The 112,226-nt window shown below is 34.3% G+C and overlaps 9 protein-coding genes and 1 pseudogene across 10 annotated transcripts; 4 read left to right on the top strand and 6 right to left on the bottom strand.

Moving 5' to 3' along the window:
* Window positions 1-699: 699 nt before the first annotated feature.
* Window positions 700-4,495, bottom strand: LOC123907563 (probable LRR receptor-like serine/threonine-protein kinase At3g47570). Its single transcript, XM_045957879.1, has 3 exons — window positions 1,701-4,495; window positions 1,222-1,587; window positions 700-1,062 (listed from the first exon to the last, which is right to left on the bottom strand). Exons 1-3 carry the CDS (start codon window positions 4,384-4,386, stop codon window positions 1,043-1,045), a joined length of 3,072 nt encoding a protein of 1,023 aa, XP_045813835.1. The 5' UTR covers window positions 4,387-4,495; the 3' UTR covers window positions 700-1,042.
* Window positions 4,496-7,082: 2,587 nt separating this feature from the next.
* Window positions 7,083-11,011, bottom strand: LOC123907562 (annotated as a pseudogene).
* An 8,808-nt stretch (window positions 11,012-19,819) lies between these two features.
* Window positions 19,820-21,352, top strand: LOC123904266 (cytochrome P450 89A2-like). The gene has a single exon (XM_045953951.1). The coding sequence runs from the start codon at window positions 19,820-19,822 to the stop codon at window positions 21,350-21,352; it is 1,533 nt and encodes a 510-aa protein (XP_045809907.1).
* Window positions 21,353-25,376: 4,024 nt separating this feature from the next.
* LOC123907561 (LRR receptor-like serine/threonine-protein kinase FEI 1) lies at window positions 25,377-35,391 on the top strand. Of its 2 annotated transcripts, XM_045957877.1 has the most exons (14): window positions 25,378-25,602; window positions 27,257-27,484; window positions 27,859-27,988; window positions 28,666-28,737; window positions 28,820-28,891; window positions 29,190-29,261; window positions 29,573-29,644; window positions 29,756-29,827; window positions 30,703-30,785; window positions 31,527-31,694; window positions 31,950-32,282; window positions 32,841-33,086; window positions 33,623-33,756; window positions 34,714-35,391. In XM_045957877.1, the coding sequence occupies exons 2-14, from the start codon at window positions 27,388-27,390 to the stop codon at window positions 34,930-34,932; spliced, it is 1,770 nt and encodes a 589-aa protein (XP_045813833.1). In that variant the 5' UTR covers window positions 25,378-25,602; window positions 27,257-27,387; the 3' UTR covers window positions 34,933-35,391. The 2 variants fall into 2 exon arrangements, with proteins under 2 accessions (XP_045813832.1, XP_045813833.1); XM_045957876.1 differs by having other exon boundaries at window positions 25,377-25,602; window positions 29,573-29,827.
* A 4,166-nt stretch (window positions 35,392-39,557) lies between these two features.
* LOC123907560 (SH3 domain-containing protein 1) lies at window positions 39,558-43,798 on the top strand. Its single transcript, XM_045957875.1, has 10 exons — window positions 39,558-39,981; window positions 40,538-40,651; window positions 40,736-40,805; window positions 40,897-41,051; window positions 41,563-41,664; window positions 41,743-41,943; window positions 42,511-42,573; window positions 42,717-42,863; window positions 43,016-43,090; window positions 43,301-43,798. The coding sequence occupies exons 1-10, from the start codon at window positions 39,571-39,573 to the stop codon at window positions 43,409-43,411; spliced, it is 1,449 nt and encodes a 482-aa protein (XP_045813831.1). The 5' UTR covers window positions 39,558-39,570; the 3' UTR covers window positions 43,412-43,798.
* Window positions 43,799-45,599: 1,801 nt separating this feature from the next.
* On the bottom strand, window positions 45,600-46,740 carry LOC123907559. The gene has a single exon (XM_045957874.1). It carries the CDS (start codon window positions 46,631-46,633, stop codon window positions 45,815-45,817), a length of 819 nt encoding a protein of 272 aa, XP_045813830.1. The 5' UTR covers window positions 46,634-46,740; the 3' UTR covers window positions 45,600-45,814.
* Window positions 46,741-47,982: 1,242 nt separating this feature from the next.
* LOC123907557 lies at window positions 47,983-48,644 on the top strand. Its single transcript, XM_045957872.1, has 2 exons — window positions 47,983-48,410; window positions 48,576-48,644. The coding sequence occupies exons 1-2, from the start codon at window positions 48,090-48,092 to the stop codon at window positions 48,642-48,644; spliced, it is 390 nt and encodes a 129-aa protein (XP_045813828.1). The 5' UTR covers window positions 47,983-48,089.
* LOC123907551 (putative disease resistance protein RGA4) lies at window positions 48,601-53,515 on the bottom strand. The gene is made up of 3 exons (XM_045957858.1): window positions 50,075-53,515; window positions 49,317-49,380; window positions 48,601-48,966 (listed from the first exon to the last, which is right to left on the bottom strand). The coding sequence occupies exons 1-2, from the start codon at window positions 53,280-53,282 to the stop codon at window positions 49,364-49,366; spliced, it is 3,225 nt and encodes a 1,074-aa protein (XP_045813814.1). The 5' UTR covers window positions 53,283-53,515; the 3' UTR covers window positions 48,601-48,966; window positions 49,317-49,363.
* A 48,198-nt stretch (window positions 53,516-101,713) lies between these two features.
* LOC123907554 (putative disease resistance protein RGA3) lies at window positions 101,714-105,797 on the bottom strand. The gene has a single exon (XM_045957868.1). It carries the CDS (start codon window positions 105,095-105,097, stop codon window positions 101,891-101,893), a length of 3,207 nt encoding a protein of 1,068 aa, XP_045813824.1. The 5' UTR covers window positions 105,098-105,797; the 3' UTR covers window positions 101,714-101,890.
* Window positions 105,798-108,418: 2,621 nt separating this feature from the next.
* On the bottom strand, window positions 108,419-109,426 carry LOC123904265 (equilibrative nucleotide transporter 3-like). Its single transcript, XM_045953950.1, has 5 exons — window positions 109,385-109,426; window positions 109,199-109,303; window positions 108,900-109,059; window positions 108,665-108,804; window positions 108,419-108,574 (listed from the first exon to the last, which is right to left on the bottom strand). Exons 1-5 carry the CDS (start codon window positions 109,424-109,426, stop codon window positions 108,419-108,421), a joined length of 603 nt encoding a protein of 200 aa, XP_045809906.1.
* Window positions 109,427-112,226: the final 2,800 nt, after the last annotated feature.

Here is a 112,226-nt window from a genome sequence, read left to right as displayed (position 1 = left end):
TCATTTGGTTCCCATTATAAAAAATTATTCAATTCCCATGAGTTTAACTCATAATAGGAAAATTACATTATAAAGTTCGATGTTCGAACTTCAAACAATCTATTTAGTTTAAAAAGGTGAAACACTAAAAAAAATCAAGCTCAATATCTATGTTAGCTTGGCTATTAACTAAGCTACACTTAGAGACTATTACTATTAAGTGAGTTTTCTGCCAATCCTCCACAGCAGGTTCTTTACTTTCGGTGGAATTTTTTATCGCCAAATGTAGTTCCATATAACTAATTGAAACATAAGACATGAAAATACAATCATCGTATAACTGATGTTGGTGGCAATGTGTGCATTAACTTTTATAGCATCATTTAATCAAACATTGTAAGAAGAGATAAAGAAAAGTTCCTGCTTCATAGTTTTTTGGAAAAGTCTGTCAATATTACTATTCTTAGTAGAAAACTCATGATCGATCATCTGCTTCAAATGCATTTACGTGTTGATATATATTTTTCATCTGAATATATTTAATTTCTCCCCAACAAATAGACAAAGTGAATGATAGAGTCATTATCAGACATAAATGTTGATGAATTACTCTAGACCCTTAATCGTACTAGAAACACTTGATAATCTTATGCTCCAAGCAAACAAAAAAAAAATGATTAACCTCAACAAAACCAATTATCCATGCATTCTGCACAACACTTCAAATAAACAAACAAAATCTTTTCTGCTAGAGACTCATGCACAACTTTATAGTAACAAATGATCTTCTTATAAACTATCTAAAAGACCATACAATATTACAGTGATTAGACCATTAATCTCATAATGGCGAGTTGAGTTTAAACCATTAATTGGCCTATTACTAAAAGTACATGAAGCAATTTTAGCTACAGTGGCAATTCTTAACAAAATGAAAATACATGACAAAGGATTGAAGATAAATTTTAGAGAAATAACTCTCACTTTATTGAATTAGAATGCAATATTGCTGCATAACTTCTCTTTCCACAGATGACTTGGAAATTTAGTTCAACTTTAAATACTAATTACAAGTGCGGAAACCTGAAACTCAAATAAAGAAGCTCATTATTGTGTTGTATTTTGTAGCTTAGGAATTTTGAAATGCACAATAAGATGATAAAAATCAAATTACATCTTCATAGGCAATTAATGAGTTAGTTATGATTCAAATAAGCATAAAAAAATATCAGTTTATCTCACCAGCGAGAAAGGTCTTTCTGATTATGTTAAGCTCTCTACTGACATCCACAATATTCATTCTTTCCTTCGGTGATTCCATTGAACAACTAAGTCCAATCCTAAAAAGTGAAACTAAGCACTCCTTTATAGTTGGAATAGAATTTTCATTGTTTCCATCTTCTGCCACTTCTACATCTCTTGATACAAGATGTTGGTCACAAATATTTCCAAGATTATCAGGAAATGAAATTGCAACAAAGTTATGCAGATTTTGACCATCTTTGAAAACTTCATCAGTGGGTCTTCTACCGGTAAGCATTTCCAACATAAGGATTCCAAAGCTATACATGTCACCACATGTGGACACTTCAGAACCCATTCCATACTCTAAAACATGTAGCAAAACGAGGGGATATTATGTCATAAGTAAGATCTTAAGTCTACACCAAAACTTAGAGAATTCAAAGAAACAATGGAAGATTCATGAATTTAGAACATACCTGGAGGAGCATAGCCAACACTCCCTTTGATTCCAATTGTACTAGTATTACCACTAAGGGTTGAGACAAGTCTTGCTATGCCAAAATCACTCACATGAGCAACCATGTCTTCATCGAGAAGGACATTGCTTGGCTTTAGATCACAATGAATGATCAATTGCTTACATTCTTGATGAAGATAATGTATTGCAGATGCAACGTCGATAATGATGTGTAATCTATGACCAAAGTCCAATGTTGGTTGCTCTTCAGTTAAAATGTCGGGATGCAACCACTGTTCTAAGCTTCCATTTTTCATGTAATAAAAAACTAGAGCTTTAAATTCTTGACCATTGTAATCTGTACCGGAACAACATGTTAAAATCTTGACTAAATTTCGGTGTCTGATATTTTTGAGTGCATTACATTCAACAATGAAACTCTTGTGAGCTCCTTCATTTTGTAGGTTAAGGACCTTCACGGCAACAACATTATCTTCTGATACAAGATTTCCTCTATACACAGAACCAAAACCTCCTGATCCGATCAAGTTTCTAGCTGAGAAACCATTTGTCCCTCGATGTAAGTCTTGGTATGAAACCTTAAATAGTCGATCAATTGTTGGTGAATCAACATGTCGTTTTAGATTTCTTTTCCTCATCACATATATAGTTACAATAAATGAAAGTATGATAAGAAAAGAGACCACACTGACAATAACTGCTATCAACCTGAATTTATGGTGTTTTGCGTGTTTCCTACCCTTGATAAGGCATGGTGGTAGATGCAGCTGTGAAATACCACCGCAAAGCTTATTATTTCCAATAATTGCTACTTGGGTTGCATTTCCAAATACACCATCAGTCGGTACCTCACCTTCCAACATGTTGAAAGAAACATTCAAGTGTTCTAAGCTAGAGATATTCTGCATAACATCAGGAATTGGTCCATACAATTGATTTCTTGAAAGGTCTAAATATCGCAGACCTTTTAGAGAAGCCAAATGGATTGGTATTGTTCCATTGAAGGAGTTCCCTTGTAAATGAAGGTATTCTAAGCTTATGCATTCACCAATGGTTTCAGGAATGTCCCCAGACAAATGATTCTCAGAGACATCTAGCCAATTAATATTTTTTAGCATACCCACTTCTTTTGGTAAGATACCACTAAATGAGTTTAGTGATAAGTCTAGTGTATTTGATAAAGAAGGTATACTGAAAATCTCTAAGGGTATGGTTCCTCTAAGGTTATTTTGCGAAAGGTCTAGATATTGTAACTTTTGACAGCTTCCTATATTTGGAGGAATATGCCCTTCTAAGATATTTACATCTAGTTGTAAATCATACAGTTGACTGAGGTTGCCAATGGAAGTTGGTATATCCCCAGATAAATTGTTTCCACTCAATACTAACCTTTCTATCCTTGGAAACTTTCCAAAAGTAGTTGGAATCATACCTTCCAAATAATTATATTCCATGGCCAAGAGTCTCAAGCTAATTATATTTCCTAATTCTGTGGGAATTTTTCCATATATTTGATTGCCCCCCATATATAATCCTTCTAGTGTGGTGGATAAATTACCTATAAAGTTTTGCAATCTTCCTATAAAATTATTACTGGTCAAAGAGAGAATTTGCAACTTGCTACAGTTTGCCAATGATTTTAAGAACTCCAAGTCCTTCATGGAATTGCCACCGATATTGTTGATAGACATACTTAGCCTCAAAAGACTTTGTAGCTTCCCAAAACTTGGAACTTGTCCCATAAAATGGTTTTGACTGATATCAAATAACTGCAAACTAGAAGCATTTGTAATGGAAATAGGGATTGGACCTGAGATTTGATTTGCAGAAATGCCAAAGAAATATAGATTGGGGAGGGTGTGGAACATATTGGGTGGAAGAGAGCCACTAAAGTTATTCATCGGAGCTGAAATCATTTCAAGAGATGACATATTATAAAGACAAGAAGGAAATGTATCAGACAATTTGTTGACATGCACTGCTATAATCTCCAACTGTTTTAGGAAGCACATTTCTTGCGGAATATTTCCTACCAAGTTGTTATAACCGACCGAAAAAATAGTAAGGGATGATAGATTCCTTATAGATGGTGGAACTTTTCCGGTCAAATTGTTTTGTTCCATGGAAAGATATTGAAGCCTTACAAGAGATCCAATTTGGCTAGGTATTTTTCCGATAAGCTTGTTTCCACCTAACCTTATCCTTTTGAGCTCTGAGCACTTTGTCAAGTTTATTGGAAGTTCTCCAACCAACGAGTTGTTGAGTAGAAGAAGATGTCTTAATCTTGACAAACGACCCAATTCTTCTGGAATGTTTCCGTAGAAGCTATTGTTTCTAAGGTCAAGGAATCTCATATGTGAGAGATTGCCAACATATGGAGATATGGATCCATGCAACTTGTATCCTTCCAACTTCAACTTTGTAACTCTTTGATGCTTGGGACTGCATATGATTCCATGCCATTTGCAAAAGTGAGTTGAACTATTCCAAGAATCTAAGATACCATTTGGATCATTAGATATTAGTTGCTTGAATTGGAGCAAAGCCAAATGATCAGTTTGGTTTCCTAGTTCCATTGTCAGAGTTCTATTTGAACCAAAACACATTAAGGTTAAGGTAAAAAGATTAAGCAAATGAAGATATACATACCAAGACATAGGTAATAAGAAAATACAAGGTTTCATTTGGTTGAGGAGCAAGAGTGTGTTTGATATTTAGGTGTGGGGAATACAAAAGCTAAGCATGGATTTAAATACTAGACTAGAAGCAACATGTAGTGGGAAATGCAAAAGTGAAGTGATGGTAGTGCTGTGTGATAATAATGTGGAAATTTTAACACCAAATTTTCTACACTTATTGCTTCCAATTTAATCCACTACTAACTTCATAGTGGATTTTAATAGTTCACAATGGTTTTAATAAAGTTGTTTGGTAAAGTCCGCGTGAAAATAACTTAATTGGTAGAAATATTTAAATGTAAATTTTTTTTTTTTTTTACGTTTAGAAAGATTAAATGTTAATCACGGAGCTATTTGACAAAAAAATTTGTTTGATAAAAAAGGTTACCTTATTGCTTAAAATTTACAGCGGCGTTTGTTTCAATACTAATTTAATAGTTATCTTTTTAATTACTATAGTTAGAGGTATTATTATTGGTGGAATTCCAACTTGAGAATTGTGTCTTTTGGGTTGGAAAATAAGGTCTCATCTTGACTATTGACTGCTACTAGTAGTCAATAGTCATTAGTCAAAAGTTTGTTTAGGTGTGGGAAATTGGAAAGTTAGGTTTTTGATTATGTCAACAAAAATTGTGTGGAAAGGAAATTATGCTTAGCTGACTTATCTAGAAATTTTGATTAATTGCTTTTGTAGGTTTGTTAAAAGTCCATTTTCTATTTATTTATTGCTTCAGTAAACAAAAGTTCTGCTAAAGAAGTTCTTGACTGTTGTGAATTCGGATTGAATAATCACACCAATAATCTTGATGTGTGGAGCAAATCGAATAAGCAATCAAAACGTGAAAATAACAATAATAATCACGAACAAAAGATAAGTAATAAAACTGTAAAGAACACGAAGCAATTGTTTACCCAGTTCAGTCAAAACCGACCTACTCTGGGGAAGAGAGCCACTCTCCGTTCCACTATCAATGAAAAGCTTGATTACAAAGATTCAATACAAGAGTTGCAAGAATTTAGAGTTTTCCTAAATTCTACCCTTTTCCCGAATCTCTCCCCGTGACCAAGAGATTCAATCAATAAGTGTTTACAAGGTGATGAATCAATCCCTAACCCTAGAATATGCCCAAGAGAAGTTCTCTAATAAACCCTAGTCTTTTGTTGGCTTTAGAAACCCTAAAATCACCCTTAAAAAACAGAAAAAACGCAAAAAACAGCATTATATATCACGCCCGCGCCCAGCTCAGGGGGGTCTGCGCCCAGCTCAGATGGCAGTGAGCAAGGCTTCATTTTTTCTTCTTCTGCTGAGCCCAGCTCAGGCTTGCTGCACCCAGCTCGGGCACCAGATGCAAAACTCTGTTTTTTCTGCTTAATTTGAAGGCATAATCCAACATTGACAATGTATAATTTCTCTAGTGGTTGAGGACTAGAAAATTATATCAGGTCTTCATCTGATAAGGTTTTACATGGCATAAATGCATACTGGACTGGCGAGTAATTTCACATGACTTGTTAAAGAAGTTTCACATCGCTTGCGAGATGGTCTGAATATGTATTTATAAGTGAGGGCAATACTCACCTTACAAACTGGTTTTGTGAGGATGAGTTAGGCTGAAACTCAATTCTAAGATGGTATCAGAGCTTATCCACGATTTGCTGGGCCACTTTGTCAGACCGCCTGCAATCAGGTTTCTGATCGGACCCTCCACCATTTATATCCGTGCAACCCTCGCCTTATAAGTGAGCCCAGCTCTGTTAATCCTACTCAATTAGGTCACTGGACTAGGTCACTGGTTGAACCACTATATCACTAATTGAATCGCATGACTCAATTAGATTAAATTGGATTACACGGTCTCTATATAAAAGTTGTATAAGTATTAAACAAGGATGTTTTTGGTCTCTAATACTTTCTAAAAAACTCATGATCCCCGTAGAACATAAAAAACATCATTATACAAAATAACATAATTTCTAGTAATACTTACCTCTTCAACTGTTCCAGCTCTGTTAATAATCGTACTCAAAGATCAACCTTGCAGCCGTGCTCATGAACACATCTCTCAGGATGAATGTCTCTACTACGAGCACACGTAATCAAAGCAAAACAAAACATGTTGACGAATTACTCTGGACCCTTAATCGTACTAGAAACAAAACAAAAATGATTAACCTCAACAAAACCATCATCCATGCATGCTGCACAACACTTTAAACAAACAAACTCTTTTCTGCGTCGTATGTATAGCTTTATAGTAGCAAATGATCGATGATCTTATAAACTATATAAAAGACCATACAATATTAATAGTGATTAGACCATTAATCTCAGAATATTGATGCCTTCTCTGAATCAGTGAAAATTTTATTGATTGGTAGCAGCAGCATTGAAAATCGGAGTATCATTATCTATATTCTTCATTTCTATATTCTTTCTTAGATTTTAAACACAATTAAGTACCATGTTCTAAAAAACGTAGTTTCATTTGTGTTTTGCAGAATTCTGAAAAATTAATCGGAGTATCTACGAAGTGATTTGCTGCAATGCTTTGAATTTCCAGGTTATTATTACTACTTTACTTGATATATTCTGGGTTTAAAAGCTTACTGCATTTTTTTTTGTTTTTGGTTTTCTCTGTGTCATTGATGCAACATAACTTCAATGAACATAGAAAACCAATACACTGAACTGAACAAGTCTTGCCAAATTTCTATAAAACAGGAAACATGGAAACTCAGAAACTAAACAGAATCTTACATTCGATAAAAAGACGATGAACTAAACTACTGATGACAAAATCATCTAGTAGGAAACAAAAGACTGAGGTAATGTGTGAATCTTATAGAGACTCAAAACATTTTTATACTAGAAAATCATCTTATGAATTAATTATCCAAAATACCAAAACAATAATATTACAGGAAGCAACTCTCATTTCATTGAATTAGAAACCAATACAACATTACTTATTTTATAGACACTAGCAGGTTGCAGGAAAAATCCAAAAATTTACATTGATTAAACACAATCATACAGACTCAAACGTTTCAAACCGAATTCACCGCGAATAATGAGCATATGCTTCCAGCTGACCAATTTAGTTTCTTAACAACAGTGAATCCAAGCTGAATACACTTCTCTTTCCACAAATTATCTTAGAAATTTAGTTCAGCTTTTATTGCTAATTATGAGCGTGAACACCTGAAATTTCAATCAAGAAGAAGCATATTATTACCATTGTATTTTATTGTTTAGGAATTTGAAATGCACAATAAGATTATTAAAATCAAACTATAACTACATATAATTAATGAGTTTGTTTTGATTCAAATAAGCATATGAAAATATCAGTTTATGTTTATCTCACCGGTGAAAAAGGCCTTTTTGATTTTGCTAAGCTCTCCGGTGACATCTGCAATATTCATTCTTTCTTTCGGTGATTCCATGGAACAAATAATTCCAATCCTAAAAAGTGAAACTAAGCATTCATCAAAAGTTGGAATAAGATTCTCACAAACTCCATCTTGCTTTGCTACTTCTGCATCTCTTGATACAAGATGTGGATCTAAAATCTTCATAAGGTTATCAGGAAATGAAATTGCAACAAAGTTATGCAGATTTTGACCATCTTCAAAAACTTCATCAGTAGGTCTTCTACCGGTAAGCATTTCCAACACCAGAATTCCAAAGCTATACATGTCACCACATGTGGAAACTTCAGAACCCATTCCGTACTCTAAAACATGTAGCAAAAGCTGTTAATACTATGTCACTAGTAAATTATTAAGTCTGCAGCAAAACATAGGAGAGGTAATAGAAACAATGTATGATTCAAGAATTTAGAACATACCTGGAGGAGCATACCCAACAGTCCCTTTTATTCCAATTGTACTAGTATCCTTCTGAGAGCTGCCGCCAATGCCTAAGACAAGTTTTGCTATTCCAAAATCACTCACATGAGCAACCATGTCGTCATCAAGAAGGACATTGTTTGGCTTTAGATCACAGTGAAGGACCAATTCCTCACATTCTTGGTGAAGATAATGTAATGCATAAGCAACATCGATAATTATGCTTAATCTTTGATCAAGGTCCAATGTTGTTGGATGCTCTTCATTTAAAATCTCGGGATGCAACCATTGTTCTAAGCTTCCATTTTTCATGTAATCGAAAACTAGAGCTTTGAATTCTTGACCTTTGTAATCTGTACTCGAACAACATGTTAAGATCTTAACTAAATTTCGGTGTCTAATATTTTTGAGTGCATTACATTCAACAATGAAACTCTTGTGAGCTCCCGCTTTTTGGAGGTTCAGGACCTTTACGGCAACAATATGATCTTCCGACACAAGATTTGCTATGTACACAGAAGCAAAACTTCCCGATCCAATCAAGTTTGTAGGGGAGAACCCATTGGTTCCTTGATGCAATTCTTGGTATGAAACTTTAGCTAGTTGATCAATTGTTGGTGAATCAAATGATCGTTTTTTATTTCTTTTCCTCATCAAGTAGATAGCTAGAATAAGAATTAGTATGATGATAAAAACAACCACACTAACTATCACTACTATCAAATGGAAATTATAGTGTTTTGCATGTTTCATAGGTTTTACAAGGCATGGTGGCAAGTGTAGGTGTGAAATACCTCCACAAAGGTTATGGTTCCCAGCCACCGCTAACGCGCTAGCATTTCCAAAGACACCTTCTTTTGGAACCTCTCCATCTAACATGTTAAAAGAAACATTCAAGTGTTCTAAGAGAGGAATATTCTGCAGAACACTAGGAATTGGTCCAGACAATCAATTTCTTGACATATCTAAATATCGAAGACCTCTAAGAGAAGCCAAATAGGTCGGTATGATTCCGTGAAAGGAGTTCCCTTGCAAATTAAGGTATTCTAAGCTTATGCATTCACCAATAGATTCAGGAACGTCACCGGAAAGATGATTCTCTGAGACATCTAAGTTTTCTATTTTTGTTAGCACACCCACTTCTTTCGGTAAACTGCCACTGAAAGAATTTCTTGACAAGTCCATTAAGATTGATAAAGATGAAAGACTAAAAACTTCTAAGGGTATAGTTCCTCTAAGATTGTTTTGCAAAAGGACTAAGGATTCTAACTTTTGGCAATTTCCTATACTTGAAGGAATTTCTCCTTCTAACATATTTTCTGTTAAACTGAGGTAATACAATTGACTCAGGTTTCCTATAGAGGTTGGTATAAATCCAGACAGTTTGTTTTGACTCAAATCCAACATTTGCATATTTTGGAACTTTCCTAAAGTAGATGGAATAATTCCATCAAATTGGTTACGTTCCATTGTCAAAAGTGTTAAGCAAACTAGATTTCCTATTTCTAAAGGAATTGTTCCTGATATCATATTACCCCCAAGATATAGTTCACTAAGCTGCTTGGATAAATTGCCAATGGAATTTGACAAACTACCTCCAAAATTATTATAGGCTATAGAAACAGCTATCAAATTACTACAGTTTTTCAACGAATCCAAAAACTCTAAATCCTTAGTTGAATTTTCGCCTAAATTATTTGAACCCACATTTATCATCCAAAGATCTTGTAGTTTTCCTAGAGTTGGAACACGTCCAGAAAAATAGTTTTCACTATTAACAAACGATGTCAACGAAGAAGCATTTGAAATGGAAGAAGGTATTGGACCTGACATTTGATTCCCACCAATTGCTAAAGTTTGAAGATTGTGGAGGGTGTTGAACATGTTAGGAGGAAGAGAGCCATTAAAGTGGTTAGCTGCAGCTGAGATCATAGTAAGAGATGACATGTTGTAAAGACAAGAAGGAAATGGACCGGATAGTTTGTTGTGAAATATTGCTATCAATGTTAAGTTTTTGAGGCGACATATTTCTTCTGGAATATTTCCCTCGAAGTTGTTATAACCAAATGAAAGTGATATTAAGGATGAAAGATTTCCAATGAATGATGGAACTGCTCCGGTTAACTTGTTATTCCGAAGAGTAATTACTCGAAGCTTTTGAAGAGAGCTAATTTCAATTGGAATTTTTCCAATCAAATTGTTCCCTCTCAAGTATAAGACTTCAAGAATGGAACAACGTGTCAAGTTTGTTGGAAACTCCCCTGAGAGTGAGTTATTGGTGAGAAAGAGTTGTTGCAATCGGAACAACCGGCCTAGTTCTTGTGGGATGTTACCAAAGAAGTTATTCTTTGCAAGGTTGAGATTTCTTAGAAAAGAGAGATTACCAACATGAGGAGATATTGATCCATGCAACTCAGAACCATTCAGGTTCAACTCTATAACTCTTTGATGCTTATGACCACATGTAATTCCATGCCAGTTGCAAAAGTGGGTTGAACTATTCCAAGAATCTAAGACTCCATTTGGATCATTGGATATTGAATCTTTGAATTGGAGCAATGTTAAATGATCAGTTTGATTGCCTAATGCCAAAGCTGCAGTTCTAGTGTTTTGGCCAAACCACATTATGGTTAAAGTAAAGAGAAGAAGGTGAAGGTATGCATAACAAAATACAGCTAACAAGAAAGAAAAATGCTTCATTTTGTTGAGGTTTTAGGCTATATTTTATAATTTGGTTTAGGAGCAATATATAGCATAAGCTTTGAGGTATTATTGTCATCAACTCATCATGCTGCACAGTGACTAGCAAACTATACTATTCCTAGTATGTGAACATGTAACTTAAATGACTCTTTAATAGCCATTTGATTAAAATAAAATCAAGGAATATTAATAAGTGTAACTTTTTTAAAGTTACATCGGCATAATTTTATCTCTCGAAAGTTGATAGCTACCGCAACTCCAACAGACCCAAAAATGTAACAAAAGAGATTGTATTGAAAAGTCAAGTCAATTGATCGAACAAACAAAGAAACATGGAACATGGACAATCCAATTTGACATATTATGTGGACATTTGATCTCCACGATTCCTACAATTATGAGTTATAGGTTAAGATATCTTTCATCAGAATCAACTTTAAACCATTCCTTGACTTTGTCAACATAGTTTTTTTGGAAGTATGACTTATTGTTTTGAGGCTGTGCCCATGTTTTGAGTTTATTCAATTTATCAACTTGGTGTTCAATACAACAATATTACTTATTTATAGCTACAAATCTACATCTACATTAAACACAATCATACATAACCATATGTTGCAAACTAATTCACTGAAATTTAGAAATTTAGTTGAATACAATTTTCTTTCCACAGATGACCTTAGAAATTTAGTTCAGCTTTGAATACTATGTATGACCGTGAACACCTGAAATTTCAATCAAGAAAAAACACATTACCCTTGTATTTTAATTGCTGTTAAGGAATTTGAAATGCACAATAAGATTTTTAAAATCAAATTATAACTCCACTAAGAAATTAATGCGTTTGATATATATGATTCAAATTAACATATAAATATGTAATTGCATTACATTAAACAAAGAATCTCTTGCGAGCTCCCTTCTTTTGGAGGTTAAGGACCTTCACAGCAATAACATTATCTTCTGAAACAAGATTTGTGGTAACTCAAAGGTAACTTCATACTTTTGTCTTAGTAAGCAGACTGATGTAACCCGAGTACAATAATCAATGATGATTATAAACCATCAAACACCCCATACATATACTTGGAAGTTGGAACATTAAAAGGACCCCACACATCACTATGAATTAAATAAAATAGAAAAGTACTCACTTTGTTACTAACTCAAAAAGAGACACATTTGTGTTTAGTAAATTCACACCTCGTAACATAGACTTTCAACATATAAATTTTTAAAAAATGAAGGAAATATCTGTTTCATGACTCTAAATAAAGGATGACCAAGGCGACAGTGGTATAGAAATACCTTCTCCCTGTTGATCTTAATTGATTCCGAAGAAAAAACAATGAGTCACTCTTGGTTTTTGGTTCAGCATAGTATATTTTCATGTTAATTTAATATGAAAAATAGCATGACGTAATAGGATTTTTTCTTTTAACAGCGAAGTATATATAGGTTAATAGGATATTTTTATATCCTATTAGTCAATAAATAAGGGTATGAGATTCTTAACAAAAAAAAAATATATTGAAAAAAATTCAAGTCACGAATTTTATGTAATGGCAAGTAGCACTATCTTCATAAAATTAGTACAAGGGAGCTTCTAGGAAGAAGTCACAAAACTCACTTCTTAAAAGAAGTCAGGTCAACTGTCCAATAGAAAGGTAGCTGATTCCACATCAGCTTTAGTATGTAATGAAGATCTATGGTGAGTCATTTAATGAAAGTTTTACTTATTGCATATTAGTCCTTCTTTTAATTAAAATTATTGTAATAATTAAAACTTATTTTATTTAGATTTAAATCATAAAACTAATATCCAACTCTTAATTTGTTTTTTTAAAGTCCAAATTCTCTCATTATCTCTCATCTCTATTCTTCATGTGTTCATCATTCACCACCCCAAATCCTCCATTTTCATTGAACAACAACCAAAGCAAACTCATTCTTTTGATGTGTGGATAATTGCAAAAGCAAACCCCAGATCTGTAGCCCAAAGGTGAGTGAACTCAAATCTATTTTGTATCAAGTTTGACAATTCCAAACACCTTTTCCTTCTATGTCTAGATTTGTCATCAAAGTGTAACCAAAAAAAAGATTTTTCATCCAAAATTGATTATGAGATTCAAAATCTAATTGAAGTTATGATTTGAAGCTACTGCGTTTACTGGAATCGAGGCGGGTACAACGCGGGTCTGAAAGCGGGTCGGAGTGACCCGGCTGAAGGTTGAAGATGATTAATTTAATATGTTTACGCTACTTTTATAAATATTACATGACGCAAATACAATAACAACATGTTCACTTGGCTCAGCGTTTAAAGCGTTATTCGGTTTCCAACATGTCGTGTGTTCGACTCTTGATGGAAGCGTTTTTGTAAGATATATTTTTTTAAACAATATTGATAAAAATACAGCGAAAAAAAATTGCAACACTGGTACAAGCAAGATTCGAACAGGGAACCTTTAACTACAAATCAACAACACTTACCAGCTTGGCAGGAAACATTTCTTGTTAAGCTTATACAATCCATATATACATATTTCTGTTAAGTTGTGTTGTACCATTTTTACATTTTAATATGGATTAGAATTAATTGATTATATCGTAGTTGCAGCATATTTAATTAAATAGAATTATAGTATTTTTTTTTTACAATAAAAATTATAGTACTTCTCTCTTTAAAAATATGACTTTTCTAAAAAAGTTGTAAAGATTAAGAAAGTGGATTGTAGTATTAAATTTGTTGACGGTTAATATTATTTTTACAATTTTATCATTCAAAGGAGATAATGAGTTAATATATTTTTAGAGTTTTTATTACATTTTGTAGTTAATGAGTTATCATTTAAAGCATGATTAATCCTGGCGGACGGTTAAACTTCAATTGAAGTTAATAAATTAAAAAGTATATAAATAGAGTAAAATTTAAAAATAAAGTAAGATCGTACTCTGGTTCAATTGAAGCACTATTAACCCTAGATTTTGACGTAATATTATACTTTGGTTCAAATTGAAGCACTATTAACCCTAGTATTTGACTCATAGTTATAATTTGGCTGAAGTTAATGACTTAAAAATTATATAAACATAGTACAATTTTACTAAATAAAATATAAAATAACTTAAGATTATACTCTCGCTCATCTTAAGCACTTTTAACCCTAGTTATTGACTGAGCATTACACTCTGATTCAACTGAATGCACTATTAACTATAAACTTTGGTTGAGGGTTATACTCCGATTGAAGTTAATGACTTAAAAACTAAATAAATAGAGTATAATTTAAAAATAAAATATATTTTTATTTAAGATTGTACTTCAATTCAACTGAGGCACTGTTAACCGTAGACTTTACTATGCATTCGAAGTCCGATCGACACTCTTATTACAATTTGTCTATGCATTCGGAGTCTGATCGTAAAAATTCCGATTCTCAATTATTTGTCAGTCCAATTAGGTGGTATTGAACGGTCGGATTGATAAAATTTGAAATCCGCAGTCAGTGTTAGTAGTTTTTGTTAAACTTCACAACCCTTTCATATAAACAGGTTTCCTTTGACACTCTTATTGCAATCTGTCTATGGATTCGGAGTTCGATCGTAAAATTTCCAATTTTAAATCGTTTGTCAGTCCAATTAGGTGATATTGAATGGTCGGATTGATAAAATTCAAAATCTGCAGTAAATGTTGGTAGTTTTAGTCAAATTTCAAAGCCCTTTCATATAAACTAGGTTTGCGTTGATACTCGTATTACAATCTGTCTATGCATTCGGAGTCCAATCATAAAAATTCATATTCTTATAATCCGATCTAAAAAAATAAAACTAATTTTGTCAAATTTTACTTTACTTTTATAAATGTTAATTCGTTAACTTTAGTCGGATTATAAGTATCGGTCAAAATTTAATTTAATAGTCAAAAATATATTTTTTAAGTTTACAATAAGCTGGGGATCGAAACCAAGACCTATAGGGTACTACCCAAATCCCTTACCACTAGACCAAACCTACTGGCTTAAATTAGATTTTTTATTGTTAAACTTTAAAATTTTATTTTTGGAGTATTAAAGGTGGCTAGAAATTCTACTTTAAAGGTGAATAAGTGGAGTGTCCGGGGTTCAAACCCTGACTCCTTAAAAGTAATTATTCTTTAATTTTTTATGTTTCAATATGATAGAGTTTTAAAAAATCATGATTATTTTTAAAATATCAACATTAATGTGATATGTCTAATAAATATTTCTATTTTATATGAAAAAATTCGATAATTATTTGTACCGCGCACATAAGTTTTGATTTTATTTTTTTTTTAAGAATAATTACTCATAGAATTGAAAAATAAAATGAATAATAAATCACATTATTTAAACTCACTTGTGTTGGTCGGGTGGTATTGACTTCGGACTTAAAAGTGTGTTCCTCCTTAAGGTCTTAGGTTCGATTATCTCTGGTGCCAATATGGATGGACTAATTTAACTTCTTCAAAAACAAAAAATATTTATTATATATTACGAGAATATATATATATATATATATATATATATATATATAAAATAATAATAATAATAATGTTTTCATGTTTAAGCGCCTAAATTTTCATTAACCCGCCTAATTCATCCCACACCTTCATTATACTACCATTAGCATCCAGCTTTTCATTTCCATTTCCCAACAACAAATAATAATAGAAACACCCACCCCAAGAAAGATAAATAAAGCAACGCCCCATATGCCCCTTCAATATTTATTTTTATATTTGTTGTTGAAAATGAAAAGTGGAAGCTCAAAGGAGAAACGTTGGAGTGTGGCAAGCTATAGGGCACTGTTATGGTGTTATTATTACATTGAGATAAGATAATAATAAAGTGAAAAATGATACTCCCCCGTTTTTTTTATAAGTGTCGAGTTTCATCAGATTTAGCGTTTCTAATTAACAGTCCAGTTTGTATTTTAAGGATATAATTTATCAATTATACCATTTGTCAATTATATATATATATATATATATATATATATATATATATATATATATATATATATATATATATATATATATATATATATATATATTTGAAAAACTAAAGTTTTTTTTTAAGAGAAAGTTTGTTCCTTTTTTTTTACGATAGGAAAGTTTGTTCCTTCCTTGTTATATTCAGATTTAAATAGAATTTGTTACCAACATTTTTTATTGACTATTTTATTGTCTTTTTTTTTTTCTTTTAATAGATTATTGAGTTGATCGTATTAATCGGTTTTATTGCTACTTTTATGAGTATAGATTGTTCTGTTTTGTTCCAATTTATAATATGTTTTTTTTTTTATTTTAATTTTAATAATCATTTTTTTTTTGTATTTATCTTATATTCTTTTCATATATATATATATTTTAGTGAAATTACAATGAAGAATATATAACTTGCAACGTGGTTAAAAGTAATAAGGATAAATTAGTACCTTTGATGGTAATCGATTTTAATATATTACTCCATCTGTTTCAAATTACTTGTCGTTTTAGAGAAAAAAAAATTGTTTAAAATTACTTGTCGTTTTGATAATTTAAAGTTATATTTTGTCTATTATACTCTCATGTAAATTTCAAATATTTAGGAGTAGTTGTTGAAACCGAAAAAATTTTAATATATATAGATTTTTTTTTAATTGCATTTGAATTATACAAAGGAATGTGAAGAGTAGTATATATCTTTAAATGAGGTTATTTGTTTTGTTTTTTTTAATGTTATGCAAAAGTTGAAATGGAAGGGTTGGAGAGATTAGAAAGTGATATAGGCGGGTGTTAGGCATAAATTTACAGCGGGATAAATGAAATTTAGGTGGGTAAGCGGGATAAATGAAATTTAAGTGCTAGGTAATTTAGGTGGGTTAAAAGAATGAATTTAAAAAGTAATTTTTTATTTAAAATAGTGATCGAATGGTGTAAAGGATAAAGAATTATTTTTTTATTATTATCTATTTTTTTTACCACTTTAATTCACTTTAATAATTAAAAGAATTTAACATATAACATAGAATTTAACATAATTTCAATTCTCAATTGTTTGTCAGTCAAATTAGGGGATTTTGAACAGTTAGATTGATAAAATTCAAAATCTGCTGTAAATGTCGGTAGTTTTAGTTAAACTTCACGGTCCTTTCATAGAAACTAGGTTTCCGTTGACACTCGTATTACAATTTGTCTATGCATTAGGAGTCCGATTGTAAAAATTTTGATTCTCAATCGTTTGTCGGTACAATTAGGTGATATTGAACGGTCGGATTGATAAAATTTTAAATCTGCAATCAATGTCGATAGTTTTAGTCAAACTTCACGGCTCTTGCATAGAAACTAGGTTTCCGTCGACACTCATATTACAATCTATCTATGCATTCGGAGTACGATCGTAAATTTCCAATCCTCGATCGTTTTTCAGTCCAATTATGTGATATTGAACGGTCGAATTGATAAAATTTGAAATTCGCAGTCAATATCGGTAGTTTTAGTCAAATTCACGGCCCTTTCGTAGAAACTAAATTTCAATCGAAAATCTTATTACAATATGTCTATGCATTCGGAGTCCGATCGTAAAAAATTTATTTCTCAATCGTTTGTCAGTCCAATTTATGTGATTTTGAACGGTCAGATTGATAAAATTCAAAATCTGCAGTAAATATGGGTAGTTTTAGTCAGACTTGAAGACTCTTTCATTGAAACTAGGTTTTCATTGACACTCGTATTACAATCTGTCTATGCATTAGGAGTCCGATCGTAAAAATTCCGATTCTCAATCGTTAGTCAGTACAATTAGGTGATATTGAACGGTCGGATTGATAAAATTTGAAATCCGCTGTCAATGTCGGTAGTTTTGGTCAATCTTCACGACCCTTTCATAGAAACTATGTTTCTGTCGACACTCTTATTGCAATCTATTTATGCATTCAGATTGATAAAATCGTTTGTCAGTCCAATTAAGTAATATTAAACGTCGGATTGATAAAATTCAAAATTTGCAGTATATGTCGGTAGATTTTATTCAAACTTCACGGTCTTTTAACAGAAAATAGGTTTTCGATGACTTCCTAATTAAATTTATATAAATGATATTGACATTTAATTCAGAATAATTAAATCGCATAAACAATAAGCAATTACTCTTAATGCATACATTACATGATTAAAATCGACAAATATTATATATTAATTCTAACAGCACAAAGACATAAAAATATTTATATTTAAAGAGTGCATTGCTCAAAATAATGTACTCTTAGCCAACTGGTTAAGTGCTTCATGTAATTTCCCGCTGGTACCGTGTTCGAAACTCATTGTGGCCAAATCTTATTTGTTTTCTTTTTCATGGCTGTTTTAAAAAAAAATAATTTACAAAATGTCTTAAACGGGAATCGATCCCACGACCATGAGACGATGTGTATAGCGCACTAACCATTGGAACAGATGAATAACAGATGATATTATTTGCGTCACTTCGTATCTATACAAGAAGCACTTATAAAAATAGTATTAAATTAGTCATCATCTTCAACCTTCAGCCGGGTCATTTTAACCCGGTTTCAGCCCGCGAAACCCGAATGAAACCCGACGATTTCAAGCAATTTAAACGTCAAAAATTACAATTAATTACCCAGAAACATCATAGTAACCATTTACAATATGTTTATGATATTAATTTTGATTCAAATGAACTAAAACAAAATCTAAAATTAAAATTTTTAAAAACTTGAAAACGCAAGGCAGTTACTCGAACATCAGAAATTTCATTCTTTTCAGTCTACTGATTAATAATGAACTTAGATCTATTAATTTTGTAATTTTTTTAATGTTTTTTTCATGAAGATAACTCGAGTCAAGAGAAAAATCAGACCCGATCTAGCCACTACCTTCAACCATCTACACCATGAACTTCTTTTAATAAATTAGATCCGATCTGATGATGATGAAGAATTTTCTTTTTTATTTATTTGTGAACCTTATGTTGGAAGAAGAAAAGTTTTTTTTTTTTAATAGGAAGGGAAGAAGAAGTAATTTGTTTGGACTGAAAAAATGATGGAGTTGAAGATAAATGAGGTTGGGTGGTGAGAAAATAAGATGTTGATGAACGATGAAGTTGAAACGATGAAGTTGAAGAAATCACTTTGTTCAACAATGGCGGACGAAGAACAAACAAGGTTGGCTGGTGAGTGGGGAAATACAATGTTCAAGAACAATGAAGTTGAAGATATTGTGATTTGATTATTTGGGAATTATGATATGAATTATAATTAATAAAATAATATTAAGTTTTGGGTAATTTTGTAAGTTTTAATTTGGTAGGGACTTATTTGCAACATGAAGATGTATGGTAAGCCTTCTACACCATATAATCCTATGTGGCAATTGACTAATTCAACTATTTCATTAATTGGCCACAGTGGCGACTTCTTTCGATAAGTCAGTTTTTTGACTTCTTCCTAGAATTTTCCTTAGTACAAACTCTAAAAACCATGAACTTCATTAATTGAGGCAACTAAAACTCTTATTATAATATAAGTTACGATTATTATTTCACATCATACGGTTTAAAATTTACATTGTCAATGTCATGTATCAAACAATGATTAACGGACTTAACATAGTTGTTATGATATTTAAACAAGTTTTCAATAAATAGTTACATTAGTAACTACTAAACATTTAAACTATTCACATATATAACGGTGGCAAACGTAACATACATGTGAACTATATGTAACATTATAATTAAGAATATGTAACATTATAATTAAGAAATCAAGTGTGCTAAGGGAGGAATATAGAATAAAGAGTTTGGTTTTTATTATTACTACACAATAAAACTAACAAGAAAACTAAATAATAGAAAGGATCATGGGATTATGGCTCTATATTGTAGCAATTATTTCTCTATACATTTTTATTCATGCCCTTCTTAATGTAATATACAACAAAAAGTTACCGCCAAGCCCTCCAACCATACCTTTCATAGGTAACCTTTTTTGGCTTCTAAAGTCTTCAAAAAATTTTGCTGAACTTGAACCTGTGCTTCGTTCATTACGTTCTAAATATGGTGACATTGTTACCATTTTTATAGGTTCAAGACCTTCAATTTTTATTACATCCCATGAAGCTGCTCATAGAGCACTTGTTAAAAATGGTACAATTTTTGCTAGTCGTCCCTTAGCACTTGAAACAACCAAACTATTCTTCCCTAAACAACATTCCATTAGTACGTCCGCTTATGGTCCAATTTGGAGACTATTACGCCAAAATTTCATGCAAGCGACTCAACCTTCTCGGTTAAATTTATATTCACGTTGTCGTAAATGGGCATTGAATGTTCTCAAGAAAAATATTTTAGTTGATATTGAACTAGGAAACAAGACCATACCGATTGATGATTATTTTAATTTCACACTTTATACTTTATTTACGTACATGTGCTTGGGGGAGAAATTTGATAGAGAATGTGTTGAGAATATCCAGAGGGTACAACACTGTTTAATTCACAATTTCATTAGGTTCAATGTGTTGAATTTCGCACCGATATTGACTAGGATCATGTTTAGAGGATTATGGAGAGAGGTCTTGCAAATTCGTGAAAACCAAATGAATGTTTTTCTTCCTATAATAAAAGCGCGCCAAGAGAAAATAAAAAACAAGATTAATATCAGTGATGAAGACGAAGATAAGGAAGATTTTGAGGCATATGTTGATACCCTTTTCGATTTAAAACTCCCGGATAGTGGAAACAAACTAAACGATGAAGAGTTAGTGAGTTTGTGTTCCGAATTTTTGTTAGGTGGAACAGACACAACAGCTACCACGTTATTATGGACCATGGCTAATTTAGTAAAGAATCAAAACATTCAAGAGAAACTTTATGATGAAATTAAGGAAGTTGTGAAACACAATGAAGAAATTGAAGAGGAGCATTTGCAAAGGATGCCTTATTTGAAGGCTGTGGTGTTAGAAACATTTAGAAGACATCCACCAGGTCATTTTATATTGCCTAGGGCTGTTATACAAGAAACTATTATGGATGGTTATAAGATACCAAAAAATGCAATGATTAATTTTCCTGTGGCTGAATTAGGGTGGGATCCAAATGTTTGGGAGAATCCAATGGAGTTTAAGCCTGAAAGATTTTTGAATGGAGAGGATGTTAATTTTGATTTAAAAGGGTTTAAAGAGATTAAAATGATGCCATTTGGTGCTGGGAGGAGGGTATGTCCAGCAATTAATATTGCAATGCTTCATCTTGAGTACTTTGTGGCCAATTTGGTGAGGGATTTTAAATGGACAATTGAAGATGGAAATGAGGTTGACTTGAGTGAAAAACAAGCCTTCACTATTGTAATGAAGAATCCATTGAAGCCATGTTTGTCTCCAAGAATCGTTTGAAATGTTTGTCTTTTTAATTAATTAATTTTATAATTTTGCTTTAGGATTGTTAGGATGCTCTCTAATTTCAACCCTCGCTATTACATATAATTTTTTTAAAAAATGGAAAAAATAGTGTGTGGTGTTTTATTTTATTATACTTTGTGTTATTTTCTTAATAATTAATATTAGTTTGAATGTTTTAAATATTGTATTATATTTTGTGCAAAATTTATTGCACTTGTGGAATAATGTTAGGCTAAATTGCACTTCTGACCTTTTATTTTTACAAACTTAAAATTTTGGCCTCGTAATTTTTATAATAATACGTTTGACCCTAATTTTAACCCATTTCGTAAAAGATTGACTCCACTGGTTTTGACAAGTCAACGCACACGTGAACAGTGACTTGCGCGTTGCGTCAACTAGTCAATGCACATGTTTATAATAACTCATGTGAAGTTCATACTATAAAGAGGATCCAAATCCATCTAAAATACCCTTGATTTTAATAAATTCAATTTTTTTCTTTCCAAAATCACATACCCGAAATGATCAAATTGTTAAAGTTCAGAGAGAAACATAAAGTGACGGCTAGGGTTTCAATAATATTATAATAGCATTACTTAACAAAATAAGGATTACAAAATAATTTATAATAATTCCTAATGGACTACTAAACTACTAACATATAAAGCCCAATACTTAAAGCCCTAATAATATTATTATCTAACACTTCCCCTCAAACTCACGATGCATTATCAGATAATCATCGAGAGTTTGTCAAACAAAAAACGAAAATCAAACTACTCTAACTAAATATTTTATTTCTAATACTACCCCTCAAGCTAAAGCGTACTAAGCTTTGAGCTTGTTACAAATCAACCCGAAAATAAACTAAATTAACTAATAGCTTCAAATTCAACTTCTTCAGATTTCAGACTTCGAATTGTGAGTATTCCCTCACCGGATTCAATGTGAGTATTCCCTCACCGGATTCAATGTGAGTATTCCCTCACCGGATTCAAATTTCAAATTGTGAGTATTCCCTCACCGGATTCAATGTGAGTATTCCCTCACCGGATTCAATGTGAGTATTCCCTCACCGGATTCAATGTGAGTATTCCCTCACCGGATTCAATGTGAGTATTCCCTCACCGGATTCAAATTTCAAATTGTGAGTATTCCCTCACCAGACAGATTGTGAGCTTTCGCTCACCAGACAGATTGTGAGTACTATCTTAACTCACCGGACAGAACCAAACAAAAAACAGTCATGACAAAATAAACCAAATCAGAGAGTAACAAACTAAACTAAAGGAAGCATAACCAAACGAAACACAAGCAAACCAACACCACCATAGACCAAACATCAAATTGCCGTGGAAAAACAAAAACCATATCTTAATTACGGTGGCACTAGAAGGCAATAGCAACAATAGGACAAGAAAAGCCAATCAATGCTCCCACCAAAACAAATTTTCAAGACTTTCTAATTTCTTATAGAATTCAAAAAGTGTAACTGATCACACATAACCTACCTTATCAAAATAGTATTGATATCAAACACGTGATGTGGAAAACTGATCGAGTATCACAAAATCGGACCGCTCAATTAGAAACAAATAATCAACAAAAGACTCGACCAAGAGAACTGAGATGCAATTTAACAAATTAAACAGAGGCAATCAAAACAGAATAACCCAACGATTTGCAGACAACTACTGATACGACAATCAACAAACTCAAAAATCCACAACTCGATTACGATTTCGTTCCCAAATTTTTGAGAACTAGACAGCGGAAGCAAACAGGTGGTTCAAGGCGGATCGAAACAAGTTCTAGATATCATGTTAAAGTTCAGAGAGAAACATAAAGTGACGGCTAGGGTTTCAATAATATTATAATAGCATTACTTAACAAAATAAGGATTACAAAATAATTTATAATAATTCCTAATGGACTACTAAACTACTAACATATAAAGCCCAATACTTAAAGCCCTAATAATATTATTATCTAACACAAATATCTTAAGAAAACAAAGTAAGTTTGTAAAATTCAGGGTGTTGTAAATTTCAAAAAAATTCGCATGAATATTTCAAACTAATGTTTTGAATTTCAAATTTTTTGATATAAATATTCATATTTAATGTTTTGAATTTTTGATATGCGTTTCCAAAAATATGTTGGTATGAAAATTCAACCCAAAAAATTTAAAACAAGACATCTGATTAGAGGTGGGAACAGGCCAGGCCGGCCTACCGGGCCTTAAGGCCCAGCCTACACAGGCTCAGGCCAGGCCAGCCTATTTCTTTAAATAGAGCAGGCCAAGGCTTTTTTATAAGCCTATTTAGCTAAAAAGGCCAGGTCGCAGGCCATTAAAAAAGCCTTTTAGGCCTATTAGGCCAGCCTATTTAACTTAATATGAATGATATTTTTACTAAGATTATAATTTATATATTAAAATTTGTACTTTGGTTAAATTATAAATCTATTAACTTTTTAAGTAGTTTAAATTTATTAATCTACATTCGTTTTTAACATATATAAATGTATTATTATAAACTAGAATTAAAATATGATGACATATATAGTCAAAATTTCTAAAATATAATGTTAAATATCAAAAGGAACATTGGTTTATTCGTTCATAAGTATATTTAAAAAAAATATAATTATTTATTTAAATATGTTCATATGAAATAGGCTTTTAAACAGGCCAACGGGCCACATCAGGCTTTCAAAAGACCAGGCTCAGGCCTAAAAATTAGGCCTATGATAGGCCACAGGCCAGGCTCAGGCCTTAGATTTTTTGACAGGCCAGGCCCAAGCTTGGCAAAGCCTAGCTCGGCCTAGCCTATTCCCACCTCTACATCTGATATGCATATTCAAACATGATCTTTCAAAATTCAAAATATTTGGATATTTTAGCACACTCAATGACTCAACTTTTTTTTTTGTTCAGATGTTATTTTATTAAATTGGATGTTGCAAATTTTCTTATGTAATAAAATAAGTCAATTCACTCTTACAATGCATATTATTCATATATTTTTATGACATGATTAAAGTCTACCTGTCTTTTTTAAAGTGTCGTTGAAATAGTAATACCAAATTAACGAAATGTATTTTCTTTTGCACATTTTCTTCCGAATATACCTTTATTTTAATCCACCAATAAATTCATATTTTTTTACACATTTTTTCTTTACAATAAATTTAATATGTTATGTACGGAAAAAAAAAATTCAAATATATAGCATTAATTAGTTTTATTAAAAAAGATAAGAGTAATGACAAAGAATATACTTGACAAATCGTACCATTAAAATACCAAAACCACAGTTAAATAAAAATACTAAATCCACAATCAAACAACACTAAAAAAAGAAGAGAGGGAGTCTTAATATTATTATATGTTGTGCTGATATTATTAGAATGAACATTTTCAACCAGGTTAAAAATATAGACCTTACAGCTATGTGTGATTTTTTAGCGTGATTACCACTTCTATGGACAGAAATTTTGGTCCCTTTATTTTTTTCACTCGCAAAATTGGTTTCCCATTTTAAAATAAGTCAATTTTGATCATCCATTAGATTTTTGTACTTAAAAATGTTGATTTAACATATTTTAAATTATGCGTAAAAAAATATTTTGAATTACACTAATATAGAATCATTCAAGTAAATTAATTATTTATATTTTATGAATTAAATTACAAAAATAAATAATTTTTAAAATTAAAATTCTTAATAAATTTTATTATAATTTGATGACATTTAATCATTCAATATTATTAAATTGCATATCTCATTATTTAAATTATCTTGATTCACAATAATTTAAGTACAAAACATAGAGAGGAAGAAGAATTGTTGTACTGTACGCAATGTAGTAATGTAGTCACTCACTCACTCACTATAGGCGTCAATTAGTGTGAGCTGTAAACGGGTTTGAAAGGCGTCGGTTGCACGTGCGATATGTCGATGTTCTCACGTGCGAAACAGCTTATAACTCTTAATTAATCTCATTTTTTCAACTTTAATTCTCAAAAACAGCATATTCTTAGTTCACACACGCTTACACTCACACACTCGCACTCACTCTTTCGACTCAAATCTCAGAAACAACACACAAAGTAGCGAGTGGATGATACTTATATAGATAGTGATAACGGTGGTTTTAACTTCTTCTAGATTCTTCTTCCTTTTCATTTCTAACTGCATTTCTCAAATCTCAGATCGAAAATCAAGGTTATCATCAAGGTCAGTATATGCATGATTGCATTCTCTCTCTCTCTATGATTCTTCGATTTTGCTTAATTCACTATCGCTGTTTGTGAAATTGAAGTTTATGATTAGTTAATCTGGATTTGATTTTTGTGCATTTGCTTTTGATTTGAAATGCTGAGATTCTTTTATAGTTTAGATGAGATGATGTGAATTGTGAACTGAAGTGAAGTTCTTATGATGCTAGGTTCAGTTTGGATTAGAAATAGAAAGTGCTTTTGTTTTTGAGCTGAAAATTTTGGAAAATAGGTGTTGTATAGATGAAATATCTTGGAGATTTGTTTATAGAGAATAGTTGACTGTGCATCCTTAATTCTTAGTGGTAGTTGTAGTTTTATTTTACAGTCTGTTTGGATTAACTTATTTAAGATTATTTACTGGCGTAAGAAATTGTGAGATTATTTGGGAGAGCTTATGAAGAAAGCTAGTAATATGTTCATAAATTGATATTAGCTTATTTTTATAAGCTTTTCATGATAGCTTATGAAAACAGCTTATAGTTTATATGAATACAGTTGAGAGATTTGTTCTTAGCGAATGGTTGATTGTACCGTCTTAGTCATCGTCTTAGGACCTGTTTGGATTGACTTATTATATAGTGACATAAAAACTTGTTAGACAGTTTGAGTGAGCTTATGAAAACAACTTATGTCCATAAATACTTGTTAGTCGTCGTCTTGGGACCTGTTTGGATCGACTTTGAGCTTTTATAGTGATATAAATACTTGTTAGCGGTTTGAGAGAGCTTATGGATATAACGTATGACCATAAATATTTGTTAGACTTAGATGGTTTGAGAGAGCTTATATGCTGACATAAATACTTGTTTTCTTTTGATTTGAATATCCGAGCTTCTCTTTAGTTTACATGATGTGAATTTGTGAAGTTCTTATAGTTGTTTACTTAGGTTCAGTTTGGATTAGTTTCTCTAGCTTACAAGTGCTTTTTATTTTAATTAAAATTTTGTGCTACTTTTTTTAATTTCTTTGTCAGGTAAAAACTAAAAAGTGCTTTTGTGTTTGAGCTGAAATTTTGGAAAAGCAGTGTTGCGTAGATGAAATAACTTGGACATTCGTTCGTAGCGAATGATTGATTGTGCATCCTTACTTCTTAGTCATAGTGTTGGGGTCTGTTTGGATTGGCATATTTAAACTTATCTACTGGCAAAAGCAATTGTGAAATTATTTGGGAGAGCTTATGAAAAAAGTTGATGATGTGTCACAAACTGTTATCAACTTATTTCTATAAGCTCTTCATTATAGCTTATGAAATAAGCTTATAGTTCATATGAATACCGTTTAACATTTTTTTTTATCTTTTGTTATAGAAATAGCTTGTACATAAGTACTTATATAGGAATCAGTATAACTTCTTGCTGTAGTCCAGCTGTTTATCAAAACAGGAATATACAACTTTTCTCAAGTTTTTATTTACTTGGTTAGGTGGTGTGTGTGTAACTGTTAACCGTTGGTTTGGAAGTGTTTTCAAATTGCTTTTGAAATGAAATCACCGATGTGTAACTGTCATAATAACTTTTGGTTCTTGTGTGGTGTATTTTTAATTTGATAAATTTGTCATAATGAAGGTTCTTGTATGGTTGAATCTCAGTTTAGTTGTTTTGATGTTGCAGGCAGTGTCTACGTTCATCTGCACTGCTGATGTATATACCAACAAGATAATTACATGGTGGAGAGATACAACTTAGATACTTTTGTCTCAGATGAATTTTACTAGCTCTACTATTCTCGAAACACTGTTGCTATGGGCATTTGTCTGATAAAAGGCCAATGGCTGTGGCTTCTGTATGTTTTGCTGATACATATTGTAATTAATAACATTGAAGCGATCAGTCCTGATGGTATGATACTGATATATGATATAAGGCTGATTCTGATTTGATCACATTTCATATTTACATGATACTGAGCAAAATTTGGCTGTACTTTTTTTATCACGAACACTTTTATTATACATAAAAAGTTGATATTTGTGATGTCCTGGGTTTGACTTAAGTTGTTGCTAAACTAGACTACTATTTTTATTTTCGGTTATTCCTCTATAACAAATGTGTTGAAATAAGGCAAAACTTCACAAATTCTAGTAGCAGTATTCTTATTTGTGTTTGTTCTCGAACGGATCTGAAGTTTAAAATAAAATCTAACTAATTTCACGATGTAGACTCCTTTTCTCTTGCATAGTCATATTGATTGTTGTATTTTATCACTTTTATAGGCGAGGCACTTATCAACTTCAGGACAGCAATTACTAGCGATATCCTGTTACAATGGAGGCCTGAGGATCCTGACCCATGTAAATGGAAAGGAGTGAAATGTGATCCAAAAACCAAGAGAGTGACACATCTGTGAGTTTTTACACTAGACATTTCTTGTCTTTCACTTCCTATAAGAATCTTTTTTTCATTTTTGGAGATAAAAGCATTTCATACATTATTTTGTTTTGATTGATTGGTGTAATTTGTCAAATGGATTATGTTTTGGGTAGATGAACTATATCATGTTAGTCTCTTGTATTTATAAGTGTGCATAAGCATAGTTTTATGAAGCTTCATGGGAATATTTTCAACCATGTCCGGAACATTTAGGTTCTGATTTTGACTTAAAATTCTGTAAACAAATGTCATCTAGTTTTTGGAGCTAGTGCTGATGGTAAATTCAACATTATACAATTTCCCTTCTCATTTTCTAACTGCTCTAGTCTATGATTATTTTGATAACATTCTGACAGACTTCAAATTTCTTCCACCCTAGTGAGTTCACCAATTTTTAAATCTCTGTTTTAGTGTTCCCATATTTTGTTTTACGGGTTTTGTGTTGGAGTAGTCTTTTAATCAATGCAGGATAAGATATAATTTTTTTCTATATGCAAATATCCTTGAAACATTGCATCTGAGCGATACTTTGGTTACAAGATTTCTGAATTTTAGGAAAAAATACTCCATATCAAGATATAACAGGAGATTTGCTGGAAATTATATCTGGGGTTCTTTATCTAACTTTGCTTTCGTTGGTGTTATTGTAGGATTCTGTCATCCCATAATTTAATTGGGACTTTATCACCTGACCTTGGGAAGTTAGAGCATCTGAAAGTTATGTATGTGCTTTTAAAATTTTGATTGCATATATCTTTTGGAGTAATTACTTATGTAATGACAATGTTAATGTATATGTTGCAGTGATCTTCATTACAACAACCTCTATGGGATGATTCCACCAGAATTGGGAAATTGCACTGAATTACAGGGAATGTATGCATTAACTTTGGTCCACTTACCCAGTTCTGATCCCCCCCCCCCCCCCTCATTTATCTTGGTTTATGATATTAAGCTAATGTAATTTAACTATTTAATATCACATTTATTAACTTTAATATTATGCATGTACATATTCAAATGGCTTGTTACACTTATGTTCAATCTATTTCACATACTGCACAGCCATGGACAATGTCAATATGCTCTTATACTCTTCATATTGATTTAGAGCATTATGTTATGTTTCAAAGTTATTGCTACTCGGTAGTAACTGTTAGTTTGGGTTGTCCAGCTTTTTACAGCGTAATTACATTGTTGGAATGATTCCAAGTGAAACAGGAAATCTCTCGCAGCTTCAAGATTTGTGAGTTTCTATTTTAGTTTATGCTTCTCTTATTATTTATATTTAATCATTTATGTGCGGTTCAAAAACGAAACATTGTAGCATGGGCTCATTCTGTTTCATTTCAGGAATAAACGTTGTAAGAGAAATGGAGGAAATAAAAATGAATATGAGATATTTTATCTGGTGTTTATGCCTGAGTTGTGTGTATATTCATGCAAGCACACATGTCCTTTAATTTAGATAAGAGCACGGTGTTCAGTAATTTGGTTATTTAGTTAAGTTTGCAATTACAGATATTTTATTCATCTACATGTCTCCCTATTTTACAGGGATATATCAGACAATCTTCTTACCGGGAATATTCCAGCGTCAATTGGAAAGTTGTATAATCTAAAAAACTTGTATGTAGACTTTGTCTGCTATGATTGTTCTTTCTTTACGCTCAATTTTGTTAATTTGCTATTTTTCACATGCATCTTTCTAATAGTTTTGTCATGTTTGATACTTTGCAGCAATGTATCAACCAATTATCTGGTTGGACAAATACCTTCTGATGGTGTCCTTGCCAACTTTACTGGAAGCTCGTAAGTGTGACTTTTTTATTTATTGATGTTGAAATGGAAAAAGATAAAGAGTACAAGAGGCATATGGTGAAAACCGTGTGTTAGAGCATCACGGATATTCTATTATATATATTAAGATTTAAGAGCATTAATTACAAAAGGAATATTTACTATGGAATATGCTATGCTAAGAATACTCTAGAATATATTTACAATAATATTAAATATCAACACTCCCCCTCAAGCTAGAGCATATAAGTCAAATGCACTAAGCTTGCCACATATGTAGTTGATTCTAGGACCTCACACTCCTTTATTGAATGACTTTTTCTCTGCATCACCCCCTCCGAAAAAAAAAACAAAACATTAACACCTATTTCTCCTATACCTACTTTGTTGCCTCTACACATTTTAGTGGTGATGTGCTATTTTAACTTGCTCATAACTCAAATGCTTATTAAACCGCTGCATTAATGCACACAATTTTGTTTGTAAAGAGTTAAAAGAATAAAGGCATGCATATTTTCTGCAAGCATTCTGCCTTTTCTTTCCCGTTCCCCTTCTTTAGAAATACTGTATGTTATTTGATATTTGGTGTACTTTTATGTGGAAATTCGTCTTAGTTTTGATATTCTAAAGACTAGCTGTTACATGTTTCACGTAGATATCTGTAGGCTTAAATTAATACTGAATCTAACCACGTATTAACTCCTATGTTGTTGAGATTTTTATAGATATACTAAGTCATAGGATGAATCACATCAATAGTTGTGTTATGTTTATATTTTTACCTTGCTGATCAATAATATTAGATTGTCCTGATGAAGTAGTCTGTCTCTGAGGAATCAAATCTATTTTTCTATAATGATTAATGAGACAAATATGTCTTGTTGCAGGTTTGCTGGAAACCCAGGTTTGTGTGGAGTGCAAATCGATTCAAGATGTAAAAATGATGGTTTGCCTGGGAAAATATCTTCTGGTAGAGCTGCATGATTTTCCTTAATCCTTCATTTAGCCTCATACCAAGCTTGCTCTATTTTTTGTTTCTGTTTCTTTGTTTAATGATGTATTGCCTTTTCATATAAAATACCTTTACTGGCTTAATTTTTTTGAGAAAAGGTGGTAATTTGACTACTTAGTCGGTTTTAGATGAAGCTAAAATGATAAGGTCATATGAAGGTCTACTTCATTTTAGATGAAACATTTCTTTTTGAGGCCATAATGGCGGTACCATGAGGCATTTTAGTAATATCTCTATCCTGGACCTATATTCTTTTCTAATAAAATGAAGCTAAAGCTTTTCTTTTTGAGGGTGTAATGGTGGTACCATGGGGCTTTTTAATAATACCTATATTCTGGACCTATGTTGTCTCCCAATTGAGTATAAGGTAGAGTCACTTATCCTGAACCTATTTAGTACCTATATTACTAATTTGATAAAAAGAATTTTTTTTACTAGTGTGTTAGAAGAGCTAAGGAAGATAAATTATCCTCCTAAATCAATCAACAGAAAAATAAAAGTTTAAAATTTAAGTATACGTTAATTCTGTATAAATTGATAAAGGTTATGGTATTTTCCTGACTTTTGATATGTTGGCACATCCTTGTTTGGACCTCAACAACTTTTTGTTTTCCCGACTATAGTTTTTACAGTATAGTAGTCACTTGGATCACGTTGTCATCATTTCATTTTGACTTTTCATTGTTTTACTTCTTATAGACCAATATCAAAATGGAAAGAAGAATAATTCTGGCCGACTTCTCATCAGTGCATCAGCAACTGTGGGTGCACTACTTTTGGTGGCACTTATGTGCTTCTGGGGTTGTTTTCTTTACAAAAAGTTTGGTAAAAATGATAGAGTAAGTCTTGCAATGGATGTTGGTCCAGGTACGCTCCTTATCTTTCTGTGGCTGGCTCTTAGAGCTGTTTCAGCTAGCTTTTTCTACTTATGTGTTAGCAGATATAGTGAGAGTTAGTTTAGCTTCTGCACACATAACTGATTTTCTAATCAATGAAATTTTACTACCACTTTCTCTGAATTCTAATATTATGCATTGGAAAACCTTTTGTTAGAATATAATTAAATATTTCTTTATATTCTCATGTCCTTGAAATTTAATTTCTCCAAATAATGTCTCGTAGGTGCCTCAATAGTTATGTTTCATGGAGACCTTCCATATTCTTCGAAAGACATTATTAAGAAACTAGAGACTTTGAATGAGGAACACATAATAGGAGTAGGGGGATTTGGAACTGTTTACAAGCTTGCAATGGATGATGGGAATGTATTTGCGTTGAAAAGGATTGTAAAGTTGAATGAGGGCTTTGATCGTTTTTTTGAGAGGGAGCTTGCAATTCTTGGTAGCATCAAGCATCGTTATTTAGTTAATTTACGTGGATATTGCAATTCACCTACATCAAAGTTGTTAATATATGACTACCTACCTGGTGGTAGTCTTGATGAAGTTCTTCATGGTATGATCTTTATTTGAATACTTACAATATATATTTCCATTATCATATTAATATATGAAGCAGCTAAAACTGTATTATTGGGTATAAGTTTGAGACTTTAGGGAGGACATGTGGTGATTAGAAAGTCAAACACTTACATGTGGTAGTCATTATCTACTTCTTATAACAAACCAAACTCCTGATTAAGAATCCTTTGTAACTCTCTCAAAATAGGTCACGGAAAAAATATGTATGGTTATCTTTTGTGCATTAACTGCATTTATTATTAAACATTTTCCATAGAAGCTGAGCATATGAATATTTGATGCTTTTTGGATATGTGATACCGATTCAACCAGCAATTGTTGTTAGTTAACATTTGATGCGTCAAGATTAGGCTACAATTCTTCTATCTGTTTGGGTTCTGATTCTATTATGCTTTAGTTATTTGATTGTTGAATATAGCATTTTTATTTATTTTACACTATTTGATGCCAATTCAATCAGCATTGAAGCTAGTATAGCATCTCTGCTTAAATCTTGTTTGGGGAATAATGATGTTTGTGATGTACTGCACAGAAAGATCTGAGCAACTAGACTGGGATTCACGGTTGAATATAATCATGGGAGCTGCAAAAGGGCTTGCTTACTTGCACCACGATTGTTCCCCCAGGATCGTACACCGAGACATAAAATCAAGCAATATTTTGCTCGATGGAAAATTGGATGCTCGGGTTTCTGATTTCGGACTTGCCAAACTTCTGGAGGATAACGAATCTCACATCACTACAATTGTTGCTGGAACATTCGGTTATCTAGCTCCAGGTAGGCAATAATGATATTCATCCGATGGATAGTTGTCTGGAGCATGAATAATGGTATTTAGCACTCGAACTATAAATGAGGGTCTCTTGTTGTTGAGGGTATCTATAACTAGTTACTAGGTGGTCTCATGTTGCATGGATGTTTATCTGCTTGTGTCTTGTTTTGATTTTTTTCACATGAAATATCCTTGTGAAATGATACTAGATTTAATTTTGAAAGAGAGTAAATGCAACAGTGTTTGTCTTTTTTCTTCTGGCCTTTAAATGGAAAGAGAAACAGAGGACTGCTGTTGCCAAACCAACCAACACGAAGAAAATGACCGAGTACGATAAAAACCTTTAATATTCTTTCTTAAAGTAGCTGTTAAAAATCAGCGTGTTAAGCAGCTTCACAATTTCGTGACATCAAAAGGGCTGATTATGTTCGGGGTGCACACAAATATGTTTTTTTTTTTGCACACAAATATGATTTTTGTTAGACTGTTAGTTTCGCATTTACCTACATATTTTTGAGGAAGCTTCTACACTCCATTGCAGAGTATATGCAAAGTGGCAGAGCAACCGAGAAGACTGATGTCTATAGTTTTGGGGTGTTGACACTTGAAGTGCTTAGTGGAAAACGGCCAACAGATGCATCATTCATTGAAAAGGGTCTCAATATTGTTGGTTGGGTATGTGATGCACGTTAATATTAGTTTTTTATTTTATTTTTATATATGGGTCATGCAAGGACACTTGTTAGCATTTTCCTTTTTATATAAATAATATTAGTTTTTTTAAGACTCGGTATCGGGCAATAACAATAATAATAATAATAATAATAATAATAATAATAATAATAATAATAATAATAATAATAATAATAATAATAGATTTGAGTGCAAGTTATTAAATACTTTCTATTTCTTTTAAAAACTAAAATTTTGTTTTTGTTTTTAAACATTAATGCTCACTGAAGTAGCTTCTGATGATTTGGGATACATGTGATATTTAATTTTTATGTAATTATATTTCCTATAGCTTTATTTGTGATAATATATAATTACAATCCTAATCAATAGTTATGAAACATTTTCTTACATATTTTTCTTTCAAAATTAAAGTTATGAAACATTTTACCCTTTAAATACATCTCAAAAAAATTTAGTTTCTTCACCAGAAAAAACAACTCATAATTTTAGTTTAGAGCAGCTAAATCTTTAAGAATACATCACCGTCTGTTATAAAATGGGTTTCTCTATGGTTACCACTACATTTAGCATGACCTGAGTGTGCTTGGGTGTTGATTATATCATTTAAGTAGGTGAACAGAAACTTGTTATCATCTTGTAGTTCATGTACCTTGTTATGCGATTACAAGGGGAGGTAATCTTTAAAGTGCATCTCTTAGTTTAGTTTAGAGGAGCTGAATCCTTAACAATCATTATAAAATGGGTTTCCTTATGGTTACCACTACAATTAATATGAACTAGTGTGATTGTGTTAATTATATTATTTAAGTAGGTGAAATAACCAAAATTTGTTATCATATTTCTAGTACATGTTCCTTTATTTAAGTTGGTAATCTTAGTTGCTATTTTAAAAGGGAATGAGCTCCATTCTAATGCCATAATTTGCCATCGATGCAGTTGAATTTTCTTATTACTGAAAATAGGCCGAGGGATATTGTCGACCCACTATGCGACGGGGTGCAGGTGGAGAGCCTTGATGCGTTGCTCTCTATGGCTATTCAATGTGTTTCCTCAAGTCCAGAGGATCGACCGACTATGCACCGAGTGGTCCAGTTGCTTGAATCAGAGATTGTAACTCCATGCCCAAGTGACTTCTATGACTCGAGCTCTGATTAGAAAGCTCTTGAAGACAAATTAACCGTATGTTGTGTTTGCATCCGTGTTGCTGCAAATTACTTGCGAGTCAGAAGTGATGAAACCGGTTAAGAATCTGCATGCAACTTTTCATCTCAAAATTGCATTCGTTCAAAAAGTAAGAGTATGATGGAAGATGTTCTTCATTAGACCACTTCACGACAGGTGTTGCTATTCCACGGATATCATCATTCAACATTATTGTGATGGAGTTGCATGTTATATTTCATATTTGATCGTGGTTCCCCCTTCCACTTGTGTTTTCCCCCTCCTTTTGTCAGCATTTGTAATCTTAGTCATATTGTTCACTCCAATTTAAGTGTATATGAATATGTATAATCTCAGAAATTCCACTTTTGCAAGTGATTCTTGTTATTTATTTTTTGTAACATATGTTTCCATAAAAGAATCCATCTAATGAAGGTGGTTGTCAGCTTCTCACATCTGAGCTTCCTTGTTTTAGTGCAATATTTACCTGTTTGGGAGTAGGAAAGATCCCTGTCGAATAACGAACAGAGCAGGTTCTGTCACCACCATCATAGTTGCATCTTCAGCTAGCTAAGTTCTGATGCAAGATAATGTCCGGACGATATATTTACATGCGTTAGGGCTACCATTTAATCAGCAGGTTATTGTGCGAAAACCATTTATTTCTCTTGCATAAAAGAATTGTGTGAAAAGTGAAAACCATAAGCAACATTGTTAATTTGATCATGAGTAGAATCAATAATAGTAAAACATGGTAAATGATATAAATACCAATGAAGTTTAAGGTCACCAATGAAAGCAAACACTCCATCTCTTTAAAACCTCGTCTTATGAAAGAAAAAAAAAAAAAAGGGAATCTGTACTTGAAAGATCAATACTCACCTTCAACTCATTTTGTTCAAGATACCTCGTCATTCGTCAAAATGTGAATGACATTAGTTTTTCCGAACTCAAGTGCGAAGCAATTGAGTACACACCAGAAATTCAATGCGGGGAGCGAAATTAGATTGCAAAAAGTGGTGCGTAAAAAGTCTACAAGCATCAAACCAGTCTAAAGATATCAATATTTGGCGTCAAGATTGACCGTATGGAGCATGTGATTTTCATGATTTCTTCCTCTTTTTTTTTTTTTCAATAAATGATTTTCATGATTTCTATTCCAACATTAACAAGGACAATGTTAGTAAAAATATAGATCTACCAAATAAAATAAAGTAACAAGGACAATGAATGATTGTCGGTGGGTGAAAATAAGCACGAATAAGGAGCAGCTTCTCATAGGTTTACAAATAAGTGGACCAAATAGTTATTGAAATGTAAGAGTACGTGACTGTAGAGAGAAAACATAAATGCATAAATAAAAGCTTCCTTTTGGACTATGGAGTATTATGACTGACGATAAACTATACCAAGAAAATCTATATTGATTTGTGAAGACAATCATCAATCCATAAAGAAGTTTGAGCAATTACAAATAGTATCAAACTATACATCTCTCATTAGGCTTTGGCTAATATGAACAAGTGTATCATGTCTTTCATGATGCACAAGTTACCAATATCGTTAAAACGAATACAAATTTTATAAAATCGACCGTTGGATTGAAAGTTTGTATCATATAGATTATCTATGTCAAATTTTAAAGAAATTGAAAGACATGATGCACTTGTTCATGTTAGAATTTGCCATATATATATATATATATATATATATATATATATATATATATATATATATATATATATATATATATATTTTTTAAATTGATAATTTGAAGTTTATGGATTGATGAGTTACTAGTAGACCTAGCTAATCTCATTGATCTAGATCGAACGACTACATATGTAATGACTGCATGACTCATTTAATCCGTTCGATAAGATATATCTTATTTATTCTTTGACAATCAAAACTGTATGTCTTATTTTTCATTTAATAACTGTAAATCCACTTTACTGATTCCTGGTCCATCATAATCTTCTCATTACGCCTCCTACTTGGTTGATAGTCGCGTAGAAACTAATGTGAAGTGGTATCCATCGGGAATGGATTCTCTCAAGTGTAATTTACATTTGAGAGAATAAAGTGTGGTTTGTTACCATTGATTAAGAGAGAGAAACATATAAAAATTTAGAAAAAATGAATTTAGATGATGTTAGTGGTAGAAATGTCCTAAGGCTTAATGTTGATTAATATAGTGGTAGAAATGTGTTACATATGAATATGATGATCTGTTTTGGGACTCAAATGGCCACTTCATTTGCTGTTTCACTTGTAATCATGGTAGAACTACTTCAATTTTGGCATAGCTTTGCAATTTAGTTCATGGTCTTCATCTTGCTAATTATATGTAATTTTTTTTTTTTTTACAAAAACAAACTCAGCTCACTTAATTCATAAGAATTGTATCAATACAAATGAGAGACAAATTAAAATACCGATAAATAACTCAAAATTTAGCCGCACTTACTAAAGTATATGAGCAATTTAATTTGATTGGAGTTTAATAAACTCATTACATAGTGTTCTTGTTGAAATAGGTTTATTTGGTGATTATTTTCATAATCTCATTCTCATCATGCACTCTTATCAAAAGAAGCTCTTATTTTAAGTGATCTTGCTAATAGGGATCACTCGGTCATCATATATTTTATGTGAAATAAATAAAGTGTCATGCTAAACAGTGCTTCCGGGGCACTTGTTAAACATACTAAAAAGTTGAATGCACAAGTTTCAAGACAAATTTTTTTTTTAATATGCTTAACTAGTACACCGGGATATGAACACTATTTAGCATTTTCGATAAATAAATATACTCACTTCTTTAAGTGTTGAAAAGTGAAGATATGATATTTGAATTTTGATCCTTATATAAAATGCGATATTCTTAACAACTAAATTATGTTCACATGACTCTTTAATTCGTTTTTTTTTTTTTAATTTTTTTTTTATAATGGGATATTTATTTTTTTTGAAGTACAAAAGAGGGACTCTTTAATTGGTTAGTTTTGTTATTTATATATTAAAAAAACTTTTTTTTGACAAAATATATACTTTCTCTAGACATAAATATAAGAAAAAAAATACTTCAAATTTTGGACACAAATATAAGCAAAAGTCAACTACTTTTAAACTAATTAATACTATTATTCATAATATACTCTTATTCAATCATTTCACTTTTCAAAAGTTTATGTGATTTCCAAGGCATAAATCACTTTTCAAAGGGTAATAGTAAACTTAACTTATGTTTTGCATTAAATCAAGAAAGTTAACTACACTTTATTAAATTTCTTAAAAACCGTGTAAACAATTATTTTTTCTAATATTTATGTCCGGAGGAAATATATAAAAAAAACTTAGTGCCTGTTTGGTTAAGCGTTAGCAACCAACAGACGCGCGTTTTCTGATGTAAAACGTGATTTCTCACATTTTTTATATGTTTGGCTTTCTCCTTGTAAATCGATTCTGCGCTCAAACTCAATTATAGGAAAAGCTCCAAATCCTAGCTAGTAGCTTCTGCGTCAACCCAAAATCGATTCTTGTTTAGTGTTGGTTGTCAGCTAAAAAAGTAATCCCTTTCTTCCTTCTTTGCCCTCACCTCCATGGCCCCATCTCTCTTTTCCTTAGATCTATCTCAGTTTTTTTTCTACCTCTTGTATCTTCTCTGTTTTTCTTTAGCTTCCGGTAACTTCTTTTTCCTTCAAAACATCGTATATGGGTCTTTGTTTCCTTTGATTCGAACTTCAATTTCTCAGTTTTACCCTTTCCAAAGCAACTCTAATTGTGTAAGGTGGAACAGAAGGAAGTTGAGAAGAGAAGAAAAATAAAACTATGTAATTGGATAGAAGAGATTTGATTTTGTCTCTCGTTGATCAGCATGGGGTGCGATGCGATGCAGTTAACCTGTTAGAAGAGGAAATTTGTTTTTTCTTTTTAACAATGAAGAAGAAACTTGCCGTCAAAAAATGAAAAAACTTTCTTTTTGTCAAAGACTATTTATTTATTTTGTTTTTTTGGTGAAAAAAAAAGCTAATGTTGTCTAATAAAAATATGTAAAGATCCAGTATATTTAAATATGAAGTTGTGTCGAAAAAAAAATGAAGTAAATAATGCCCATTTTAGTAATTATACCTTCAAAAGCAAGTTTGTACCAAAATATCCAAACAACATCGATGTAAGAATCACTTTTACAAGAATCACTTTATAAGAATCACTTTTACATCGATGTAACCAAACATATATCGATTTTCTTCAACTCACTTTTAACCAAAATTAATTCTCTCAAACTTAATTCTACCAAACTCAATTTTTCCTACCGTCAAACGAAAGACACACTTAGCTAATCCCATTTTGGGATTTGGATCCAAATCCTCCCATTTGTGTTTTAAGGAAAATTTTAACATGTGCACCAAAGGCACATGTTAAGAAAATAAAAGTAGAAATAATATATTAAAATATGTACATTTAACTTCTTAAGCATTAAATTTTTTTCTAACAATAAATGTAATTTTTTATATTTAGAACTTTAACATGTGCCTTTTATGCACATGTTAATATGACCCTTAATTAAAAAAACAGAGTACAAGAGCGTATTGGTGACAATGACGACTGAAAGTCAAGCGCGTGTCCATGTCTGTCCGGTGCAACTCTTCAAAAGACACTTTTTCCTCTCTCTCTCTCTCTCTCTCTCTCTCTCTCTCTCTCTCTAAAACACTGCACTTTTCACTTTCACACACTATCATCAATAACATCATTCCATTATTATACTCTTTCCTACCTTTCTCTTCTGTTTCAAACCTCTCTCTCTCTCTCTCTCTCTCTCTCTGGAAACTTGTTCATCCTCATCTTCTCTTCCTTCAACTAATTCAAAACACAACAACCCATATTTTTTCTGATCATTTCCTTTCTCTACTCCAAAAGAGTTACTGTTTTTACTTTTTATCATATAATAATAATAATAAAAAAAAAGGAGAAAAAAAAATGGATGCTATAAGGAAACAAGCTAGCAGATTAAGAGAGCAAGTTGCCAAGCAACAACAGGTAATCTTGTTATTCTCTCTCAGATGGTTTCTCAATTTTGCTGTGCTTTTTATGCTACTGTTTAATATTGCTTCTGTAGCATGATGTTATGTAATACTATTTATTTAGCTTCAGTTTAGGTTTAAACAATCTTACTTATGTTTGGGTTCCACTTTTGGTGTAGTCAAAATTGTTGTAGAATTGATTTTTACTAGTTTGTTGCAAAATCAATTCTGTTATAGAGAAACCAAACATGTTAAAATCAATTCTATACCTCTAGAATCATCAATTTTGTTTCCTCCAAAAGTGGAACCAAACATACAGTAGAAATCAATTTTACTGAATCAGGACATTCAAAATCAGTTTTTGTTACAGCAGAACCAAAGAAACACTAAAGTTTGTTTTTGCTTCAGGATTGAACTGAGGTTGTTGGTGTGGGAGGGATCCTTAAACAGAAAGTTTAGATTCTGTTTGTAAATTGTTCACTTTACTGTGTTTGTAGCGGTAGTAGTAGTTGTTTCACTTCATTTGTTTGAGTGTTGTCTTGCATCATGTTGTTGTTATTGTTGTTTTGCAGACTATACTTAGACAGTTGGGTCAACTTAGCAATGAACCACTCATGGCCGATGAATCTGAACTTGAATGTTATCATAAACTTCAAAAGTTATACACTTCTACAAAGACTGCTAAGGTGTATTTGTATTCTCAATCCATTTATTTATTAAGTTTAGAGAGCTTTGTTTGGTAAAGTTTTTAACCAATGTGATGTTTACAGCATTTTCAGCGGCATATTGTTCGTGGTATCGAAGGATTCATGTCTGTTAGTTCCAAGCAAATGGAGATAGGTGACTTTGATTTTGGCCTTTTCTCTATCTATTAATTTGGTTTATGCCTCAAGGCCTATAATTGATTGATGTTTTGTTCTGTTTTCTTCAGTGAGGAAGTTGGCGAAGGATTGTTGCAAGTATGGGACTGAGAATGAAAAGCATGATAGTAATTACCCCCTTGCAAGTGCTTCTCTTCAATTCGGTAACTCATATGATATATTGGAAAATGAGAGGGAGACTTTGCTTGGGATCTTACGTGATCAGGTAATCTTTTGGGATATTTCTTTGACGGTCTTTAAGAGTTCATTTTATGGAATACAGCTTTTCATTACCGTAAAGTATATTATGTTATTAATGTTCAAATTAACGTTATTTACTGTAACATTAACATATTGCCTATCGGATTCACTGGCAATCTTGCTGCTATAATTTTGGACTATCACATGCACAACAGTCTTGTAGCTTTCAAGAACCGATCAGCTTCAGCTAAGTACAATTAACAGATAAATTAAACTGATGCTTCAAATATCACAACATATTCGTTCCTTTTGCTTGATAGGAAACAAGAAGCCCTAGTTCTCTGTAACTATTCACATGTCAGTGCTACACTGCTACTGAATGAAAGTCCTAGTTCTTCGGAACTATTAGTAATATATTGTTGATTTTGTAGGGAAGTTTTTTCGTCTTCTAGAGTCAGTTGTATGTCATATTTTGAGTCTTTCATTTTGTTCCAAACCAAAATGGTGCTTCTAATTATGCTTTAGGTTTTATATAGATCTCGGAACCACTGCGGGCACAAATAACAGGAGCTCCTTTGGAAGATGCACGCCACCTCACCCACAACTATGACAAACTTCGTCAAGAAGTAGAAGGCCAGGTAGTAATTTACTGCCACAATGGCATGCATATGGTGGTGTGCAATGCGTGATATTTATCTTAGATATCTTCTCATCAGGCTGCTGAAGTTTTGAGGCGTCGATCAAAGTTGAGGGATTCTTCTCTTTCGGCAGAGAGTTCAATGAGGCTTCAGAATGCAGAAAAAAGGTTGAAAGACCATAAATCTGCCTTGGTAGCACTTGGTAGAGAAGCAACTTCTGCTATGTCGTCAGTTGAAGAACAACAGCAACATATAACTCTCCAGAGCCTTTCTACAATGGTATTGCTAGATTCTTTATGAAAGTCATTTCTTGTGATTGCTGATTTTACTTTTTTTTTATTCGAAGCGCACCATAATTAGGTCCTTTGGCACTTGCTATGAGACACGTCCTCGGTTCAACCGATTGCATAAAGTTTTGAAGATGTAAATAATTGTTATTCACTACCAAAAGTTGTTGGTCACATTATTTTTATTTTCTTGTTTGTCACCGGTCAAGTTGCTTCCCACATGAAGAGTCAAAAAGAGAAAAGAAAATCCACATGCTTTTACAATACATACTTTCCACAGTAGATTCGTCCATTAGGTTGTAGAACTTGAGTAGATTAAAATGAAATCTTCCGCTAAATGCAAATTTCTTCACACGGTATAGTTGTGATCAATGTTTTGTAGCCATGGTTCAAAATATCTTATCTAATGTTTGTTTCATTCATGCATTGTTTGTATTATTTTCTAGTTATATTTTGTAAATTTTTTGAACCTTAAGCAAATTGTTCGGATGCATCTCCCCCCATTCCCAAACAAAATAATTTATTCTTCACAATTCCATTTGTTTCCCCTTTTTGGCAGGTGTATGGTGAACGAACCTATCATCAGCATGCCCTTGTTATTCTAGAAAAACTATATGCTGAGGTTAGCCACCTTGCTGCCAACACTTATTTCAAATTGGAAAAATAAGAACCAGTTCCTATGTCTATTGTACATGTTGGACTCTGACATAATATATTCTGTCAAATTTGTAACTTGTACCTTTTATTGGATGTTCTTGGAGTTAGATGATCATTATTGAGGAGAGACAATCAAAAGACTCTACATTTCCATTGCCAAAAGATGGACATAATCAACCTGCAGATGAGAAAGTTAGTTCAAATGGCATTGATGATAAACACAACACCCAAATGGGCACATACTTTTTCGCTAAGGTACGTCACATATAAAGAAATAACAAATGTCTTAAGAGATCCTACACTACTTACAGCCACATTCCTGGAGTGGAGTTGACTTTTGCCCAAGACAAAGTCTATACAGATGATTTAGCTTTGATTCATGCTCATCGTCATTATTTGTCTTGTAGGTCATACATCCATTTGACGCTCAAGCTGAAGGGGAGTTAAATTTATCAGTTGACGATTATGTTGTAGTCCGTCAGGTATTTTTTAAGAAGTACTTTGAAAAAAAATCAACATATTCATATGGTTAAGCATTTTCTACATAGTGTTACTGTTGATTTAGTCATTAAAAAGAATTTAGAATAATAATAATGATATCATTACTAGTATTTGTGAAAGTGAGTAACAACTTTTATTGACAATGAAACCAATCTTCATTAATATTTCCCTTTTGGTTGTTAAATTCCCAGGTTGCTGGAAATGGATGGTCTGAAGGAGAATACAATGGCAATGCTGGATGGTTTCCCTCTGCATATGTACAGAGACAGGACGTAGTACCAGCGAACAAGATACCAGAATAACATCAAAGTTATGCCAACATTGATCTTTTGAATAGACAAGGCAATAACTGTATATTCTCGTAATCACGGTATAGGCACATTTGAAAAGCCATAGCACGTGCTTGCATTTTTTTGGGCGGTTCTGTGATCTGTGTAGTATGTATGTTATACATGTAAGCATAAATTGTATACATCAGTTATAATATGTAGATTGATATATGATTTGCATTTGCTTAAGTCCTTACTCCTTAGGATCATCTAAGGAACTTAGTTTTTGAGATGGATAAATGTCCATATTATATAGGGTGGTCTGTAATTCTTCTAAATGAAAACATGGTGAGAAACCTTGTATTAACAAAATTTTCAATGCATTATTTTGTATATAGTAGTTTGCATCTTTTTTTCTAAGTGGAATGCTGTGTTGCTAGACTAGCAGAAATAAATATAGATTATTGAGAACAAAATTAATGAATATTCAAATAAGACTCACAGGTCATAAGCAACACAAAATTGCATACCAGTCTGGCAGTCTTTTGAACAAACCAGTTAGCCCATAGACCAACCTCAACTACTTGCCTTTTTAAACATTTTCTTGACTAGTCAGTCACTCAAGAAACTAAACAACAAATACTATGGAGATAAAATAGTTAACCAATTATTGAAGGCCTGTTTGTTACGTATTATAAAGAAAAGCTGATTTTGATACTCAATAATTTATAGATGAATTTTTAGAGTCGAAGTTGTAGTTGTATTGTATCTGTGTGTGTATCCATAAAGAAAATCAGTTTTTTTTTTTTTTAATAAAAAAAAATCAGTTCTAAAAAGTGATTTTATGTAGGGTCAAATCTAGGATGTTTTTGGTTCACACCATTGTCTATTCAAGTTATCTTGAATGCAAGATCAAAAGATATTAAAGGTCTTGATGCAATGGCACCCTAAAATACCGAAGTAATTTACCTACACATGGGAACAAGACACCAAAGATAAGTTAGTATATTAGATTAATTTATTCCAAAAGTTAATCACATATCAGATTTTTTTGACTTTTGAGTACTTTACACTTGCATCCAGCTACATTATCCTCTTTTCTCTTTTGCTTCCTATGCTACAACCAAGCAGGATATTGATTGTATATTAAAACAGCTCACGGCGTTTTCTATGATCTTTGTCAAACTTAGATTCTGAAGCTGTGTTTGTAAATGAAGGGTGTGTATCAAATTCTAAAGGTCTTCTTGCTGACAATGTGTCAGATTCTCCTTTCTATGCTTTTCACATGCATGTAATGTACCTGCAAAGTTGAGTACCAAATAAAGGCAAAAAAGAAAAGTATGAACTTTCTTGCTTAAAACATAAATAGATGATTTACAGGCACTTCAAAGAACAGATTCAGCTTGTAAACACAGCTTCCTTTGCAGTTTTGTTTAATATTTATTCCATTTGTTTTTTTACATTTGACATGTACGGAATGTGTTTTGAGAGATTCACGTTAGAGTTCGGATTCGGATTCCTTGCCATAGAAAAAGCACACATTTTCACCCGGTAAATGATTTTGACTGTTAATTTGAGATCAAACGACTAATACTACACAATAAGAAAATCAATGATAATCGATATAAACCATTAATTTGAGATTGGACGGCTGAGATTTTAAACTGCATAACACAATTACTAGACCAAATCCAAATCAGTCAGAGTTCGGGGAAGCAATACCATGTACAACATAATTGGAAAGACTGATAAATACTGCAGTTTCATATATTGCAAAGCAGGCCTTGAAGCTGATACATTTATTTAATTGTCTCCTATTTCATTATGTTAACTTTCAATCTAATGTACCAAATTAAACAATCATATTTCTTAAATAACTTCCTTATTAGCATTTAACAAGCACCTACCAAAAATGCTTGATGTTTCTAAATCACAATTACTAGAAACCACATTTAAAATGAGATTGAAGAATGTCTCCCCAAAAAGAAAAAAGACAGATCGAAGAACGCTTCGATGTTTTCAGTTTGAACATGAAAAGAAGAAAAGGGCACAAAACAAAGAAGCCATTGACTAAAACCTGCCCTAAATTTCAACCAAGACACAACACATGAATCAGATAAAACTCCAATACAAAAGACATTGTAATTCTACAAGAACAAGTACTTCAAATTGCATTTGAATATATATACTAAAATGTGAAAACACTATGAAGACAATCCAATCAAAATAAACTCTTTGCTCAATCCACTGTATAACAGAAAAACACATTATAGACAATCATCAAATTCTATAAGAACATTTGTATATATGTAAACAGCAACAAGTATAGAAATACAAGAAAAATTTGGAACATTAGCAACACTTTTGTTATCTTGCAGCAACTAACAAGATACTATGGAACTAGAAGGGATCCAAAATGTAATAATACTCAATACCCTAATCATCACTAAGCTCATCATCAATATCAGAAACATTCATCCTACCAGAAGCATGTTTAACCAATTCAATAATCTTCTCAGCCTCGCGATTAATCCTCTTCTCTTCTTCCTTCAATGCCTTCTCAATCATATTCAGCCGTTTCTTGCTGGACAAACTTCCAATACCAGACAACAACTCATCACTTCTTGTACATTCCTCCCACCCAACAACATCATCATCATTCTCCTTTCCTTTCTTCTTCTCCTTCTTAGGAGAACACCAAAAACAACCCCACTTTCTAGGAGGCGATGGACTCGGAGACACAGCCTTTTTCTTCGAACAATTCCCTTCATCTTTCTGCATTTTCAATGGCATAAACATAGAAGATATTGAACTTTCTTCAGAAGTATGAGAAGAATACGAGGGTGAAGAAAAAGACCCATTTTTTAGTTTTGGACTTTCTGATTTTGGGTTAAGACCCTTTTTCCCTATTGAAGAATCTGAGGGAAATGAGACATACCCAGAATCAGAATCTGATTTTTTTGTGGAATTATTATCTTTGGGTGGTGAAAAATTGAAACTTTTTTTTGGGGGGTTTGAAAAGGTGGGAGCTTTAGCAACATAAGGTGGTGGGGTAGTGTGATTAGCAGGAAAAGATTTGAGCTTGAGGAAACGAGATTCAAGGTCAGTAGGAAGATCAGAGTGAGTGAAAGATGAACAATTGATGGCAGAGATTTGTTGAAGGATGATTGAGTCTTGTGCTTGAGAGATGATTTGTTGAATTGTTGATTCTTCATCTGTGTCATATGGATCAGAAGATGATCCAATTCCCACCATTTTTAGGGTTTGATGGAAGAGAAGAAGAAGGAATGAAGAATGATTTGTGTGAGTGACAGAGAGAGTGTGAAAATGAAGAAATGTTGAATGTGTGAGTTGAAGTTGAAACAACGGCTAATTGGAACAGTGTTGAAGTGGGTGGGGTCCAGTTGCGTATTTGTAGGACCCACTACTTGCAACATCTTAGGATATGGACAACAAAGTTTTTTTCTTCTTTCTTTTGAGTTTTTTATTACAAAATACTTTAGGGTTAAATTAAAAAAAAATGCTAAAAAATAGTGCCTCTAGTGCACTAATTAGCATGAATGAATAAAGAAAATATCTATTTTTTTTGAATAATGCTAGTAACACACTCTTTAACAAACACACTCCAACACACTCTTTTTTATTGGTTGAAATTCATATGGGTCCCATAAAAAAATGTGGATCCATATAACTTTTATGGACCCATATAAATTTTAACCAATAAAAAAGAGTGTGTTAGAGTGTGTTTGTTATTGGAGTGTGTTGCTAGCACTCCTCATTTTTTTTTGCTACTATGATGTAAATACAAAGTTTTCACTATTAGTCATAATTAAAAATCTTATTTTTTATTTTTAAAAACTAAAATTCGCCATATTTATAGAGACAAAAAAATTATCAATACCTTCCGCACGAAATTGCAAAAATTTGAGATTTATGAAAATCAAATCGGAGATAACTTTTCTTTAAAGGTTGTAACATTAGCATGTTCTAATTTAAATGTGAACTTAGAATATTAGGCTCTCTTTGGTAAAAATAAGCTATAAGCTAGCTGATAGCTGATAAGCTAGTTTATAGCTGATGGCTGATAGCTTATAGCTGAAAAACTAGTAGAATAAAATTAAAGTGTTCGACAAATTTAGCTGTTGTAAGTACAAAATGATATAAAAATACATGGTTAGTGAGTTATTTTTTTGTAAGTGTTAGTGGGTAGTTATTATAATTTTTAAAAAATAAATAAAATTAATGAGAGTAAATATGGAATAAAATAAAAAAGCTATAAGCTAGTTAGAGAAGCTCGTTATCAAACATTTCACATTTTTTTCAAACAAACTTATAAACTAGTTCAATAAGCTATAAGCTAGCTTATTGGACTTACCAAACAGTCTCTTAGTTAAATCAGAAGAGATATGTGAAAAAAACTAGAAATTAAAAATCTCTTTGGTGTGACCGAGAGAGAATCTTGATCCATACATGAAAATGGTTGAAAAGCCACCCCATGAAAAGGAAAACCATAACATCAACTAGCTGCCGCCCAATATGAATATTGCATATGCACATGTCAGCTTTGACACAAACTCTTCAACAACTCAAACAATTTCAACGAAATTGCCTAAAATGGGTCCAAATATATATATCATCATACATATATAAGTTTCCAAAAAAATGGTTAGTTTTACTTTTATGCACCAAAATTAATCCACATATACATGATATGGAACCAGAGTACTCACAAGGATCAACTTCATGTTGTTTTTGCTTCTCCACCAAGAAAGGTGTTGTTGCAAGAAATAACAAAAGCAGAGAAGTTTCAAGTTCTGACCAAGTTGAATGGAAAAAGAATGATGAAATATTATTATCTGATATGACCACTTTTTCTGTCAAAGAACAAGAAAAGAGGTTGAAGAAAGCTTTGGAAGAGGAGAAGAAAGTAAGTATTGAAGCAGAGAGGGTTGTACAATGGGTGAAACAGGAATCATCTAGAATTGATTCTTATACAATCAACTCAATTCTTAGTGATAACAAGGAGAAAGAGGTATAGGTGTTAATTAGATATAAACTGTGATTACAAGAAATATTTGTGAAGTGTATATTTATAAACATTATTTGCTAAGAAATTTCAATGTTTTTTTTTTATTTTTTATTTTTTTTTTTACATAATTTTTATTAATGAAATTATAATGTGTTGATATGAACTAAGAACTCACACGGATCATGGAGAGAAATCAACATGAAAACAACATTATTCAATGATTCAGTAAGTAATTAATACAAATTCTGTCTATAGGAGAAGAACATATAAAAATGCATAACCAATTCAAATTCTCTCTAACTAACTTTGTAACAGAAAGGGAACTAACTAACTAACTACTTATTTTGTAATAGTGTGCCACAGCCCACAAGTCTAAGATTGGCAATGGGATGGAAGAAAGATTGTGGAGGAAGAGCTTTGATGAAATGATTTGCTATTTGATTTGATGAAGAAATTGGCAGCAACTTCATGAGGTCGAATGGAAAGCTTCTCTCGTACTCGTACCATTGACAATCAATCTCAATAATATGTTCTGTCCATTTGTGAAAGATGGGGTTAGCTGCAATACAAAAAGCACTTTTGTTATCACAGTATAAATTAAGCCAGTTTAGAAAACACAACTCCCAAATCAACAAGATAATAACATAGCCACTATAATTTACGGGTGGCTGAAGCCAATGCACGATATTCCGCTTCATAAATTGAACAAGCAATGGTGGATTGCTTCTTTCAGCGGCGATTGATCAAAGAATCTCCTAAAAAGAATCAATATCCGCTGATGGAACAGCGCGAATCGGGGCATCCAGCCCAATTAGAGTGACTGTAGTGATGCTGAACTCTTTAATAGCAAAACAGTTAAACCAAGTACACAAGGAATTAAAAAGTAAAGGATATGAGGACTGTACATACGCTGAACTCTTTGTTTGCTCAGATTGAAGGAACTCATGCTGAATGGATCATACATATTCATCATCTATAAAAGAAGAACAATTGAGTTTATAATTGATAAACATGAAGAAAAAAAAACTTCTATAGCTAACCACACAAATCATTTATCTTATAATTGATGTTGGACACTACAAATTAAATGTCCACTTAAATTTTGAGTTTATTTTTTTTATTTTTTTGCATTGTGAGACTAAAAAACGTTTTACAGATATACTCTGAAATCACATTCCACATCATATGTTTTATAATTTAAAAGATATTTTTAGAAAGTAACATAGAAGAACAATTGAGTAAGATAAACATGAAGAAAAAAAAACTTCTATAGCTAACCATACAAATCATTTACCTTATAATTGATATTGGACACTACAAATTAAATGTCCACTTAAATTTTGAGTTTATTTTTTATTTTTTTTAACAACAAATTTTAAGTTTTGTATTGCGAGACTAAAAAAAGTTTTACGGAATGATATATCAAATCACATTTCATCATATGTTTTATAATTTTAAAGATATTTTTAGAAACTAACATAACAAAATAGCATGATTGGATATCTACCAATTAAATCCTTAATCTTTTTTAAATTTGAATAATATATATATAGATTAGTTAAGTACCCTTATATCATATGATGACAAGTGCTTATGATGGACTATATATATATATACGTGTTCATAAACGAAGCTAATTAAAATTGAAGATGTATAACAAGGATTACTGATAATAAGATGCTTAACATGAGCTATTTTTGGCCAATCCTCCCCTGTTTCCTTTTCACATCTATTTGCTAACTCTGGATGGCAACCACGAATAACAAACCATTGAAGAAGACCACTGAGACGCTGGATGGTAGTTGGAAGACACATTAGGTTGGGACATCCATCAATACGTAATTCACGAAGCAAGCCAAGGTTACCCAAACAGTCAGGTAAGGATGTAAGATTTGGAAGTTCACTCAATGATATGAATTCCAAAGCCGTCATGTGTTGTAAAGCCTCTGAAAAACCACTCATATCAGAGATATTTCCGATTCTCAATTCCTTAAGACATGTTAAGTATCCAAAACCTGCTGAAAGATTGAACTTTGGACATCTCTTGATGCTTAATTCCTCAAGAGAATGCAACCCTTTCAATGCTTCATCTTTCAATGATTCGAGGTTCTCACAATTTTCAATTGACAATCCCCAGAGTACACATGGGTTAATGGTTTCAATTGAGAGTAACTTAAGTTTGGAGTGATTCAAAATGATTAGTTCTTTAAGAGAAGTAAGATTACTTAGCATATTGTCTGGAAAGCAAGATACCTCTTCATTGTCTCCGAGTTTGAGAGATTCAAGGTTATGGAGTTTGTGGATTGAGCTTAACAACTCCCAACTGCAATTCCCTTTCACATTTAGCTTCTTGAGAGCTGGAAGAAAAGGCAAACCTAACAAATTGGGACACTCAATGATTATAAGTTTTGAAAGGCATGTAAACATGTTTTCTGCAACTTGATCTCTTGAAAAGCTTATCAATTTTGACATCTTATCTAAAAATAGATTTTCCAAAGCTATAAATCCACCTGCAATTCCACCATTAGAGGACTCTTCTTTTAGATATAAACAGTTTTTGCAATCCGTGAGATGCAAACTCTTCAAATCTTTTAAAGAAGGACTAGACATCCATTGTGGAAAATGTTCACCTCTATATCCTTCTACACCAAGACATTGAAGTTGTTGGCCATGAGGTTGAAGCATTTCAGCAATCTGCTCAACATTTTCCTGCAATTCAGATTCTTCGTTTGCACCCCATGACAACCACAAATGGTTTATGTACTTCCTAGACATATTGGCTTCTTTAGAATCTGTTACATTTTTCACTCGCTCAAGGTGCTTTAGGTGAAGCTCTCCTTTAAGGGTTAGATGCGCCAATTCTGCCAAAAGGGACCCTCTTTTCTTGCCAACTATATACATGGTTAAAGTCCTTAGGGAAGTTAACTTGCTAATATTGGAAGGTAAGCTTGATAATGAGGAGCAATGATTCAAGGATATATGTTGTAGAGATTCCAAGCGTGTCAAATTATTAGGCAAATTTTGAAGTTGTGAACAACGGTCTAACTTTAAAATCTGCAAATTCCACAATTCACATAAAGATTCCGGAAGAGTTTTGAAGCCTCCACGAGAAAGATTCAAGTACCTTAGATATCTTAAATGACCAATTGAAGATGACAAATTATCTTTGCATTGGTAGTCAAGAACTCGCAAAGAATAACACTTCAAAATGTTAGGTAAAAGGATGCCAACATTAAAAATCGGATCTCGAGTTATACAGGTCTTCAAAGATTCAATATTGGGAAACCGAATGACATCCTTAAATGTATTCCTTATACACATTGAGATATGACGTATTCTTTTAGACGTAGGTGCACCATTGTTCTCTGTAATGCAATAGACATCTTCTGTAACTGATTGAGCAAGATCGTGAACAAGATCATGCATCTTGAAACTCAAAACATTGCCAAAAAATTCATCTTTCCTAATATCTTGAAAAAAAGATCTCCAGTATAATTCATTCCACACATCATTGCCTATATCTTCTGCATCCAACTTTTCATTGGATGAAATAAAGCCATTAGCAATCCAAAGTTCAATTACAAATTGCTTGTCTATAATGTAATCTTTGGGAAATAGTGCACAAAGGGCAAAACATTGTCTGAGTTTAATTGGCAAATTCAAGTAACTTAGTCTCAAGGCAGGCATGACAACGTTCTCACCTTGTAAACTCCACAACTTGCTTTCCTTGATATAGAGCCACTCCTTTTTATCTCTTTTAAAACGCAAGAGACTTCCTAGTGCTATTGTTGCAAGAGGCACTCCCCCACACTTTTGCACTATCTCCTTCCCTATGACCACAAGCTCGGTGAGTTCTTCCTCGTTTGCTCCAAAGGCCCGTTGTTTAAACAACTCCCAACAATCATTGTCAGATAACATTGATAGTTCATAAGGAGTCATTGTTCCCATGATTGTTGCAACCTTCAAAAGTCGAGTGGTGACTATAACCGAAGCACCCTTTCCTCCACAAGCCAATATAGATTTCAACTTTTGCCAATTCTCTTGCTCTTCATCCCATACATCGTCTAAAACAAGCAGATAGTTTTTCCTGTAAAGCAAGTCATGAAGCTTTCTCTGTAGTGGATCTAGTTCCAAATCCTCACAAGCATGTCCAGATATTGATTCAATAATGGATTTTGTCATTCTTTTCAAACTAAAATCTTCTGAAACACATACCCAAGATCTTAGTTCAAAGTGTTTAACCACCCTGTCATGGTTGAAGATACTTTGGGCAAGTGTTGTTTTACCAAGCCCCCCCAAGCCTACAATTGGATAGACTGATAAATCATCCGAATCAGCAGCAGGACCAACTAAAAAGTCTGCAATTTTTTCCACATCTTCATCTCTTCCATACACTTGAGGTTGAGTAATGGTAGAGGTGGTTTGTCGCCAGTCAGGGACTCCAGTTCTCCTCTCTCTAGCCGTCTCTGGCAAGTGAAACTTACTCCTTTCTTCAGCAATTTGATCGAGTCTCTCCCTTATGCTCTTCATTTTCTTAGCAACTTTGTAACGAAATGCAACATGTTTGGGATTCAAAGAGGATAAGAAAGAGAGTCCATGCTTGAATCCTTTGTACTTCAACTCCAATGCTTTAGTGGCACACTCGTCCAAGATGTCATCAAGGACATGAGCTGCATCTTTCAGCTTTTGCAGCCAATTCTGTATAGCTTTATCAGTGAATTGTTTCTCCTCAGCATCTTCAAGAGTAGCCTTGATTGTAGTGAGCAAGCTGGAAATCTTTTCAAATTCTTGATCAAAACCAAGAAATAGGCCAATCTCATTTTGAGCCAGTGAACTTAAACTCCCAAGAACAGTTTCAATCACAGCTTCAGCCATATTTTTTTGTAACTTTGCAAAATGAAAATTTGAAACAGGTTAATGTGTGAAGCAAGAGGATAAGCAAGAAGTTGTTTTGCGTGCACTTATTGGATCCAAAAGATGATCACTCAATAATGCATCTTTGGAATAATTGAGTACTACTGTGGATAGATGTTGATGATGTGGTCTATATGCACTATCATACTAAACACACACATAAAAAGCAAAGAATAAAAAGAAAGGAAAAGAAAGTTGCTTTAATAATGCGTGATGCGCTTTAACAATTCTTTTGAGATTTTTTTTAGTGGTGGGCTAACAATTATTCTGAGTTGATATTTGTATAATAATAATTGAAATTCCTGGCACACAGTGGACAGGTGTTGCTCAAGGTGTAGCAACACTTGTCTGTTGTAGACAGATGTTGTTACTGGTGCGCCAACACTTGTCTATAAACAGAGCAAATAACATAAAACAATACAAACAGTAAAGTAAATAACACACAAGAGTTGTTAACCCAGTTCAGCCTAAAGCCTACTCTGGGGGATACCAATCCAGGAATGAAGTCCACTATCAGCAGTATTACTTCGAAGCTAAACTCACCCGTTTACAACTTCTCACTTAATCACTACCCAATGACCCTTCTACCTAGGAACTCCTAGATATGAGACCCCGTCCCAATTCCCACCTTAGCAACACAGACAGCGCTGCTATTTAATTCCACAATCACAACAGGTGGAGACACACTCCTAAGAAACTAGGATTCACTCTTGCTTAAAAGCTTGCGAGTAAACCACACAATCACAATAGAACAATCTCCGTACTTCAAAGCTTAGGAGAAGTTCACACATACAACTCAATAACACTCAGGTCCTAAGCTTGCATCAATGAGACACAAGAAAAGGCTCACAATTAACACTCTAAAATCCCTAAAACACACGCTTTGTAAGAACACGATTTTAGATGCTTGAAACCATATGTTTGCCTTCGTATTTATAGTAGTAGAATGACTTGGGCTTCAAGACAAAATTAGGGCTTCTAGAATTGCGGCAGCAGTGATATATTTTTGAAAATAATAGTTATATTTTTGAAACCGCAAAAATATATTTTCCAAAAATATAATTCTTTTGGAAAATAAAACTAGGGTTTAGCTGCCTCATGAAACACATTAAACACGTGCGCCTTCCTCTGTAAGAAACCTTGACATAATTCTTCAAACAGATCTTCAAAAGATTGAGTAGAAAATAATAACATCCAGCTGGCGCGCGCAGAACAGAGTCAGGTGTTGTTCCAAAGTGTCACAACATTTGTCACAACACTTGGGGTCAGCACACTTGTCTCAACACTTGGCTAAAATATGTTTTTGCAAAATGTAGCCAATATACAAAAACCCAACAATCTCCCCCTTTGGCAAATTTTGGCTAAAACAATATTAGACCAGTATATTGAGAGATACAGTATTACCTTTCCTTCGAGTCAACATGAACACACAACTAGGAAAGAAAGTAACACATAATAAAAACTACTTCCAGAAGAGATAAGTAGTATCAGAGGCAATGCAACAGCGGAATAGAAACAACTAGCCTCATGGAACAACACAAGGGAGAAATAAACTCCCATAGTAGATGCTAAGAAGTAGGAGAAATAGACTCCTAATAGTTTAAGCGCATTTCTTCATCATAAGAACAACAGGAAAAATAAATTCCCAAGGGCATCTGAGAAAAATAAATTCTCAGTCATAATAGATAGTGGACTCAATAGTCAGGTGCCATAACACTTGGCACAACATTTGTCATCAAATACATTCAGGCGATCAAGAGATAATTTCACTCACACTCCCCCTGAATTCATGCATACACACACCAGATAGAGAAAGAATATTCACTACTCCCCCTCAGTACATGCATAATACTCACACTCCCCCTCAATACGAGCATACGAATACTAGCACAAAAACAGTCAACAGTCACAAGATGTGAGAACATCTGCCCACGCACTTGTCACACACACCACTACTCCCCCTTTTTAGCCACAATTTAGACAAACATCAGGAATAGGAAATCATAGTGTACCAGAGCATAGAGAATATCAGTGTGCAGTTATTACAGACCATAGAGCACACACAGGTGCTAGAAATTCAGGGCCTTGCCCAAAAAAAGTAACATCAAGAAAAACAACAAAAGTACATCAGAGACAAAATCATAAGCAAAACATCAGAGATCAGATTGAAGAACTTTCATCAGAGTCCTCCATCAAATCCTCAGAGTCATCCTCAGACTCACTAGCCTCTTTTCCTTCTTGTCCATCTGGCTCACCCTCAGCTGTCTCAGCAGCCTCCTCAGCCTTCAGTGCCTCAATCACACGATCAATTTTCAATTTTCTTGCCTCAAGGGCTCTGCTGGTCTCAGTCAAATCAGCAATCATCTGCTTCCTAGAAAGAACACCAGTCTGGACAGATGTGCCAACACCTGCTGCAGCATTTGTCCCATCCAGCAGCCTCTGCTCAATCACCAACACCCCTTTCCTTTTGCAAGGAACATCAGAACTTCTTAGTATATCTGGATGTTGTTCAAGTATAATATTGCATAGCAGAGTGGGAAGAGCAACTGGTTTCTCAACAGCATATGTTAAAGCATGGCTCAGAGTCTCTTGAAAGAAATATGCACCATAGTCAAAGTTGGCTTTTGTACCCACAGCATAAATGAACTTACCCAATCCTCTTGCAATATCACCTGAGTGGGTGGTTGGTACCCAATTATGGGCAGCAATCCTATTTAAAACAGCATAGAATGGTGAGAGGGAAGTTGCAGACAGCTTTGCCTTGCTTGGCCACACTTTAATTTTTCCACCAGTGAGGACCTTGCAGATTTCATTATCTGTGGCTTTTAGAGGAGCCACTTCATCAGAACTTCTTTGGAGATATTGGTTTATCACAATAGGGGAGAATTGAACACACTTTCCACGAACAAACACTTGCCTGTATTCAGGACTTGCTGGATCATTACAGTCTGCAGCTACATTAATCAAAAATTCTTTGACAAGCCTGTCATAGCACTTGTCCAAACCCACAACAGTTTTCATCAAACCAGCATACTCAAGAGCTTCAACAACACTTGGACATTCAAGAATATCATTCTTCAAATTTCTTTCTAGAGCTAACCTTCTATGATACACAAACTTCCATCTTGCAGATCCATTCTCCAGATGGAATGAGACATTATCTAAAGGAGCATAGGGAACAGTTTGAGGAACCTTCTTCCTTCCTATACTCTTTCTAGATGTGCTGCCAGATGCAGCAACATCTGTCTCAGGTTCAAAATCAGAATCACTTGTTGGTGGAGCTTTCCTTTTCCTAGTCTCAGTTCTAGGAACCACCTTACTTACAGGTTTTGGAGGTCCATATAGGGGCTTTTTACCAGTAGCTTTTTCAGCCCTAGATGGTTTGGGTGTTTGGACAGGTGTGTTAGTAGCCTCTACAGCTTTACCAGCCCTACTTCTAGTCCTCCTAGCCACACTAGCTTCAGAATGTGCAGGAATAGCCTTATCACTAACAGTAGTTTCATTTTCATTAACAATTATCACCTCAGGAGTTTCATTCACAACTTTATCAGGAACAGCCTTTTTATCAGTAGCCTTAGGTGGGGGACTCTCATCAGATTCAGAATAGTCCACAAGGTTTTCTTGTGCCAAAGATGTGGTAACATCTGGCACCACATTTGGCGTAGCGCCATGTGTTGCAACACTTGGCGCAACATGAGTCTCAGGAGCAGTTTTCTTAATGGACTTATCAGCAACATCATTATTGGTCTCAGTAGAAGCACCAATATTATCATCAACAGCAACATGGGAGTTAGGAATACTTTTCCCCAAATTTTCAGACACAGTAGGTTTCTCTAAACCTAGGTTTTCAACAGAATTTGGAACATCAGAGTTTTGATTAAGTGAGTTCTTACCAGATGTGTCAACATCGTCCTCTGTAGTATCAACGACAGGAGTAGGAACATCTTTTGATGGCAGAGGATCAACATGCAGTTCAGACATTGTATAAGACCTTCTCGATTCAGTTCGCGATTTCTTGCTCTTCTTCTTCGTTTTCTTAATTGAAGAGGAGGGAGATGAAGGATTTATGCTCGTTCGTGATGATTTTTCCTTCTTCGCAACTGATTTTCTCCTCATAGTTGGACTTATGGAAGGTATGGTGGTGAGAGGAACAGCATCGATTACCACCTTTTGTAGTGATGGAGTAGCATCTGACTTTGTTGGTGAAGATTTGGCAGAGTTAGACATGATTTGGAATTGAAGTTTTCTGAAAAGAGGAGAAGTCAGAGAAATGTTGATGAGGAAGATAGAGAGTTTTTGAGCGTGAGAGAGAGAATAGATGAAAAGTAATGATTGTGGTTGATGGAGGTTGTGGGAAGTTGAATGAGAACTCCCTTGATTAGCGTGTAACTTTAAGTGAAGAGAGGTAGTTACACGCATTACATGCTGTAACTGCTATTTGTCTTCAAAAAGGCAAATTCCAAGTTTGCCTCTTAAATTTTCAAATTGACTTGCATCTAACGCCTTCGTAAAAATATCTTCTAACTGTTCTTCAGATGCAATGTGCTCAAGTGTAACAATTTTTTCTTCTACAAGCTCTCTTATAAAATGATGACGTATGTCAATGTGCTTAGTCCTACTATGTTGAATAGGATTTTTAGAAATGTTTATAGCACTAAGATTGTCACAGTAAAGTGTCATGACATCTTGCTCCACACTATACTCTTTCAACATTTGTCTCATCCATAACAATTGAGAGCAACTACTCCCAGCTGCTATATATTCTGCCTCAGCTGTTGATAGAGACACGCTATTTTGCTTCTTACTAAACCAAGATACTAGATTGTTTCCCAAGAAGAAACATGCACCAGAGGTGCTCTTTCTATCATCAGCACTTCCAGCCCAATCTGCATCACAATATCCAATTAAGGTAGAATCATTACCATGAGAGTATAGAATTCCATAGCCACATGTGCCATTGACATATTTGAAGATCCTCTTTACTTGAGTCAGATGACTCATCTTGGGTTCAGATTGGTATCTAGCACAAACTCCAACTGCAAACATGATATCAGGCCTGCTAGCTGTGAGATATAGTAAGCTCCCAATCATACTTCTATAGAGACTTTGATCCACATCAACCCCTTTCTCATCTTTGGTAAGCTTCAAGTGTGTAGGTGCAGGTGTCCTTTTGTGACTACCACCTTCCATACCAAATTTCTTCACAATGTTTCTTGCATATTTTTCTTGAGAGATAAATATGGTGTCTTCCATTTGTTTGACCTGAAGACCTAAAAAATAAGTTAGCTCACCTACAAGACTCATTTCAAATTCAAATTGCATTTGATGCACAAAGTGTTCCACCATTTGTCGCGACATTCCACCAAATACAATATCATCCACATATATCTGAGCTATCATTAGCTTCCCTTTCTCTTCTCTTACAAACAAGGTTTTATCATTTCCACCCTTCTTGTATCCATGGCTGACAAGAAATTCAGTCAATCTTTCATACCATGCTCTAGGGGCTTGTTTCAATCCATAAAGTGCTTTCTTTAGTTTGTAAACATGGTTAGGAAAGCTTGGATCTACAAACCCTTTTGGTTGCTCAACATATACCTCTTCATTTAGATAGCCATTTAGGAATGCACTTTTTACATCCATTTGATATAGCTTGAATTTTAAAATGCATGCCACAGCCAAGAGTAATCTTATGGACTCCAAGCGAGCAACTGGAGCAAAAGTCTCATCAAAATCTACTCCTTCTATCTGGGTGTATCCTTGTGCTACAAGTCTGGCTTTATTTCTAGTAATATCACCATTTTCATCAGTTTTGTTCTTGTACACCCACTTTGTACCAATAACATTTATACCATCTGGTCTAGGTACTAGATCTCATACCTCACTTCTTTTGAACTGAGTTAGTTCCTCCTGCATAGCATTGATCCAGTATTCATCAGTCAAAGCTTCTTTAACATTCTTTGGTTCAATCTTTGATATGAAACATGAATTGGAAATTGCTTCTTTTGATCTTCTTGTTGCAATTCCTTGATTTGGATTTCCAATGACAAGTTCCAGAGGATGATTCTTCTGTGTTCTAGTAGATGGTCCCTTGTTTGGTCTAGGAACCTCTGTAGTAGACTCAGAATGTTGATCAGGTTCAGGTTCAGTTTGATCATCATCAGGTGTTGGGACAGGTGTTATGACATCTGTCTCTTCAGCTGGATCTGCACTTGTTGTATCACTGTCATCAACAACAACATTAATTGATTCCATCATAGTTCTTGTTCTGGAGTTAAAAACCCTGTACGCTCTGCTGTTGGTTGAGTAACCTAAAAATATCCCCTCATCACTTTTGGGATCCAATTTTCTCCTAGGTTCTCTATCTGCCAAAATATAACATTTTGATCCAAACACATGGAAGTACTTCACAGTAGGCTTCCTATTCTTCCATAGTTCATACAATGTTGTAGCAGTACCTTTCCTTAATGTTACTCTATTGTGAATGTAACATGCTGTATTCATGGCTTCAGCCCAGAACTTGTAAGGAACATTTTTGGCATGCAACATTACTCTAGCAGATTCCTGTAAGGTTCTATTCTTTCTTTCAACCACACCATTTTGTTGAGGTGTAATTGGTGAAGAGAATTCATGAATTATTCCTTCAGCAGCACAAAAATCAGCAAATTTAGAGTTTTCCAATTCCTTACCATGGTCACTTCTGATTCTTACAATACCACAGTCTTTCTCTTTTTGAAGTTGTACACAAAGATTTTTGAATTCTTCAAAAGTCTCAGATTTTTCCCTAATGAAATTCACCCAAGTATACCTAGAGAAGTCATCAACAATAACAAGAACATATTTCTTACCTCCAAGACTCTCAACTTGTATGGGCCCCATCAGATCCATATGTAGTAACTCAAGAACTTTAGAGGTGGACAAGTGTTGCAACTTTTGGTGCGACACTTTGGTTTGCTTCCCAATCTGACATTCACCACAGATATTGCCTTCCTGTATCTGTAAGATTGGTAGTCCTCTGACAGCTTCTTCTGATATGACTCTCTTCATGCTCTTCAGGTTAAGGTGTCCTAATTTTTGATGCCACAGCTTAACCTCTTCATTTTTAGTTAAGAGACATGTAGATACATTACCTTCTTCAAGAGGGATCCATAAGTAGCAGTTGTCTTTTGATCTAACACCCCTCATAAGGATGTCTCCTTCATTATTGCTGACCAGACATTCATTTTTTGTAAAGTTGACTTTCATGCCTTGATCACATAGTTGGCTTATACTGATTAGATTGGCAGTTAGTCCTTTTACAAGGAGAACATTTTCAAGTTTTGGTAGACCATGGTCAATAAGTCTTCCAATACCTTTGATTTCCCCCTTTGCTCCATCTCCAAATGTCACAAAACTTGTGGCATAAGATTTTACTTCCTTTAAATATTTTTCAACACCAGTCATGTGTCTGGAACAGCCACTATCAAAGTACCAATCTTCTTTTGATGATGCTCTGAGAGATGTATGGGCAATCAAACTTTTCCCACTGCTTTCAGCTGTATACTCCTTGGTATTGGTTGCATCATCTTTTTGCTTCCATTCCATCTTTGTTTTAGTGATGGATTGATCAGATTCTTGTGGAATTTCACTTGGATAACCATACAGTTTGTAGCAATAAGGCCTTATGTGCCCCTTTCTTCCATAGTGATGACATCTCCATGAATGGTACCTGCTTCTTGGTCTAGGTATAAACCTAGGTCTCTGCCATCTTTGCTGATGTGGTGCCACATGTGGCAACACTTGTCTCTGCTGTCTAGGAGACAGGTGTGGCGACATCCTGTCATGCATTTTTGGAGACGGTTGTTTACTTAACTCAGGCAAAAATTTCCCTTCTTTGTTGTAATCCATAATCCTATTAACATTTTTGTATTCATACCCAATGCCTGTTTTGGATCTACTAGGGGCAGGCAAAGTTTCCAGGATTTCATCTAGATCACTTCCTTTGAATAGCCTAAGAACATGCTTCTTTAAATTCTCAAGATGAGAGTTTAATTCAGTTACCTCTTCATTCAGATGGGCTATTTCAGTCAGTTGTTTGATCTTGTCAGCTTCTAAGTTGATGATAGTTGCCTTCTGTTGCTCAATGATCTTTAAACTATCTTCCCATTTAGTACCAAATTCAGAGATTCTTGACAAATTAGCAGCTTTCTCAGTTTGCAACTTAGTGATTGTCTCTTTTTGCTCTTCAGAGACTCTGCAGACTTCTGCACTCTTCAGACACAGCTTTTTATATGATTCAGCAAGCTCATCAAAGGTTAGTTCTTCTTCACATGATTCAGTGTCAGATGTGCAAACACTTGTCAATACATGTATAGCTTTTGCAGTATCGGCTTCTCCTTCAGAATCTTCATCTGACCAAGTTACAGTTAACCCCTTCTTTTGTTTCTTCAGAAAGGTTCCACATTCACTTCTGATGTGACCAAACCCCTCACATTCATGGCATTGAACACCTTTATTTGGAGCTGATTTCTCATCTGTTACAGGTTTTCTGAAATTCCTGTAAGTGTTGCGACCAATGTCAGCTGCACCTGTCTTAGAGCGTTTGTCCATTCTCTTTAGCACCTTATTAAATTGTTTTCCCAGAAGAACCATTGCATCAGAGATGCTTTGTTCAGATTCTGTGTCACTCAGTTGATCTTCTTCCTCAGCATTTGAAACAAAAGCAATACTTTTGTTTTTCTTATCCATCTTTTCATTTGTGGCTACCTCATAGGTTTGTAGTGAACCAACCAGTTCATCTAGCTTCATATCTGTGATATCCTTTGCTTCTTCTATAGCTGTGACTTTCATGTCAAACTTCTTAGGTAGAGACCTGAGCATTTTTCTTACCAGCTTTTCTTCAGGTATCTTTTCACCCAAGGCATCAAATTGATTGTCAAAATCAAGTATGGTCATGTGAAAATCCTGAATGGTTTCATCATCATTCATTCTTAGATTCTCAAACTTAGTTGTTAGGAGTTGAAGCTTAGACATCTTCACTTTAGAGGTACCTTCATGAACAGTCTCAAGAATTGTCCAAGCTTCCTTAGCACAGACACACTTTTTGATGAGTCTGAATATGTGCTTGTCAACACCATTATATAGCGCATATAATGCTTTTGAGTTTGCAAGAGCAAGCTCATCTTCTTCTTTGGACCATTCTTCAGCAGATTTCAACTCAAGAGTTGGTTTACCATCTTTGTCCATCTTCACAGGTGAAGTCCATCCTCTCAGAATTGCCTTCCATGTCTTGCTATCAATTTGTTTTAGGAAGGCCATCATGCGGGACTTCCAATAGTCATAGTTTGAAGCGCCAACCAAGAGAGGTGGTCTGGTAACAAAACCTCCTTCTTTGTCCATCCTTGCCAGAAACGATTTCCCTGGAGCTCACCCTAAAATTCAGAACAGGGTGCCTGCTCTGATACCAATTGAAATTCCTGGCACACAGTGGACAGGTGTTGCTCAAGGTGTAGCAACACTTGTCTGTTGTAGACAGATGTTGTTACTGGTGCGCCAACACTTGTCTATAAACAGAGCAAATAACATAAAACAATACAAACAGTAAAGTAAATAACACACAAGAGTTGTTAACCCAGTTCAGCCTAAAGCCTACTCTGGGGGATACCAATCCAGGAATGAAGTCCACTATCAGCAGTATTACTTCGAAGCTAAACTCACCCGTTTACAACTTCTCACTTAATCACTACCCAATGACCCTTCTACCTAGGAACTCCTAGATATGAGACCCCGTCCCAATTCCCACCTTAGCAACACAGACAGCGCTGCTATTTAATTCCACAATCACAACAGGTGGAGACACACTCCTAAGAAACTAGGATTCACTCTTGCTTAAAAGCTTGCGAGTAAACCACACAATCACAATAGAACAATCTCCGTACTTCAAAGCTTAGGAGAAGTTCACACATACAACTCAATAACACTCAGGTCCTAAGCTTGCATCAATGAGACACAAGAAAAGGCTCACAATTAACACTCTAAAATCCCTAAAACACACGCTTTGTAAGAACACGATTTTAGATGCTTGAAACCATATGTTTGCCTTCGTATTTATAGTAGTAGAATGACTTGGGCTTCAAGACAAAATTAGGGCTTCTAGAATTGCGGCAGCAGTGATATATTTTTGAAAATAATAGTTATATTTTTGAAACCGCAAAAATATATTTTCCAAAAATATAATTCTTTTGGAAAATAAAACTAGGGTTTAGCTGCCTCATGAAACACATTAAACACGTGCGCCTTCCTCTGTAAGAAACCTTGACATAATTCTTCAAACAGATCTTCAAAAGATTGAGTAGAAAATAATAACATCCAGCTGGCGCGCGCAGAACAGAGTCAGGTGTTGTTCCAAAGTGTCACAACATTTGTCACAACACTTGGGGTCAGCACACTTGTCTCAACACTTGGCTAAAATATGTTTTTGCAAAATGTAGCCAATATACAAAAACCCAACAATAATAATGTTAAATATATTTTTTCTCCCTTTTAAACACGAGGACTTCTAAATTTAGCCCTTACTTAAATTTTTAATAGTTTTTTTTAAGGGTCATTGTGTCTAACGGTCATATAATTAAGGACTGATGGTGATTCTGCAAGTGCACAGAATCGCAACCAAGTAATAAAGTAATAAGTTGACTACCGTGTATAGATGATGAATATGATCTAGTCCTATATGCACTCACATGCTGAATAATATCTTACATTTTATTTTTATTTCTTAAAATTATTCAATAAATTTTGGGGTCTTCTAAATATTTTACTTCCGAATTTTTTGTTCTTATTTTTAAATCAACTAATGCATACTCTTAATATTTTTGAATGAATTTTTGTATTCATATTATAATATTATAATAATCTTTTTTGCACAAATTTAAAATTTTTTAACAATAAGATGATTTAAATGAACTAAAAAGTTCATATTGAATTCATCCTTTGTAAAAAAAAATTAAACTCTTGCAATATACTAACATTCTATTCTATTATGTACTAAATATGATGGTGATCAGTGCATTTTAATGCACATTCTTCTACTATTGTACTAGTGTATTCCTATGGTTTAATTTACTATTTTCACTATTTTAAGGTGTTTTTATATTTAAGTTTATTTCTAACTCTATTTTATTTTCGCACTTAATTTATGAATAAATAGCACTTTGACACCCTTCCGGTCCTCAGGTCATAACTGGAGTTACAAATATCTGATTGAGACGCGGGAAGATGCGTTGGAAAGCTGAGATCAAGAGCTACGACTTTCATGTTGAGGCCAAAACCCAGTTCGGAGCGCAAGTGTGTCAAATAATTGCGTTTATGTTCCAGACGAATTTAATTTCAGCACAACTTTATATTTTTCAGCCCAATTGTTTTAAGGCCCGTTCCATGTATTATTTAAACCGAAAAAAGGCAGCTAGGGTTATTCATTCACTGTTCACGGAAATTAGAAAACCCTAGAGCAGCCACCACTTACATGGAGAACTAAATCTTTCTTTCAATTCGTTGGTGCAAGGAACTCGTTTTAAATTCTTGAGGTCTGTTTTAATAGCAAATTCTGTTTTATATTTATGTTCTGTTATGTCAATTTTCATGTTCTTTATTTCAGTATGAAGTTGAATTATAATGATGCTTAATCACTTTAATTCGATTCGCACCGTGTTATTCAATTAGTTTATCGCTTGCATAGATTACATTGAATAGGAATTGACATAAACTTTGAGCGCTTAGCAAAAAGTGTTGATTGAATTCAATAAGGATATTATTCTGTCATTAGTAACGCTTGTTTACTATTGCCTATGATTAGTTGAACGCATTTGACGCTTGTTTGAATGGAATTCGTATAAAATTGGTAACGCTTGTTTAATTCGGTTTTATAAATCAACCAGAACATAAGCATATAACGAATTTATTCTTTGTGAACCGAGGATAGAATCATAACGAAGTTTTCCTAAAACCAATGGATTGATCGTCTTTTTATCAATTGAATTTCTAATACTACTCTTTCGATCTAAACAAACCCAAAACCCCATATTTAATTGTGTTATTCATTGTTCTTATTTTTACTAATTATTAAATTAGAGGTCCTTGTGAGACGACCAAGGTTAACTACCTTGTTACTACTTTTCTTAATTAAAACTTATTTTGATCACGAAACGACAGTGATCAAATTGGCGCCGTTGCCGGGGACCTCTGATTAGGATTAGTAAAATTTAGAACTAACTAACGTTACTAACACTTTTTGTTTTGTGAGTTTTTGTTGTGTTTCAGGTTCTGACGTTGAATTTTGCGGTGAAGCTGAAAAATAATTAATTTTCGGTTGATATCTCAGATTGATCCGAAATTTGGTCCACAAATCCGAAAAAAATCAAGGAACAAAACTTTCGTATCTTTGATACGAAAATTGAGGCTGAAATTGCGAAATTCCTTCGTTTAGACCACGTTTTATTTTTTTTTAATTTTCCATACATTTAAAAAAATCCCAAAAAATTATATTTAGATTTGTTTGATTTTTAGAGATTTTAGGTGTTATTTTTAATTTTTTTTTAGATTTTTTTGATTCGTTTTTTATTTTTCTCTTCATTTTATTTAGACAAAAAAAAAAACAATAAAAAATGGGAGATTCATCGGACCAGTTGGCTTATATCATAAATTGCTTGGATGCAAGAAAACAACAATCTTGCTATCAAAATTATATTCCAACTGTGATGTGTACTATTTGTTCTTCGAATTTTCATATTAGTGATGATTGTCCTACATTTTTAGATACTTTTTGTGGTGAGACGCAATTTGTAGGTAATTTTCAAGGACAATACTATCAAGAACAAAATTCATATCCTGCTGAGCAGCCTATTTGGTCATATCCACAGTTTCAGCAAATTGATTCATCGGTGGTTGAGCCACAACCTAGTTTGGAAGAATTGATAAAGCAGATGGCTGAACATAATAAGCAAATGGATGAATGGATGCAATCCTCTCTTCAAAGTTTAGCAGTCCAAGTTGATGAACACAAAATAAGCAACATAAATTCAAGTGAATGCATGGAAGAGATCACACCACAAAATTCCTTCGAATCTGTTATAGATGAATTATATACTTCGCTTGAAGTCGATAAGTCTTTTGAAATTTTTGCTTCTAAATGTGATGTTTGTTGTGAGATCAATGCAGCCATTGTAAGTGAAGAAATTTTGATGCCGACAACCACTTATGCAGAAATTCAAAAGAATTCAATAACAATTGAATTTGACACTACAAGTGTGGATGTTAGCCGCAAGCAACCATTGCCCATAGCGGAAAAATTGTTGATGGAACCTCTGATTAAGCCACGCAACATGCAGTTGTTCTTCACTATTTATGCATCTCTTCCACCTATTTTATCCAACTCACCAGTTAACTGTGGATTTTGTGATTCCCGTGCTTTTGTTATTGCAGGTCCACCATATACATTGGCTATTCCTCCTAAGCCACCAGATTTTTTACTAAAGGGCAAGTCCACTTGCCACTTGCTTCTTCCTGTTACGTGTATTCGTAGTGTGGAACGACCTCCTCCAAAACCACCAGACATGAAAGCTACACCTTAGCCCTCGGGTGTGTTCCTTCCTTTTCTTTATGCTTATTGTTATACATTGCGGACAATGTCTGTTTTAAGTGTGGGGGGGACATTTATTTATTTTATTTTTTTGTCAATTAAAAAAAATAGTAATAATAAAATAAAAAATAAATTTAGCATGCATGCAATTGTTATGAGTAGTTACATGTTTTAGAACTAGAGCAATATAGTTGTAGGATTGGTGAAATTTTTGGAAATTCTCGTTTTCATACTTGATATGATGATCTTTGCACCTTAATGCACAATTGCTGAAAAACTTGCAAACTTAGTAGTGGCTTGATAAATCTTTAAAATACACAGTCATCAGCTACGTTGTCTGAGTATAGAATACGATAAAGAGGTATGATTAGGACTAAGTTTGGGGGAAAACTGAATTACTTGATTGTAGGATCATGGCTAGATTAAATGATGGGATACTACACAGAAAAAAAAAAAAAAAAAAAAAAAAAAATAGAATAAGTTCCTGTGCCCGAAACTGGAGGAACAATAATGAGTAACACAATTAAATATGGGGTTTTGGGTTTGTTTAGATCGAAAGAGTAGTATTAGAAATTCAATTGATAAAAAGACGATCAATCCATTGGTTTTAGGAAAACTTCGTTATGATTCTATCCTCGGTTCACAAAGAATAAATTCGTTATATGCTTATGTTCTGGTTGATTTATAAAACCGAATTAAACAAGCGTTACCAATTTTATACGAATTCCATTCAAACAAGCGTCAAATGCGTTCAACTAATCATAGGCAATAGTAAACAAGCGTTACTAATGACAGAATAATATCCTTACTGAATTCAATCAACACTTTTTGCTAAGCGCTCAAAGTTTATGTCAATTCCTATTCAATGTAATCTATGCAAGCGATAAACTAATTGAATAACACGGTGCGAATCGAATTAAAGTGATTAAGCATCATTATAATTCAACTTCATACTGAAATAAAGAACATGAAAATTGACATAACAGAACATAAATATAAAACAGAATTTGCTATTAAAACAGACCTCAAGAATTTAAAACGAGTTCCTTGCACCAACGAATTGAAAGAAAGATTTAGTTCTCCATGTAAGTGGTGGCTGCTCTAGGGTTTTCTAATTTCCATGAACAGTGAATGAATAACCCTAGCTGCCTTTTTTCGGTTTAAATAATACATGGAACGGGCCTTAAAACAATTGGGCCGAAAAATATAAAGTTGTGCTGAAATTAAATTCGTCTGGAACATAAACGCAATTATTTGACACACTTGCGCTCTGAACTGGGTTTTGGACTCAACATGAAAGTCGTAGCTCTTAATCTCAGCTTTCCAACGCATCTTCCCGCGTCTCAATCCGATATTTGTAACTCCAGTTATGACCTGCGGACCGGAAGGGTGTCAAAGTGCTATTTATTCATAAATTAAGTGCGAAAATAAAATAGAGTTAGAAATAAACTTAAATATAAAAACACCTTAAAATAGTGAAAATAGTAAATTAAACTATAGGAATACACTAGTACAATAGTAGAAGAATGTGCATTAAAATGCACTGATCAAATTCCCCCACACTTGAACTTTTGCACTCCGAGCAAAACTCAAATGAAAAACTTAAAAACAAATCACAAGCAGTCAACATATTCCAGGTTTCAAGCTTCAAACCTTGGGTCAAAATTCAAAGATTGGCACAATTCTTATCTATCAACTTTCAATAATAATCTTGCGTGTGTGTGTACTGTCTCCCACTGTCAACCAAAGTAATGTTAAGATCCCTCTCTGAAACTACCATTCTAGATGCTAAGCTGTCATTCTTTTCCTATAATTTCAGATTTAACCAGAATTTCAGACTAGGGGGGGCTATTTCTTTTCAAGAGATCCAAAGCTTTTCAACATCAACTCAGGGGCAACTACTTTCAAGCTTTATTATTGTTTATTATTATTTATTGTTTTTAAGCTTTAGGTACTACTCCACCTTTTCACCTGACGGGATCTTACTTGTAATAAGTCCAACCTGTTACTCAGAGTAGAGCATCCTACACAGCACTTGTTCCTCCAGTTTCGGGCACAGGAACTTGTTCCTCCAGTTTCAGGCACAGGAACTTATTATATTCATTAGTTTTAGCTGTTAAGCAGTTTCCCTTTTTCTCAATTAATAGCAATGATCGGTCCATCTGTTACTCTAGCCTTTCCCCCACACTTAGTTCTAATCATACCCTCCATTATATTCAAATTAGAGAACTTAGTCTAAAGAATAAATATTTCAGAGGTTTATCTAGACATTACTATGCTTGAACACTGTCAAACTTAGTAATGTCTAGATAAACCTCTGAAATATTTATTCTTTAGACTAAGTTCTCTAATTTGAATATAATGGAGGGTATGATTAGAACTAAGTGTGGGGGAAAGGCTAGAGTAACAGATGGACCGATCATTGCTATTAATTGAGTAAAAGGGAAATTGCTTAAGAGCTAAAACTAATGAATATAATAAGTTCCTGTGCCTGAAACTGGAGGAACAAGTTCCTGTGCCCGAAACTGGAGGAACAAGTGCTGTGTAGGATGCTCTACTCTGAGTAACAGGTTGGACTTATTACAAGTAAGATCCCGTCAGGTGAAAAGGTGGAGTAGTACCTAAAGCTTAAAAACAATAAATAATAATAAACAATAATAAAGCTTGAAAGTAGTTGCCCCTGAGTTGATGTTGAAAAGCTTTGGATCTCTTGAAAAGAAATAGCCCCCCCTAGTCTGAAATTCTGGTTAAATCTGAAATTATAGGAAAAGAATGACAGCTTAGCATCTAGAATGGTAGTTTCAGAGAGGGATCTTAACATTACTTTGGTTGACAGTGGGAGACAGTACACACACACGCAAGATTATTATTGAAAGTTGATAGATAAGAATTGTGCCAATCTTTGAATTTTGACCCAAGGTTTAAAGCTTGAAACCTGGAATATGTTGACTGCTTGTGATTTGTTTTTAAGTTTTTCATTTGAGTTTTGCTCGGAGTGCAAAAGTTCAAGTGTGGGGGAATTTGATCAGTGCATTTTAATGCACATTCTTCTACTATTGTACTAGTGTATTCCTATGGTTTAATTTACTATTTTCACTATTTTAAGGTGTTTTTATATTTAAGTTTATTTCTAACTCTATTTTATTTTCGCACTTAATTTATGAATAAATAGCACTTCGACACCCTTCCGGTCCGCAGGTCATAACTGGAGTTACAAATATCGGATTGAGACGCGGGAAGATGCGTTGGAAAGCTGAGATCAAGAGCTACGACTTTCATGTTGAGGCCAAAACCCAGTTCGGAGCGTAAGTGTGTCAAATAATTGCGTTTATGTTCCAGACGAATTTAATTTCAGCACAACTTTATATTTTTCGGCCCAATTGTTTTAAGGCCCGTTCCATGTATTATTTAAACCGAAAAAAGGCAGCTAGGGTTATTCATTCACTGTTCACGGAAATTAGAAAACCCTAGAGCAGCCACCACTTACATGGAGAACTAAATCTTTCTTTCAATTCGTTGGTGCAAGGAACTCGTTTTAAATTCTTGAGGTCTGTTTTAATAGCAAATTCTGTTTTATATTTATGTTCTGTTATGTCAATTTTCATGTTCTTTATTTCAGTATGAAGTTGAATTATAATGATGCTTAATCACTTTAATTCGATTCGCACCGTGTTATTCAATTAGTTTATCGCTTGCATAGATTACATTGAATAGGAATTGACATAAACTTTGAGCGCTTAGCAAAAAGTGTTGATTGAATTCAGTAAGGATATTATTCTGTCATTAGTAACGCTTGTTTACTATTGCCTATGATTAGTTGAACGCATTTGACGCTTGTTTGAATGGAATTCGTATAAAATTGGTAACGCTTGTTTAATTCGGTTTTATAAATCAACCAGAACATAAGCATATAACGAATTTATTCTTTGTGAACCGAGGATAGAATCATAACGAAGTTTTCCTAAAACCAATGGATTGATCGTCTTTTTATCAATTGAATTTCTAATACTACTCTTTCGATCTAAACAAACCCAAAACCCCATATTTAATTGTGTTATTCATTGTTCTTATTTTTACTAATTATTAAATTAGAGGTCCTTGTGAGACGACCAAGGTTAACTACCTTGTTACTACTTTTCTTAATTAAAACTTATTTTGATCATGAAACGACAGTGATCAATGGCGAAAAAATTTCATAATTTCGAACTAAGTTGACATAAAACAATGATAAAAAATTGTGATAGAAAATATTTGGTGATCAAAACTTGTTTACATTTTTTTTTGTAAAAATTCAAAATAAAATTTGAGATATTTGTGGTGGGTTATATATAACAATTCTTTTGTCTCTATAAAGAAAAAAAAATCAAATTTTACACATTAAAAAATTCAAGAGAGGCAATATAGAAATATAGAAACTACAAGAGGCAATATAAGAAACAACGCAATCACAGTGGTGGGTGCCTTCCTAGAAGAAGCTAATTCCAAGAACACCGTTCACACTCCACAGTAGCCAAAGAGGCACTTAAACAATGCAAAACCTGCCAAAAGGAACAACGCAACAAGGTGGAAATTAAGCCAATAAATAACTAATCCAAAAGCCAACCTACTTTGACCACATTTTATGAAATCAAAACTAATACACATGCTCTTTAAATAAACACAGTCGGTATAATATTCCACTTTAAATATTAAGTAATAATAATTAGAGTAATAACTTGAGACTCAAATTGAATTTTAGAGTAAAAAGAATTGTATGATTTTATAGTGATTATAACGTAAAACTTAAAATCATGAAACAAATCAAATAAAACCGATTCGATGGTAAAATTGAACATTAGTGGAGTTTGGGTAAAAATCTTCGAGCTATTGTCATTTATATGAATGATATTTTTTTTTTTTTGAAGGAATTTATATGAATGGCTTATGACACATATAAAATGTTAACTAAAGGCAAGTGTTGGAACATGATGAAGGAATTTGGAGGGAACTTGGTATTGAAATAAACACAAGTTCAAGAACCATGTGTAGTGTGAATTGAAAAAAGACTCTTTGAGTCCCACATTGGAAAAATCACACTACTTGGTAGTGTTTATATACCACAAGGTGGAAACCCAAGGGTGTGCCCTTGGGGTACCCACTTTTGTAAGAACGGGAGACCACACACAATGTCGAATATCACAGGCGCGCGCCGCCGCCGTTCGTCCGGCTCGGCCCGGGCTTGGGATTGGGTGATATATTAATTTTTTAATACTAAGAAAAAGAAATTTTTGAATTTAAATTTCTTTTTGTGTGTCCCTTAATTCGCACATGTTAAATGTGCTTAGACCAAGTCTGAACAGATTTTTATCTGTTAAACGGTCAAATTACGTGTCCCTATTTTTTTGCCACGTTTTGAAATTTGACTGAGCAATTAAACGGTCAAATTACGTGTGCCTTCAGCTCCTAAAAATCCTCTGATTCCAGCTCCCTACTTGCCTATAAATACCACTTCATTTCTTCAGTTTAAACTCACTTCTTTTTCTCTGCATTCTGAGAAAACTGCTTCTTTCCTTCTCCTTTTTCCTTCTTCAAAATTATTTTTGTTGTTTCAAAATTTGAACGGTTGTAAACCGTAGAATTGATATTCGTATATCAATAGAGTGGTTCGATATTTCGTACCATATTTGGTGTTATTCTGGCCGATACTACAGTGCAGTAGTTTATCGGTATTTCTTTGAAAACGGCTGTTTTATCCTGGGGACTTCGCGGTTGATATACTACAGTGCACTTCTTCGAGTAGTTCCGCGAAACGTCTTAAAGAAAGCGACCTAGTACGCGACTCAGCCAATAATAGTTTCGTTGCCATTTTTTGAAAAATTCGTTTTCTGTTTTTTTTAAACTCAGTAAACCGTTTTACAACAATTTTAAGACGTTTCTAAAATATCATGGCAAACGAAGAGATTATTGGTAATTCATCTGTCGGTGCTACCGAAAGGCCGTTTAAGTTTGAGGGCAATCATTTCAAACGTTGGCAGCAAAAAATGTTTTTCTTCCTGACTCTTAAAAAATGTGCCTACGTTTTGAAACAGCCCATTCCTGTGGTTCCTGCTAAAGCTTCGGCTTCTGGAACTAATGAACAGACCGTTAGCACCAACGGTGATGCTGTATCTGCCGAGAAAGATAAAGGCAAGGCCACGGCAGAACAACTTAAAGAAAAAGCGCTGCAACTAGAAATAGATAGGCAGCTCTGGATTGATAATGATTATGTTTGCAAAAACTATATCATTAATGGTTTGGAAGATGATCTGTATGATTATTACAGAACTTACAATACAGCCAGTGATGTGTGGGAGGCTCTGAGTAAGAAGTATGATACTGAGGAAGCTGGTGTGAAGAAGTATGCTGTGAGTAGGTATTTGAAATACCAGATGGTTGATGAAAGGTCAGTGGAAGTGCAGTCACATGAACTGCAGAAGATTGCTCATGAGATAATAACTGAAGGTATGCCTTTACATGAGCAGTTTCAAATTTCTGTTATAATTGATAAGCTACCCCCTAGTTGGAAGGACTTTAAGAATCAGCTCCGTCATAAGACAAAGGAGTTTTCCATTGAGGGTCTGATTACCCGTCTTCGTATAGAAGAAGAATCTCGGAAACAAGATATGAAAGAGGAAGAAAAGATATTGGTTGTTACTAACACCAATAAAAAGAAATTCGGTGCAGCTCTGAAGCCTACGGGCAAACCTTTAAAAAATCAGAATCAGAGCCGCATTCAAAACCGAGTTAAGAATGGTAACCCGGTTAGGGGCCATATTGCTAAGCAACAGCAGCAACAACCACCTCCTAGAAATGACGCTGTTGAGCCTTTTTATTGCTTCAATTGCTGGAAAACAGGTCATATGTCAAAGAAGTGCAGAAATCCAAAGAGGCCTAAACCGGCTAATCTTGCACATATTAATGTGAATGTGGCTGATGAGCCATATGCTGCTATGATCACCGAAATTAATATGGTCGGTGGTACTGATGGATGGTGGATAGATACTGGCGCTACCCGCCATGTCTGTTATGATCGTGCTATGTTTAAAACATACACGAATGCTGAAAATAAGAAGGTGCAGATGGGTAATGCTCATACATCTGATGTTGCTGGTGTTGGAGATGTTGTTCTGAATTTCACCTCTGGAAAGACTCTTATCTTGAAGGAAGTCCTTCATGTTTCTGAGATGAAGAAGAATCTTGTTTCTGGTTTCCTCTTGAATAAGGCTGGGTTTAATCAAACTATAGGGGCTGATATGTACACAATCACTAAGAATGGTATTTTTATTGGGAAAGGGTACGCCTCTGATGGCATGTTTAAACTCAATGTTGAATTTAATGTTATGAATAAAATTTCTCCTTCTGTTTACTCTTTGTGTGATTTTAATATTTGGCATTCTAGACTTTGTCATGTTAATAAACGCTCAATTTTGAATATTAGTAACTTAAGATTAATTCCTAAACTTAGTTTTAATGACATAGAAAAATGTGAATTTTGTAGTCAAGCAAAAATAACAAAGAGCAAACATAAATCAGTAATACGAGAATCTGAACCAATGGACCTTATACATTCTGATATATGTGAACTAGATGGAACCTTGACTAGAAATAACAAACGCTATTTTATCACTTTTATTGATGATTGTTCAGATTATACTTTTGTTTATTTAATGAAAAATAAAAGTGATGCTTTTGATATGTTCAAAATTTTTGTGAAAGAAATAGAAAATCAATTTAATACGAAAATCAAAAGACTTCGTAGTGATAGGGGAACCGAATATAATTCTAGTTTATTTAATGATTTTTATAAACAACACGGAATTATACATGAAACGACTGCACCATATTCCCCTGAAATGAATGGTAAAGCAGAAAGAAAGAATAGAACTCTTACTGAATTAGTTGTTGCTATTATGTTAAATTCTGGTGCCGCTAAACATTGGTGGGGGGAAATAATTTTGACTGTCTGCTTTGTTTTGAATAGAATTCCCAAATCTAAAAGAAGCGAATCCGCTTATGAAATATTAAAGAAAAGACAACCAAACTTGTCTTATTTAAGAACTTGGGGATGTCTAGCCTATGTCCGTAAACCGGACCCGAAGCGAGTTAAACTCGCTAGTAGAGCCTATGAATGTGTATTCATTGGTTACGCAGCAAACAATAAAGCATATAGGTTCTACGACCTAAATGAAAAAGTGATCATAGAATCTAATGATGCAGATTTCTATGAAAATAAATTTCCCTTTAAATCAAGAAATAGTGGGGGCACTGAACAGGATAATATTCCTGAGTCGAGTCACTTACCAGTGATACAAAACGCGGATAGCAATGACGAAGTAGAAAATGAACTTCGTAGAAGCAAACGTGTAAGAGTTGCTAAAGACTATGGTCCGGATTATGCGACCTTTACATTGAATGAAGATCCAGCAAATCTTCAAGAAGCCTTGTCATCGATGGATGCAGATCTTTGGCAAGAAGCTATTAATGATGAGATGGATTCTCTAGAATCTAACAAAACTTGGCACTTAGTAGACTTACCTCCCGGCTGCAAACCTATTGGTTGCAAATGGATTTTGAAAAAGAAACTAAAACCCGACGGCACGGTTGAAAAATACAAGGCTCGCCTTGTAGCCAAAGGTTTTAGACAAAGAGAAAATATAGATTTCTTCGACACGTTTTCACCTGTCACTAGAATAACGTCCATTCGAGTACTTATTTCAATAGCAGCTCTTTATAACTTAATTGTACACCAAATGGACGTTAAAACTGCTTTTTTAAATGGTGACTTAGAAGAAGAAATCTATATGGAACAACCGGAAGGGTTTGTTATACATGGACAAGAAACTAAGGTCTGCAAGTTAGATAAATCTCTGTATGGTCTTAAACAAGCTCCGAAACAATGACATGAAAAGTTTGATAACTTAATGATATTGAATGGGTTCAGACTCAATGAGAGTGACAAATGCATTTACTATAAATGTGATGGCAACATTTGCACTATAATATGTCTCTATGTAGATGACATGTTGATATTTGGCTCAAACCTTTCTGCCATAAATAATGTGAAATCACTGTTGAGTAACAACTTTGATATGAAAGACCTCGGAGAAGCAAGTGTGATTCTTGGAATAAAAATCACTAGGTCTGAGAAGGGGATATCCCTAGATCAATCACATTATGTGGAAAAGATCCTAAAGAAATACGGTTACTTTAACTATAAACCTGCCTGCACACCTTATGATCCCAGTGTAAAACTGTTTAAGAACACTGGTGATAGCGTAAGACAAACAGAATATGCGAGCATCATTGGTAGTCTTAGGTATGCTACTGATTGTACTAGACCCGACATCGCCTATGTCGTGGGACTCTTGTGTAGGTTTACCAGCAGACCCAGTAATGAGCATTGGCACGCTATTGAGAGAGTCATGAGATACCTGAAAAGGACCATGAATCTCGGATTATACTATCAGAGATTTCCAGCTGTACTTGAAGGGTACAGTGATGCTGATTGGAACACCTTGTCAGATGATTCCAAAGCACCTAGTGGCTTTATATTTAGTATAGCCGGTGGAGCTGTATCATGGAAGTCTAAGAAACAGACCATTTTGGCACAGTCCACTATGGAATCTGAAATGATAGCACTAGCAACTGCTAGTGAAGAAGCAAGCTGGTTGAGATGCTTGTTATCTGAGATTCCCTTATGGGAAAAACCTATGCCTGCTGTCTTGATCCATTGTGATAGTACTGCAGCTATCGCTAAAGTTGAGAATCGTTTTTATAACGGTAAAAGATGTCAAATTAGAAGAAAGCACAACACAGTGAGAGAGCTCATCACTACAGGTGCTGTGAGAGTGGATCATGTACGCACTAATGATAACCTAGCAGATCCTTTGACGAAAGGACTGGCTAGAGAGAAAGTCCAAAATACATCTGTCAAGATGGGACTAATGCCTATGAATTGAATTACTTATGATGGTAACCCAACCTAAAAGACTGGAGATCCCAAGAATTAGGTTCTAATGGGTAAACAACAAGTTGTGAGTAATATGAGTTGAACATGCAAATTAAGAAGCATGAATCCTGAAAAGAGAAAGGTTGAGTTAGCAAAACTCTTAATGAAATCTATACTCTATAGGAGTGGAGTACATCAGGAGTACTCTTGATAGAATCACCTATATGAATGTGGAACTGAGGCCGGTTCCTCTGGAGTTTCGGGGCGAATTCCTAGAGCATTCATGAAACTGGGATAGACGTGCAGGGCCATTAATGCACGGGCCTTAGAAAACACCTTAAGAAAGGTTGTGTGCTGGTTTGAGGAAAATCTGAGATAGAGTTCCAAGACTAAACGTCACTCTTGCTTAATCAGGCTCTTACTGGCTACGTGAAGGTTCCAAGACTTAGCTCACCTTCGCTTATGCACAATCTTACTGAAACGTTTAACGTTATGACTGAAACAACTTTTTTAAATTCAAGTGGGGGATTGTTGGAACATGATGAAGGAATTTGGAGGGAACTTGGTATTGAAATAAACACAAGTTCAAGAACCATGTGTAGTGTGAATTGAAAAAAGACTCTTTGAGTCCCACATTGGAAAAATCACACTACTTGGTAGTGTTTATATACCACAAGGTGGAAACCCAAGGGTGTGCCCTTGGGGTACCCACTTTTGTAAGAAAGGGAGACCACACACAATGTCGAATATCACACGCGCGCGCCGCCGCCGTCCGTCCGGCCGGCTCGGCTCGGTTCGGGCCGGGCTTGGGCTTGGGTGATATATTAATTTTTTAATACTAAGAAAAAGAAATTTTTGAATTTAAATTTCTTTTTGTGTGTCCCTTAATTCGCACATGTTAAATGTGCTTAGACCAAGTCTGAACAGATTTTTATCTGTTAAACGGTCAAATTACGTGTCCCTATTTTGAAATTTGACTGAGCAATTAAACGGTCAAATTACGTGTGCCTTCAGCTCCTAAAAATCCTCTGATTCCAGCTCCCTACTTGCCTATAAATACCACTTCATTTCTTCAGTTTAAACTCACTTCTTTATCTCTGCATTCTGAGAAAACTGCTTCTTTCCTTCTCCTTTTTCCTTCTTCAAAATTATTTTTGTTGTTTCAAAATTTGAACGGTTGTAAACCGTAGAATTGATATTCGTATATCAATAGAGTGGTTCGATATTTCGTACCATATTTGGTGTTATTCTGGCCGATACTACAGTGCAGTAGTTTATCGGTATTTCTTTGAAAACGGCTATTTTATCCTGGGGACTTCGCGGTTGATATACTACAGTGCACTTCTTCGAGTAGTTCCACGAAACGTCTTAAAGAAAGCGACCTAGTACGCGACTCAGCCAATAATAGTTTCGTTGCCATTTTTTGAAAAATTCGTTTTCTGTTTTTTTTAAACTCAGTAAACCGTTTTACAACACCATGCCATTTTCTTATAACAACAATAATAAAATATACAAACACTACAACACCAAGAACATATCCACATGAATTCCATTCCAAAGCTTGACATTTTCCTATGTCAATTTTATTAGATGATTTCTAATAAATATGTTATATTTCAGTGCTTGACATTTTTTTTTGTTCTTATTTCCACTCAGTTATTCACCAGAATATATCCACATGAATTCCATTCATCTCTTTGGGTAATAACATGTTGCCAGCATAATGTTCCGCAAGAGCTGAAATACATCTTAAACATTTCTTTACAACAACTTCACTTTCAAAAGTACACCTTCCACCGTTTTAGAAATCACATCATTGTTGAAAGTTGAAATCAAATCTCCAATGGTCTCTTTGACTCAAGGACGACATGAAAAAAATAGAATTTAAAATATGGATACTTGTTGTTAGAGTACTTCATCATTAATTAGATAGTTGTTTTAAGGCTTAAATGTAGTTTTATTCCCTATTTTGATTGAATCAAAATCTTTTACCTTATTTTAAAATTCAGAATTTTAACCCTCTTATTTTATAATTGTTTGAATTTTGCCCCTTCTATAATATTTAACTCATGTTTTATTATATGTAATCGATGTGGGACTCTAATGACAAATACACGCTTAACATGGTGTTTCCATTAGAGTTTGAAAGTGGCAAAATATATACTTTTTAATTAACTTACTCTGAAGTCTGATTATTATGGATTTAGTTTGTTTAATTTCTTTATAAGTTGGTTGTTTTGTGTTTGCTGATTTTGTGGAATGTGTACTCTGATTAGATGTGATTTTTTGTGTTTTTGGTATTGTGAAATTTGATGGGATATATTTTTATGTTTACACAGAGAAGAGAAGAAAATATATTGTTGCATTCATACAGAGAGACCAAATAATATCAACAAAATTATCCATAAGTAAGTTTTCAAAAAACTGTTAGTTTTACTTTTATGCACCAATATTAATCCACATATATATGATATGGAACCAGAGTACTCACAAGGATCAACTTCATGTTGCTTTTGCTTCTCCACCAAGAAATGTGTTGTTGCAAGTGTTGTGAATTCGATAAAATCACACCAATAATAATGATGTGTGGAGCAAATTGAATAAGCAATCAAAATGTGGAAATAGCAATAATAATCACGAACAAAAGATAAGTAATAAAACTGTAAAGAACACGAAGCAATTGTTACCAGTTCAGTCAAAACCGACCTACTCTGGGGGAGAGAGCCACCCTCCGTTCCACTATCAATGAAAAGCTTGATTACAACGAGATTCAATACAAAAGAGTTGCAAGAATTAGACTTCAAACCTAATTCTACCCTTTTCCCAAATCTCTTCCCGTGACCAAGAGATTTCAATGATAAGTGATTACAAGATGAAAGAATCAACACCTAAAACCTAGAGATGAACCAAGAGTAACCCTCTTAACCCTAGCCGCCGTTTTGGTGAAAGAAACCCTCAAAACTTGTTCTGAAAAACAGAAAACGTGACCCTTTAAATACCCTGCAGCGATTTCCGCCCGAGGCGCAGCTTTTTCCGCCTAAGGCGTAATTTCCGCCTGAGGCACCAAAATTTCCGCCTGGGGCGCCAAAACAGAGAGCCCCCTTTTTCCTGCTTCAAATTTCCGCCCGAAACACAGGTTTTTCGCCCGGGGCGGAAAACAGCAGACTAGTGTTGTTTTTTCTTCACGTTTTCAAGGCAAATTTGCAACAATCTCCACCTTGCCTTTAAAATGATGGTGATGCCAACTTCCCATCAACCACCGTGCTGCTCTCTCCACTTGTTTACACCATACCCTCTTCGGCCCCCGGAGTCTACCTCTCCGTACTCCCGAAAAATGCTTGCCTCCAATTGCCCTTGGATTTTTAGGACAATACACAAGCTAAACCATACCCTCTTCAAACCCCGGATTGTAGCTTTCCGTACTCTTGAAGATATGCTTGCCTCCAACCAACCTTGGAATTTTTAGGTGGTTTCACAAGCTGCAACCTCAAACTCTCCTTGTGTCCAACTACCTCCAGCAGTCTAGCAAGTTACCAAGCTTGATCACCGTTGCTTCCACACAAGGTCTTCATAGCCATACCACTTTGGTGTACCTCCACCTCAAACCGAGATTCCTCCACCAAAGTCTTAAACCGGTATATCCACCATGTCTTCCACCTTGTAACGTAAAACTTTTCAACTACTCCGAAACACACATCAAGTCATTGTTAGTCTCCAACACTTCCCGGTTTAGTTCCACCACCTAGTAAACTCTAGTACAACTAAAACCAACCAATGTCACTAACAACCAACCGAAGTTTCACAACTTATCCACACCATGAGAATCACAACTAGTAACAAAGCTCAAGAACAATACCTCACATTGTGTGAAAGAAATTCAACCATACCTTGAACCTTATAAGCTTTCCCGTCGCCAAGATGAACAAACTCCACCTTCAACTAGCTCTAGGGCTTCAAAGTACTGCTTCCTCAAAACACATGTGATCGGAGCATCCAAAGTCCATGACTTCAACTCCATTGATTCCCAACTTCACCACACTAGCACATCCGCATTCTCACAGTAATGAAGTTGTTGTTTCGAACGTAATCCTGAGTATTATTACCACCGCCTCTCCAGGCTGATGTTGAGTATTATTACCACCGCCTCTCCAGGCTGATGTTGAGTATTATTCCACCGCCTCTCCAGGCTGATGTTGAGTATTATTCCACCGCCTCTCCAGGCTGATCAGCAAGCTATGAGTGTCAACTGGTGACTATGAGAGTTCCCGCACTCTCATAGCCTTCCTCCTCATCAACGGCAACATGAGCTGACGAACTACCACTGCCCCTTCTCTGAGGACAGTCCTTCTTGAAGTGACCCGGATCCTGACAATAGAAGCATCTGAACCTGCCACCATTATCACCTTTTGGCCTAGACTTTGACCCATATTTCTTCCCCTTTCCTCTACCTTCGTTCTCACTTCTATCCCTCATCACATTTAACCCTTCTGCACTATCATCAACCCTCAAGTCTCTCAACTTTGTCAACTCCTTGGTCCTCAAAGCCGATTGAACTTCATCCAATGTGATAGTACCTTCTTTGCCATAAAGCAACGCATCCTTGAGATTTTCAAGTGACTTGGGTAAAGCACACAACAAATGAAAGGCCTTGTCCTCGTCTTCCAAATTCACGTCAATGTTCGCCAAGTCGTCAATGATCTTGTTGAACTCCGAAAGTTGCTCCACCACAGGCTTGTTCTCCACCATTCGAAAGAAAAATAACCGTTCTTTCAAACACTGCTTATGTGCCAAAGACTTCGTCATATACAACGCATCCAGCTTGGTCCACATAGCCGCCGCAGTTTTTTCTTTAGCTACTTCCCTCAACACATTATCCGCGAGGCACAAGATAATGACACTCAAAGCCTTATCATTCATCTCGCTCTTTTTGCGTTCGAGAGAGTATTTGGCATATTCGATATGCCCAACAATGCTTCAACACACTTTTGTTGTGTTAATATTGCCCGTACCTTCACCTTCCACAAACCGAAGTCATTTTTACCGGTGAACTTCTCAATCTCCCACTTAGAACCCATGATACTTAATTCGTTTGATCCTTTGCCCCACGGTGGGCGCCAATTGTTGTGAATTCGATAAAATCACACCAATAATAATGATGTGTGGAGCAAATTGAATAAGCAATCAAAACGTGGAAATAGCAATAATAATCACGAACAAAAGATAAGTAATAAAACTGTAAAGAACACGAAGCAATTGTTACCCAGTTCAGTCAAAACCGACCTACTCTGGGGGAGAGAGCCACCCTCCGTTCCACTATCAATGAAAAGCTTGATTACAACGAGATTCAATACAAAAGAGTTGCAAGAATTAGACTTCAAACCTAATTCTACCCTTTTCCCAAATCTCTTCCCGTGACCAAGAGATTTCAATGATAAGTGATTACAAGATGAAAGAATCAACACCCAAAACCTAGAGATGAACCAAGAGTAACCCTCTTAACCCTAGCCGCCGTTTTGGTGAAAGAAACCCTCAAAACTTGTTCTGAAAAACAGAAAACGTGACCCTTTAAATACCCTGCAGCGATTTCCGCCCGAGGCGCAGCTTTTTCCGCCTGAGGCGTAATTTCCGCCTGAGGCACCAAAATTTCCGCCTGGGGCGCCAAAACAGAGAGCCCCCTTTTTCCTGCTTCAAATTTCCGCCCGAAACACAGGTTTTTCGCCCGGGGCGGAAAACAGCAGACTAGTGTTGTTTTTTCTTCACGTTTTCAAGGCAAATTTGCAACAGCAAGAAATAACAAAAGCAGAGGAGTTTCAAGTTCAGACCATGTTGAATGGAAAACAAACGATGAAATATTATCGGATATGAGCACTTTTTCTGTCAAAGAACAAGAAAAGAGGCTGAAGAAAGCATTGGAAGAGGAGAAGAAAGTAAGTATGGAAGCAGAGAGGGTTGTACAATGGGTGAAACATGAATCATCTAGAATTGATTCTTATGCAATCAAGTCAATTCTTAAGTAAAGTAAAGTGTATGGGTTAATTAAGTAAAGTGTATATAAACATTATTGTTAGAATACAAAATATTATAATATTATTTGTTGAAAAAATATCTCAATTTGGTTTGTTTATTCTTAGCCCTATAATAAAGAGATTTAGTTTAGATTTAAATTTATTCACTTGGTTATAAATACCAAGTAGTATCATACTATTTGATTAATGTAAATAATGTAAATATTGTAATTAGGGTTATTGACATCATTATCAATAATATTTTATTGTTCCTTATTATTTTCTCATATTCTTTCACCTAAATTCCCCAAATTTCAACAATTATTTGCTAAGAAATTTCCATGATTTTTATATGTAGTTCTTAATAATTAAATCATAATGTGTTGATAGGAACTAAGAACTCACACGGATCATGGAGAGAAATCAAGATGAAAACAACATTATTCAATGATTCAGTAAGTAATTAATACAAATTCTGTCTATAAGAGAAGAACATATAAAAATGCATAACCAATTCAAATTTTCTCTAACTAACTTTGTAAGAGAAAGGTTAAATTACTAACATTTTATTTTAATTACTAACATTTTATATTTTGACTTGACTTAAGGTTTAATTTTAAAAGGGTCACAATTCAAACCCCCCATTTCTTGTGAAAAACTTTGCTATTTCAGTTTTTCCACTTCTATACACATGTCACATGAAGCAAGTAATAGAAGGAAAGATTGCATGAGTTGCATAAAACAATGATAAAAAATTGTGATAAAAAATATTTGGTGATGTTTACATTTTTTACACATTAAAAGATTCAAGAGAGGCAATATAGAAATATAGAAACTACAAGAGGCAATATAAGAAACAACGCAATCACATGGTGGGTGCCTTCCTAGAAGAAGCTAATTCCAAGAACACCGTTCACACTCCACAGTAGCCAAAGAGGCACTTAAACAATGCAAAACCTGCCAAAAGGAACAACGCAACAAGGTGGAAATAAGCCAATAAATAACTAATCCAAAAGCCAACCTACTTTGACCACATTTTGTGAAACCTAAACTAATACACATGCTCTTTAAATAAACACAGTCGGTATAATATTCCACATTAAATATTAAGTAATAATAACTAGAGTAATAACTTGAGACTCAAATTGAATTTTAGAGTAAAAAGATTTCTATGATTTTATAGGTGGGAGTTACCATAGATAATTGAAGGAATTAAAGGATAATTAGGGGTGAGCATTGAGCAGGTATGGACGGTTTTAGGTCCAATTTATCAAGCTAAATTTAGAGCATATTTTTATTTTTTTATTTAAAACTAGAACTTTGACCCATGCGGTGCATGGGTCTAATTAGGTGTAATATGTAACAATAAAAAATAAAATACAAAAATTCTAAGAGTATTTTCAATAAGAGTAGTATAGGGAATTTCATGGACTAATTATTCTATATTTGTTTATGTGCTTATTTTATATTTTATATATTTTTTAAATAATTTTTGAACCCCATCGTTTTGTTTACTTATTAAAAAAAAATTGCTGATAACTAAAGGTTAAAAAATTGATGATAATTAAAGGTTAAAAAAAAAAAATTAAAGACGTAATCAAGAACATAAACTTAAGTAGACATCCATAAATAAATAAAAATTGTGATTAATTCCGCCGTTCAAATTTATTGAAAACAGGGTTAACATATTAGGATTCCTAAATTCTTTCATAATTGAAGCACATGTTTTAGCGGTTGAAAGGTTTTATTGTAAGTAAGAGATGCAGGTTCGATGACAAATCTGTATATTTTTAATATAAAGCTGCAATAAAAAGAAAGAGAAAATGAGGGGAAAAAAAAAATTTGGTTTAGGGTTAGCTTATGTTAGCAAGCTTATAATATAAGAGATTATCGGTTTTTAATTGTTTAAATTGTGCAATGAAAATTGATGGTGCTTAATTGTCGTATGAAATCTTTCCTATGAAAGTTGATGGAGCTTAACACTTTGTGGACATAATTTAAATCACAATTGGTCTGCTAGTGCATATTATATCAATTGATCATCGGTTAATATTAAATCTGCAATATTAAAAACAAAATAATGAATGTGATTAGTGACATGACTATGGTTGTGTTTGGTTGTATTGCAAAAAAAATTGATTTAGTAGAATTGAGTTTGATAATAACTTTCCAAATTACACGTGATAATAACTTTCCAAATCTCACATGATAATTATTCTCTAAATTTATGATCCGGTAGAAAAAAAATCATTGATCAGGAAAGACATAAAAATATTTCGTGATGAATAATATAGTCAACAATAATTTTGATATGATATACTTTTAAAATTGATGGTGCTTATCAATTATTGCATATAATTTTAATCACAATTGGTATACTTGTCATAATGGTTGGAAATATTGTCTTGCATTGAAGGGTTGTGGGTTTGAATCCTAGTCACGACAAAATTGTATTATTTTTTAATAAAAATTGCAAGATAAAATGGAGGGAAAACAGGGAAAACAAATTAGGGTTTAGAGTTTGCTTGTATACAAGCTTATAATATAAAAGATAGGATTTTTCCAGCTTAATGGATAACTTTTTGTTTCCGTTAGACGACCTATTGGACTATATATGAAGGCCCAATTTCGACCTAAAAATATATTGCTATACAAAAAAATGAAAAAATAGAAAGAAAAAAAATTATATAATACTGACAGTACACCATAATATCATGTATTACATTGAATCCAATGGATAAAATATGTGGTGCATTGGTGAGAGACCTGTTATGGTCTCCCACCCTAGAATCCCGCCGAAAAGAATCATGCATGGTAGATGGCTAGTGTTTTGTTCAACTAGTATCCGGACCCGTGCCAAGCATGGGTTAAAAAGTGACTATAAAAATTAAGATTTTAATATTTCAAATTTCATAATTATTTAACACAAAAAATTATACATTACACTAATATGTTTAATAAGTCACACCAAATTTTTTTGTCTTTAAAAATCTGTGTAACAAATTTTGCTACTTCAAAAATTAAAATGCCAATAATTAAATAATGACTAAAATTTTGGAAAATAGCCCAAAAAATCATTTTTTTTAATAAGGGATCTAAATTTTACTTTTATGAAAATATGAAGACCAATATACATTTAAATTTATTTTTATTACAAAAACAATTTAACACAATTCAAATTTGCTGCGCACATAAAATAAAGTAGAGTAGTTACATTCGAAGATCATCTTTTTATTTCTAAACTTTTGATTTTCTGCATTTTATTTAAAGTAAAATAGTTACATGCGAAGATCATCTTTTTCTTACGGTTAGCCTGTCATAATTCGGTTTCTGCTTTATCCTTACTCAATCATCGGAAGTTGGACACTTCCTCTATTTTTACTCGATGTGCACATTCTCTAGAAACCTTTGGCACCACATTGAATTCAATGACTGAACTTTCTTCTCTTTAATTGACGCACATGATTGGCTCAAGGTCGGCTCCATGGGTCCCCAAGCTAATTCCTTATCGGCTGGTGTTTGGTGTATATGGAGATATCATAATTTAATTTATTTAAACAATGAATATTGTCCTTAAATCAACTATCCTTCAACATCCAGAGTTTGGTCGAGATTTTCACATCTTTTTTCTCCTCTAATCACGTTGGTAAAGGTTCATCAAATGGAACAATGAAAACTTCTCTTGTGTGATCCTCAACGTTGACGGTAGTTGTTTAGGTTCCCCGATTAGAGCTAGTTATGAGGGTCTTATCAGATACAATTTAGATTTTACCAGACTTTTCTGACTTCATTCGTGAGTCGTCTGACATGATGCTTGCGAAACTTTATTTTGATTATAGAGGTCTTACATTGGCCAAAAACTTGGCTATTGGAGAACTTGTTTGCTACTCCGACTTATTACTCTACATCAAATATTGAATGCTAATATTCAATATAAGTATAATATTACAAAATAAATAAAATTCAAGATAAAGCTTGATTATAACGCAAAACTTAAAATCATGAAACAAATCAAATGAAATCGATTCGGTGGTAAAATTAAACATTGGTCTTGATGGAGTTTGGGTAAAAATCTTCGAGCTATTGTCATTTATATGAATGATTTTTTTTTTGAAGGAATTTATATGAATGGCTTATGACACATATAGAATGTTAACTAAAGGCAAGAGATTAAGAATTGCCATAACTAAAGGCAATTAAATGACACATACATGAAACCGCAGCCGATTGACCACAATGTACAAAGAAAATGGAACAACATGCCATTTTCTTATAACAACAATAATAAAATATACAAACACAACAACACCAAGAACATATCCACATGAATTCCATTCCAAAGCTTGACATTTTCCTATGTCAATTTTATTAGGTGATTTCTAATAAATATGTTATATTTCAGTACCTTCCAAAGCTTGACATTTTTTTTGTTCTTATTTCCACTCAGTTATTCACCAGAATATATCCACATGAATTCCATTCATCTCTTTGGGTAATAACATGTTGCCAGCATAATGTTCCGCAAGAGCTGAAATACATCTTAAACATTTCTTTACAACAACTTCATTTTCAAAAGTACACCTTCCACCGATTTAGAAATCACATCATTGTTGAAACTTGAAATCAAATCACCTATGGTCTCTTTGACTCAAGGACGACATGAAAAAAATAGAATTTAAAATCTGGATACTTGTTCTTAGAGTACGTCATCATTAATTAGATAGTTGTTTTAAGGCTTAAATGTAGTTTTATTCCCTATTTTGATTGAATCGAAATCTTATACCTTATTTTTGAAGGTGTGAAAACACAAGAAGGGGGGGGTTGAATTGTGTTTTAGCTAAGTTAAAACTTTTTCAAGTTCTTAACTCAACTACGTTAGCAGCGGAAAAGTAACACAATAAATAACAAGTTAAGGAGATAGAGAGAGAGATCACACAAGCAGTTTATACTGGTTCCTCTCACAAAACGAGAGTAGTCCAGTCCCCTTGCACTTCCAAGGGAGTTCACTATAATCACACAAGATTACACCTGCTCAAGCACACAAGCAAGAGACTTCACAACTATGCTCAAGCACACAAGCTTAAGACTTCACACTTAAACACACAAGTTTAAGTTACACACTTAAGCACACAAGCTTAAGTTTCCTCAAGTAATGGTAAAGTATATAAAAATATACAAATGCTCTTAGATGAACCTAAAGAGAGCAAATACAAATATTACAGAGTATTTGGCTAAAGTGCAAAAACACTTGACAGAGGTTCAGAGCTTGTATATCACAGAGTTCAGAGTTTGTTCAGCGCACGTTCAGATCTTGATAATTGTTATTTTGTTGTAGCTGATCCTTCTAGTATATATACCACTAGAAAAGAGTCGTTGCAAAGGAGCCGTTGGAGTTGATAACCTTTTGTCTTCAAGCAGTCTGTCTTGATGCAGTTTGGTTGTATCCAAAACTAAGAAAGAGTTTCAGTTACTTTGACTACTGCAGAGTGGACTTTCCTTATTCAGCTAACAAAACTGAAGACCCACGTTCTCAGGTTAGGACAGACAAAACAGAGGTAGCTGAACTGATCAGGCTTGAAAGGTCCTTTTCTCCATAGGTAGAAGAGTTGACTGGTGAAGAGAATCTTCACAGCTATCAAAGAGATCTTCAGAGTTTGATGAAGCTCGTAGACAGACAAGAAGTACTGAAGTCTTCATCCTCTGAACGTTGTAACCTCTGAAGTCCAACATCTTCTGAGCGCTTGTGAACTTCTGAATTCACATCCTCTGAACTTCACTCAGAGCTTATATGATGCTTATATCTGCACACTTAAAATAAATTTTTAGTCCTTCCAATTGTTAATTAATACTTTGTTATCATCAAAACCTTTACAGATTTAGGGGCAAACATTTTTAAATCAATTTTGTTCCAACAATCTCCCCCTTTTTGATGATGACAAACATAAGTATTAATTGACAATTGTTGTTAAATTAACTTATCATGTTTCTCTTAGGTTTATGAGGTTTGCAAGCTCCCCCTAAGATTGATACTCCATAAAGTCTGAACTTTATGTTTTATCCATGATATTTTAATTTAGTATAAGATTAAGATAGTCTGAAATAAAACAAATTTCATATCTTTCTTCAGAGTGAGAGGTTTGCAAGCTCTCCCCCTAAGTCTCATAAGGCTAAGTTAAAATTGCACTCTTAACTTATCCTTACTTATGAAATTTATTTCAGTTTCAACTAACTTAGTCTCCGCATTGAAATACGTAAGACAACTTAAAAGAAACAACTTTTAATTTAACAGATAAAAGCGAGATAAAAGGCGTGGTTTCAGTTTTGGAACATATCAATTAATGCGTAACTACTCCCCCTTTTGTCATTATCAAAAAGTAAAAGAGTGGTTGTTACAAAGGTGAATTAATTTCAAAAACGAAAACCAACGCGCTCAAGGGTTTATAAAAAGTGAACGAGTGAACATGCCTGCTTCACGTAGAAACAAGAGTAAACAAGTGAAGCAAGAGAAAGTAGGAAGAATGAAAAGATTTAGTTTACGCATCGCAGAGTTTAAGAGAAAGAAGAACGAAGAGAAACGCGAAGACGAAGAGAAAGATAAAAAAGATAACAAGAAGCCACCAGATGCTGAGATAATAATCATCTCATCAGACTCTGAAGCTGAAGAGAATGAAGATGATGCTGACTATGTGGAGTTCTTGGCTAACTATGTTCCAGAAGAGGAACAAGAAGAAGAAGAGCAAGAGCAAAACCCAGATCCCATTGAAATATCATCAGAGGATGCTGAGGAGAAATCAGAGATTTCTTCTGAGTTTTATCCATCTGATTAGGATTAGGTTGTCTTTTTCTTTTGCTTTTGACCAATGTACTCTACATTATCAGATCATTAAAAAAAATTTTCGTTTTTAAAAGCATCTTGTGTTCTTGTGTTCTTATTTATCAAGAAAATATAGATATTAAGTGGACTTAAAATAAGTAGTTAATTAAAACATAAACAAAATCTTGAAATAGATAAACCAGAAAAAAATTGTTCAGAAGGTAAACATGACAAAATAAGCAAGCAAAACATAAAACTATGAAGAAAATGTGCATAGAATCCTAGGGTTTCTTAAGAAAGGCTAAGAGTTGGTCAAATTTATCATTCAAAGATCCCACATTGGAAACTAAACCATCCACCTTGGTTTCCAATGTCTCTTGAGCAGCTCTTTGACGTTCTAGACCTTCTTGCTGTTCCCTCAGGGCTTCTTGAAATATCTGCAACTGTTCTGCCATAGCAGGAGCTTGTTCTTCAATCACAGGTTCGGGTTCTTCAATCAAAGGTGCCTTGCCTTTATCAGAGGGTTCACCTTCCTCTGGATAGTCTATCATCAGCACATCCTCTTGATCCTGAGAGGCAAGCACATCCAGTACATCTTCTTCTGTGGTATCTTCAATATGTAGCTCATTTGCTAACTCAGCAACTCTAGCAGCAGCTTCTTCCAGACGTGCAGTCTCAATCCTTTGATCCTCAAGACGTTGCAGAAGAGTAGAATCAACCCAGCAATCTTTGAATTCAGACATACGCCTCACAGCAGCAGCTATAGCAACAAGCTTAGCACGCTCATGCTCTTCATGATTGAATGGCGTTAACCTTTTCAACTCAGTCCTAGCCAGACTGTCCCTCATGAAGCTTATACCTTCCAGATCCCGCTTACCAATAACAGCCTTGACCTTTGCAGCAGCAACATCCAAAGCATTGCAAATCCTTGCCTTAATGCTTGATACTTCGAGATCCACATCAGAAGGACAAACTAAGAACCTGTCCTTTATTGTAGATAATCTAAGCAAGTCTTCATGAAATTGAGTGGATAGATTTCTAAAAGTGTTGGATGATGATGGTGAAGGATTGGGAATGGTAGAGAGAGTAGGTATTTCAGGAGTAGGGTTGTCAATAATCACAACTTCTACCTCTGAAGGCTTGGGAGCACAAGTGTGAATACGCTCAGGAGAAGCATGTTCAGCACTTGGGTTAGGATGGGGTTCAGGGGTTGGTTCAGATGATGAGATGTCAGAAGTGGATTCAGGGTGAACATGTTCAGGAGATGGTTCAGGAGATTTATGTTCAGGAGATGGTTCAGGAGCAGTTTGTTCAGGGGTTGGTTCAGTAGGTGGAGAGGATTGTTTTGTGGGAGAGGTTGGTTTAATGGCAGGAATATCTGGTTGAGGTTCAGATGGTGGAATGTCAGGTTGAGGTTCAGGTTGAGGTGATGTAGGTTTTGGTGGAGATGAAGGTTTCTGGGTGAAAGTTTGGTTATTCAGAGGGTCAGGGCTAAGATGTTTTTCTAACTCAGATAGGGGGTTATCAGAGGTTGGATTATCAGAGGTTGGTAAAATGGTTCTGAGAGGTTTGGTGTAACCTAATCCAATCTCATTTTCATTAAAGACATACGTAGAAGATTTACCTTTATCTTTAGGAGTAGGAGCAGGTCTTTTCCTCAGACTAGCAGCAATAGTCTCCTTATCAGAGTCAGTCTCATCTTCTGATGTAGATTCCTCAGATGAACTTTCAACTTCAACAACCATAGGCTTTTTGGAAGCTCCCTCAGCAGCCTTGTTTGAAGTTTCTTCATGCTTCCTCTTAGTTCTTTGCTCAGCCATAGATTGCTCAACTTTAACTTTCTTCTGAGCCAGAAGATCTGGCTTTGGTAGATTATCTTGAGCTTCAGCCTTTCTTTTTGGTTTCCTCTTAGGATTATACTGACTTACAGGAGCAGGAGGAACCATACTTCTATCAACAACAAATCCTTCTTGTCTGAGCACCTCCAAATAGTCCTGAATAATGTGCTCAGCATCAGCTTCAGATATAAGTGGATACCCTGCGACATACAGACGATCCTCAAGCCTAACAGTGAACTCTTGTGGAGGAGCAACAGGCTTAGATGCAATCAAACGCATCTTGGACAGAAAGTTAGCGTTCAGAATTTCTGGATAGAACCTCTTCTCAACCAATTCAGGGTGGAATTTCCTCAAGTTCTGAACAACATGACCTTGATGCAGAAGGTCAGACAACAACCTAGGATAAACTATAGTAGTTTTCCTCTGAGATTTACTTGCAAAAATAGCTTCACAAATCCTTTCAAAGAAGTAATCTCCCAGATTTACCTTCTTTCCTGTCAGAAGGAAATACAGCAGATGACGATGCGTCCAGGAGATTGTATCAGTCCCACCAACCCTTGGACTGATAGCTGCTAAGATGATCTTGAAAAGAACTCTACATTCATCAGTCAAACCCTTTACTTTCCCTTTTAAGGAGAAGTCTGTGCAAATGAGATGCAGAAGATCATCCCTGTATCTTGTATCCTTTTCAAACACATCTAACTCTATCCCAGAGTTAGGTAGACCAAGAAGAGCATTGAAATGAATAGGCGAGATTGCCATGTTCATCCCACAGATATTTGACCTAATCTGTACACCTGTATAATCCAGCAAACCCATTTCCTTCCTAGTTTTACCTTTCAGACTAGGATCTCTTTCTATTGCAGCAAGCTCTTCCTTCTTAGCTTCATGCTTATCAAACACCTTTGCTTTCATCCAGAATTTCTTCAACAAATCTGGGTAGATAGGACCGTTAAGCATGTCGAAATACTTATCCCAACCTTGAGTGGTAAAGTGCTTTTTAACATCAAACCCATTAGCTTGTAGACCATCGAAATCAACCATCTTCTCTGACAGAAAAGTAAGTTCAGATTCTGGAAACTCCATCTCGTTCCCAACAATCTGAAGGTTTTTGAAAATAAACGGTGGAATCCTTTTTGACGAAGAAGACGAAGCACCAGCCATTGTAGAAGATTAGGGTAAGTTTTGGAAAACTAACGAGAGAGAAAGAAAGTTTGTTGGAGGTTTAGAGAGAATATGAAAGTGTAGGTTGTGAAAGTGAATAGTGTGCAAGTGTATTGTGTAAGTTTTATTTAAATGCACACAGTTAACACGAAAATAGCAAATTTGGGAAGTTACGCTAATTGACAGAAAGTTGAATACCAAAAAATCATCATTAACCACCCACTACCTGACACACGTAGACCACGTGCAGAAATTTACTCGGTAACTGCTATTTTAATGGACAACTGTTCAGCAGTGAATACTAAACGTTTCCCACTAAAATAATTCAGAGCCTCTGAGTTATTTAAAATTCTCTATCAGAGTCAAGTACTTCAGAGCTTGTGTTTCAGATGTTCTGAATCATAAGTTCTGATATACATAACCTCTTACATTTTAATTGCCAAAAAAAATTTTCATTCAGAGATTGAAAACATGTTCAGATGTTTCTTTATAAAATCAAATCTTTCAACAGATAAGGCTTTAGTAAATATATCAGCCCATTGATTTTCAGTATCAACAAACTGAATATCTATAATGCCTCTCTGAACATAATCTCTGATAAAATGGTGTTTAATTTCAATATGCTTGGCTCTAGAGTGTAGGATAGGATTTTTAGATAAATGAATGGCTGCAGTATTATCACAATATAAAGGAATATTGTTACTGCTTACCTGATAATCTTCTAACTGGTATTTTAGCCAGAGTAGTTGTGTGCAACACTTAGCTGCTGAAATGTATTCTGCTTCTGCTGTAGACAAAGCTATAGTAGTTTGTCTCTTACTAGCCCAGGAGATAAGGTTTTCACCAACAAATTGACAATTGCCACTTGTGGATTTTCTTTCAATTTTATCTCCAGCATAGTCAGCATCACAGAATCCATTTAGCATATAATCATTGGATTTCTTATAGAGAAGTCCAAGATTAGTTGTTCCTTTCAGATACCTAAAGATTCTCTTTACAGCTGTAAGATGAGATTCTCTAGGATCTGACTGGAATCTTGCACATAAGCAAACACTGAATAAAATATCTGGTCTAGAGGCTGTCAGATAGAGTAGAGAACCAATCATACCTCTGTAGATCTTTTGATCTACCTTTCCTTCATCATCTGACTTGCCCATGTTGGTAGTTGGATGCATAGGAGTATTCATAATCTTGCAGTCATCTAGATTGAATTTCTTCAGAAGTTCTTTAGTGTATTTTGATTGATGAACATAAGTTCCTTCCTTCTTCTGATTGATTTGAATTCCAAGAAAGAACTTCAATTCTCCCATCATGCTCATTTCAAATTCATCCTGCATTATCTTAGAAAAATTCTTGCACAAAGCAGCATTAGTTGAACCAAAAATAATATCATCAACATAAATTTGAATAATTAAAATGTCTTCTTTGGTTGTTTTTCTAAAGAGTGTGCAGTCAACCTTTCCTTTTTCAAAACCTTTTTCAAGAAGGAAATTACTGAGTCTGTCATACCAAGCTCTTGGAGCTTGTTTCAGACCATACAGTGATTTCTTCAGTTTAAAAACATGTTCAGGGTTTGAGATATCTTCAAAACCAGGAGGTTGCTTAACATACACTTCTTCAGAAATAAAACCATTTAAGAAAGCACTTTTAACATCCATCTGATATAAGGTTATTCCATGATTAACAGCATAAGATAGAAGTAACCTGATTGCTTCAAGTCTAGCAACTGGTGCAAAGGTTTCAGTATAGTCAATCCCCTCTTGTTGACTATAACCTTGTGCAACCAATCTAGCCTTGTTCCTTACCACTTCACCTTGTTCATTCAGCTTGTTTCTAAATACCCATTTTGTTCCAATAATGTTCTTGTGTGAAGGTTTAGGCACTAGAGTCCATACATCATTCCTTTGAAATTGATTCAGCTCTTCTTGCATTGCTACAATCCAAGCATCATCTTTCAGAGCTTCATCAATCTTTGATGGTTCCATCATTGAGATAAGACCAACTAATGATTCCTCATTTCTCAGTTGAGATCTTGTCTTTCTTGGACTATCCTTGTTGCCTAAAATCAGTTCCTCTGGATGTGATGACTTGTATTTGAAAGTATTTCTTGGGGGCTCATCATCTTCAGACTCATCAACATCAGGTTCAGCAGATGCTTCTGTTCTTGGTTGTTCAGAGTCTGTAGGAACTATTGTGTTCAGAGGTACTTCAGAGAATGGATGTTCTGAGTAGTTAGGAATATCTGAATATTGATCCTCTGATACCTGAAATCTAGACAAACCTTCCACAAGCTCTGACACTTGGTCAGGCTCTTTGTCATCAAATTTGACATGCATACTTTCTTCCACAGTGTGTGTTTCAGAAATATATAGTCTGTATGCTTTTGAGTGTTCAGAATATCCTATAAAGATACCCTTATAACCTCTAGCATCAAATTTCTTTAGATGGACTTTGTTATTTAAGATGTAACACGTACATCCAAACTGATGAAAATAAGAAATATCAGGTTTTCTTCCTTTGAACAATTCATAGGCAGTTTTGTTCAACTTAGATCTGATATAGATTCTATTTTGAACATAACATGCTGTGTTTACAGCTTCTGCCCATAAAAACTTAGCTACTTTAGTTTCATGCATCATGGTTCTGGCCATTTCTTGCAGAGTTCTATTCTTCCTTTCTACAACCCCATTTTGTTGAGGAGTTCTAGGAGAAGAGAATTCATGCAAAATGCCATATTCTTCACAAAAGTTTTCAAAAGGTTCATTTTCAAATTCTCCACCATGATCACTTCTAACTTTTAAAATAGTGTAGCCTTTTTCATTTTGAATTTGTTTGCAGAAGATGCTAAACTCATCATAAGCTTCATCTTTTGTTCTTAGGAATTTTACCCAAGTCCATCTACTGTAATCATCAACAATCACTAATCCATACTTCTTTCCATTGATTGAAGCAGTGTTAACTGGTCCAAAAAGATCAATGTGAAGAAGTTCCAATGGTCTTGAGGTAGAGACAATGTTCTTAGGTTTAAAAGATGACTTTGTAATCTTTCCTTTTTGACATGAACCACAAAGTGTGTTTGAGTGATATTTAATTTTAGGTAAACCTCTGACAAGGTCAAGCTTACTAAGCTTAGAGATTAACCTCCAGTTAGCATGGCCTAACCTCTTATGCCAGATCCATTTTTCTTCACTCAAGGTCAAAAGACACAACACTTTTTGTTCATTCAAATCAGAAAGATTAATTTTATAAACATTGTTCTTTCTCAGACCTTTGAAAATCATGGTGTTATCAGATTGTTTAGACACAGTACATGATTCCTTATTAAAGACAACTACATAACCATTGTCGCAAAATTGACTTATGCTCAATAGATTATGCTTAAGTCCATCAACTAACCAAACATCATTAATAGATAGGGAGGAATTACCTACTGTACCTGTACCTATTATCTTTCCTTTCTGATTACCTCCAAAGCCAACAGAACCTCCTTCTTTCAAAGTCAGCTTAGAAAATAGTTGTTTATCACCAGTCATGTGCCTTGAACACCCACTATCCAGATACCATGAATGATTCATGATACTTCTTTGAGTGACAGGCTGTATGAGAAACAACTTTAATCACTACGGTGGAACTCTTTATCACAGTTAATGATAAGGTCATCCCAATATTCTTCCTCTTCATTGATCAAGTTCTGATTGTTCACTTGAGAACTTGTCAGCCATTGGTCAAGGACATAAGCCCTTCTTCCTTTGCATAGAACTTGTTTCCAAACTCTAGGTAGGACATATCCTTTCCTAGTTGGTAAATCTGAATGATACATAATTTCAGCTTTTGGTACCCATCTTCTGGGTCCACGCTTGTTAGTCCACAAATGATTACTGTGTTGTTGAGTGTGAGAGAAAGATTTTGGTTTGGAATAATAACTCTTTTGAAAATATTTCTTAGTTTGAGTTCTGTTATTATTCCAGGACTTGAATTGTTTATGCTCCCAGAGTTTGTATTTATCACCAGTCCATTGATTTGACTGGTTATACTTACTGACTCTAGAATTATAAATAACCTTAGTCCTATGTTGCCTCTGAGGTTTGAGGTTTGACTTTCTTTTAAAAACTTCTGAGCCTTTAGGTTGACTTTTCTCATGAACTGGAGTTCCTCTGGTTCCAGAAGTTGAAGCCTCAGATTTTGAAACTTTCAGAACATCTGAACTGACACTGTCAAGTTCTGAATAGCTTTTATCTTCTGAGCTTTTCTTCCCAGATCCTGAGGAACTTGGTTCCTCTGAGTTGTCATTTCCCAAATCTCTCAGATTATTATCCTCATTTTCCAGAGTACCAAATTTCTTTCCTTCTTCACTCTGAGGTACAACATAGTAAACCCAAGATTTTCCAACCTTTTTGGGATAGGTCTTTAGCTTTGAATATGTTCTACCATATTCATAGCCAAGTCCCTCTCCTCTATGTCTCATGACATTATAAACAAGATTAGCAGCTTTGCTCTTACCAAGGTTGAGATGCACAAACTGTTGAAGAGCCATTTCTTGCTCATCAGTAGGTTTGTGACACACAGCACAACCCTTTTCAAGATCATTTACTCTATTCAGAGTTTCTTGATATAGACCTTGAAAATGTTCTGCTTGTTCAGTCAGAGTGTTAAGGTTTTCTTGTAAAACTTTTTGTTTACTTAACACTCTGAGATGTTTCTCAATGACCTTGTTAAGTGCAGTTATAAGTTGAGATTTAGTACAGTCAGAAAATACCTCATCAGTTACTTCTGAATCTGATTCTGATTCATCGTCTGAGTCTACATCTGAGTCAGTTGAAGCCATCAGGGCTAGATTTGCTTCTTCTTCTTCCTCAACTTCTTCCTCAGATGATAGCTCTTCAAAAGTAGCCATCAGACTTTTTCTCAATTTACTCTTAAATTGTTGCTTCTTTGAGCTGTATCTTTTGCTTTTGTCTTTAGCAGACATTTCTGGACAATCAGCAATAAAGTGTCCTGGCTTCTTACAGTTGAAGCAGTTCTTCTGATCATCCTTTTTGCTGACAAAATTTCTGGAGCTGTTACTTCCTCTGAAATTTCTTTTGTTAAATCTGTTCCATTGCTGAAACTTGGTGAATAAAGCAAACTCATCCTCATTCATCTCATCCTCTTGACCATCAGCAGAAGATTCTTCTTCAATATCAAGAAGCTGAGTCTTAAGAGCCTTAGAAGTAGTCTTAGTTGACTGTAAAGCCACTGACTTAGACTTCTTCTTAGTTTCTGAGTCAGCATCCAGAACCATCTCATGGCTTCTGAGATTGCTTATCAGAGCTTCAAGACTCAGAGTCTTGAGATTTTGAGCTTCCTCTATTGCAGTGACCTTAGGTCTCCAAGCAATAGGAAGACTTCTCAGAATCTTCTGAACATGGTCATAGGTTGAATAACTTCTCTTAAGAGCTTTCAGCCCAGATACAAGGATTTGAAACCTTGTAAACATAGTCTCAATGTTTTCATCTTGTTGCATAGTGAAAAGTTCATATTGTCTTATCAAAAGACTAGCTTTAGCCTCTTGAACCTTTTCATTACCATCATAGGTAGCACACATGGAATCAAAGATAGATTTAGCAGTGGACTTGTTCTCTATTCTGACATAGTCCTCATGTCTAATAGCACCAACAACAATGTCCTTTACTCTATGATGTTTTGTGTAGATTTTTAGGTTAGCTGGTGTGAGTAACTTTCTATTCTCCATGGACAACCTACCATGTTCATTCAAGTTTTCAAAAGTTACTCCCAACTCAACCAAATCCCACAACTCATGATCAATAGCAGTAATATTGCTATACAGTCTCTCTTTCCACCACTCAAATAATGAAGCATCACCATTGAATATAGGGGCTTTTCTATTGCCACTATGTTCATGTGATTCATTACTTAAGTAGTCATAACCAAAAGCATTTCTAGGACCACCACCAGCACCACTGGCCTCACCTACACCAGTAGTTCTAGTACTACTATCATCTCCTCCAGACATAGTGTTCTCACAAGATCTTTACTGTCTCACTGTTAAGTGAAAGTAACAAACCAGGCTCTGATACCAATTGAAGGTGTGAAAACACAAGAAGGGGGGGGTTGAATTGTGTTTTAGCTAAGTTAAAACTTTTTCAAGTTCTTAACTCAACTACGTTAGCAGCGGAAAAGTAACACAATAAATAACAAGTTAAGGAGATAGAGAGAGAGATCACACAAGCAGTTTATACTGGTTCCTCTCACAAAACGAGAGTAGTCCAGTCCCCTTGCACTTCCAAGGGAGTTCACTATAATCACACAAGATTACACCTGCTCAAGCACACAAGCAAGAGACTTCACAACTATGCTCAAGCACACAAGCTTAAGACTTCACACTTAAACACACAAGTTTAAGTTACACACTTAAGCACACAAGCTTAAGTTTCCTCAAGTAATGGTAAAGTATATAAAAATATACAAATGCTCTTAGATGAACCTAAAGAGAGCAAATACAAATATTACAGAGTATTTGGCTAAAGTGCAAAAACACTTGACAGAGGTTCAGAGCTTGTATATCACAGAGTTCAGAGTTTGTTCAGCGCACGTTCAGATCTTGATAATTGTTATTTTGTTGTAGCTGATCCTTCTAGTATATATACCACTAGAAAAGAGTCGTTGCAAAGGAGCCGTTGGAGTTGATAACCTTTTGTCTTCAAGCAGTCTGTCTTGATGCAGTTTGGTTGTATCCAAAACTAAGAAAGAGTTTCAGTTACTTTGACTACTGCAGAGTGGACTTTCCTTATTCAGCTAACAAAACTGAAGACCCACGTTCTCAGGTTAGGACAGACAAAACAGAGGTAGCTGAACTGATCAGGCTTGAAAGGTCCTTTTCTCCATAGGTAGAAGAGTTGACTGGTGAAGAGAATCTTCACAGCTATCAAAGAGATCTTCAGAGTTTGATGAAGCTCGTAGACAGACAAGAAGTACTGAAGTCTTCATCCTCTGAACGTTGTAACCTCTGAAGTCCAACATCTTCTGAGCGCTTGTGAACTTCTGAATTCACATCCTCTGAACTTCACTCAGAGCTTATATGATGCTTATATCTGCACACTTAAAATAAATTTTTAGTCCTTCCAATTGTTAATTAATACTTTGTTATCATCAAAACCTTTACAGATTTAGGGGCAAACATTTTTAAATCAATTTTGTTCCAACAATTTTAAAATTCAGAATTTTAACCCTCTTATTTTATAATTGTTTGGATTTTGCCCCTTCTATAATATTTAACTCATGTTTTACTATATGTAATCGATGTGGGACTCTAATGACAAATACACACTTAACATGGTGTTACCGGTAGAGTTTGAAAGTGGCAAAATATATACTTTTTAATTAGGGTAAATAGTGTTATATCCCCCTGCAAAATAGGCGAGTTTTGCGTTACCCCCTGCAAAATATTTTTTTGAGATTCCCCCTGCAATGTCAAGATTCCTTGCGTTACCCCCTGACTCAACAAGTGGACATATGACATGGACGAATCTTGACGTGACAGCACACGTGAAAATTAATTAATTTTTTTTATTTATTTTTAAATGCCAACTCATTAATTATTTATTTTTAAATTAAAAAAATGAAAAAAAAAACTTAAAAGTTGTTATATTTTTGTTATATTTTTTTTTACTAAAAGTTGTTATTATATATAAAAAAATATATAATACATTTTTTATATATATATAATAGCAAATACAATAATAATAATAATAATAGAAAGAAACAACTTTTTTTTTTACGGAAAATAGAAAGAAAGAAGATAGAAAGTTGGGTTTCATTCACGATGAAAATAGATTCGCCCTAACCCCAAAATTGAAATTGAAAACGAACAACAATCGCTGAATATGAACAGATTGAAAACGAAGATGAAACCGACGAACACCAAGAAGAAGGAAACGGCGAACTCGAAGAAAGAAACGATGAAGAAGAAGAACCAAACTGTGAAGACGAAAAAGAACAAAACTGAGTTGGCAATTTTTTATTACAACTTTCTTTTACCTAGGTTCGTAAAAAAAAAGTTTCTTTAAAAAAAATAGTTTTTTTTTTCTTCATTTTTTTTAATTAAAAAATAAATAATTACTGAGTTGGCAATTAAAAATAAATAAAAAATAAATTAATTTCCACGTGTCATGCCACGTCAAGATTCGTCCATGTCATATGTCTACTTATTGAGCTAGGGGGGTAACGCAAGGAATCTTGACATTGCAGGGGGGTAATCTCAAAAAAAAATTTGCAGGGAGTTGGTTGTTTAATTTCTTTATAAGTTGGTTGTTTTGTGTGTGCTGATTTTGTGGAATGTGTACTCCGATGTGATTTTTTGTGTTTTTGGTATTGTGAAATTTGATGGGATATATTTTTATGTTTACAGAAGAAAATATATTGTTGCATTCATACAGAGAGATCAAATAATATCAACAAAATTATCCATAAGTAAGTTTTCAAAAAACTGTTAGTTTTACTTTTATGCACCAATATTAATCCACGTATATATATGACATGGAACCAGAGTACTCACAAGGATCAACTTCATGTTGCTTTTGCTTCTCCACCAAGAAATGTGTTGTTGCAAGAAATAACAAAAGCAGAGGAGTTTCAAGTTCAGACCATGTTGAATGGAAAACGAACGATGAAATATTATCTGATATGAGCACTTTTTCTGTCAAAGAACAAGAAAAGAGGCTGAAGAAAGCATTGGAAGAGGAGAAGAAAGTAAGTACTGAAGCAGAGAGGGTTGTACAATGGGTGAAACAGGAATCATCTAGAATTGATTCTTATACAATCAACTCAATTCTTAGTGATAACAAGGAGAAAGAGGTATAGGGTTAATTAGATATAAACTGTGATTACAAGAAATATTTGTGATGTATATGTATAAACATTATTTGCTAAGATATTTCAATGTTTTTTTTTTTTACATAATTTTTATTAATGAAATTATAATGTGTTGATATGAACTAAGAACTCACACGGATCATGGAGAGAAATCAACATGAAAACAACATTATTCAATGATTCGGTAAGTAATTAATACAAATTCTGTCTCTAAGAGATGAACATATAAAAATGCATAACCAATTCAAATTCTCTCTAACTAACTTTGTAACAGAAAGTGAATTAACTAACTAACTACTTATTTTGTAAAGATGCTTATATAAAGATGCTTAACATGAGCTATTTTTGGCCAATCCTCCCCTGTTTCCTTTTCACATCTATTTGCTAACTCTGGGCAATTATGGATATTCAACCTTTCAAGACCACTGAGACATTGGATGGTAGTTGGAAGACACATTAGGTTCGGACATTCATCAATACGTAATTTACGAAGCAAGCCAAGGTTACCCAAACAATCAGGTAAGGATGTAAGATTTGGAAGTGAACTCAATGATATGGATTGCAAAGCCGTCATGTGTTCTAAAGCCTCTGAAAAACCACTCATATCAGAGATATTTTCGATTCCCAAATACTCAAGACATGTTAAGTATCCAAAACCTGCTGAAAGATTGAACTTTGGACATTTCAAGATTTCTAAATGCTTAAGAGAATGCAACCCTTGCAATGCTTCATCTTTCAATGACTCCAGGTTCTCACAAATTTTAATTGACAATCTCCGGAGTACACAGGGGTTAATGGTTTCAATTGGGAGTAACTTAAGTTTGGAGTGATTCCAAATGACTAGTTCTTTAAGAGAAGTAAGATTACTTAGCATATTGTCTGGAAAGCAAGATACCTCTTCATTGTCTCCAAGATTGAGATATTCAAGGTTATGGAGTTTGTGGATTGAGCTTAACAACTCCCAACAGCAATTCCCTTTCACAATTAGCTCCTTGAGAGCTGGAAGAAAAGGCAAACCTAACAAATTGGGACACCCAATGATTGTAAGTTTTGAAAGGCATGTAAACATGTTTTCTGCAACTTGATCTCTTGAAAAGCTTATCAATTTTGACATCTTATTTAACAATAGATTTTCCAAAGCTATAAATCCACCTGCAATTCCACCATTAGAGGACTCTTCTTTTAGATATAAACAGTTTTTGCAATCCGTGAGTTCCAAATCTTTTAAAGAAGGACTAGACATCCATTGTGGAAAATGTTCACCTCTATATCCTTCTACATCAAGAAATTGAAGTTGTTGGGCATGAGGTTGAAGCATTTCAGCAATCTGCTCGACATTTTGCTGCAATTCAGATTCTTCATTTGCACCCCAAGACAACCGCAAATGGCTTATGTCCTTCCCAGACATATTGGCTTCTTTAGAATCTGTTACATTTTTCACTCGCTCAAGGTGCTTGAGGTGAAGCTTACCTCTAAGGTTTAGCTGCGCCAATTCTGCCAAAAGGGAACCTCTTTTCTTTCCAACTATATACATGGTTAAAGTCCTTAGGGAAGTTAACTTGCTAACATTGGAAGGTAAGCTTGATAATGAGTAGCAATGATTCAAGGATATATGTTGTAGAGATTCTAAGTGTGTCAAATTATTAGGCAAATTTTGTAGGAATGAACAATGGTCTAACTTCAAAATTTGCAAATTCCACAATTCACATAAGGATTCTGGAAGAGTTTTGAAGTTGCCAAAAGAAAGATTTAAGTACCTTAGATATCTTAAATGGCCAATTGAGGATGACAACTTTTCCCTATTCATATAGTCAAGCACGCGTAAAGAATAGTATTCTAGTAAATGAGGTGAAAGTTTGTCAACATCAATAGAGACACGAGATATATAGGTCTTCAAAGATTTGGTATTTGGTAACTGGATGACTTCCTCAAATTTCTTGCTTCTATAAATTGAGATATGACGTATTCTTTTAGACATCGTTGCGACACTGTCCTCTGTAATGCAATAGACATCTTCTGTAACAGATTGAGCAAGATCGTGAACAAGATCATGCATCTTGAAACTCACAACATTGCCAACAAATTTATCTTTCCCAATATCTTGAAAAAATGATCTCCAGTATAATTCATTCCACACATCATTGCCTATATCTTCTGCATCCAACATTTCATTGGATGAAATAAAGCCATTAGCAATCCAAAGTTCAATTACAAATTGCTTGTTTATAATATCATCTTTGGGAAATAGTGCACAAAGGGCAAAACATTGTCTGAGTTTAATTGGCAAATTCAAGTAACTTAGTCTCAAGGCAGGCATGACAACGTTCTCACCTTGTAAACTCCACAACTTGCTTTCCTTGATATAGAGCCACTCCTTTTTATCTCTTTTAAAACGCAAGAGACTTCCTAGTGCTATTGTTGCAAGAGGCACTCCCCCACACTTTTGCACTATCTCCTTCCCTATGACCACAAGCTCGGTGAGTTCTTCCTCGTTTGCTCCAAAGGCCCGTTGTTTAAACAACTCCCAACAATCATTGTAAGATAACATTGACAGTTCATACGGAGGCATTGTTCCCGTGATTGTTGCAACCTTTGAAAGTCGAGTGGTGACTATAACTGAAGCACCCTTTCCTCCACAAGCCAATATAGATTTCAACTTTTGCCAATTCTCTTGCTCTTCATCCCATACATCGTCTAAAACAAGCAGATATTTTTTCCTGTAAAGCAAGTCATGAAGCTTTCTCTGTAGTGGATCTAGTTCCAAATCCTCACAAGCATGTCCAGATATTGATTCAATAATGGATTTTGTCATTCTTTTCAAACTAAAATCTTCTGAAACACATACCCAAGATATTAGTTCAAAGTGTTTAACCACCCTGTCATGGTTGAAGATACTTTGGGCAAGTGTTGTTTTACCAAGCCCCCCCAAGCCTACAATTGGATAGACTGATAAACCATCCGAATCAGCAGCAGGACCAACTAAAAAGTCTGCAATTTTTTCCACATCTTCATCTCTTCCATACACTTGAGGTTGAGTAATGGTAGAGGTGGTTTGTCGCCAGTCAGGGACTCCAGTTCTCCTCTCTCTAGCCGTCTCTGGCAAGTGAAACTTACTCCTTTCTTCAGCAATTTGATCGAGTCTCTCCCTTATGCTCTTCATTTTCTTAGCAACTTTGTAACGAAATGCAACATGTTTAGGATTCAAAGAGGATAAGAAAGAGAGTCCATGCTTGAATCCTTTGTACTTCAACTCCAATGCTTTAGTGGCACACTCGTCCAAGATGTCATCAAGGACATGAGCTGCATCTTTCAGCTTTTGCAGCCAATTCTGTATAGCTTTATCAGTGAATTGTTTCTCCTCGGCATCTTCAAGAGTAGCCTTGATTGTAGTGAGCAAGCTGGAAATCTTTTCAAATTCTTGATCAAAACCAAGAAATAGGCCAATCTCCTTTTGAGCCAGTGAACTTAAACTCCCAAGAACAATTTCAATCACAGCTTCAGCCATATTTTTTTTGTAACTTTGCAAAATGAAAATTTGAAACAGGTTAATGTGAGAAGATAGAGGATAAGAATGAAGCGGGTTATTAGATCCAAAATAATGCAATTCTGGAATAGTTGACTATTTGTGCATAGATGCTGAATATGATCTAGTCCTATATGCACTCACACGCTGAATAATATCTTACATTTTATTTTTATTTCTTAAAAATATTCAATAAATTTTGGTCTTCTAAATATTTTATTTCCGAATTTTTTGTTCTTATTTTTAAATTAACTAATGCATACTCTTAATATTTTTGAATGAGTTTTTGCATTCATATTTATAATATTATAATAATCTCTTCTGCACAAATTAAAATTTTTTTAGCAATATGATTTAAATGAACTAAAAAAATCATATTAAATTCATCCTTTGTAAAAAAAATTAAACTCTTGCAATATACTAACATTATGTTATGTACTAAATATGATGGCGAAAAAATTTCATAATTTCGAACTACACATGAGTTGACATAAAACAATGATAAAAAATTGTGATAAAAAATATTTGGTGATGTTTACATTTTTTTGTAAAAATTCAAAATAAAATTTGAGATATTTTGTGGTGGGCTATATATAACAATTCTTTTGTCTCTATAAAGAAAAAAAAATCAAATTTTACACATTAAAAGATTCCAGAGAGGCAATATATATAGAAATATAGAAACTACAAGAGGCAATATAGAAATATAGAAATATAAGAAACAACGCAGTCAGATGGTGGGTGCCTTCCTAGAAAAAGCTAGCTAACTCCAAGAAGGCACTTAAACAATGCAAAACCTGCCAAAAGGAACAACGCAACAAGGTGGAAATAAGCCAATAAAGAACTAATCCAAAAGCCAACCTACTTTGACCACATTTTGTGAAACCAAAACTAATACACATGCTCTTTAAATAAACACAGTCGGTATAATATTCCACTTTAAATATTAAGTAATAATAACTAGAGCAATAACTTGAGACTCAAATTGAATTTTAGAGTAAAAAGAATTCTATGATTTTATAGGTGGGAGTTACCATAGATAATTGAAGGAATTAAAGGATAATTAGGGGTGAGCATCGAGCAGGTATGGACGGTTTTAGGTCCAATTTATCAAGCTAAATTTAGGGCATCATTTTTTTTATATTTAAAATAGGATTTTTCCTGCTTAATGGATAACTTTTTGTTCCCGTTAGACGACCTATTGGACTATATATGAAGGCCCAATTTCGACCTAAAAAAATATTGCTATACAAAAAAATGAAAAAATAGAAAGAAAAAAAATTATATAATACTGACAGTACACCATAATATCATGTACTCCCTCCGTCCCAAAATATAAGGGAAAATTGGTCAAAGAAAGTTGATGTATTTAGTTAAGAATTTGGACTAAATACATCAACTTTGATTGACCAATTTTCCCTTATATTTTGGGACGGAGGGAGTATCACATTGAATCCAATGGATACAATATGTGGTGCATTGGTGAGAGACCTGTTATGGTCTCCCACCCTAGAATCCCGCCGAAAAGAATCATGCATGGTAGATGGCTAGTGTTTTGTTCAACTAGTATCCGGACCCGTGTCAAGCATGGGTTAAAAGGTGACTATAAAAATTAAGATTTTAATATTTTTAATTTCATAAGTTTAATAAGTCACACCAAATTTTTTGTCTATAAAAATCTGTGTCTATAAAATTATAAATTACACTAATATGTTTAATAAGTCACACCAAATTTTTTGTCTATAAAAATCTGTGTAACAAATTTTGCTACTTCAAAAATTAAAATGCCAATAATTAAATAATGACTAAAATTTTGGAAGAAAAAAATAAGCCCAAAAAATCATTTTTTTAATAAGGGATTTAAATTTTACTTTTATAAAAATATGAAGACCAATATACATTTAAATTTATTTTTATTACAAAAACAATTTAACACAATTCAAATTTGTTGCGCACATAAAATAAAGTAGAGTAGTTACATTCGAAGATCATCTTTTTATTTCTAAATTTTTGACTTTCTGCATTTTATTTAAAGTAAAATAGTTACATGCGAAGATCATCTTTTTCTTACGGTTAACCTGTCATAATTCGGTTCCTGCTTTATCCTTACTCAATCATCGGAAGTTGGACACTTCCTCTATTTTTACTCGATGTGGCCTCCAGGAAATGACTTTCCTTCATTGTGTTCATGGACTATACATTCTCAAGAAACCTTTGGCACCACATTGAATTCAATGATTGAACTTTCTTCTCTTTAATTGACGCACATGATTGGCTCAAGGTCGGCTCCATGGGTCCCCAAACTAATTCCTTATCGGCTGGCGTTTGGTGTATATGGAGATATCATAATTTAATTTATTTAAACAATGAATCTTGTCCTTAAATCAGCTATCCTTCAACATCCAGAGCTTGGTCGAGATTTTCACATCTTTTTTCTCCTCTAATCACGTTGCTACAGGTTCATCAAATGGAACAATGAAAACTTATCTTGTGTGATCCTCAACGTTGACGGTAGTTGTTTAGGTTCCTCGATTAGAGCTAGTTATGAGGGTCTTATCAGATACAATTTAGATTTTACCAGACTTTTCTGACTTCATTCGTGAGTCGTCTGACATGATGCTTGCAAAACTTTATGTTGTTTATAAAGGTCTTACATTGGCCAAAAACTTGACTATTGGAGAACTTGTTTGCTACTCCGACTTATTACTCTACATCAAATATTGAATGTTAATATTCAATATAAGTATAATATTACAAAATAAATAAAATTCAAGATAAAACTTGATTATAACGCAAAACTTAAAATCATGAAACAAATCAAATGAAACCGATTCGGTGGTAAAATTAAACATTGGTCTTGATAGTGCACTAGTACAGAAAGAGGTTTTAACTACTGGCGAAATTGACTTTCCACGTCGGTTGGTGACCCGTCGTAAACACCATCGTCGTTGTAAGTCTGGGGATTCCACGTCGGGTCGTTTAATACCTGACGTGGTATCCTGATTTTTGCATTAACTTTTATTTAAAATCATGGAGATGCCACGTCGGTTTTTCCAATTCCCTGTAGTGAAATATGGGGTTTTCACGTCGGTTAAACTGAATACCAGTAGTGGTATGTTTCCAATTTTTTAATTTAAATCATGGGGATTCCACGTCGGTTTTTCCAATTCCCCGTAGTACAATATGAGGTTTTCACGTCGGTTAAACTTAATATCAGTAGTGGTATGTTTGGTTTTCCAGTTTTTTAATTAAGAAATGGGGATTCCACTACGGGGAATTCCATTTATCCGTAGTCGTGTGTGATTAAAACTGATTTTGATTTATATTTCCACTAGTGAAAAGGAGTAACATACAAGCCCCTTTTCGAAGTCCATTATCCGATTTCTCAAATGCCACTTTGGTGAGAAATCTCAAACCAGATGTTAGAACTCCCGAGGCCGCTAAACCAGCAAAGTAGGACTGCACAATAAACATTAAAATAGTATGATTAATTCTATAATACTATTATATTAAGATTGTAGAAATATAGATATTTTGAGTAGGAACAACCTGAATGAACTCAGGACACATAAAGGACATGTCTCCACCCATGCCACCTTGAACAAGAGCATCTGCAACACCAAAACTAGCAGAAAGAGCACATAAGCCAATATAATGTACAATTCCTCCTTTCCCCGATATTGCTAGATCTAACTGTCACACAAAACATTATGTTAAATGTTGCAGGAAAAAATGGTTACATGAAATTAACAATCAAATAAATACTGAATTGAAGAAGTTGTACTTACAACAAGAACTAACAAAGTGCAGATGAAGAAAATAGTGTATCCGGTTATGACTCGCATCCTAGTGTTAATCCTCGACTCGTTGTGTGTCAGTATTACCATTGCCACAAGTGAAAATGGTAGATAAATTATGGTGAGTACTCGAGAAGGATGGTACGTCTATAGGAAAAACATGTTATTGTTAGACCAATATCTTCATTAATATGTGATAAAAATCAATTTCAAAATAAACAATACAGAAGCAAAAACATGTATGCCATTTCTATTAGTATTATAGTATGATTTCACATATACTTGCAGGAAACAGTTTGTAGTAGTAGTCTCCGATTGTCATCATACTATTCCACGCAACAAGGGATCCGAGTCCAAGAACGAAACAAACTACTTCTGCTTGAAATTTTCCCTGCTTTAAATCATAGATTAGTAGGCAGAATAATATCAAGTAATATAGTTAATAGTAATAAATAAGTAACAGCATATATACCTTCAACTTTGGTACTACATTTTGATCTAAAGTAGTGGCCATGACTAATTCTCTGTAAGAAACAAAACTAGAGTACATTCTCAAAATGTCAATGAGATATTTCAAAGAATATTTGGAATTGAAATAAATAAAGAAAAGAGAAGAACATAAATGAAAATGAAGGACCTTCTACACAGAAAAGAAACTCAGCTATTAATACTGAGATGTCCCTCTTGAACTGAAAATATGAATCTTCTACACAGAAACGAAACTCAATAATTGATGCTGTTGTTGAAATAATGTGATTTCTGAAAAAGCAAAGCATGTTTCTGAAACCATGTGGAGTCCTATGTTTGTTTTCCAATAGTAGATAAAAACTTTTCATGTAGCGCAGATGATATAATTGAGGGGAAAAACCACATTTCCAGTTTTAATCACATTTCCATGCCAAGCTACCTAGAAATCTACAGAAGAACGAAGATTAATACCTGAGAACACGACGAATGAAGAACACGCTTCCAGAACACGAAGAATGAAGAACACGGTTTGGGGTTTCAAAGCGAAGAAGAAGACGATTTAGGGATTTGGGTTTCAAAGAGAAGAATGAAGAATTTTATGTGTTTGCTGTGAAGAAGAATGAAAACGATTTAGGGATTTGGGATTTAGGGATTTCAAAGAGAATTAGGGATTTGAGATTTAATAATCATAGCAACTAACGATTTAGGGATTTAGGGATTTAACGATTTAGGGATTTGGGATTTGTGGGAATGAAGAAGACGAGAGCTCTGCGCGTCTAAGACGAGAGTTCTTCTCCTTTAGAATTTCACGAATGAAGAAGACAATACATTTTGGGAATGAATTGAATGAACAAATGAACACTGCGTGTATACATTCTAAGTTAAGGGATTTAACTACCGTGGAAAACCAAATCAGTAGTGAAATCCAATTAAAACAAATTTCAACGTAATTACAATACTGCCACCGTGTCTACTTTTCACCACTGATTTAAGAAAACCAGTAGTGAAATCCCTTGTCTATGAACTTTTTGTTGGCGCAGCTTAGGCTTGATACAATTCACTTTGGCCTGCACACAGGCTTGGCAAGCAGGCAAGAAACACACGCGCCCGCTGCACTGTCACTTGGCCTCGCCAATGAGCACAGATGCAGGATCTACTGTTCTTGCTGCAACAATGGCGTTTTAATGGAAAGAATGAAAAGCATTTGTGTAATTGAAGAAGAAGATGATTATAGGGGAAAATAGCTCAGATTTTATTCATCCATTTGGGGGAAAATTAGTTAGTTACACACACTAATATGAGCCAAGCTCTTTTTATACTAGATCACCACAAGCTTGGTGATTCTCTTAGGCCCTAACCAACTAATAACCTCCTAACAAACTCTAACAACCTAGGTAGAACAAAATCTAACTGACTCTAACAAGCTTCACTAACAAACTAACTAACTTGCTTTAGAAGCAATTAGTTACACTTTCTTTTGGTAGCTTGCACACCAAGCCAGCTCATCAACAATATGAATTAGCCATTAGATTCTTCTTAGATTTAACACTTCCCCTTAATTCATGTTGTCCACTGTCTCAATTCCCATTTCACTTCTTAATTTCTCAAACACTTGTACTGTTACAGCCTTGGTTAACAAGTCTGCAACTTGCTCATCACTTCTGCAATACATTAGAGCCAAGTTGCCATTGCTTACCTGCTCTCTTAAGTAATGGAACCTCAGCTCTATATGCTTGCTTCTTCCATGAGCAATAGGGTTCTTTGCAAGATTGATAGCTGACACATTATCAATCTTCAAAGTAACTGTTTCACACTTGTCTTGACTGATTTCTTCAATTAGGTTTTTCAACCAAATGGCTTGACAGGTGCTTAGTGATGCTGCTATATACTCTGCTTCACAGGAGGAAAGGGCCACTACAGGTTCCTTCTTTTAACACCATGATATTGGTGATCCACCATAGAAAAACATATAACCAGCAGTTGATTTTCTATCTTCATGATCACCACACCAATTTGAATCTGTATAGCCCACTAGCTTGCATTCTTTGTCTCTGTCACTTGCAGGGAACATAATACCATAGTTTATAGTCCCTTTCACATATCTAAGTATCCTTTTCACTGCAATCAAGTGTGAACTTTTAGGTCTTTCCATGAACCTGCTAGCAATCCCTACATTGTAAGCCAAGTCAGGCCTTGTATTGCACAAATATCTCAGAGAACCAATCAGCTTTCTATAGAATGTAGGGTCTACATCCTCTTCTTCTGCACACTTTGTTAGCTGTGATCTTGGCTCAGCAGGTGACAATGCAACATTGCATTTGTCCATCTCAAACTTCTTCAAAATCTCTGATGCATATCTAGTCTGGTGCATTAAGATTCCTTGCTCATTCCTCAGAAACTCAATGCCTAGAAAATATGTCATGAGGCCTAAATCTGTCATTTCAAACTCTTCCTTCAAGTCACCCTTGAACTCACTAATATAAGATTCATTGCTTCCTGTGATAAGAAAATCATCTCCATATAGACAAATTATAATAACTCCTTTTGCAGCATCTTTCTTGACATACACTCCATGTTCTGTGACACATTTCTTAAACCCTATTTCATTTAAGAACTTGTCAATCCTTTTGTTCCAAGCTCTTGGAGCTTGTTTCAGACCATAGAGTGTTTTCTTAAGCTTGTACACCTTAAGCACTTGACCTTTCACTTCATAACCAGGTGGCTGGGCAACATACACTTCCTCTTCTATAGGACCATTCAGAAATGCTGACTTCACATCCATTTGATACATTGGCCAATCATTTAGGTTAGCAATAACAGTTACTAACCTAATTGTTTCCATTCTA

The sequence above is a fragment of the Trifolium pratense genome, linkage group LG2 (genome assembly GCF_020283565.1).
Source record: "Trifolium pratense cultivar HEN17-A07 linkage group LG2, ARS_RC_1.1, whole genome shotgun sequence".
NCBI classification, from domain to species: domain Eukaryota; kingdom Viridiplantae; phylum Streptophyta; class Magnoliopsida; order Fabales; family Fabaceae; genus Trifolium; species Trifolium pratense.
This window is presented reverse-complemented; position numbering and strand designations above follow the sequence as displayed.

What these genes read in the sequence shown, in the direction of transcription:
- LOC123907554 (XM_045957868.1), bottom strand. Translation starts at nt 105,097, where the DNA reads ATGGCTGAAGCTGTGATTGAAATTGTTCTTGGGAGTTTAAGTTCACTG.
- LOC123904266 (XM_045953951.1), top strand. Translation starts at nt 19,820, where the DNA reads ATGGGATTATGGCTCTATATTGTAGCAATTATTTCTCTATACATTTTT.
- LOC123907559 (XM_045957874.1), bottom strand. Translation starts at nt 46,633, where the DNA reads ATGGTGGGAATTGGATCATCTTCTGATCCATATGACACAGATGAAGAA.
- LOC123907563 (XM_045957879.1), bottom strand. Translation starts at nt 4,386, where the DNA reads ATGAAACCTTGTATTTTCTTATTACCTATGTCTTGGTATGTATATCTT. An exon ending in TGTTGGCTATGCTCCTCCAG is followed by an intron (nt 1,588 to 1,700) that starts GTATGTTCTAAA and finishes TACATGTTTTAG; the next exon opens with AGTATGGAATGGGTTCTGAA. An exon ending in CAGAAAGACCTTTCTCGCTG is followed by an intron (nt 1,063 to 1,221) that starts GTGAGATAAACT and finishes TTTGAGTTTCAG; the next exon opens with GTTTCCGCACTTGTAATTAG.
- LOC123904265 (XM_045953950.1), bottom strand. Translation starts at nt 109,426, where the DNA reads ATGGCCACTACTTTAGATCAAAATGTAGTACCAAAGTTGAAG. An exon ending in ATGTAGTACCAAAGTTGAAG is followed by an intron (nt 109,304 to 109,384) that starts GTATATATGCTG and finishes GATTTAAAGCAG; the next exon opens with GGAAAATTTCAAGCAGAAGT. An exon ending in TTTGTTAGTTCTTGTTGTAA is followed by an intron (nt 108,805 to 108,899) that starts GTACAACTTCTT and finishes TGTGACAGTTAG; the next exon opens with ATCTAGCAATATCGGGGAAA.
- LOC123907561 (XM_045957876.1), top strand. Translation starts at nt 27,388, where the DNA reads ATGGGCATTTGTCTGATAAAAGGCCAATGGCTGTGGCTTCTGTATGTT. An exon ending in TGAAGCGATCAGTCCTGATG is followed by an intron (nt 27,485 to 27,858) that starts GTATGATACTGA and finishes TCACTTTTATAG; the next exon opens with GCGAGGCACTTATCAACTTC. An exon ending in TGCACTGAATTACAGGGAAT is followed by an intron (nt 28,892 to 29,189) that starts GTATGCATTAAC and finishes TGGGTTGTCCAG; the next exon opens with CTTTTTACAGCGTAATTACA.
- LOC123907557 (XM_045957872.1), top strand. Translation starts at nt 48,090, where the DNA reads ATGGAACCAGAGTACTCACAAGGATCAACTTCATGTTGTTTTTGCTTC. An exon ending in GTGATAACAAGGAGAAAGAG is followed by an intron (nt 48,411 to 48,575) that starts GTATAGGTGTTA and finishes ATATGAACTAAG; the next exon opens with AACTCACACGGATCATGGAG.
- LOC123907560 (XM_045957875.1), top strand. Translation starts at nt 39,571, where the DNA reads ATGTCTGTCCGGTGCAACTCTTCAAAAGACACTTTTTCCTCTCTCTCT. An exon ending in TAGAAAAACTATATGCTGAG is followed by an intron (nt 42,574 to 42,716) that starts GTTAGCCACCTT and finishes TCTTGGAGTTAG; the next exon opens with ATGATCATTATTGAGGAGAG. An exon ending in GCACATACTTTTTCGCTAAG is followed by an intron (nt 42,864 to 43,015) that starts GTACGTCACATA and finishes TTTGTCTTGTAG; the next exon opens with GTCATACATCCATTTGACGC.
- LOC123907551 (XM_045957858.1), bottom strand. Translation starts at nt 53,282, where the DNA reads ATGGCTGAAGCTGTGATTGAAACTGTTCTTGGGAGTTTAAGTTCACTG.